Here is a 144,179-nt window from a genome sequence, read left to right as displayed (position 1 = left end):
ACTCCTATGTTGTCAACAAGATAACTCATATGAGTATGCAAATTCCTAGGTGTCTAACCTAATAAATAATAAAATAATGCATTTATCCTAAGTAAACTTAAGTAAAGTGTAAATAATAATTATTTAAACTAACACCAACACACTTATCCGCATGAAACATGAAGTTGCAAAGAAGATATAAGGCACATCCAATGCTTGCAAATAATCCACTAATTCTTGATGGAGAAAGAACACTACTACTCAGCCATGTGAATCATTGAAACCACCCTCCATGTGCTACAACAATACAAAGACAAGGAAATAATGCAATGGAACAAAAATACTAGGAAGAAAATCAATAGGAATATTATAAGAGCTACACAAAGAATATGATAATAAATAATATGGGGGAGTACATGGAAGAACACAAGGGATAAAATAAGGGTCAACAAAGGTGGACCATGAGGCTAAGTGGAGGGATTCTAAGATACATATAGGAAAGTATCATAATGTAGCTCACTTTCTTGGTTTGCTTCATTCAAAGAAAGTTTTATTAGGTCTAAAATGTCTCAATATGAATTTCTATGAAGGTTGTGTTTATGGAAAAAAAATTAAGTGAGTTTTGTGAAGAGTGGAAAGGAAAAGAAAGATGAGAAATTAGAGCTTGTGCATACAGATGTATGGGGACCATCTCAAGTATCTTCCCTTGGTGGTTGTCATTGCTATGTTGCATTTATTGATGATGCAACTAGAAAAGTATGGCTTTATTTCTTTAGACATAAATCTGATGTATTTCAAACTTTTAAGAAATGGAAATGCTTGGTTGAGAATGAAATTGGTAAAAAGCTAAAATGTCTCAAATCTGATAATGGTGGTGAGTATTGCAGTAAAGAATTTGAAGATTATTGTTCCACTAATTTTATTCATAGATAGAAGATTGTTACAAGGACTCCATAGGAAAATGGAGTGGTTGAACACATGAACAGGAAAATAATGGAGTGTGCAAGGAGCATGAGGTTGCATATTGGGCTTCCCTTAAATATATGGGTGGAGGCTATAGATATTGTTGTATATTTTATCAATAGACATCCCTATACTCCTTTGGGTTGTGGTATTCTAGAGGAAGCATGGACTAGTAAGAAGGTGAGTTATTATTTTCTTAGAACCTTTGGTTGTGAAGAATTTGTGCATATAGATTCTATAAATGGAACCAAGCTAGAAGCTAAGTTAAAGAAATGTGTATATTGTTGGATATGGAATTGATGAATTTGGTTGTAGGCTTTGGGATTTTGAAAATCATAAAATTGTAAGATGCAAGGATGTCATATTCAATTTGAAAATGTTGTACAAGATCTCTTCTAGCAACATGAGAAGAAAGAAAATGATTGTGTAGTGTTTGATGATACTCAAAAGGATGATGTTTTAGCAACCCCTCATGCTTCACAATAACAAATATTACACACCCTACTGAATGTTAGATGGTCAACAAGGCTAAGTAGACCTCTAGAAAGATTTCTCCCTCTTTGTATCATATTTTATTAATAGATGTCAATGAACCTGGATTTTATGATGAAGTTGTATAGGTGGGTATTAAGATTTAGTGGGAGTTTGCAATTATAGAAGAAATGGACTCCTTGCTAAAAAAACAATCTTGAGATTTATGTAAGTTACATGTAGGAAAAAGCGCTTTTAAAAATAAATGGGTTTACAGGTTCAAATAAGAGGATGGACGTAAGAAAATATTTAGAGCCAGGTTAGTTGTAAAAGGATTTGCACAAAAAAATGGTATTGATTTTAATGGTATATTTTCTCCTATTGTTAAAATGACTTCTATTCATATTATTTTAAGTATTGCGGCTATTGAAGATTTTCATTTGGAGCATCTTGATGTCAAAACAACTTTCTTCATGGTGATTTGGATGTAGAAATATACATGGTATAGCCACATGGATTTGAGGTCAAAGGTAAGAAAAATTTAGTGTGCAAATTAAACAAAATTTTATATGGATTAAATCAAGCACCTTAGCAATTGTATCTTAAATTTGACAGTTTTATGCATGAGTGTGGTTACACTCAGTTTTATTTAGACCATTGTGTTTATTTTAAGAGTCTGTATGATGACAGCTACATTATTTTATGTTTATATGTTGATGATATGATTATACCTAGGTCTAACACAGATACATAAAGGGGTTAAAAGAATAATTAGCACATTCATTTTCTATGAAGGATTTGGGGGCAATAAAGTAAATGCTTGGTATGAAAATGTACAGATATAGGAGGAACAAATATTTGACATTATCTCAAGGTGATTATATTGAGAAGGTGTTGCAATCTTTCTCAATGGAGAATTTCAAATCTGTCAGCACACCTTTGCCTACTCATTTAAAATTGGCTTAGGAAATGTCTCCAAAGACATAGGAAGAGGAGGATATGATGCCCAAGGTATCTTATGCTTCAGCTATAGGAAGTTTGATGTATGTTATGGTATCTACTAGGTTAGATATTGCACATGCACTGGGAGTTGTTAGCAGCTATATGAGTCATCCTGGAATTGAGCATTGATATTTGAGAGGAACATCATGTAAATGTTTACATTTTGAGGCCTCTACTATTGATTTATAAGACTATGTTAACTCAGATTTGGCAGGAGATCTTAATAACAAGAAAAGAACTACAAGATATGTATTTACTATTGGTGGGTCAATAGTAAGTTGAATCTCTCAATTACAAAAGGCAAGTGTTTTATCCACTATAAAGGCAAAGTATGTTGTTGCTACAGAGGTAGCCAAGGAGATGATATGGCTTCAGTTCTTCATGGAAGAATTGAAACACTCATAGAGGGATAATTATTTGTTCACAGATAGCCAAAGTGTCATTCATGATGGAGAGTTAAAGATGGAAAAGATACATATAGTTGATAATCTAGTAGATATGTTTACAAAGGCAGTGACAAGGGAGAAGCTAAATGCCTCTTTAGCTTTAGTTGGTCTTCTAGACTAAATAGAATAGAAGGACAAAAAAATCTGAGGTGCTTTTACATTCCAGTGGGAGCTACAAGTTTAACAGATGATCAGACCCTAAGTGGGAGGTTATTATTTTGGAGTTTGATCGATCTCCAAGTGGGAGATTGTTGTGATGCGGAGCCTAATTAGACTTGGAGGTTAATTTCTCACTTTATTTGGTATTATTTCCCCCTAGATGATTACTACAAGGGTTTGGGGACAATGCCCCTTGCCTCATCCTGGGGCAGAACCCTAGTTGCGCTCCCTATCATAGTATAGGCTAGGGTCGAGGAGCAATGCCCCCATGGGGGTTTCTGTGGGTAGTGCCCCCAAAATCTTGGTTGAATTTATTATTGTAAAAGGTGTTGGCTACTATTTTTCTATTGGATGACTTATTCTAGCCCTATTTTTGTAAGTGACAAAACGCTTTTATAAAATGGCTTAAGGTTAGGGATTTCATTATGTATGATGAGATTGTAGTTCTTACAGAAGTATTGAGTTGTAAGGGATTATAGATTGTAATAATATCGTAATCACTAGATGATAAAAATATTGGACTCATTGTTGGTGGATGTAGCCTAGGGATTAGGTGAACCACATTAAATCCTTGTGTCTTATGTTCTCTTCTATGCAATTTATTAGATTTTTATATCAGTTATATTTTCATGTATTTTTTTAATTTTTTGTCTCATTAATCCTAACAGCCCTAAAGGTTTCTCTTTAGACCCCAACCCCCAAGTCAGAATTCATGTGGAATAGACAATATTTTCATGATGAAAAGGAAGTCAATATGTCGAGTCAACACCCCACGGATGGAACACATTCTCCATCCTATCCTCAGTCTATATGAGAGCTCAAGGCCATGGGAAAGGAAACATATTTATCTTGATAATTAGTTAATTATCCTTGTCCATTATTAGGTTATCACTTTGATTATCAACTCTGTAGTGGGTTCCTCTATACAGTATAACCTCCACTGTAAATTGTCTCTCTCAACCATAAGCCTTAAGCTACATTCACGAAGCCCTAAACATTATACATTAAACATAAAACTCTACTATTTACACTCTCCAGCTTATACCCTAAACCCTATCCTTTAGTCCTTTTACCATATACCCACAATCCAACAGCTATAGCCTCAACCATAAGCCATATACCCTAAACCCTAAATGTCATGTCTTAAATACTATAAAAAATATCCTTAACCCTAAACCTTATACTTGATACCCTAAAATCAAAATAATTATATTAATAATATAGCATCAAAACCTTATTCATTTAACATAATCCCTAAAGCATAAACCCTCAAATATTAAAATAAACCATGTAACCTCAACCATATACCATATATCGTTTATCCTAAATCATAATCATAGACCCAAACATTATAGTCTTAACCCATCACTCTAAAACATAGGTCCAAGCCCTACACTCTGAACCCTAAACCTTATACTAGCCATAAAATTTATCATATAATGGTACAAAAATTTAGCCTAAAAGATTCCATTGAATCCCTTAAAATGATGTTAAACCCTGAAATTTGAGATTAATGATTTAACATCAAAATCTAGAGATTCTATTTTAGTTATAAATCCCTAATGATGAAAACTATATCTTAAACCCTATAGCATTAAACCTAAACTATCTACCCTCAATCATATACCATGTAACCTATGTACTCTAAACCCTATACCAGATACTATCAATCTTAAACTATTTACCATACCCACAATCCTACACCTATAACCTCAACCATAAGCCCTAAACCTCATTTCTTAAACCTTGTAAGAGATACCCTTAGACCTAAACCTTATACTTGATACCCTAAAATGAAAATAATTATATTAATAATATAACACTAAAACCTTATTCATTTAACATAATTTCTAAACCCTAAACCCTCAAATATTAAAATAACCTATATAACCTTAGCCATATACCATATACCCTTTATCCTAAATCATAATCGTAGGCCCTAAACAATATAGTCTGAACCCTCCACTCTAAAACATAGGTCCAAGCCCTACACTCTCAACCCTAAACCTTATACCAGTCCTAAAATTTCTCATATAATGGTACAAAACTTCCACCTAAAAGAATTCATTTAATCCCTTAAAATGATGTAAAATGTTGAAGTTGATGAACGATCAACCCCACAGCTCTCAAGAATCACCTACATGCAAACACCTATCACAGTAAGAGAGAAGCAAAAGCTATGGAGGCTGGAATTCCTAGATCCATAGATAAGACATTCTTGATGAGAAAAAAGAGATATTGCTATTATCAAAAGTGAATTGGTTAATAATTACAAATAGAGATCATCCTTATAAAGGAGATCGAAAAACTAAAAAGGTCTAACCTAGGTTGCATCATAACAATTAATAAAAGAATTAATTATTAGATGCCTAAAGTTTAACTTAAGAAAAGTAGAGTTAATTAGAAAATATCTAATTACTCTTACAACCCCCCTTAAGATAAACTTAGGGAGTAGCTAAAAACCTAGAAACTACTAATGAAAGTAGAAATGGGCCCTGACAACAAGACCTGATGAGATAGCCAAGCACAACTAAATCTTTGAAAAGAGGAGAAATAGAGAAAATCAGATGGGAAAAAACTTATTCCAAAAGAGATGGAAAAATATGTTGAAAGAAACTAGTGAAGGACTGAAGAAGCCTCCAAATTAGGGAATGCCCAGAAGATAGGAACAAAAGATGATCATGAAGAACACCACTCAAACATGTAGAAGTTGCAAAGCTCTATCTAAAGTAATTTTTGATATAAAGAACCTCCAGTGAAATAGAACCTGACCAGGTAGAGAAGACTATAATCTACATCAAATTAGGAGGCACACAAAGGCAAACAACTGAACTCGAAGATATAGATGGCATGAAACACCAAAGCTTGAAGAGCTAATAAATCAAACATGGAAGGTTGCAACCAAAATAGGAACGAAAAGAAGAGTGTCTATATGGTAAATGATCCATCTCACTGAAATGCATAAGTACTCAGCCATTGCATCTGCCTAGTACATAAGAACAAAAATTGAATACATAGCTCACTCCATCAAACCAAAGAAGCATGTAAAATAATATAATAATCCCCCCTAATGCAGACAAGGGTGAGGTGACAGGAAACTAGAAAAGTGGGCCAAAATAATTGCATGTCAAGGAACCATGGTCAAGATGCACAAAAGAGTACATATGTGTGTATTGAGATGAACAATCTCATACATGTCATGTGGCTAATGTCACAGAAGGGAAACTCACTAGACAAAGAAAGATTAAAAATAAAGGCAAAACATCAACCTCCCATGGCATTTTAATTATGAGTACTGCATGTAAAATAAGGTACAATATATGGTGAATCCCAAGAATACAATAATATGCATGTGTGTCCTCAGATCAAACTGCTTGAATAAGAAGGCAAAATAACTGAAATGAAAATGCAGATGCAATATGGTACTTTCTCTCAGTGTGTCTACAAGAATGCATACAAATGATGTCTAAGTAGACTAGAAGAGACATAAGACTAATACAATAGATAGTACAAATTATAGTGAATCATCTAAAGCAACAAAATCGATCACTGGACCTAAAACAACCAAGATATCCATGAGAATGCAAAAATGTAAAAGATTAAATAAAATGTGCTTGGAGAAGAATCTAGAAAAACAACTAGCATCATTAGAAAGAGCTTATAAAGACATTTCCAAAGATATAAAGAATTCCCAAATCGAAGATTGGATGCTCAAGATATGCCTCTTGGAGTGCAAAATTGTACCCCTGACTTTGACAGAAGGAAACACAATCAGTAAAGCATCAAAATTGAAAAACACCTATACCACTATGACGTACTTAGAACCAATTTTTTGATGATATCTCATTTTTGAAAAATAAAGTCTTTATGCTCAAGATATGAGTGAAAATGTGAAGGTAGGTCCAAACAGAGCTTGAAGGGCAAACAAGTTAATGATGCAATGCTAACATGGCATTGACTTCAGCAATTGACAAGCCCAAATTTGATAATCAAATGGTTGTCGAGGAAAAAAAAGCCTTAAAATAACCCCTCTCTAAAAAAAATATCCAGTTGCCAAAAACAAGCCGAAAAACCAAGGGTCAGTGTTGGATTAAAAAATCGGTGGCCAAACAAAAATTTACATGTGGTGAATATGCTTTGTTTGGAAAAAAAAAACACACTCCTTGAGAAAAAGTCTGCAATCTACAAAAAATAAAGGCAGAAATACTCACATATCATGTCAAAAGCCACATGGGCAAATGTATAGGTAGACCCAATACAATGTGCATTGGTGTGAATGGCTTAAGAGTGCATTGGACGCCAAGTATTATGGGCCCTTCCATCCAAAAAACCAAACTAGGCCACGTTAAATCAACCACTGAAGACTTGTTGATTGCTAAAAAATTAAAGGCCAACAAAATTCAATGTCATTTTTTTTCCCATTGACCAAGGTGATTGCCCATGCATGGTATTATGGATACCCAAGGCACATGGTGAAGGTGCCCAATAAAATCAATGCCTCTCCTACATGCACAGTCTGAGGCCATAAAAAAATGTAGTCCACCAAACATAATGCATGAGGGCAAGAAACATCATGCAAGAACAAAGCACTTACTAGAGTAAAGACCAAAAAACAAGGCACAATCACCAAGATAGGAAAATGAATTAACAAAAAAACTGACACGTTTGGTGGATTAAAATACTCCAAATTATAATCACAGGTCAAGGGGCAAAAATGGCAGCCACACCATACACCATGGTGGTAACAACAATGAATTTTTTAGTCAATAGGCGTGAGGCTTCCTTTGGTCCTGCTTCTCTACTAGGCAATCCACAGAGTCTCTCATCCTCACATTCTTCATTCTTATAGAGCATTGAAACTACCTCCAATACAATCTAGTGGATCATAAGAAATCCTTCATAGAAGGTAAGAGCAATGGCTAGAGCCACATAAAAAAGATGCAGAGGCTAGCATGGGTAAGGAGATGATAAAAATCAAAGACTAGGTGCATTGAAGAGCATACTAGGCCTACGTAGGGCGGGGGTGGTGTCAACCCTTTGGAAGTGAGCAGTGAACTGGCCATCACATAAAGGTTGATACTCTAGCGTGCAGTCCCAAGATTGGTAGGGGAGGTGAGTGTGCCAAATGAGTTGAATCTTCCAACAGAAGGTGAGAAACCATCCAAAGCCGCAAATCCTAAAAAATACACCAATCCATCATAAGCCAAAACAAATATTATGAGCCAAAACCACCAAACCACCAAACTCCCATTGATAAAAAAAACATCCATGCAAACATAAAGGGCATGGGAGGCAATATTTTATGTGCACACCATGGAAATATTAGAGAACGCGGACCAAGGTGAAGGGTAACAAATGACCCACATAGGTACAATCTCCAAAAACAACATAATCAAGCAAATAATAATCAAGCACAAAGAACAAGCTTTCGTGGGCCCAAAAAAAACTTTTAATATTGCTACATCAATTTGTATGCCCAGGGCAAAACGACCTGGGTACAAAACAATGTTGTCTCAGATTTCAACAACGTCCAAACTAGATGTATTTTATATGAAAATGGGAGTTTTCAAGCACTCTAATCTCAACAGTGATGTTTGTTTTTTTCTTAAAGTGCTTCAAAAATTAGTGACCCACTAGATTTAATAAAAAAACCACTGAAAGCTTAGATCTGAAAACTGATGCCAAATCTCTCAAGAACAAAACAAGGGCATGAAGATCTAAAGCTCTGATACCATGTCGAAGTTGATGAAAGGTCAACTCCATAACTCCCAAGAATCACCTACATACAAACTCCTGTCACAGAAAGATAGAAGCAAAAACTATGGAGGTTGGAATTCCCAGATCCATAGATGAAACATTCTTGATGAGCAAAAAGAGAGATTGCTATTATCAAAAGTGAATTGGTTAATAATTAAAAAGAGATATCATCCTTATAAAGGAGATAAAAAACCTAAAAAGATCTAAACTAGGTTGCATCATAATAATTATTAAAATAATTAATTATTAGATGCCTAAAGTTTAGCTTAAGAAAATTAGAGTTACTCAAGAAATATCTAATTACTCTAACATAAAACCTTAAAAATTCATATTAATATTTTAAAATCAAAATCTAGAGATTCTAGTTTAGTCATATATCCCTAATGATGAAAACTATATCTTAAACCACCCTCAATCCTATACCATGTAACCTATGTACTCTAAACCCTATACTAGATACCATCAATCTTAAACTCTATACCATCAACCCTTAAACATAAACCATATATACTCAACACTAAACCATATACCCTCTACTCTCAACTTGATACCCTTAATCTTAAACCTTATATCGTCTACCTAATTCCCAGACCATATACCCTCAACAATATAATTTTTACCCTAACACCTACCTTTAAATGCTTGACTTCTAAACCTATATCTTATGTCCTAAACCCTATACATTCAACCATGTATATATTAAGGGGGATGGGGAAATAGGGATAAGCATAAAGATGGGAGATAAAGGGGAGAGGAAGTAGGGTAGAGGTAAGTAGAAAAAGGGAGGGAGAGAGGGAGGGAGGGGGTGTGTGATAGAGATATATGTAGAAATATAGTTAGGTAGTAAAGGAGAGCAAGGTATGAGAGAGAGAGGGAGTGATGGACATGTGTACATAGAGAGAAAATAGAGTGCACCAGGTAAAAGGTGAGAGAGGTGGAGAGATAGACCTAGATCTTGGAAAGAGAGAAAGTGAGTGAGATAGAGAAAGATAAATAGATAAATAAGAAAGAGGAAAAATGACATGAAGAGAGATGTGTCTAAAGAGTAAGGCAGATAAAGGAGAGTGAAATAGAGGAGAGAGAATGTTGACATGAGCTTGATGATTAATAAAATATGACTATCTACACTTTATAAAATTATAATTTGATAGAAAGGCGAGGCATGCTAATTGTTTAAATTTGAATAAGCCCAAATTTTTTTTTGAAAACTACTAAACCTAGAAGCTTCTTTACAAATCCTAAAGATTTGAAGCCACCTCTAAACATCCTACCAATATATACATGATTGAAATGTGACTTAATTGATCAATTTCATTTATATATTATGATGAAAATATTGAGTGTGATCGATTAACACAAATGGGTGGCTAAGTTTTCCTTCTACAAAATGCTCAAGCGCATCATTACTTTGTCGACAATTGTGTCTACATTTTGTATGTTGTGAGTTAGACTTCCTAATCTTCCCCTCAATTTTGGGAGGTTTATTGTTATGAGGTTGTTGGAAACTCTATTAGCTTCTTTAATGTTGATGATTCCACTTTCTTCTTCGGTTATTATGCTTTTGTACATATTTTGATCATTGAAATCTCCATATCCCTTCATGAGAATATGTTTCTTATGGTGGAATAGCGCATGGACTCAAATTATATTTTTTTGATTATAAGGGTCTCTCTTTCAATGTTGATTCTTCTCCACTCTTGGTCACAAATCATCCTCTCATGTATTGAAGGCACTAATACCTAATCAAAGGATGTCAATAGTGATCACTTGGCTATCCATGCTCTTGATGACTTCCTAGGATAATGATGACTCCTCCCAAGATGGTGATGAGCCTCTTTCTACATATGTATCCTCCTCATGCCTTATGGACCCTCTTTGAAACATTTTGCGTAGTGCTTACAACCTACTCTTCTTGTTTCACCTATTCTGCTCCAACTCTTGGTGGAGTATACATTCTATATGTGCTAATAGATCTGCTACAAGGTATCATCTCTCCTCAAATGGTGGTCTAGATGATAAAATTTCTTCAACTATTTTTAATCAATGATCAAAAGGTTTTTTTTCGATCTTCTTCTCAAACTCTCTACCCCAAGTTGTTGGTAAAAGTTTTACCCACTAATGATCTTGGTTATTTGTGTATTCCTTGTGTATCATAAGTGAGTTGTTAATGGCATATGTAACATTTTATATGGTTTGTCTTTTGTCAATGTATTGTTGTCATAGAGGTTTTTGGTTATTAAGGGTTGTTACCCTAGTTTGTGTAATATCCCCATTTGTTGCTTGCATCAAAATTTCAGGAATTAGCCTAATATTGGATCCTTCTAGGCTAATGTGGATGGTTAGAGGGTCTTTCGAGGATAGATTCATCTCTAATAGGATTTATAGATTTGGTCTTCGTTTGATATTGTTTGGACTCTATTTGTCATACTATGTATAGTAAGTTAGGACTGATAGAGATGGACCCTTTCTATTTTTAGAAGGTGTATTTGGTCACATGGAGAATTATGAGGAGAGATTCCTATTTCAAACGGCATGGCAATCAAACAAGTATTTCAAGAGATGTTAAAGTTCAAGTGACTTAAGTGATTTATTTAAATATTTTAATGTTATTATAAAATTATAAAGTAACTTATAATAATAAATTCACTTTAATATTATAAAGCGCAAATATAAAGTTTGTAATGCCCCGCCCGGAGATCCTTGGAAACAAGGATTCAAATCAAGCCAAGATATTTTTTTTTTACAAGTATGAATACACAAGACAACATCATACAGGGATCACAAAGATCGCAATGGAAGACTTCAACACCATCCCGACAACCAATGAATCTCCAAACGCCACTACCCAACTGACACACCCAAACAAAAGCCAACAACCACCACAACAAGATGAGGGCACAAGAAAAGATCACTCATCAACAAAACACCAAGCTGGGGTAAAATGCAGAATCCCAAAATTTGGCTAAGCCTGAAATCCTGAAGCCCTGAAAATTGGCTAAGTCTGGATTTCTGAAGCCCTGAAATTTTTTAGAATCCATAACTTATCTCTGAGAGGTCTGAAACCTATTTCAAACGATTTTTTGCATATATTACAATATATCTTAAGTATAAGTAATATACGTCAACTTATACTTAAACGATATATTTTAAACCCCAAGAGACTAAACCAGAAACACGAAAACTCGATTTCAAGAGAAACCAACAGAATTCAAAATGCAATAGCATAGGGTCGAAGAATGCCCAAAAGGGTATCCAAAACCACTCTCACAAAAATTGGATCATGAAGAAAAGTGCCCGCTGATGGCACGCGCGGGTTTTTCACAAAAACTGTGCGACACTTTTTACTAAGGGAGGGCGACACTTCTCCCTTACTGCGTGCGACACTTCTCAAGAAGGCGTGCGATACTGGAAAAGTATCGCGCGACATTTCTCATAAAGCCGTGCGACACTCTTCCAATGTCGTACAACACTTCTTGAGTAATGTGTGCGACACTTTATAGTATCGTATGACATTCTTTCTATGGGCATGCGATACTTTATCAGTGTCGCACAATGCTGAACAAATGTCGCCCATAGAAAGTAAAAACACTTCCAGAACTCTAAAACAGGGAAAAATCGACAAAAGAACCTCCACACCGAGTACCGGATCCACGAAGGCTCGAGGAATGAACACTTGAGCGCAAGAACAACACAGAAAGGAGAACATCTATCCATCTAAACTACAACAGCAAAGAACAAACTGAAATAAACATCGCAGAGAACAAAAGCAACATCGCAATGTACAAAAATACATCTCAGGAACAAAATAACCAAACTAAGTACACGGTTCCTCCCAACCGTCAATAGCATCATAAGACCATCGTGGATCCTAGCCATCCCCCGCGCGTAACATCCCAAGCCACTGATCAAATCATCGGTACTGTCATAATAGGGATATCACTACTAAAAACATGCAACAATATAAGCATAAGGAAATCTAACATGCTAGTGATAACGCATAAGATAATCTTACAGTAGATAACATCACCTATCACATGCTAAACAACAGTAAGCAATAGATATACTACTAAATCAAATAACATCATCTAATCATATGCTAAACATCATGATAAGGGAATGCGTAAGGTAAACTAACATCATCTAAACATGATATCCAAGCATTCCAATGAAAGTATAAATCACAAGAAAGCATACTCCGGAACCCGAAGTACCAAGTGAAAACATCCAGCAACTGTCGCACTGGGACAAAGATCGTCTCTGTGCACCAATCCCTAGCAGTGGTGAAGCTACGCCTCCCAACCACGTGGTACCGATAGGTCCACACCCGTCGTGCTGATGGAGATAATGATCCAACCACAAACACACATAAAGCACAACATCCAAGGCTAACACTCACGCCAGACAGTATGATGGCTGCAACCAAGAACCTAAGACAATGCAAAGAGTACAGGTCCTAGTCAAACACTCAAAAGGTTGCTAAGTAGGGGCTGACATCATGGAGAGTCGCTTGGCATCGACAAGCCCAAGCTAGTATAGGAAGCTACTCTTCTCAATAGAAGGCGCACAACCTAGGGCAACTACTCTTCACAATGGAAGGCGCACAACCCACACATTTTAATTATCTTGTATTTATTACCACCCAAAGTTTTAATTTAATTATCACTTATATAAAACTTCCTCTGCCAACCAAGAAGTAGTCACCAGGTTACAGGATAGAAGCCCCCTCCATATGCTACCCTACCCTACCCATGCTCATCCTACGACAAGTGCCCGTGGGCATGCATCCCAACCCCGATGATCATAACTTTTGGAAGTACCATAGAAGATCGAGCCTCACAAGTCACTCGACAAATGTACGTGGACGTACTCGTGTGTGGCGCACCACCATCACAAAGATCATAACAAAAGGACAGGAATGAGAACACAATGCAAAGAAAACACCCAACTGAAAGCAACACGGGAAGGACGGATTCTACATGAATCCCAAAGCCAATAAAATCATACGTCATGAAATCACTCAACCGGTCGCAATCTGAGAGTATGGATTCTACACGAATCCCAATGATGTAAAAAGACCAAATATCATGAACTCACTCAACCGGCCTCAATCCGAGAGTATGGATTCTACATGAATCCTAGCATTCACAAAACAAAAGCAAAAGTCCAACAAAAACCATAACAAGTATAAAATCACTCAACCGAACACAACGTCGAGAGTATGGATGCAACACGCATCCCAATGCAACATAAAAGTGCAAACTGTTAGGATAAACCACGGACAGAAATAAAAAACTACATGCAAATATAACCAATAACAAAAATAATAGAACACACAGAAATGAACACAAGGCACCAAGATTTAACGTGGTTCACCCAATCCCTGGGCTACGTCCACCAAACAGCAAGTCCGATCTTATTACAATCCAGTGATTACAACCTGATTACAATCCGTAATCCCTTACAGCTCAATACCGCCGCAAGAACCAATTTCGTATCACCACATATCAAAAAATACCCAACCCTAAGCCCTTTTTATACAAATATTAAACCGCTTTAGGGTTATAACATGTCGGCCATATGTCGGCCATAATATGTCGGCTACTTCCAAAAAAAAAAATTTTCGGGGCGATGCCCCGAACCCCACTATTTATGAAGTATGTACAGTACTTTCCTGATCAGTCACCACAATCTAACACAAACGTGGTCTGATTGATATCCAAATGGATCATCAAGGTCCATGACCCACATTGTGCCAAGAAAACCCAAGAAAACAGGGCGGCACAAAACGAGGTAAAAACTCCAAATTTTGGAAAAACTTCAAAATTAAAACCCATTTGGCCTTTGGGTTGAAAAACCCCAAAAATCCAAAAATAAATAGAATTGGACATCGTATGCAAAAAAACGGCCAGTATAACGATGTAAAATCTCAAACCATCATCCCAAAAAATAGGGAAATGTTCATACCTGCCCAACCGGGTAGAACTAACATACAAAAACGGAGGGGAACACTAGTTCTCAGCCTCCAAACAAACGGCTACCAAAAACAGAAGCTGAAACAGAGCAGAAACAATAAAACGGGAAAGCCCTACCTCACAGCCAAAAGGGCAAAACGGGAATCTGAACCATAAAATAAATATCCTGTAGAAGTAGCTGAAAATCGCGACAATCCAAGGTTTCCCCGAGCTGGATCCAATGAGCCCAACCTCGCGACGATCCCACGCCCGTAGCTCCCACAACGAACAAAACAGTAAATCCTCATGAAGAGGATTTTGGGTTTTACTCTCCAACTTTCCAATTCAAAAGTGAGAAGTGAGGAATTAGATTCCTCTTGGATACTTATTCACTTTTCGGGTGAATAATCGATTAGGGCATTTAACCAGTCAATCTAGTTAAACCCCGAATCGACCCAAACGAAAACAGGCTATTCCTATAAATAGGAATTCATCTATGGCAAAGCTACCAGAAATATAAAATAAATCAATTAAAAGCCTGAAAACTCAAAAACACAAAAATCACCTTAATAACTTTTCGCGACAATGCAAACCTCTAAATGCACAGACACGCTTACTGGTCTAATCACATTATGCAAATGAGTTCGGATTTAATAATTACCAAAAAGTTTAATTTAAATATTTAATTAAGGATACGTCGACCATACAAGGACGACATTGGTAATATATGAACCGCTGAATCACTAACTCCATGTGCCACTACCAGGGATATAAATCTTGCACACTAAACAACACGATCAAGTGCAATTGCATATAATAACATAGTCGAAGCAATAAATGCATTAAATCACCTAATTTAACCATTTAATTAATTATATTAAAATAATCTATTTACATCACTCACGTTCACAAAAGGCATAGCAACGCAAGAATGAAGTAAATAACCATAGCATTAAATCCATCATATAGCGAAATCAGAGGTATGTCCAAATACCAGATAACCATATAACATCATAAAACACACTGTCATCATCATGCAATATGATTAACTGAACAACATAGTAGTCTAATATCTATGATACTGGAATCAAAGAGTAACATTTGACCCTCAGGTCACCTCAAATGTAAAACATAACATGAGTAACAAATATCTCTCTAATCAAAAATATAACAAGGTAGATGTCTGCAGCACATAACCAAAGAATCCAACCAGAATAATCCATTTCTAATCATTAATGCATTTAATAAGGCACTTAAAAAGCATAAACGAACACAGTCATAAACATGACTAACCACTGCTACAGGAACCTAGTCCAGTGTAGCATGGTAATAGTACATAGTGCAATCTCTGCACACATCTCAGGGTAATCACGAAACAACCTCATGATACCACATCGATCCTGGTAACCACTGGCACAAACCTTAGTGAACCAAAAATCACATCATAACCTCATAGATCAGTTAAAAGCATAAACAAAGCAACTGATACATAAACATAAATCCAAACACCTCAACAGTGTAGACCACTCAAGGTCACAATCATGATCCCATCACAACAAAAGATCATCAAGGTTGCATCCATCAAGACGACTTACAAAAGTCAAATGGGAGAGGCACTACAAAGTTACTTTATGATTTAAAGTCACTTTATGACAAAAGTAACTTAAGTGACTAAAAGTAACAATAGGAGTTGGAAGCAACTCGACAACGTCTCTTGCTCTCGTTGCTTCTGTGTTTGAAAACGCGTTGGCTTCTATTCCCACTTGTCGTTCGGGTGAAGGTGTTGCATGTTTTGGTGGTGGTGGGCGTGCTGTAGGTGGGGGTAGGGTTTCATTTAGTGCCCTTCCTTCTCTGTATGCCCCTCGTTCTGTTTCAGGGTCTCCTGGTTCTGGGTTTGGCGCCCTTTCTTCTTTGTCTGCCCCTTGTTCTCCTAGTTCTGGGGGAAGGACTTTTGTAGACGTAGCTGCCTTTGAAGCTAGATTACATGGTGCTATCCCTCATGCCATTTCATCTCGGCCTTCACATGTTTTGCATGTAAGTGTTTTAAAGCCTATTAGGGTTTTTTTAGACTCAGAAATAGTTGAAGATATTTTCCATACGATAGAAGAGCTTTCTTCTTTTGCAGCTATTTTTCTCTTTTGAGGTTTTTGGCCGTCTCTTGTTGATCTACATGCCTAGATCTTTAAGCATTTAGAACCACTTATAGACAATAATGTCCACATCTTTCCATTTACAAAAGGCTTCTTTATAGCTAAGTTTGAAAGTACTAATCACAGGAAGACTATTTTGTGTCATAATAGTTTTTCTTGGCAGGGCAGATATCCACTTATGGCCAAACCATGGCATATGGATTTTGATCCACTTTTGGAGTCCTTTAACAAGTTTCCTATTTCGGTCCAACTTCCGAATCTCCCAATGCATCTTTGGCAAGATTCTATTTTTGAAACTATTGGGAATGCTATTGGTGATTTTTTATATGTGGATTCTGATACTTCAAATATTTTTCATTCGACGTGTGCATGAATTGTTGTAGAGTTGGATGTTTCTAAGGGCCTTCCTGAGGAGATTTGCTTGGATTCCTTGAGGGGCTCTTGGACTCAAATGTTCGATTTCGAAGGCATCCCTTTTCGTTGCAAGAATTATCACAACAGGTCACATTGTTGCTCGTTGTGTTGTTGGGAAGACCAAATCAAGGCGACCACCTTCTTGGTGGTCAGGGGCCTCTTCTGAGCACTATATAGTGAAAAAATCTTTGGTTACTCCTATGGATTCTATGGTTGAGGTCTCTTTTGGTGATCATTTAGTGCCTGTGGTAGAGGAGGATGTCCCCTCTTCGATCTCTACCCCTATATCGGATGCTCTTCCTGGGGGCCAGTCATCCTTTGATTCTCCTAGGGAGATTGTTGTAGCTTCTGCGTCCCCTGGGTTTCGCTGTTCTATTTCTTTAGAGGCTTGGGTTGTTGAGGCTACAAAGGTTGAGGATGGTTGGATTATGGTTAAAAGAAAGAAAACTAAGCCTTCTGCTCCCCCTTTAGATATGAACCTCCAATTGTACAAGGGAGACTTTAAATTAAAAGGAAAATCATAAGTTCCCTTGTTCTAACTGGTTTTTTTGTGATGGTGTGCTAGTTGTGGTACTGGTATGCTGGTTACTGGTCTAGGAGGTTTTTTTGGTTGCTTTGCTTACCAGTTTATTTATTTTCTAGGTTCCAGTGTATTTTCTAGTTGCTTTTTCTAGTCATATCTATTGATTTCAGGTCCCAGTAAAATTTGGTTTAGATATTCAACTGGTTTTAGGTCCTTTTAAACCTAGTAGTGCTTCATGGTTTATCTTTCTTTTCGATGGAAATGGTTTCAAGGCCCCTTCAAAACCTGCTTTTACCTTAATCTAAAACTTAAGTGACTAAAAGATGAAATTGGCTTTTTATCCAACATTGCCTAGTTGTTTGTCTTCCCTCATATCAAAGTTATAAAAGCATGGAGCTATATTGGGATTGACAACATGATATATGATATTGATAAAATACAACAGGTTGCTTAAATGTGAATGGTTATCTTAAGGATGAAACCCCTTGAGATAGTGGAGAAGTTGGATGTACCCCTAACACTCATCTAAGGCTTCATTCATAACTGGACGTGGAGCATTTCTTAGTATTTCAACATAGTGGTGGATGAAATTTAGAAGTAAGTCATTTTACAAATGTATTCAAATAGAGATTTTATGAGCTTAAATAGGGCTATCCGAATGAATCTAGCAGGTAAAATTATTAGTGACCATTCGTGTTATCAGCAAGCAGCAAGGTGGTGTTGAAAATCGCAGGCATGCCAACTCATAACGTGGGGTTAGGAGTGTTAGTGTTGCACATTCTCATCGCAAAAGAGAGGAGATAAGAGGCCTGACTTCACATAGAGAAACCACAATCAAGCTACGAGTAGCACAACAAGAGTAGCATGTCTATGTAGCACTAGTATAATTAGAAGCACTTGTGAAAAAATAAATCACAAATTTAAAAAATTTTCTTAGCACGTGAAGGTGCCAAGTGATAGTTTTTCTTAGTACCTTAAGGAGCTGAGTGGCAAGAGGGTGTCGAGTGAGCTCAACACCTGAAGGAATTGAGTGAGCTTGACACTCAAAGGGAAACTTGGCACTAATGGATGTCGAGTGAGCTCGGCTTCAACTATAGAGAAAAGACCAAGCCGAGTGACCAGGTTTATAACGTGAATAATTTCACTATTAAAACCAGAGAGCCAAAATTTAAAATATTCAACAATAATCTTCTCAAATGAAACAAATAAGAGAAAAACAATGGATTCACGTATGCCTACTTGCTTTCTATTCAACTTTGAATTAAAACATTACAAAATCTGAGAGCATTCGACTTCAACTAGGAAAACCCTAAAATAACCCTAAAACTTTAAACTGATAAAACTTCAAAATTTAAACTCCAAACTTGTAGCTCTAATGGTTGCATACAATAACACCTGGAGCAATCACTACTTCTCAGGTCGAAACCAATAAACTACAAACTTACAGAATGACCAGAGAAGAAATACGTGCATTTGCAAGCACGAAATGAACTTCCTTCTATCTCTGTACTCTGATGACTGGATCTGCTGATCACTTCTTTTTCTCTACAACTTCTAATCTCTTCAACTGGCTCTCACTCTCTGTCTAGTCGAATGAATCTGATCATTCCATTTTGTCTTCTAACCTAAAATGTTTTCCCTCTAATTTTTCAAACTCACCTACCGACAATAAATATTTTGAATGTTCTGCAATCCGTCAAGTGGTAGATAGGCATTTGGCTCCACGGGTAAGATAACCGCCGCATTAAATTCCAACACTCCCCCTTTGTCCCAAGCCAAACAAAACAAGGATCACTGCTGATCCACATCAACTACACCAAGACACTCTCTTAGGTGTACAAAAGTTCCAATGCCTAATGGCTTTGTGAAAATGTCTGCTAGCTGCTGCTCAAAATTACAAAATTCCATTTTGATATCCCCATTCTCCACCAATTCTTTGATGAAGTGATATCTGATCTCAATATGCTTGATTCTACCATGGAAGACTGGATTCTTGGACAATGCAATTGATGAGATGTTGTCACAATAAATTGTGGTTCCATCCCCTTGACTTTCATTCAAATCTGTCAAGATCCTCCTTAACCAAATAGCCTGACATGTTGTTGCATTTGTTGCTATATATTTAGCCTTTGTTGTAGATTGAGCAACAATGGGTTGCTTCTAGGATGCCCATGAAATTGCACTCGATCCCATGTGGAATACATATACGGAAGTACTCTTCCTATCATCTATACTTACAGCCCAATCACTATCTGTATAACCTACCAACTTGAATTCATTACTACAGTATACAAAATTCCAAATCCCTTGGTACCTTTCACATACCTTAGGATCCTCTTTCCCGCTTGCCAATGGGAATCCTTTGGTGTTTTCATAAATCTGAAAATCAGACTTACTACATGCATTACGTCTGGCCGAGTTGTAGTCAAATACATTAAACTTCCAACCATATTGTTGTATAGTGTTGGATCCACTCTCTTGCTAGAGTCTTCCTTGCTCAACTTCAAACCTACTGCAGTTGGTGTTGGGGCTACCTTACTGTTTTGCATTTTGAATCTCTCCAAGATTCGCCCTGCATATTTTTCTTGAGAGATGAAGATGCCATTATGCATTTGTTTTACTTCTATGCCTGGAAAGTACTTCAAGAGACCTAGGTCTATCATTTCAAATTCATTTTTCATGGTCTCTTTGAACTCACCAATTAGAGCCTTGTCATTACCAGTAAAAATCAAATCATCTACATACAAGACAACAATCAACACATTTCCATTTTCTGCCTTGATGTAGAGAGTTGGCTCACCATTGCTTTTGCTAAAGCCATTGCTCATCAAATATGAGTCAATCTTGTTGTACCATGCCTATGGAGCCTGTTTGAGCCCATAAAGAGCTCTCTTCAATCTATATACTTTCTGTTCTTCACCTGCAACTTCATAACCAAGTGGCTACTCCACATAGACTTTTTCTTTCAATATACCATTTAAGAAGGTGGACTTCACATCCATTTGAAATACCTTCCATTTGTGTTGAGTTGCAATTGCTATGACAGCATGTACTATTTCCATTCTTGCAATCGGGGCATATGTCTCATCATAATCTCTACCATATTGTTGTTTGTAGCCTTTGACTACCAGCCTTGCCTTATGCCTATCAATCTTGCCTTTAGCATTGCATTTGGTCTTGTAGACCCATTTCACTCCAATCACTTGCTTTTTTGGAGGCAATTCGGTTAGCTCCCATGTCTCATTCCTTTTTATAGCATCTATCTCCTCATCCATGGCTTTACACCATTTCTTCTCCTTAACAACTTCTTCAAAATATATTGGATCACTATGAGAAAATAATGCAAAATTAACACTCCCATCATAATCTTCATACCTTTCATCTTGGTATATCTTCCTAAGACTCTTGGTCTTTCTTGGTAACAGGGAGGAGAGTGTGGGATTAGAATCTTCACTGCTGCTGCTTTGCCGACCAGCTCGGTCTTCACTGTTACTCAGCACTGACACACGATCATGCTTAGAGGAGCTCGACAATGACTGAGGTTGCTTGCCTTTTCTTCTATCTACTCCTTCTTCTTGTTGTTCATCCGCATCCTCTTCACTCATAATTGGTACTTTACTTGAGGTGCTTGGTGATTCATCAATCGGTCCATACCATGACTGATTTTTAAGAAATTCCACATCTCTTGAAAGAATCATCTTGTTGTTCAATGGGTCATACAGTCTGTATGCTTTTGATTCCAAGCTATACTTTGTGAAGATGCACTTCACTCCTTTGTCATCCAATTTTCGCCCTTGCTCTTTAGGCACGTGTGCATATGCAACACATCCAAACACCCCTTAGGTGTTCAACTGTCCATCTTCCTCGTGACCATGCTTCCATTGGAATTCTATCATAGACTGCCTTTGTAGGACACCTATTAATTAGGTAAATTGTTGTTGCCACAGCCTCTCCCCAAAATTTAGTTGGGAGACCTTTCTCTTTCATAATGGTCCTTTCTATTTCAACAATGGTCTTCATCTTCTTTGCCCATGTATCATAATTTTGTCCATTGAAGGGTGGTGGCTACTGCCATATCTTTCTTGCATCTCCTGCCATGTTAAATATCCCAAAAAAAATTTCCTAACTCACTGTGGATGTGGGGCCTCAAAGCTCAAATACCATGTGAAAAAATAAATCACAAATTTAAAAAATTTGCTCCGCACGTGAAGGTACCGAGTGACAGTTTTTCTCGGCACCTTAAGGAGTCGAGTGGCAGGAGGGTGTCAAGCTGAAGGAGTCGAGTGAGCTCAACACTCAAAGGGAAACTCGGCACTAATGGATGTCGAGTGAGCTCGGCTTCAACTATAGAGAAAAGACCAAGCTGAGTTACCAGGTTTATAACGTGAATAATTTCACTATTAAAACCAGAGAGCCAAAACTTAAAATATTCAACAATAATCTTCTCAAATGCAACAAATAAGGGAAGAGCAATGGATTCACGTATGCCTGCTTGCTTTCTATTCAACTTTGAATTAAAACATTACAAAATCTGGGAGCATTCGGCTTCAACCAGGAAAACCCTAAAATAACCCTAAAACTTTAAACTAATAAAACTTCAAACTTTAAACCCCAAACTTGCATCTCTAATGGCTGCATACAATAACACCAAGAGCAATCACTGCTTCTTAGGTCAAAACCAATAAACTACAAACTTATAGAATGACCAGAGAAGAAATACGTGCATCTGCAGGCACGAAATGAACTTCCTTTTATCTCTGCACTCTAACGACTGGATCTGTTGATCACTTCTTTTTCTCTACAACTTCTAATCTCTTCAACTGGCTCTCACTCTATCTAGTCGAATGAATTTGATCATTCCATTTTGTCTTTTGACCTAAAATGCTTTTCCCTCTCATTTTTCAAACTCACCTACCGGCAATAAATTTTTTGAATGTTTTGCCATCCGTCAGGTGGTAGGTGGGCATTTGGCTCTAGGGGCAAGACAACCACCGCATTAAATTCCAACAGCACTGAGAATGTTAATACAGGCCTCAAAAGTTTGAACTAAGATGTTGACAGTAGACTCTGTCCAATTGAATATTATATTTTCTTTTGATATTTGCTAAGGGTTTGAAGTCTAAAATTGTCTAAGATTTGGGATTGCAGTCACTGTTGTGGTATAATGACTTGTACAATACTTCTCTTCTGTTCATACTGTATCTGAGAAGTCAATTCATGTTGGAGTTTAATAGTTTCTGAGAGAATCTTGAAGTTGCATGTATTTAATTACAACTACATTCAAGGCTGGAGACATGTGTTTCTATCTAGGGGTTGTCGTACATTCTGAGGTAGCGCTTTTGCGTTTATGTGATCTGCTATCAGTTTCCTATGCACTTTGATATTATTTCAGAGCTTGTGTTTTCATTGTTTGGGACTAGAATTGGCTACAGTGGTCAGCGTTTGTAAGGAGGAGCCTGAAAATTCATTCTTTCGTGCCTACATTTGGTATGAGGGTGATTGGGATTAATTTCCAGGGAGTTGCAATTAGTTAGCAACCATGAATGTCAAGGAAAATCTATCTTTGCATAATTCCAGGTTCTTATATGTAATTTGTATTTAGAATAAATTCATTTTAGAATTGTATTTTATGTTTTAGTTAACAGATTGGTAGAAACAAGAATTGTTGGTATTGTTTCTCTCCTCTGCTATCGTGGCTATTATACAACATTCAAAAAGAAAGAATGAAACACAAGCAGAGTTTAAATTTGGCTGTATCAAAGCTAATTAAAATATATTTGCATTTCCTACACATTGCTAGAGAGTTAGTTTGTCAAGCGTTTGACAAAATGCTAAACATCTGATTTGTGGGAAAACTGATGAGAATTGGAGTTGCTTAAGTCCAAGCTATTACAGTTTGTTGCTTAATTAATCAATAATTATGGAGACACAAAACTATGTATAATTGATTGAATATCAAATAATAATTAGAATTTCTTGTTTATGATGAATAGTTGAATAATGTGCATCTTTGTAAACATGGAGCTTCATCAAACAAATTCAAAGATGAGAATAGCATGAGAATGCAACTACTTGCTCTTAGCTCACCAAACATCCCTCGACTATTTTATAATAGAATCATTAAATGAAAAAAAGTTAAGGGTTAATTAAAGTTAGCTTCAAAAGCTATATCTTACAATCAATTACATTTCTTTTGTTCAATCATATTCTTACTTCAAAAACAAAAAGTTTTCAACTATTCTTATAAAATTTCCTTCCTTATTTTGTTGCATTTGAAAATTCGTGTCCACTTACTTGATGGTAGTATCACAAAGTGTATGGAAAATTTAAAGAATGCATAATGGCATTATAATACTAGTATATAGTATAAATGAATCATTGTCAAATCCAAAACCATCCAAGGTTTGTTAAAGAGACATTCTACCATTGAGGTTAAAGAAGTTACTTTGACCATAAAGTATGATTTTGTAATGCCCTGCCAAGGGATCTAAGCAATTAACCTAAAGTTTCACTAAGTTTGGTAACATTTTTTTTTTTTTGAAACATGAAAGTAAAACTATTCACAACATACATATAGTAACGGAAGCAATAACAACATCCAACTAAAAGTAGACATAAACATACATACATAATAGGTTATATTCTTCATAGATCCCTTAACGTTGAATAACATCTAAACTAACTATTAATGATTCCATCCACATGATATAATACTGAAAAGTCCAACGTTCTTAAATTACATTTCTGATTGCTCGATCATCCACTGTACATGCCACAGGGTATGAAAGGTTTAAAAGAATATTCATCCGTGTAAATAAACTACATCATCATACTAACTCTAATCCATGATGCAATAACATAAATGAAACCACAAACCATACATGATCATCATCATAACCATAAATCATCAAACATAATTAACTAAGTGCATGATTCCTCCCAACCGTAAATAACATCATTAGACCATCATGTATCCTAGTCATCCCTTCGTGCATAACATTCCAAATCACTGAAGAGATCATCGGTATTAACATAGTAGGAATGTCACTCCTAAATCATACTACATATGCAGAAAAGTAATCTAACATGCAAAGTAAAGCATAAGATAACATCATCTAACATATGCAAATCATCAATGTAAGGATACATGTCCACCATCATAATCCATGAAGATAGATACCAACAAAGAATGCATCAGCCACACTGTCTCAGACGGATCTCAAATGGTAAGAGTGAAAAAACACTACCACCTGACCAAGTGGAACCTAAATGGTCCACTCCCACCGTGTTGAGGAGATAATCTCAAGTCACAAACAAGCTATCAAATCACATAGCACAAATACTCTCTAAGTCCAAGAATCCTAAAAGTATACTAACTCAAAGGTTCCAATCACAAACTGACATCTAATCCCAAAGGCACAACAAAGACATGTAGGAAACCTACTATGCAAGCGGGAAAGTGTCATCGCACAGATCACACTAGATTACCCTAACAGTCTCTTAATAGACCCCAGCCCCCTAGTGATCCCTATGCGGCCACTAGTATCCTCTCATACTGATGAGGCATACTACGGAATGCAAGGTCACAACCAAGCGTTCTCTCTACTCCCATCCTAGCCTATACTAGCACTCAAGGCATGGGCGAGAACATACAATTATCTTATTAGATTCATTTAATCCCCATTTAGTGTAAATGTTTTCACTTATTAAAACAACTTACAATGAGTTACCTTAGCAACCACTTAGGGCCCCGACCCCCATTGCAAGCCACTTCCCGACACTACAAGTAAATAACCTACCCTAAGCTCATGGAATCATAAATCACAAAATCACCACAGTCCTATACAAGCGACTGAAAAATACCAAAAGAATAATCCATAATAACAGCATTAAATCTCCATGAGCACATGAAAAACATCCATAGATAATCATGACTACAACAGTTCTCTATTGGCAACTGAAGGTATCACTAATAATCAAAAGTATCCTATTGGTTCTCAATAACGAAAATATATCTCAAAATCATATTGATCGAAGACTCCAAAATGGTTGAGTCAAAACATGACATCATCAAGGTGACTGGAAAGTAATCCAAGGATAATTGATCGATGACTCAAAAATGGTTAAGTCAAGTATCTCAGATACATATAACTCAGCTTCACTCAAAAAGATTGATGAGCAATAACAATCAGTAAATACAAACATCTCATAGAGCATACCATCACATTACTATGGTTGGGTTTATAAAGAATCGAGATCAAAAGACATCATCATGACATCACAATCATAACCCCCGAGCCTCTGGTAGACGTCCTATAACTGGTCAACACTAGTCAACCCAAAAATCCAAAACAAGAAACATAGAGAAAACACAATGCAAGCACATGTTTTTGGTTTGCTAAAATTACATAGTTGAATTGAGTATGGAGGTTTTAGTTTCTGTTTGCAAGTATACTTCAAGTATATAAGATTAATCATTTGACCTACATGTCACCCCGTTTGTTCCCTCGATAACATTATCCTTCCATTATTTAAAATTACATTCTAAGAATAACTAAAGGATAAATATTTACTCATTACACTAATCTTCATTGTCTCTTAATTAATATTATTCACTTTATTAATTAATCTTAATTAAATCAATTAATAATGAACATAGGTATGACTCTTTATCATTCTAACAATACTTAATTAAAATTCAACTAAATATTACTAAAATTTAGGTCTCTTAATTTAATCGTTATAATAATTAAATCATCACTAATAACCATTAAAATATCTAAAGTCATTATTCAAGTCATTAGAATAAGACTTATCAACTTCGATGTAAATACTTTACAACTTTGTTAAAAGAATCATATCAACTAAAACTCTATTACATAACTTAATTATTAATTTAATTTAATTAACTCTAATTAATTAATTTAATTAATAATTACATAACCATACCAACAACCCAATGAATATCAGTTGATTAATAACTACCTATAATTTGTAAGTTAAAAGTCAACTATAATCCAATTCTCCAATATTAATAGTTCAACAATGACTCGTTATTATTTAATAACAAGTTATATTGGAAATTTTATTAATAAATCTATAATGACCACATTTGTCACTCTTTTCAATGAATACTAATATTTCCTTAACAAACTCATATTATCGATAATCATTTCAATTAAGACTCTATCGAATAACTAATTATTAATATCATAACTAATAATTCAATGATTATTATCAAGCGAGAAGACTCTCTGCTACCCTATGGATATCCTGTCTAAATAGTTGGATCAATTAAGTTTAACCCCCCATTTAATTTTGATCTTCAATAAATAACTTACCCATTGAATTCCAATAATCAATTAGTAATAATGATTGCATAATTCAAAAAAACTTCGATTTATACTAATGATTATCCTTAATTAAACTAAATTTAATTAAGTTAATTATTAAATTCTAACTACATAAAACTATATTAATATCTCTCCTCTTTTAATAATAATTGACAAATTATTATTAATACTTTTAAATCGTTTATCATTTTCCGATTTACAATTTCAAGAACCCAAAATAATTGGTAACTTCAAATCCCACTAACGTTATTTGAACTCATTCTAATTAAATAAATTCTAACTATATCACTTATTTGAAATTTCATTAACTTGATTAATTACTTAAATATAATTTTATTAATATTACACACACACACACATATAATAATTAATATTCAATAACTTCATCATACTTAAAAATTGAATTACAATATTATATTATATATATATATATATATATATATATATATATATATATATATATATATATATATATATATATATATATATTTCAAAATCGAATTACATAACATAAACCTTTTTTTTTTTAAATGAAACATAACATAATATGCACATAACCCAACCGCCGTCGCGGGTACGCAGTACCTTGCGAATGCCCATTGCGTAGGTGGGGGTCCCATCTTACTTATGGCTCTTTAACATAAGTTAATGCCAACATTCGGCATTGTGTTTTAAAAGAAATGCATAACAATATGAGTCGCATGGCTTAAAAAGCTCGGACGAACAGTCTCGGCCTGCACTCACAGGTCCGCCGGTGCATTCATCAAATGGGTACGGGTCATGGGGGTACGAGGAGGGTAATCCCGCCCCTCCCTAATTAAATTATCTTGTTTTTATTTAACATTTTCAAAAACGTTACTCCCATATGTTTATTCAGAATTTTTAATAAAGTTTCTCACTGTGATTTTTATATTTGGTATTCCGACGAATGTGTGTGTGTGTATTTTTTTTTTAACATAAATAGGGCTTTTTAATTCTATGAATCAAGAATTTCTCCTAAATAGTGATTGTTCTCTAAATTTACCCATTAATAAAAAGGTTTGTTCATACGCATCTGAAAACCCTAGACCCATAAATTCCTCAGACCTACGCATGTCGGATTTTCTCATATAGAATTTAACTACCCATAACAAGAATGCATACAACCAAGATATTCAACGCATGAAATCTTCAGAAAACATTCAGAAGATACGAAGAAGACAGGAAGTGCAAGAAATGAAATATCATATGCCAAAATCACAAGTGTCTACTTGGACACTGATGCTAAATCACTTCTCCTCAAAAACTGCAGAGCAAGCTCCTTCCTTCTCCCACGTTCCCGAGTCCTCTAAACACGCTCCCTAAGCTTCTAAGAGTGCCTGAATATAAAGGACTCTCAGGAAGCACCAAGAATGTCTCTAAAAACAACCAGAAGGTGTTGACAACTAAGCATGAGTCTTTTCCAACCTTCTAGATGAGTCATAAGGTTGTAGACACCATGTGCTTAATTTGTGCGCTAACTCCTGTGTTGTTGACAACACATGCATAATTAGAGTGCAAACTCCTGTATTGTCTACTTGACAACTCTCAAGAATTTGCAAACTCCTATGTGAACAAATATTAGAATAATGCACATTAATTAATTTAATATTCACTTTACTCTTTTCAATTTAATTTTTTAATTTTTTAAATCTCATGCACTAACTTTAATAATTCCACTTGTTTTATCTTAATATATTTATATTTTAATCACATGCACACATCATGCAATTTAGAATCTTTTAATAATTTTAATATCTTTTCCACTTTTAAATTCATTTTTGAAACTTAATTGCTAAAATATTTATTAACTTAAATAATAATATTATTATTTAACATTTATTTAAAAATGAACTCTAAATATATTATTATTAAATTAAATAAATATTATCATGTTCCATATTTAAACTTATAACTTTAATCTCCAAATTTAATTCTTTTATTTAATTATTTTTTCAATTAATTAAATAAAATAAATATTAAAATATCATATTAATTTTTCATTAAATTAAACCATTAATTAAATCTTTTAATTAAGCTTAATTAATAGAAAATACACCAAAGACTCATAAAATAAAATATGAAAAATCCACTATAGCAAAACACATACGAAATCAAACCAAAAGGGTTAATATCACGAATTACGTCATTTGACACATTTAGAAGTTACTCAACTCAGATACTTGTCCTAATATCCAATTAGGACAAATGGCTTAAAGGGTTGGGATTTGAACTTGAGAATTTATCTCCCTTCTCTTACCATTGAGATAGTGCGATAGGGTACGCTCATCCTGACAATTCAAAGAAGTCGATACCCGATACTTGCAACCTGCATAAAAACCATGCATGTACACACACACACACACACACACACACACACACACACACACATATATATATATATATATATATATATGCTAAGCTAAACAGGCAATGGCAAAAAGTGGTGCATCGTGTAGATCCTGACTAGCAGGTGACTACGACTCCTTTCTTTAACCACATCAAAAATACTGTCCAAGAACAAATGCACACACCATACACATGCAAGTATGGGGTAAGTATCCATAAGAAAAAACATGTGATAATAAACCATCTAACTAATCAATAACTGAAAATAATGTAATAATCATCATGCATACATGAAATGTAGAGTCTAAGTAATCTCATCACATATCAACTGAATCCATAGCACAATATTTGATAGTCTCAAAACAATGTTGCTAACCATCAACATAAAACTAGCTCTAAAAGAGTTTGACAATGATAACAAAAATGCGACCTAGGGGCAGGCACTACAGATTCATTTATAAACTTAATGCATAATGGCATTATAATACTAGTACATAGTATAAATGAATCATTGTCAAATCCAAAACCATCCAAGGTTTGTTAAAGAGACATTCTACCATTGAGGTTAAAGAAGGTACTTTGACCATAAAGTATGATTCATTTATAAAGTTAACGATATGCCAGAGAAAAATGAATAAGAGAATAAAAGAAAATATTAATGTTGAATGATCTCTAAATCTTTAAAGGATACAAAAAATATATTAAGAATCTTCTATAAGCAATTGATTTCTTGGAAACCCTAACGCTTGCATATCATTGATCAATTGTAGCTTCAAATTGGCAACGGTACAAGGCTTTTTGGCAAACCAAGTGGCAAAGCTATCTCTGCCCCTTTCAATGTAAAAAACTTTACCTATCTTACCTAAGTGATGAAACAATTTTTATAGTAGAACCTTGGATTTTCGTCTTCCTTATACTTGCATACCTATATTTTAAAAAGTCCATGTAAAATGTGTCAAGAGATATGTTAAATGACGTTAACTCATTATCATTAACTCATTAAAATTACAATAAAATAGCCAGGAATATTAAAAATATCAATGTTATATTAAAAATACTCAATAAAAAAATTAATGAAACCATTATTAGATGCAATTAATACTAATTAATGGTATCACTTTCTCATTCATGAAAATGCTTAATTAATATATCACCATTGGGGCGATAAAAGAACTTCACAAAAGGTTAGAAAACATAAGGGCAAGAATTCAAAGATTAAAAGCCATGGAATCCATAGTGTTCAAGTAATTGACTATGAGGTGATTGGGCTCTTGAGGTTTATCACAAAAAATCTTCAAAGATTAGGAGAATACAGTTTCTATCTTTCTAGAAATTGGGATGAGTGGCTCTATGCTTAATGAGGTGTACCACTCTTAAGGTGGGTCTTAAATCCCTTTACTCTTATCACTTTGTACTAAACTATTTCCAAGTTAAGCTTTGGTTTCTTCCCCATCTTATCTTCTTTCAACTCTAGAAACTTCTATGAATAAATGCAAAAAAATCTAAGATGATCCCTTACACCAAGGTTTGATCTTGTTTATCATCAATTTCGTAGCATTCGAAAACTTTTATACTTATCAAAATATACACAAGTATGGGATTATCAAAGGGAAAAGGTGGTTGAGTTCACAAAATCTAACAATGGTACCCTTATAACTTTTTATACTAGACAAATCTTGGGTAAAAAGAGTAAGACCGTGTAGGATTCAAAGACAAATATCTCATTATCTATAGACAGGAATATTGAATCCTCAAAAAAAAAAGAGAGAGGATTTCAACAAAGATTCTATGGTTAAAAAGGATAACAAGTGGAAAACATTGGACTCCCATAGACAAAATCCCCAAACACTTCTTGTCATGAAAAAAAGTGGTGTAAGTTAAGGATTGGAAGTATTTTGTTGTCTCCTAAATAATGTGGAGACCACTAACAAGATGATATGGGTGAAGGCAAGACCACCATCAATTGATGTATCATTCCCAAATATTTGAGGTCCCTTACTCCCCCCTACCAACCAAGATTCATTAACCCTCAACAATGCTATGGTCTTAGAAAATATGTTAAAACTAGTTAATGATATACTTCAAAAGTTATGAACCCTCTATTGAAATCTGTGATGCATAGTATAGCCCTCATAACTAATTCTTTAAGTTTTACTAAATGTTTCTTTAAGTCCCTTCAACCATTGTTTTTACCCCTTGATAAATAAATAAAATACAAGCTTTATTAAATTGGGAAAGACCTTGTGACTATAAGAAGGGAGTTTTGATAGATACCAAAAGACTTGTAGTGGACAAAAAAACCTTTAGTAGATTTATGTTTCAATAGACGTGCATTTGTGGGAATGAGGAAAGTTCAAAATCATGTGTCTTCAAATTCCTATAAAATATTCTTTCGAGTTCACTTTTATGAACTTTGTCTAAATTAGAATTTCTAATTTTGAATTCAAATTCACTTTAAATTATAATATGTCCACTCTTTTGTTAAAAAAAAATTCCCTTCCATGTATGGATCACATGGAGATAGTTTGTTAAAAAAAGTAATGAAAAGTTTTCCCATAAGATGTATGATAAAATTCATCTATATCAATCAAACAAAAATATGCCATGTGCAACCACATCGTATTCAACTCCATCATTATATGATGTTTGTTGGAGCTACAACTAGGGTTTTTTCATCTATTGGAGCTTCATCGTTTGTTGGGAGGTTGTTGGCTTTGGCTAGGGTTTTGTCATCCATTGGAGCTTTCTAATCTGTTGGGCCATTTTTACTTCAACTAGAGTTGTGTCATCTGTTGGAGCTTTGCCATCTGTTGGGATGTTTTGTCATCTACTAGTGCTTCGTTCTTCATTTGGTCATCACAGATTTCAATAGGAGTGTTGTCATCTAATGGAGCTTCAGTTGGAGTTTTCTCGTACAAGGGAGTTTCATCATCTACAAGTCCTTGGTCGTCATTCATGACTTCTTGATCCTTATCATCCATTGGTTGGGCTTCAGTTGGGGTTTTACTCATTGGAGCTTCATCACCAGTTGGGTCCATGTCACCTGTTGGCACATCTATGTCCACAAGAACCTTGTTGTCTATTGGTAAGGTCTTGATTAGGTCTTCAGCCCCTCTTTCTTGTGGGACTAAGAATGGTGGTGGCTCGAGCTTGAAAGTGAAGAGACCTTTCCATGTTTTAAACCATATCCTAATCTCTTTAGGTTATGGTGAAAGACATTGAGATTGCCTCCTCTAATTTGTCGTATTGTGGTAATATCTTACATTTCAAGGGTTTATGGTGAAGTCATCCTGATTTGCACAAGTGGATTTTGTCTCATTGAGAATCTATTATATTTGGTATTGTTCACATATATCCTATGGCCAAGATATTTTTTATTGTTTAGTTTGATAATGTTGATGGTAGAAAGTTGATATTGTACAATCATTCTTTCACTTCGGAATATCATTTTGTGTTGATGGTGAAATCGTGGTACCCCAATTTTTCCCCATCTTCATAAACCTTTAACAAGTATCTAAAATGAGTGAAGCTCCTCTATCTTCCTCTTCATCTTTGGGTTAAACCTTTGGAAGATGTGGGAAAGGCTCTTGGAGATTTCTTGACGGTGGATGGTGAGTCATCTGACATTATACACTCTACTTATGAGCAAATCCTTGTTGATATGGACATCTCCAAGGGGTTGATAGAAATGATTAAGAGTATTCTAAGGGTTATTGAATTCAAACTTTAGACTATGAAGGGTTTTCTGTCAAATGTAAGAAGTGCTTTAAAACAAGTCATTTGACGACCCAATGCAAATTAGAGAATGCTACAACAAAAAAAGTTTGCTTCTTGGTGGACGGGTGCCTCTTTTGAACATTACAATATTGTTAAGAACAACTTTTCTCAAATTGTTGCATAAGATTCTCCTACTAGAGTGATCTTCATCATCGTTGGTGTTGTTTTTGTCGATTCTATGCATGTTGGATCTGCCAATATTGTGTCTTCTAGAGATGGTTTTACAAGTACCTCTTATGTTGGATCTATTCATGTTGTGTCTATTGTAAAGCTCCTAGTAGTTCTACTACTACTACTACTCCAACTAGTTGTTTTGGTCAATGTGTCTTCAGATTCTTCTTTGTACGTTGAGGGTATTGAACCTGTTGGATTATCTCCCTTAGATGGTGAAGTTAGGCTTGGTGCTTCTTTGCTAGATGAGGCAGGTGTTGGTTGTACTAAAAAAAAACTACTATTGTTGGCATTGTCAAGCATGATCTTGTTGTAACCACTATCACTAATTTTGTCCAACTAAAAGGCGATGACATTCCTGTAGTGGAGAACCCCAATGCTAGTTTTATCCAGACCTCTCAAGTGGATTATGTTGCAATTTGTCCTTAGTCATATTTCTATCCTGGAGTCTCAAGCTTTCGTTTCTCAAGATTGACAAGATAAAACTTCAATGGTGGAGGAGAAGTGAATCCCAATTATTAGAAAACACCATAAGAGGTCCCCTACTCATTCAAAAGGGAGGCAAAGCAAAATCTTAGTTTTTCCTTGTAATAACCCCAATAGGTTATAACTTCTTCAAACGCCAAAAATCTTTATACTTCAGTTGTTTGACATTTCGTCAAACACTTTGCAAGCAAGCTCTAATACCACTATAATAAGCCACCTCAAATCTGCTCTCAAAAATGCTGATGAAAGCTCAAGGAATTTCATCAAACAATTCACATGCAAGGGACGTATGACTGATATAGTATTTCAGCTAGCTTCAAATGACTTTTTCTTCAATTTGCATCAATGAGAATCTTGTACTAAAAGACTATAATGGACTACACAATGACCTAACATGAGTGTGCTACTAATTTTGACAATATTCAGTGCATATATATGATCTAAGCATGAGAAATGAACACGTACAGCCAACTGGCATTTTTACAAATAGTTGGTATGCAAACTAACTAGCTAATAAATAATGATATTAAATTGCTTAAATGACACCAGCAACTATTATCTTCTTAATTGCAATGAAAATTACAATGCTCATAAAATATGGCCAAGACTTTGGCATTTACATGGATTACAAATGATAATGTTGGTATAATGCACACTTACAGCTGAAAGGTTATAACACCCTAAAAAACAATACTAACAAAAGAATCTGATTGTAGATGGCTGTAATAATTTCCTTCTATGCTGCCCCTTTTGCTTTGCTTTTTTCAAACTGTTTTTTCGACCTGTTTTTTTCGGTTCTGCTTTTTCGGATTGCTTTTTCGTACCCACTTTTCCAACTTGTTTTTTCGGTTCTGCTTTTTTCGGACTGCTTTTTCGTACCTGCTTTTTTCAGCCTGCTTTTTCAGTTCCGCTTTTTCGGATTGCTACTATGTTGAATCTCAAGACCATATCTTTCAATGGCGTCAAAATTTTCAGCTTGAAGGGATTTCGTCCTCCAAACTATTGAGACATAATCTTTAGAAAATTTTTCAATTTATTTGATATTTCCAAGCATACTAAAAAGAAGCTCTTCCCTTTCTTTTATAGTGTTCTCACAAGAGGGAATCCTTCGTTTTCTCAATGTGGGATAAAACATAACTCCCTTTATGTAACTTATGTCTCCAATGTGTTATAAAATAAAGGGGACTCTTTTAATTTAAATATTTTCCACAAACTATAGTTTATGCATTAATAAAGTTAAATATTTAAATTTAACTTTATAAAATAGCTTTATCAATGCATAACAAATCTTATCAATGATGAACAAGTCTTCTTGTCGATTTTAAACAATTACCATCGACATACCGTTGCCACTGGATGTCCGCCCATGTCCAAGATGACTTACTATAAATAGTAAGTATGCCCAAAGTTGCCTCAAAACCCCTCAAAAAGACCTGCAACTCAAACTATCTAGGCCAAATGGCCTCTAAGCCCCTTTAATGTCCTGGTTAGCCTTCGGGACTGTGGGGAAATAGGCTAACGACAACATCATGCTATGAATGCTAAAAAGGGGACATTACATTCCTTGTTTCATGTTGGTTGTTGGTTCCCAATTTTTTAACCCGTTGGTCAGTTTGGATTTTCTATTTAATTTTATGTTCTAGTGGTTTCTTTTAGTCTTGAATAGTGATGTCCTTTGTACTATTACTCTGGTCTCATCCTGCTACTAATGTTTGTTGGCAGCATTTTATCTTGGGGCTTTCTTCGAATATATTTATGCTTTAAAGTTTTGAAGGGTTCCAAGTTTCAAATCTTGTTTTTAATTTAATGGAAAATAAAATACATATATATATGCACACCGGAGCTAGTAGGAAGGCATATGTCAAATAGTTATCTATCACCTTTATTGTTGTGCAAGTTCAATGCCACATTTAAAGTTTTCTTCAAACATTCTTAAGATGTTTCTAGAATGTGTATTCCCACATGAGGAAAGTATATGCAGTCAGGTATCAAACGTCAAATTGTTGTGAAGCGTCTTTATTGTTGTGTGTGTTAAGCTTAGAATCTAATTTGCAGCATTCTTAAAATGGTCTTAAGATGATTCGACAGTACTTTATGGTATTAAAACGCTTAAAAGACTTATATTTTTCAATTCAATCTAATCAACTTTTATATTTTCGATTCAATCTAATCAACTTGTGTTATGATGTGCTATTAGGCATGCCAAATTATTCAAAATTCTAAAACAAAATTTACATGTTAAAATACCTGAGTTTGATATCAAAATCATGAATACGTATCAGTATGTGTAATGCACAGATGTCCAAAAGATACTCCCAGATTAAGTCAAAATGCAGAAGGGAAATTATGTTGTGACCATTTCGCTATGAGAATATTGAAATTCAAATGTCAAACAAATCAGAATGTAGGCATTATCCATACAACATTTGTTTGATTCTAGACACAAAACTATAATTGACGATGCAACTCTAGAGTCCAGGAACGTTTAGTTGCTGCCATCACCAAGTGCATTCCTGTTCACAGCCAGCCACCACAGTTTCGAGTTTAAAATGATGAGTTGAACCCCTATCATCACCACTGTCCAGCAAGCCTACATTATATGTTAAGCATTCATAAACGTCCACCATATAATCAACACAGTGGTATCTAGTTGGATAAGGTTGAATAACTTTAAAACTGCAAGAATTGGAGTAACATTTGACAAAAATATACTGATCATAATACAATAATGAGTTGAAAACCCTTCACATTCGTTCCTATTCAATCAACTTAAGATTTTCCCATGAAATTGGGCTATTGAAGAAGCAGAAATTGGTAGGCAGTTGAATTCTCGGGAGCAGAGGGAGAGAGAGAGAGAGAGAGAGAGAGAGAGAGAGGGAGGGAGGCAGGGAGGGAACAGAACAAAAGTAGGAAAAATAAGCTATTGATCGAATTGAATTGCCAACAGTTGATACAAAGCCAAACTTAGGTTTTGTATGGATGTCCAATTAGTTCATACACAATTCTTCCGACTGCACTAAGCAAGTTGTAAAGGACTCACATTAAGATAATCCTATCTCGAGGACATCCCAGCTAAGCAATATTGATCTCCAGAAATCTGATCTCTTGAAAGGATCTAGCCGAAGTAAAAACTCAGAATATAACGTGTAGGGTTGAAACCAGCAAGTACCACTATACATGCCACATTCAAACAAGCACTTGCCCATGTTAGATCAAAGAGGTCATATGCAAAAACATTACATTCAAAACAATTTTTGTACTAGGTGATTAAAAGAATCATTAACTGAAAGTTATCTAAATCAACTTACAGAATGGAGAGAGTATAGTGATAAACCCGATTGGATAGAGGAAAAATGTTGTCTTGTCCAAGAAAGGCAACACTATGACGCAAAAAACAATGTCAGGAGAGCCATTTCATGGAAAATCAAAAAGAATATCTGTCCAATCAAACTAAAATTTTTGGTCCAAAGAAACTTACCATCATATCCAAGGAAGTTCAAGTAATGGTAGTAAGATAGAGCTACCACAAAAAGCAGATTGGATAGTAAAACAGGAACAAAACCATGCGCAAGAAGCAATGGTGAAAGAAAATATTGAATAACTGCAGGAAAGAATATAGTTATACTCGAAAGAAGTTTTTATCTGAAATGAACATAAGCTTGTCCAAGAAAAAGATGCAAGACAAATACAGTTCAAGACAGCAGGATTAAATAAAGAATTATACAATCAAGAACATAATTTTTAAATATTCGCATGCAAGTGAATTCATGAACTAAATCAAGCACTAAAATTTGGGTTATTGAAATTACCATAAAGTGCAACAAAGATGGGGAAAAATGAGTTGCAGTGTACATCGAATGCATACAGCCTGTTTCCACACAACTCAAAATATGAGAAATGAATAATGATGAAGTCTTCATTTTCTTAAAAATCTTGTAGAGTATGATTTAATTAAATGCACAAAAGCATTTATCATACAATATAGATCACTTTTTTCTTACAATGCAATGCAAAATTCCAACTGAAAATGTTCGTTTATAAAATTTTTAATTGCATACAAACTAACTGGACAAATGTTAAATAAACCAACTAATCAATTTATAAACTCAGATAAGCAAAAATAACGACTGATTTCTCTTTTTCACATCAACAAAATCGCTCAAAAGAAAATCTGACCAAAAACCATACATGTAAAAATTAATATGCAAGAAAATACATGTTGACTCATGTTCGCATGGTAACATCAGTAAAGCACTGGTTTAATTCACTAGAATGGAGTAAATATAGAATTTGATAACATCCCACCAAATTTCAAGTCAATAAGATCAAGAAGGTTCTAATTCTCTTGCAAAAGAAAATTTCCAAAAAAAAAAATCAAGTAGTTAGTTGAAGTGATTTTCCACTTAAATATAGTTGGATAGCTAGTGAAGAGTCTTATTTGAGGATGCAAATTTCTCCAGCAAGCCATTTGCCATTTACAGAAGAGAGTTCAAAATTCTTGAAATCATACATAATAGGTAAGTAAATCAATAGTAATTTTCGTATTCTAGTTGCTGCAGTGAAATTTTTGAAACATACCATTCAACATGTTGCTCCACTGCATGAGTGTTTGAAGACATCTCTTCTCTAAGGTAATTATTTGTTAAAAACCTGCATATAAACACATTAATACACAATCAGGAAGATAAGCAGTTTTTTAATCATCCCACAAGTCAACATTTCCTTACAAAAGTTTCTCCCAGAACTAAAGAAGTAATGTCTATATGAGCACTTTAACCATATTTTTACATTAAAAAAAATTTAGATAATTCACTAATACTGTTGGCTAAAAATTTAGATAAGTCACTATGACCACAACTAGAAAATTTGTGATTTTAGACAATGTTGAATGAGATTTCTCATCCCTCTCTTTATGTCCCCTTTTCTAGCGAATGAGTTTTGTTGTGCCATGAGCCCATTTTGCCTTTCTGCAATGGGCAAACCAGGTTTTCTAGAACTCCAGGGAGTCTCCCAATCGTCTTATATATATGACTCCTTGAAGCACCTGGCACACCTTGAATGCCACATTGTTCTCACAAAAACATCATCATAAATCTCTCCTCTAACAATAAAAGATCTTTGTATCAGCTACAATCTTCAACATGTATCCCTATGAAACACTGAAGAAAACCATTCTAATGCTGATGACAGAATCGCTACTTGGCGGGAAGGAAATGATAAAAATTTCAATTATAAACATTAGGTGGAAGTTAAGGAAAGGGATGTGTAAAATATTTCCTGCTGAAGAGGTTTGTAATTATGGCCACTTTTCCCTTTCTTGCCTCACTTCTAATTTTTCTGCCTGCAATTTCTGGATGTGATTAGGTTTCTGCTGTGGGTTTCAAATTGTGTGTGTAAGGGAAAAAAAAATGATTTCATTTGTAAGTCCTGTCTGGAAGAGAATTATGACATGCAGAGCATTTGGCTGCTTGCAAGGAAGCTTAGAAAGGAAAATCTAATAATAAGCACTTGAGCTTAATGGGGTCGAATAGGATAACTTGGAAGATGTTAGAAGTTGGAACAACCACAGGTTGGAATAATTTGTTCACCAAGCAACTATAAAAACAAAACCAACAAACATACATCCAGTGCAACAAGCATATTTCTGAGGGAAACAGGTGAAACCAACAAGAAATTCACTGCAACACCTTGGAAGGGAATTAAGGGTTCTTTTGAGCGTCTCAACCAAGAAGATTATGACCAAGGTGGTTTATAAAGAAATGCATCTGCTATAAAAGCTGAAAAGACAGCCCTGGCACTGCTGGATTTTTCTTCCATAAGAACTCTCTTTTTTCCTCCGTGTGTTCAATTATCTTCTGGTGCTATGGACAGGTTCCCTGAATTCGGGTAGAACTATTGGCATTCTATGGGTAATGCATATTAAGATAGATCTTCCGGAAATATTTATGAAGGCTGACTTTGGAGTGTCGGGAGCTTGGGCATGCCAATCTACTCAAAGATTTTACATAACCAAACAAATTGTTAATGTATGTGACTGCAATGGGAGTAGAGAGGTTTGAAAATTTGCTAACTGTGTGACTCTTAATATTTGACATTCCTGTACATTAATGTTATATGCTAGTTTGTTGCTTATAGACAGCATGACAGATGATTGGTTCTGGAGAAATTTAGCACGAACTGGAAATATCTGATAAATTTAAGGTACATTTGTGGTAGCAGAATTTTGTTTCCCATGCTTATTAGAACAGTTTCCACTTTGATTTTGATTTTTATCAGTTACTGTGAGAGAGTTTTGAATATCCAATCAGAAGCATTACCGGCATAAGTGATCTTTGATTCTTGTTTATCACTAAGCACTTAAAAAAACTGTCACTATTATGACCTTTGTGGGAGACTTCTCAGCCCACCTGGATGTATTTAATTTCACAGCTTACATGACTATTTGGCACAATGTAGTACTTATTCATCACATAATGCAAATGATTGTGTGTGTGTAATTCCAATGACTATAGTACTTTCGGGACCTTTTTTATGTAAAAGATTTAATAAGTAATTAATCTGAATGGGAGAAATCATCTTAAACAGTCTAAAAAAAATAGAAGAGTAACAGAAAGTGCTAAATATATCAATCTCACCAGCAACATGTAGCCAGAAGGATTCCAATCAGTAAAAAATGTACAAGCACAACTGAAAGCACTGTAAGACCAGCATGCGCCCAGCTATCATCATACCTGAAAATCTTATATAAGCTGCATCAGACTGTTACTCTGCCTCAGTAGATAAAACAAGGTTTACAAACAAATTCAACCACATTACCATTTTACAAACCTTAGAGCTTCGTTTCAAGATCTAAAAGTTAATTTACCTTGTGACACTTTAGTTTATTACAAAACATATCTCTCTCTCTCTTCAGCAGTTATACACATGCCAATTGTTTCTATAGCATGTAAGGTTGTATTTTATCATTTTTATATTTATGGAAGGGGCATATATTTCCATCCATCTATGGGAGAGTGCCCATGTTCTCAAGATCTATAAGTATACTTACAGTGTGCCCCTAACTGAAAATTTTATATAAGCTGCATCAGACTCTGTTACTCTGCCTAGGTAGATAAAACAAGGTTTACAAACAAATTCAACCACATTACCCTTTTACAAACCTTAAAGCTTTGTTTCAAGATCTAAAAGTTAATTTACCGTGTGCCCCTTTAGTTTATTACAAAACATATATCTCTCTCTCTTCAGTAGTTATACACATGCCAATTGTTTCTATAGCATGTAAGGTTGTATTTTATCATTATTATATTTATGGAAGGGGTATATATTTCCATCCATCTATGGGAGAGTGCCTATGCTCTCAAGATCTATTTAAAAACATATAACTCACTCTTCAGTATGCATATAGATGTCAATTGCCTCTAAAGCATGTAAGGTGGTATTTTTTCATTTTTATATTCTTGGAAGAGGCATATTTTCCATCCTTTCTTATGTAAAGCTACATAAAGAGTCATAACAAAATTATGTAAATGTTGGAGATTGCTCATTTACTTAAGACATTTTATAATACTTAACAAAAAAATTGAAATCGTGACTTACGCAGCACAGTAAGCTGATGCTGCTACAGCCAAAAGAAAACTGCATATCACTACGAATGCTGGATCATCTCGTGCCCACTGATTCTTTGTTTCTGCAATTTAAAACAAGATCATTAAAAAAATTAAATTGATTGTGTAACACATTAGAACTTTTATGCTATATTTCTGTAAGTGAAATCTCCACATAACATGTAGTTTGCATGCATAGAACATTATGTGCATGCAATTATTTATAAATCTAATTAAAACACCAAAGCATATTCATTCACCTTGTCACTTCATGTAAACAAACACCAAACCAACTGCTAATATGGTTTTCTACTACAGTTTAGAACTTTAGAACTTTTATTGTATATTTCTGTAAGTGAAATTTCCACATAACATGTCGTTTGCATGCATAGAATGTTATGTGCATGCAATTATATATGAATCTAATTAAAACACCAAAGCATATTCATTCACCTTGCCACTTCATGTAAACAACCACCAAACCAACTGCTAACATGGTTTTTCACTAATGAGATAGAGATGACACCACAGCATAATCATCAACATGTGCACTTACATGCAGATTTAAAATACTTGGTTAGACAAAGAATGTACACTAATGCATGATATCCACGTAACCTCAAAAACGATAGAAATTTCAGTAAGCCATCATAAGGTTGTCTTCAATATTAACGAGAAAACATCTGCAAACCCGTTCAGATGTTTGAAAGACACATGTATTATTCTGAAATCCAAGAAATCACCAGTAAAGGCCTAAGCTGTTTCCTCGCCAAAACCCAGTCATCAATGAAAGCTGTTGGAAGATGCAGAAAAGAAAAAGAGAAAATCCCAAGTAACTGCCCTGGAAAAGACCAATGTGGGGAAACCTTCAGAAAAAGCAAAGGCTCACCAGTATCTTTTTTGCAAATTACATGCTTACTGCCATTTTCAGAACCTAAAGGACGCCAATCAATATTAAAACCATATTTAGGCACTTGCAATTGCTACCCAACCCACTCATACGCTTACCCTCTGATTGCACTTAGCCAAAGATGAAGACTGAAATATGTAACAAACTTTGAAGAACTTCCATGATGATGGTCCCTAAGGATGTGACTTTATGCATTCACATTAAGTTAGGCTCAAATCCTGAATCCCAAAAGCAAAACAAGGAACAAGACATTGTCTACGGCATAGTTACAGGACCCAGTCAAACTCGCCTAGAATTGGCAAGCCTAGTTGAGTCCCAGAATACCCTTAAAAATCAGCAGCAAAATGTTATTACTTCTGCCTACAACTGGACAAAGCCCTTCATGTCCAGATGTGCTAAACACAACAGTTTAAAACACCAAATGTGAATGTCTTTTGTGTGTCCTATCTATTAGATTCAGTCCAACTGAGGCACTCCCCTGCTTGCATTTCTTGCTTTGATTTGTTCACATTTAATATTTAGGGTTATATCTTATCTTCACAATGTTTGCTGTGACTAAATACTAAATATAAAATTTCAGCTGTTGCATTACAATGTATTAACAGTGCCATGATATTTGGTATGTGTTTTCCAAATCGCAGCGTCCTTGTATTTATATGATTAATATAATTGAAGACTTTTATATATATATCTTTGATCTCATAGGTTTATCCTACTAAAGCTACCAAAACATCAATAATCCCTCTTAGCTAGGGAGGATAAACACGTGACATATACTACACCATTGGTAATATTAGGTAGGGAAATTTTTATGATATCTTTGATCACAAGATATCCACCATTTTGATATTACATTTGAAGTCATGGGTCTTCGTCTCCCAAAATATTGATATTCAATATTCACCAAGTACTCAAAAGGTTTGATATCACATTTGATATCAAGAGTATTGGCCTCACAGAATATCAATGATATTCAAGAAGTACTCTTTGAGTAATGGCCTCCCAAAATGTTGAGATGCAAGACATTCACCATATACTCATTGTTTGATCTCATAATACATGTTATTGTAAGATCATCACCTTACAACAACTTCTCCAAATACAAGTGATGATCATTTGGAAGTCGCCACTTCCTCATGATGTACACAGGGGGTAGGCCCATTAAATCACATACTCACAAGGAAGTAGAGTCCTCTTGACTACTACAATTGATCACTGGAGAATCCATCTCAATATGGTCTACTCCCTCTAAATCAATATGACTGAGATTACCGAAGGTTGATTGAATCATATTTTCTATTTGCTCCTTCAAACAAATGTGTCACACTCACTTTGAACATCAATCTTCTAAGCTCCTTTAGCTTTGAAGAATATTCCAACTTTCTCTAAATCTGATATCAATCTCCTTTTTCCTCAATACAATGCTATCAGATTTCTCGTCGACAAGTGGCAAGCACTTATGCGTCTTCGCTTATGATGAATGCCAATTTAAATATTTGTAAATTCCTTCCAATATATGAATGAATTATTCCTCATTCTCAATTTCGCTATATTTAATGTGTAGGTATTTTCTGCCTTAAATCCTTATGTAAGGCCTGTCACCTTCAAGCATCCATATTGCTGAGTTCAAATCAGCATACAAATAAACAAAAATTCAATAGTTTCTATCTACTCTCTTGTTTGTCTCGTCTCTATTTAGATTGATAAAAATGTCAGAGCATTAGTAAATTATGTGATCTTCATTTTTTGAGAATCATGATGATAACAACTGTGATATTCCTCGACCAAGCCAACATAAACCTACATTCTCTCCACATTATTTGGTCGAATAACGACATATACTTGCAATCAATGTCATATCTCTAGAATTTCTACAAGGTGAAAAGGACCAATTTTGGCTTTTCAGCCACCTATTATCCAGACATGTAAGGTTGAGATTTATTCCATAAAATTTGAGCCCATTCCGGTGTTTGTTTTGACTAAGGATTATCAGGAATTGATAATGGTGTTGGTTGTATGGCTTCTCCGTGTTTTGTCCACGTGGGTCTCCTTGGAGGTATTCTCTGTTAATCTGACAGGGCCAATTATGCTTGTTGCAGACCTTAACGTTCACATGTCTCACATCACCTTATGGGATGCCAAGTATTCTTTACCTTCAATTTTTTCTATTGGGAGTTGGGAATTGTGCTATCTTTACATTCAATTTTTTCTACAAATGCAAGTTGGCACTAGAAAATTGTTTCAGCAATTTCTTCTTCTGCAATATCATGTCTTCAATGTCAGATTGGAAAGGTTTTCGTCTTGCACAGCATACAGAACACCACATTTGGTTCATCAAATGCTAGAGGCATTTCAGATTCTAGCAATTCCAACGATGAAATTAATCTTTGGCTAGTTCCATATATAAGCATAGATGTGAAGAATGAATATTTTTCTAAACAGGAGTTTGAAATTTTGATTTTAAGTGGTAGTCAAGAGTTTATCAGGAATGACAAAAGGCCAATGTTTGATTATTTCGTAAGAGATTGGCAGAGAAATAGATTATTTGACGTGGAATACTTTTCCGCAATATATATATATATGTGTGTGTGTGTGTGTGTGTGTGTGTGTGTGTGTGTGTGTTTTCACCTTGCCTCAATACGGAGCGTTACAAACATTATTAGAATCTAATCTTCATCTAAATAATCAACAGCCGAATCAGGAACATACTCGCTCAGAACAGGTGCATACCTCTGCAACTCAACAAATTTGGGGCAGTTACAGCATAGACATCAAGTTGAAAGAAGAAAATTCAACAGAAAATTATATCTGGTGAAAAGTACCTATTTGTGGTTTTTTGTATTGCTGAAAATTCAGAAATTTATTTTAAAAGGCATTCCACAGTTCAGTCCCATTTGCATTCCATTCAAGAGATGCAAGGAAATTATGGCGGATGAAATCATTTCATGGGAGTGACAGTTTGCATTAATATTTTCAAACACTTGAAAAGGCATATATTTCTTATTTCTGGAAAGCCATCACACGCACATGAATGAATTTGGTATGAATTTGCTAAAGGGAAGGAGTTGGAATTATGCTGAGTCGCTAAGCACATAATACTATAGTCTTTGTCCCCACGTGAGGTACTAGCAAGAGTATCATCTGGGTTTCAAGAAGATTAACAACCATGTAACTTTTACCAGGCAAAATAAGACTAACTCCAATTTCTTTCATCTATGGATCGGCAATTTAAGTATTGCAGAATTGTTACAAAGTGATAAGAACTGTCGTCAGTAAAGATTATTGGCAGGTCCAGTTGATCTTTTGGTGTATTAATAGAATATTTGTGATGTTATACTCATCTATTAAGGGTATTGATCATGTTTTTGTATCTGAAAATTTTCATCCGATTTGGGTACCACAGCTATTGAATATTCAGGGAGCATCGGATTCATTAAGGAAATCAATATTGCTTCTTATTAAACGATTCTCATGAATATTATTTTTCCAAAATTACTTTTCTAAGGAACGAGGAGTGTTAATACTATTTCAGTGATATCAGAAAACCTGACTCAAGGGCGTAGCAGGACTGGTTATTGGGAGATTAAATTCCTAGCTGTTGGCAAATTGCTGTAACTTCGGTAACATGTTGGTAGTTTTTTAACACTTTGAGAACCATTAAGGAGGCTTTGAAGACCTATAGTAGCTGTTATACAATCCTTTCAAATCAAAACTTAGAGAGTAGAAATAGGAGTGAACTTTAGCAGCATCATATTAACGAGTTTTATATGGCATCAAATAACAGCTTGGCCAAAGTACTGTCTGAAACAAGCAACAAGTTATGGTTGGATTCGCAAGCAAATGAACATACTCTCATAACTTTGATTGAAATGGAAGGATGCTTAAGCATGGTAGAACAATCACCTCATCATTTATTGCAGGTCGCTCTTGCACCTACAGTGACAGAGTTGAGTAATCAAAAGTGGCTGAAACATTCAGATGGCAAGGTTACATTATTCGTTACCTCTTGTTTGAAGGAGATTACAAGGATTTTAGCACTGCAAGAACCCTATGAAGAAGGCAACATCAAGGAGGTAGTTCAGCTCATGGTTGATAGTTTTCAACATCTTGATGACACTAGTAGTTGTCATTTCCCAAGAAGGGAAACCATACTGAAATAATTTGCAAATATCAAGTTGTGCAATCTACTACATGACTTGAGATTGTATGATTTAATACATATCATGTTTTAAAATCTATTAGACACAATTAGGGAAGGACACCATACAGATGTTATTGTAGCCATGGAAGATATTATGGTTACGACAATTAATGAGAGTGATGCTCATTTCCAGCCACTTCTTCAAATGTTGTTAGCAATTTCAAATAGAAAACTAGAGGCTTCACAAAGTGCTAAGCTGGTCAATAGTGCGTTCAAACGTTGTGAGCAAAAAATTGAGAAGTACAAACAACAACAGGCTAAACAAGAACCCAAGGCAAGGGAATTACAGAAAATGAACAAGAACCAAATGAGAAAAGAGCAGATTTGTTTCACTTGCAAACATTTTGTCACTTGGTCACATTTGTGGGGCTAACAAGCAGGAAGAGTTGGCTCAAGAAGAGCAGATCAGCGTTGAGGAAGTTGAGGACTCGTTAGTTCTAATTCAACCTAACAAAGGCCATAAGAGGGAACCCGCCATGGTTAATGGTAAGGATTATTCTAGCATTGTATTTGGCAAGTTGGAGGTTATTATTGACAAAGATTATATCCTAAGGCTGAAAATGAGACTCTCAATGAGAATGAATTATGTGAAGACAAGGACGTGATAGTTGATGAGACAATACATCTGGAGCGGAATAAAAACTCTGAAAATGGTTCAGCTGAAAGTAAAAATGAATCTAGCAATCAAGAAGCACAAGATGATGTTACCTAAGGAGTTGATTTTAAGGACCAATTAGATATGTCATTTTTAGATGATGATTTTGGAGTGTATATTTTTGAGGATATGATCATTGCGGCCTTAGTGCATTTTAATAACACCCATAAAAACATTAAAGAAATCATGTGGGAACTAAAAAGTATTAAGAGGGCATTGGAAAGAATGAATTCAGATTACTTAAGTTGCTCAAAGATAGAGATATGGCTATCAAACTTGCTGAAAATAAAGAGAGGGAGATAGATGAGTTGCGTTTTGATACCTTGCTTCGTAGTGTAACAGGATTTGTTTTCAGTTTGAGTTGTAGAGCTACTTGCACATTATATGTGATCCTAGTAGTGATTGCTTGAGGACAAGCAATCTTGAAGAGGGAGGACTTTAATGTCATTGTTTTGGGGACATTAGAAAATTACGCATCCAAGTTATAAAATAATAAAAAGTGACTTTGGAGTTAAATTAAAACTATTTTAAAAAGTCTCTTATAATTAAAGAAGGGGATAAGGTTACAACGGAGATAAAACGAAAGACGGAATGGGAATCTGATGAGTCACAATTGAGCATTAAAAGACGAAGTCTCATTTACTTTGGGTGCACTCGAATTAATGTTTTGTTTGGAGAATTTGAGTTTCCCTTGGAGAAATATTGGGAGAGTTTACATCTTCCATTTCAAACCTGATGCAAACCTTCAAGCGATCTCTGGTGAATTGTACATAGCCCAGGTTCATCACTGCAATGGATTCAAGTCAGAGTTCATGCTGAGTTTACAGTTTCTTTTATATGTTTCCAATCTAACTATTATTGTTGTTTGTAAGATTGGACTTTATGCATATTATTGTATTGCTGAATATTATGATATAACAAGAGTTTTCTGAGGTTTCTATATGAGCAAATTGTTGTTTATATGCTGGTCAATCTGGAAATTTATTGCAAAACAATCTGCTTGTATTCTGAAAATTACTGGAATAGAGAAATTGATAAAAATATCCATTAGGGATAATACATGGTATACCTAGTGAGGAAGCCTATAGCAGTTCTCCCTCCTTGTACTTCCATACTCACCTTGCCATGATTTATTGTTTCTATTTGGAAAACCACATCATATCTTATGTCTAATATATATGATGTTATGAGCCAAATAAACAAGAATGTTATGGCCTGCAAATAAAAAAACAAATTCTGATCTGATCCTGATTGCTGATATGAGATTACTGGTGCTCTTTGATGTCTTGCCTTGGTTGATCATTCAATTGTTGTTAAGCTATTGATATTTGCATGATTGTTTGATTGATTTAATGAATTCCTTTGATTTGATGATTTGCGGTCTTGGTGAGTTATGATTACATAAATGTTGATTAGATGACTGAAAAGTGACGATATAATGAATGCTAATTTGATATATCGGTAGATGGTGATTGAATGACTGTTGATTTGATAAAGTGAGGCTTGATTACTGAATTGTAAGCTATCTTTATTCCAAAACTGGACTGATGATTGATGTGGATTTGAGGATTATTTGTTTGATCTTGTTGATTGATTGTTTGCTTGATCTCTTTAGGGATTGGTGATTGATGGATGAAGGATTTGTTTCGATGGGTTCGTGAATGATGATTGACAAGTCTTCCTTCAATACTTGGAATAGAATCTCCTTTACACTTTATTGGTGAAAGGGTCACTACCTTTCACAAGATTTGAGTCACCACTTTTCATTCTTCCCTTTGACGATAGTATATTATCCCCCAGATCGATCTCCCTTGGATGTCCTCCTCAAATGAAACCTTCTCCCTTTGTATGGTTCAATGTGAGGGAGAGACACACCTCTCCATCATGTCTGCCCCTTTGCAACAGTCACAACCTTTCACAATTACTGCCCTTTGGAACAATCACAACCTTCCATCATTTCTGTTCTTTGAAAGAGTAACATCCCTTCATCATTGCTGCCTTTTGAGAGAGTCAAACCTTTCATAATTACCACCCCTTGCAAGAGTCACAACCCTTCATCATTTCTGCCCTCTGAAAGGCTTTGAAAGAGTCACAACTTTCCATAATTACCACCCTTCAGAAGACTCGCAGCCCTTCATAATTTATGCCTTTCAAAATTATCACCCTTTGAAAGAGTCAAACCCTTAATAACTTTTGCCTTTTGAAGATATCACTTCCTTAATTTCTTCTCATTCTTTCTCTCTTCAATTTATTTTTTCTGTATTCGCACCCTCCCTATTCTCTTCCTGCCAAATGAAGTTCTCTTCTCCCTTTCATATCTTATGTTTGACACGATCACAACTTTATACTTTGTGCCTTCACACCATTCAATAAACATAACTAAATTTTAATTATGTTATATTTTCATATTGTTCATTTGTCTTTTTAATTTTGATTTTATTGTTATAATTTACCATTTATTATTAAAATCCATTTCAAAAAGGAGACATTACAGCGGCTGTTCTGACATCCCTTTGTTTTGGAAATTCTTGGGGATTAGGACAAAAAATCCCCTCCCAAACCCCATTTTTTGTGATTTTGAAAAAATTTACTTGATGTATCCCCAATTTGAGAAATGTTTACTATGTTTCTCAATCCAACACCCTATCAAGACTCTCAATTGGGGTTGGCCTATCATCCCTTGAATCTAGGGGATGTCGAGATATAACTACAAGACAAAAAAGAAAAAAAAGCTTACAACGAAATGCGTCCTCAATTCATGGGCTCCCAAAACTGAACATTTGTCAATCAAAAAACAATTGTAATGGACACCCTAGAAATGCCCAAAAACTAAACCAACTGCTGATAGGGATTTAATCAAGTAATTTGCATCCAACTCTTTATTTCTCTGTTAAATGTTTAAACCCTTTTATATACGATGTTGTTGGTGGATTGGAAACTCTATATGATGTGCTGCCCTGCTTTAAAAATGATATGCCCTCCACACACTAGCTTGGCTTAGATGGCTTTGTCTGTCTGGCTGAATAAAATGTTTGTTTGTTTTTATGTCTTTGCATAGATTTGAAATCGCATAACATGAACAAGAAGGAATTTATAATAATATGCAAGCTGAAGATTGAACTACTGCTGAAATAATATTATTTGTCAAACTAATAAAATCAAACACATAGCTGACTTTTCAACTCACTAATTACTCCAGCATTATAACATAATGTTTCAGAAATGACTGAATAGTTTTGGGCTACAGTGATGTGAATAAGGTCACGCTACAGTGGCATGAATAGTGTCGTGCTACAATAACGTGAATAGTACCGCACTACAGTGCTGCTACAGTATAATTTGTTTTCAATCAGTCCAAGATTATCCCTTTAGAATGGCATAAGCATCGGACAAGAAGTGGGGAGGATATGAGCAAACACTCAATCTGCCTATAGCTGGAAATGCGCCCAATCTGCCTGTTAATGAAGCTGATAGCAATGAATTCCAAAGGCCAAACCCCAAGGGAATGATGTCTAAAATGTTACAAGAGAGGATAGATGTCCTTCAATGCCGAGAATGGATCTGTGACTCACACATCGATTTCTCCTCGCATCCAACCTTGCCGAATGAAGCCACCAACGCTACCTTTTATTCTTTCTCCAAGGGTCGACTCAACTCTCATGAGCAATGTGGGATAAAAGATGTGCAATATGAAACATATTAAAATATTCACTTATGTCTCCCTTAGGCGCCCCTTTGATTTGCACACATTCCTATAAAATTTAATATTAAAATAACACTTTATTTTACAACTAAATTAAATATTACTTTAATAATACTTCAGGCACAAAAATATATAAGCTATCGGACTTCGAACAACACAAGCGATAGCTCGTTGGAAAGCTCTTGCCGAGGAGTATCAAATCCAATCACCAAAACTAACCTCCCCTATGTCCTACTAACTTACTAAAAATAATAAGTATGCCTAAGACTGAGTAAATCAACTCCTTTTTCGCCCAAACTAGGGATGACTAGACCAAAACACTCTAGGATCCCTTTTAAACCCTTTGTTAGCCCTTAGGACCATGTAGAACTAGGCTAACGCACAAACACACTTGGTCAACTGCTAAAGTGGGGACATTACAGTCAACTCCTCTTGAAATTGCTTGTCCTCAAGCAATCTCGGTCCAGCCTGTTGAATAACCTGCTCACTCTCCCATGTAGCATCCTCCTCCGGCAGGTCTTTCCATCTAGCCAAATACTCCTTCACTATCTTGGTTCTGAGTTTCCTCTCTTGGGTGTCCAAAATAGCCTCAGGCACTAACACGAGCTTCCCCTCCTCATCCAAAGGGGGTAAATATGTAGAAGGAACTACACTCTAACCAATGGCTTTCTTAAGCCTTGACACATGAAATACATTGTGCACCCAACTACCCTCTGGAAGCTCAAGCTCATAGGTGACTTCACCCACTCTGCGAATCACCTTGTAGGGACCACAAAATGTAAGCTTCAACTTCTCTACCCTACTCCTCTTGAGCAATAATTGCCTATATGGTTGTAGCCTCAAATACACCATATCCCCTACCTCAAAACTGCACTCTACCCTATGCTGATCAGCATACGACTTCTGCTGATTTTGGGCTTGTTGTAAGTTCTCCTTCAGCGCTGTCAAGGTATCCTAACTATCCTACAACAGCTCTTTGGCTTTGGGCACTCAATTGTTCCCAAAAACCAAATTCATGAAGCTTGGTGCTTCATACCCATACAATGCCATAAATGGAGTCATCTTGATGGTCATGTGATTGTAACAATACTCCCCCATGTGTAACCACTTGACTCACGTTCTCTGTTGTGCAATCACATAGTTCCGCAAATAGCATTCCACACATTTATTTACTATCTTCGTCTGCCCATCTGTCTGAGGGTGGTAACTCTTACTAGGTGTAAGATCTGTACCGTATAGCCTGAACAACTCCTACCAAAAGGCGTTCATGAACTTGCTATCCTTGTCACTAACAATAAATCTCAGTATACCATGCAACCTGAAAACCTCTCTAAAGAACAAATCTGTCATCTGAGCTGCTTTATAAGTAAAAGGAATAGCAAAGAAGTGAGCAAACTTTGTCAATTTGTCTACCACCACATAAATAGAATCACTTCCCTGCACTCATGGTAAACCAGTGATGAAGTCCATAGAAATGCTTTCCCATTTCCTATCTGGAATGGGCAAGGGTTGTAGTAAACCTGCAGGAAACGTGTGCTCTCCCTTATTCTGTTAACAAACTGCATACTCCCTAACATACCTCTAAACATCAACCTTGAGCCCTCTCCATGAGAACCACTCTCGAATTTGCATGTAGGTCTTGTAGACCCCTGGATGCCCAGTTGTAGGTGCATCATGAAATGCCCTCAAAATTTCCTCTCTAAACTGTGATGTAGGGATCAAATAAACCCTAAGTTACCGGATTCGCACCCTGGAGCTCGGGTCCAGGTCCGGATTCATTCGGGTCCGGATCCGAGCCCGGGTCCGCGACCGGTCCGGGCAGGGTCCGCATTTTGGCCTGCGGGTCCTCCCGGGTCCGTGCTTGCACGGACCCGGGAGGACCCGCAGGCCAAAATGCGGACCCTGCCCGGACCGGTCGCGGACCCGGGCGAATCCGGGCGGACCCGCGGCAGGTGGGGCCAAAAAGTGGCCCAAAAAAGCAATAAAATAATGTTTTTTTCATTATTTTTTTTGCCAAACCCTAAAGTAAGGCCTATTAGATGCATTTCATTCATCTAATCTCTCATTTGCTTTGTCATTTTGCTCTCTCATTTTGGTGTGGCCATTTTGCAAGTTTGAAGAGAAGGTTGTAGAGATTATTTGTGGAGTTTCAAATCCTTCAAATAATCAATGTTGAGTGTTCCAGGTATGCATTTGATCCTTCCTTTTGCTTCTTTCATAGTTTGTTTTTAGTTTTTTAAATTTTTTATATTTATTGTTCTAAATTTTTATCAAGTTTTGTATAAGTTTTGAAATATTTTTTTAAATTTGTTTTTATAGATTGCAAGAATCCAAGAATGAGTAGTCAGGGTTCAGTGGGTGGGGTGGGATCCCAAAGATTTAAAATTGATAAAGGCTCTCCTTTGTGGAAGTATACAACAAGAATTGAGCAATGTGCTGGTGGGGGAGGGTATATATGGAAATGCAATTTTTGCCAAAACCAATATAGAAGCTCCTATTTCCGGGTTAAACATCATTTGATAGGTCCACCAGGTCAAGGGATTTCCATGTGTGAGGGGCCCCCAGAGGGAGGTAAAAAAGGGTTGTCAGCTCCTCAAATAGCAGGCATGTTAAAAGAACAAGAAGAGGCTGATAGGTTAGTGTCAAAGGTAAAAAAAGATAAGTCAAAGCAAATACCACCAACACCACCCTCTCAAACAATTAGTAAACCACATCCCTTCCTACCTACCCCATCTATGGATGAAGATGAAATAGAAACACCCGCATCCCGCAAGAGAGGCCCATTAGATACGGCATTTGAAAATGACAAGAGAGAAATTGCTGACATAAAGGTTGGGCGTTGCCTCATTACAAATGGTGTTTCATTCAATCTAGTGAGATCCCCTTATTGGAGAGAGATGGTGAAAGCAATAAATGATGCACCTCATGGTTACCAATCCCCTGGATATGAAAAGTTGAGAACCACCATATTGCATAAGGAGAGAAAGAATGTAGAAAACCTCCTCAAACCAATAAGAGATTCTTGGATCCAAACGGGGGTGAGCATTCTCTGATGGATGGAAAGATTGCAAAAACCGTCCTTTAATAAATGTGATTGCTGTTTGCCCCAAGGGGGCAATGTTTTTGAAGGCGGTTGATTGTGAAGGGCAAGTAAAGGATGCAAATTTTATTGCCCAACTTCTCATTGAATCCATAGAGTCCGTGGGAGTTGACAATGTTGTCCAAGTAATAACGGACAATGCTAAAGTTTGTAAGGCTGCAGGTGCTTTGGTAGAAGCACGATATGAGCATATCTTTTGGACACCATGCACTGTCCACACCTTGAACTTGGTGATGAAAACAATGGGCAGCCAAATTGAATGGATGAAAAATGTGTATGAGGAGGGTGAGCAGATCCAAATGTTTGTGACAAACCACCATATGTCCCAAGCAATTTTCAGAACTTTCTCCCGCTTGGAATTATTGAAGGTAAATTTTAAACTTTATTTAGCTTCATTTATCATATTAATTTTTGTGTCATACTTTACAAAATTTAATACATATTCTTAAATTTTTGTGTTATCAACTTATCATATTAACTTACAATTTGAATTAACATGGTAATAGGTTGCTGAAACAAGGTTTGCTTCACACACAATCGTCCTTAGACGACTTGTGAGGGTGAAAGAGGCATTGGGTCAAATGGTTATTAGCAACAAATGGGGTGGATGGAAGCAAGCTGATACAGAAAAGGCCAAAACTGTAAAGGATTTGATCTTGAGTGATAATTTTTGGAATAGGGTGGAATATGCATTAGAACTCACCGAGCCCATCATGTCTATGCTTCGGTATGCCGACACGGATGAGCCTTGTTTGGGAAACATATATGATGCCATGGACTCTATGCTAGAAAGAATGAAATCAGTAAGTTTAAATTTTTATACAATACTTTATCCTTGTTTATTGAGAGATTTTGATTTTTGATTTTAATTAGGTTATTAACACTACATCAAGATAACTTACATGTACATCATTTGACATCCCAGGTCATTCAGAGGAGAGAGCAGGATCCTGATACCTTGTACACTAAGGTGGAGAAAATTGTTCTACATCGTTGGAACAAGATGACTACACCTTTGCACCTCTTGGCATATGCACTTTCTCCTAGATATTATAGCAGTGAGATACTTGCGATTCCTGGTAGAGTGGCACCATATAGAGATCCTGAAGTTGTTGCTGGGTATAAGAGGGCACTTAACAGGCTCTTTAGTGATCCTAATGTGGCATCAAATGTTAGGAAAGAGTTTGTTGATTTTGTCTCAAGCAAAAATGCAGAGCCTGATGCAATCAATGACCAAAGTAAATTGGATGCCATTGGATGGTGGTACTTACATGGGGAAAGTTACCTGTACCTCCAACCTCTTGCCATTAAGATCTTGTCACAAGTATGTATTTAAGTTTTTTTTCCTTTTCTTATGGCTACTTAGCTTGTCGAATTAGCACTCTTAAATTCCTATTGTACTGTAAAATTACTTAGCTAATTTTTTAAAATTTGTTGGTTGTCTCTCTAGGTTGCAAGCTCTTCTGCTGCTGAGCGGAATTGGAGTACATACTCCTTTATCCACTCAGTGAAGCGTAACCGGTTGGGTTCAAAGAAAGCAGAGGACTTGGTATTTATTCACAACAACTGGCGCCTCTTATCACGCAAGGATCCAGGATATAAGAAGGGACCAGAGAAGTTGTGGGATGTACTACCTGAGACTTCTAACTTGGATATGACTGTCCAAGATATATCTAGAATTGCCTTGCTAGATGTTGAGGAGGACGAGGAGGAGGATGTGGCTGCATCTGGGGCTAGTGGAACCGGTTTGGGTTCCAATGATGTGGAAAATGTCAATGATATAGATGAGGATGAAGCCATTGATCCCTCATATTTTGATGACCCATTTGACCCTTGAAGGGCATTTGCATCTTTGATAAACTATGTTTAAACATTTGTCATTGACTCATTGAGTCATTTATGATTTATCACTATGTTTCACAGTTTCAAACTTTATTAAGTCATAATTTATTATCTATCAATCTGATGAAGTAGTCTATGTTTTGAAATTCCATTTTGCATTTTAGTAATTCAATGTATGATTTTATTTACAACATTAGCATAGATTAATGAGTGAGTATTTAATGTTTATCTTTGACATTTGGCATTGATCAATAATCAAGTAACATTGATATATTCATACTATGGAATGACTTAGTTTTACTTTTACAACTATATGAGTTTATATTTTTTTTGCATATATATATATATATATATATATATATATATATACACTAACGAACCCACCCACGAACCCAAATGGGGAAAAAAAAATTGCCCGAACCCACGAACCGAACCCCGAACCCGAACCCGTCCCCGAACCCGAATCGGCAACTTAGAATAAACCCTGTCCTGAAATCTGATCAACCCATCCAACACCGCATACCTATTTTTAATTGTTTTCTTATTCGGTGCCCTCTAATCGATGCACATGCGCATCGTCCCATCCTTCTTCACTAGAACTACTACTGAAGCAAAAGGGCTTTTGCTAGACCTAATGTACCCCATCTCCAATAGCTCCTTAATTGCCTTCTCTATCTCATCCTTGTCTTTCTTAGGATGACAATAGGGAATAATCATGACCGTTTTGGCTCCCTCCTTGAGCTCAATAACATGTTCTATCCCCCTGTCAGGAGAAACCCCGTGCAGAATATCGCCAAATACTATTTTGGCATGCCTGTCAAGTTTCTCCTGGATAGCTGATGGATGACTCTTTACCTGTGGCTCTTGTGGAGCTGGCATAATGAAACATTTTGTTCCCCACTCTATGTCATTATGCCAAAAAAGTCTCTGCATTCTCCTCAAGGAGACTACTCTGCAACTCCCATTTGAAAGTCCTCTAAGTACAACAGTTCTACCCTCGTGCTGGAATCTCATCTCTAGTTTTGCTGGGTTGAGTGTGAACTCAACTAGCGAGGCCATCCATGTCATGCTGAGGATGACATCATAGTATCCCATGTCTACTACATAGAATTCATCCTCCAACTCATAGCCATCTCCAAACCTAATGTGAAGATTAGATATCTTCCGACTGCATAATAATTTGTCACCATTAGCTACCATGACTCTAAACACAACTTGCTCCTCCATCTGTAAACCTCTTGCAACTACCAACTATGCATCAATGATGTGTAGCCCCAGTGTCAATGAGAGAGATCACTTTTTGCCCCTAGATAGTACCCCTAACCCTAAATGTGATCCCCTTTTGAGCCCCCGTCAATCGTGCGAATGACCTGTCATCCTTACGAATGTTTTTCTCCTCTAAAGTGCTACTCTCATCCAAATCGAAGTGCTGATCCTCCACCTCTCACTGTCACTCCTCCGCTGAAAAATACTCCATTTTATTTGCCTTATCCTTGAGAGGGCGCTAATAAGATAAGTCAGAAGGCTCTCTACAATGAAAATACAACTTCTTCCTCCTCAACTCATTCAGGGTGTCACTATCCAACTTCCTATTATCCCCTTTTGGATGTGCATCCAGGTAAAAAGGTTTTTTAACCTTATCCTTGTCCTTCCTATGTAAATCTCTAGGCTGAAATCTGCTCTTAAAAGAAGGTGTCAAGTCACGAGCCTTCTTAGTAGCCTCCTGTAAAATAGCAAGGTCATGCCCCTTGACCCAACCCCTCAAGGGATCTGAGAGTCTGTCCCTAAACAACACTACTAATCTCCTCTCTGCAATATCTGTGACTCACATAGCTAACCTCTGAAATTCTCTGATATAGGTCTCAACTGACCCCCACTGCTTGAGCTACGCCAACTCCTTAAACTATAACTCAGGATCTTTGGTATCAAATCTCTCTATAAGCCTCTTAGTGAACTCTTTGTAAGATGTGATTTGATTATGCCCCAAGGTTACCATGCCATGGTGCCACCACTCCTGTGTTGGGCCCACCAAATGAATAGCTGCATACTTGATAGCTTTCTCCTCGGGCATAAGATTCAATTGCAAGTATGTATCTACCTTTTGCAACCAAGATCGTACAGTCATCTTCTCCAAAGCATCATAATAAGGTAAAGAAAGTTTTCCAATTTTCTTTCTCAACTCAAAGTTTTGATTCCTCCCTCTTGCTCTAGGGCATGTCTCATCCTCAAGTCCATATAATCTCTGAGGGAAATATCTGCCTGAAACTCTGGTCCACCAGCCTCCCAGTCCCTCATAAACTGAACTTGTAACTCGGTGATCTACAGTTCGTTCACAGGGTGAACTGGATCTTTGGGTGGGAATGTAGGTAGAAGAGGTCTCGAGCTCGCTGACCAACTGGGCGTGCAATGTGTCTAAAGTTATCAGCCTCATTCCCATTGTTGCCTTGTCCATCATTATTACCATTGATATTAATCTCAAGACCATTGTTGTTGCCTCGGCCTCCATTATTATCATTGCCCCATTGTTATTGTTTACATTGTTGGCATCATTTGGATTAATATTGACGTGCATCTGTCTAGCTATAAGCTATTGCATCATATCCATTCGCCTATTCTGCTCCTGATGCATATACTGCCCTTGCTCTAACGTTTCCAGTAACCGTCCGAACATTACCTCCTGATCTAGACAGGCATTCCTAACTCTGCCTAGTCCTGTATTCCTGTCATCTCCGTCATCCATACTGTTGTCATGTTCAAAGAATATCTCCTCTATGTTTGTATGACTGGATTCTATGTCCACTTGCACAAATGAATTAGACTGCTCGCTCTATGAGTCTGAATCTTTGTTGTCTTGCACTGGTATGGCAGAAGTTAATGGCCTCTATCGCATGCTCAAACATACATTCTTAACCTATTTTATTTTTGACTTTCGTGTTTTGACATTTCATCAAATAGTTTTCCCTCTATCTGGTTGTTCCAGATTCCCTCTAAGGCCTCCACAGGATGGCAGGATTTAAAGGCTCTGATACGACTGTAATGGACACCCTACAAATGCCCAAAAAATAAACCAACTGCTGATAGGAACTTAGTCAAATAATTTGCATCCAACTCTTTATTTCTCTGTTAAATGTTTAAACCCCTTTATGGCTTCGGAAATAAAATGTTTGTTTGTTTTTATGTCTTTGCAAAAATTTGAAATCACATAGCATGAACAAGAAGGAATTTATAATAATATGCAAACTGAAGATTGAACTACTGCTGAAATAATATTATTTTTCAAAACTAATGAAATCAAAGACATAGCTGACTTTTCAACTCATTGATTACTCCAGCATTATAACATTATGTTCCAATAATGACTTCCCATCTTCCTACTCCAGTAACATGAATAGTGTGGCGCTACAGTAACATAAATAGTGTCGCACTACAATGCTATTACAGTTAATTTGTCTTCAATCGGTCCAAGATCCTCATAAAAATCATCCCTTCAAAATGGCATAAGCATTGGTCAAGAAGTGGGGAGGATATGAGCAAACACCCAATCTATCACTCACTAGAAATGCACCCAATCTGCCTGTTAATGAAGCTGATAGCAATGAATTCCAAAGGCCAAACCCCAAGGGAATGATGTCTAGAATGTCACAAGAGAGGATAGACGTCCTCTAATGCCAAGAACGGATCTGCAACTCACACATTGATTTCTCCTCATATTCAACTTCGTCGAATGAAGCCACCAATGCTCCTTTTTATTCTTTCTCCAAGGGTCGACTCAACTCTCATGAGCAATGCGGGATAAAAGATGTGCACTATGAAACATATTAAACTATTCACTTCTGTCTCCCTTAGTCACCCCTTTGATAGCTTGTCAGAAAGCTCTCCCCAAGGAGTATCAAATCCAATCACCAAAACTGGCCTTCCCTATGTCCTGCTAACTTACTAAAAATAGCAAGTATGCTTGAGACTAAGTTAATCAACTCCGTGTTGGCCCAAACTGGAGATGACTATGCCAAAACACTCTAAGATCCTTTTTAAACCCTTCGTTAGCCCTTGGGACTATGTAGAACTAAGCTAATGCACACACACTTGGTCAACTACTAAAGTGGGGACATTACAACAGTCTGCATGTGAAGGTGATCCCTAATTATTATAATCAGTCATATTCCACCCAATAGTCATGCCATCTAATCATATATGTAGGGGAAAAAAATGACTATTATAGCCTAAAAACCATAGTTACACCACCTTGGGGGACGGGGGGACGGCGAAACGGGGGGACAAGTTTCCGGGACGGGGGGACAGAGGGGCCTTAATTTGGGGACGGCGGGGGGACGGTGGGGGGACGGCGGCAGGGGACAAGAGGGGTGTATATATCTATGCATATGGTATTTAAAAATGTTAGTTATGAAAATATGTATTGCAATATAGGATGTAAAGATGTAAAAGAGTGAATACTTGAAACATTGCATTGAATTGGAACATCGAACATTAAACATAAATAGTTGAATTTGCAAATAGTGAATAGCAGGATGTCTCCCATCCTCGGTGGAGGTGGTGGAATCTAGTGGCACCGCTGGGGACGGGGAGACGGAGTCCCCAAGTCTCCGGTGCGTTGAAGTCTCCGAGACGTCGGGCAAAAAGGGGGGGGACGCGTCCCCGTGTTACTATGCTAAAAACCTTAATTACCTTTATAACCCCTTCTTGTTGTCACAATTCATTGTCACAAAAGTAACTACCAATGTGGATAAAAGCATTGAATTTAGTTTGTATTGCAAATGCTAAAGAAAGGAATATATTAAAACTATAAAAAATATGGAATCTTCATGCTTTTGCCATTGTGAACAATAAATTTCTATTTATGGAAGACTATATTGTTTCCAAGAGCCAGCCAAGAGCCTAAGTTTGAACATTTGTATTAGAAACTAAGACATCAAGATAGCCATCATTGTGCACATTGCATACGCCCAAGGCAGTCTGCCAATCTAGAGATTAATGCATCGGTCAGATTCACTTGATGAATGACCACCCACATAGTTCTACAACAAGCCAAATTCACTATCTTATTCAAAAGTCATGAAAGTAGCTCATTCATGAGTTTAATAGTTCAAGAGGAAAATAATTAAAAAGAGAAATGGAGGGTGGAAACAAAATGGCCAAATTAAATTTAAATCTCGATGGAGCAGCTTAAGGGAATCTAGGAGTTGCTGGGGCTGGTTTTGATATCAAAAAACTTTAAGTGAATTCTTTGGATGGCTCTTTGCATCTACATTCCAAAACAATAATGATACAAAGTGTAAAGACTTGCTAGCAAGTCTCAAAGCGGCCTATGTGGATGGTCATGATAATATACTTGCAGTTGAAAGTGACTCTAAAATCTTGCTGATTAAGCAGCCCTCCAATATAATTTTTCTTCCTAGAAAGTAAAGATATGAAGGATTGGGAGGATCTAGAGCAAGTATATTTTACACAACCAAATTTCCTAAAGACTGCCACCTCCTTATGCTTAGTGATAAGCTCTTAATCATAGGATGGTTTGTATCTTCAACTTGCACCTTTGTACACGTACTCTCCTATCAGTAATCATCTAAGGCAATGTGGTTTTTTTAAGTATTGTAAAGTTTGATAGCTCAATAGGCATTGGTAGAGATTTGACTATCTTTTAGTATAGAATATCTACAGTCTGTATTGGTTGTCTACTATCTTCCTTCGCTTAGTGTCATGCCCCTGTAATAAGGCATTGCACACCAACCAAATCGCATCCTCAATTTCTAATAATCCCAATCATTTAGAGGCTAACTTAAAACCTTTTTCCTAGGCAACAGCTTAAATAGTATTTAGAGGCCGAGTAGGATAAAATGAAAAGGAAAACAATTTCAATTACCAATTTACTAAAAGGATAAACTAAATAAAATGTTTTAAGACAGCAATTCCTAACAAGGTTGGTTAAAAAGGCAGCACTTAGGTTTAGAAGTGATGCACCCTTTATTAAGAAGTGTGATGGTGATAAGGTTGTGACTATTCATCACATCATGTAAAATATAAAAAGGAAGACCAATCCATTTGTGGAAGGCATCAGGTGTGAATGAGAATAACAGAAAGGAAGTCGATACATAAGGCAGAATTACTATAATCTTCAGCAATCATCTGATTTGAGATAAATTTGAATATAATATTAGATTATAAATTAATTGATATATATATAGACATTCTTAGTAAAAATCAAGTAAATATATATTGTGAGTAATTTATTTGCATTTTCCTTCCAATCATTTATTAATGAATGCATATAGGAAATTCCTATAGGATAGATATCAGTTTTGAATTTATAGAATGATTTGCAAATAGGAAAGGTTGCCGGCCTTCCAAGTTCACAATCAAGTAAGCCACCCTGAGATGGATGGACCAGAAATCCTGCCACACTTGTGGGTTGGTGCTGTTGAAGACTAGATATCTAAATGTAATGTCCCTTTTTGGGTGACATTGGAAATCCTAAAGTCCAATCCATAAAATATTAATTTGACTCAAGGGACCTTAATGCAAAATTATACCTTGGGTCAAGTTAATATTATAAAGTGGGTAAAAGGTGACAAAGAGGAAAAGACAAAGGACAGAGAAAAGGAAACTGAAGAGCCAAAGAGTGATGCATTAAAAGAAGAGAGACTCATTTTGGGCATGATTGGATATTGATTTGGTTCAGATTTCTCTTAGAGAAATTTAGGAATCTTCAGCTTCTATTCAGAATCTGAGGATGCGAACCCTCTGATTCTTTTTGGTGGATTGGACATAGCCCCAGTTCATCATCCATGGTGGATTCAAATCAGATTCCACATTTGAGCCTACAAGTGCACTTAATTGTTTATTTCCAATCTGACAGTATTTCTGTATTTAAGATAGGACTTGATATTAGTTACTGTATTGCTGATGTATAATGCAATAGCATAGTTATGAGGAATTTGTATGGATTTGCTGGTTATGATATTGTATTACTGATGTATAACGCAATAACATGCATTTATGAAGAATTTATATGAGTGATTACCGGTTACTTTTGTTGGATGAACAGAAAATTCACCCATGCTCTCGCAATACAGGGGCAACCATCCTTAGGATCGCAGTTTGCAATCATTTCCGACAGACTCCTAATATAGTTACTATAGGAATATGCCTTGGCATAATTATTAATGCTGTTAAGGCACTCTGATCTCATATGCATTTAGATGAGATCATGAAATCTCAACATGTAATGCTAATACTTGTAAAGTAAAGATGTTATCATATATTTTTATTTCTTAATGGTTACTGATTCATATTGTTGTAGGATCAAAAGCAGAATTACCTTATAGAGTGTTATGCATTTGATAATATTTTATAAAAGTTGTGCTAATAAATCAATTGCATTCTTCAAATTAAGCTGGAATTGTTAATTCAGGCTAGAAATCAAAAAGCTACCAAGAAGAGACTTAACAACTATCACGTTTTAGTACATTTTTAGAAAGTTTATATTTTGGCCCATTAGGGTTCTTGTTTTCTTCATACATTTTCTCTTGGGCAGTTTATGCAAATTTTAAATGGTTGTAAAATAAAGATGTTATCATACTTGTAAAATGAAGATGTTATCATATATTCATATTTTCTTATTTCTTATCATATAGTAAGAAAATAATAAAAACTTACGTTTGTGGTACTTTGTATGCTGGTAGCTGATGATGATTAAATTGTACCCCATGTCAAAAACAAAAAAAAATCAAAAGAATCATTAGAAAACTAAAATTAGCAAATGATACATTCAATTTGCTTCCTACAAATTTGTAACAAGCTTAATCAACATAATCAAATCAAATGCTAGTGAAAACTTTAAGACAAGCTTTCATTCAAAGCTTCAAAAATAGATATATGAATACCCTAATATCTTGGCAACAAAACGTATATTCAAGGAAAATGCCCACAGTCATCATAGATAACTATCAGGTTGCATTACTAATTATCTTAAAGTTGGTTATTTCAATAGATTTTTCATCAAACTATATGATATCTCCAAAAACAGTCAGCTTTTCTCCAATGTAATAAACATCCTGATAAGCAGATTCAAATAAGTGTACAGACATCACCCAGCTATAAATATTAGATATCAAGCATCTTTAAACCAATTCTCAATCACATCTAGCACAATGCACATTCATCAAGTAATCATATATTCAAAATATGTGTGAAATGAAGACATGCAAATCCATATAATGATAAACTGAAAAAGAAAAAGCTAGTAAAATCATCTCCATTCAGAACAAGAAATTCCACTATGCATGTATGGTTTGATTACCTCTCCATACTGCAAAAAAACAAATCTAAATCTATCACCCCACCCTATACCATCCTATGCCTGTGTCCGTATCAATACAGTTTAATTAATTCATATGCCACCCAAAAAAGGTTTATCCCCATTGTCTAATTAAAATTATTTAGCATAGATGTGCAGCAGTGACTGACTGTGTACATGTGTGAATACTCTATATGAATCTATCGGAAAAAAATATGACGAGAATTTAAATAGACATCACATTTCATTTGTATCTCCACATACACCCTTCTCTATCTAATATGTTTTCTGAAGAAAGTGAAACAGCAGTTCAAAATACATATCATAATCAATTCGTACATTCATTCTTCATTATTAACCCACATAGATATCTATCTCCCTAAAATGTTTGCTTGATAGCCACATATATTATTGAGTAGTAGTATGACATAAGCCCCTTCTAGACTGGGTCTGCACGAGAGCTTGCATTTAAAATTTTTAAGGATTTCCATTCCAAACTGTCAAGCAATTCTCAATCTTTACATGATTTGATGTCTCAAGTAATACAGTTATAAAAAAAATTGCAAAGACCTGTGTTTGTCCTGCACATAAAGACTGTCTACATGTTTATTATAAAATGCTTATGTATGTTTAATTTCATGTATGCATGCACATATGAACAACATATACAGTGCATGCATTACATAGTTACACTGCCCAGGGGGTCAGGGAGACATGGCGACAAGTTTCCAGGACAGAGAGATATGGTGACAAGTTTCTGGGACAGGGGGTGGGGAGACGTGAAGACAAGTTTCTAGGACGTAGACAGGGGAACAAAGATGCCTCAATTTGGGGATGGTGGAGGGAGGCAAGAGGACAATATAAGACATAAAGATGTAAAATACTAATTTACTAAAATTTAAATACACCAGTCTTGAACACTGAACATTGAAAAGTATATATTAAAATTTTAAATACTCGAATGAGCAAATGAAAAAGTTATAACTTCTATTATATAAATATTAAATAATTATAGTCATAGATCAAAAGTATGAGTAACTCATCATAGAGATGATTACATTAAGCAACATGATATGATATTCAATACGCCCAATAGAATATTAAAACATGTTTAATTTTTTTTGTTCGATAGGGCACACCCAGTCATCCCCTGGAGGGGTCAGGGGACTTGTTCTCGTCCCCCTATCTCCTCAAGGGACTTGTTCTCGACCCCCTGTCCCCACAAGGAATGCAGGGACGTCCCTAGTGAGACGGCAGCCCAACAAAGGCATTGTTGGGGATGCGAGAACGTCATCACCCTGTCCCGAGTGTGTCCCCGTCTAGGGTGCATCAAGGAAAAAGGGCGAGGATGTGTCCCCGTGTTACTATGAACTACATAAGCATGTGTTCAACAAGGCATAAGCATGAATATAAATACTACATAGACATGTAAGGAAATGTGTACATACACTAAAGTATTTGTCTTACATAAACATATCCATGTGTATTTTTATACATCTTTACATGCACACAATGCTCATGCTCGTATGTCCATATGTATAATATATGATATATGTATACTTCCCACAGGATATATCTATGAATGCAGTTCACTTTAGTTTCTTGTAACGCTTTCAAATCCACAATTTTAGATTCTATGTTACCTACAATACCATTACTTAATTCACACATTTTTTAGTAAAGAAACCAACCCATCCCTATTATTTGTTTTTTGATAATATCACGCAATAATGGTCAACATCATGAATTCACCGTTTAATTATAGAAAAGATATAAATGTGGATGGGTCACAAAATATTATTATAAGTCACCCCGACGGTACCAGTGGTTCAAAATTAAATAAACCATTTTTTGTAATGCAGTGATGTTCATGTCAATCTTAGTGTAGTTTCAATTGCATAAAACTCACTAAAGAAATATATATATATATAGTTAGATATGAGATATATTACATATATTATATTATATATATACAAATATATGTGCATGTTAAACAACAAACAATTATATTAAATACTAATGAATAGACATGTCTCGTAAAGGGACATGTCTATCCATATTTCATCTAATATAAGAGAAATGGATATCATTTGGAAAGTACATACCCAAGAAGGCAGTCTAATTACATTTGCAGTGATCCTCATTTCTCAACATAGTATCAAAGTCATGCTGCAAATGTGTAAGGAACTAATAAACATCATATGGTTTGATATACTATCAAGGAAAACGCAAAATGATAACAAAACTTATATGAAGTTGTGAAGAGAATAACTCAATACGAACAAAATAAAAGACCGCTAAAGAAAATCCTATGTTTCCCGCGTCCGATCAAAGTAGGCCTACATTGGAATTGAGGTTATGCACTTGTGAAGATGGCAGACGCCGAAACGGTGGAAATATTTGAGTTGAAAGACGAGGAGTTCTTTGTGGAAGCAGAGGAGTGGCAGTGGGACAATGCTTTGGAGGAAGATCTAGGAGGATTGGTTGTGAGGCCTCAAAGGGAGTGGCTGCAGCACTGCCTCAACTCCATCGCCACTATCAACATTTTAGCAGGCTAAACACTTTGTCCCACTTCTTGTTTGCAGATTTTAACACGAAAGGAGATGCCATCCTTTCCCCAATAATCACACATTGCATGCCACCAACATTCCCAGCCCTAACATCAGCATCGTGGCTTTGTAATGATCAAACCTTCATCGACACCTTAAATAGTGTACCTGAGCATCTATCATTTAGGGAGGACCCTTCATATTAGACAGTAGTAAGAAGATTGTGGAATCGACATTCAGGAAATGTCAAATTGGCATAAGAAACAGGGCATCGTTGGTATTATGATAAATTCCTTATGTTGTTATATGATTGCCAAAATGCTCAAGGGCCATTATTGATATGACACAAGGCTGGTAGGGGAAAGGAAGGCAATTCCAGACTCCAATCAGCTTGTTAAGAGTATACACTAGAGAAAACACATACTTAGCAGCAAGAACCAACTTTATGCATGAATCAAGTATTGATTGATTAGACAACTCGCATGATAAAATATACTTTCAAGCATCTAAAATGCTCAGTTAGAGGGCCTTCCAGGTTGCAGCCAGTACAATGAATTACAAAATCATTGCTTAAAGCTTGCAATCTCAAGACCTTCTTCTACCTTAGAACTTCCTTGATACTTTCCTAAATCTAATCCAAGCTCTTATATAGCCAGCTAGACCACAAGTTGGCACGTCAAGCACTTTAATTACAAAATAGGTCTCGTCTTGGAGGAGAAAACAAAAGAACTATCTAATGATCAAAATAGAATTCGTGCTCTTAAAGATATGTCCACACATGATCCAAGAGATTGTAATGTCCCCATTGGTTGCCAGCATCAATATTTCAGAGATTAGCCTAATATTGGATCCCGTTAGACTAGTGAGGATGGTTAGAGGGTCTTCTGAGGATTGGTTCATCTCCAACATTCAGCAATTTATGGATTCAGCCTTCGTTCGATGTCATTTGGACTTCATTTGCCATACTATGTATAGTAAGTCAGGGGTAATTGAGATGGACCCTTTCTATTTTTAGAAAAGTGTATTTGGTCACATGGGGAATTATGAGGAGAGATTACTATTCCAGACGGCATGGCAACCAGACAAGTATTTCAAGAGATATTAAAGTTTAAGTGACTTAAGTGATTTATTTAAATATTTTAATGTTATAAAGTTATAAAGTCACTTAAGTGACTAAAAGATGAAATTGGCTTTTAATCCCACATTGCCTAGTTGTTTGTGTCTTCCCTCACATCGAGGTTATAAAAGCATGGAGCTACATTGGGATTAACACAATGAATATATGTTATTATAAGATATTTCCTAAGGACGAAATCCCTTGAGGAAAATAGTGAGTCTGGACGCAAACCTGGTACTCACATTCGCACTTTCCAAACTAAGGACTGGATTGATACATTGATTTCAGGAGATTACAGCTCCATGGAAGAATGGTCAGTTTAACACACAGGCTATTGTTTGACAGTGGAAGTTTGGACAGCAAGGAATAAGATCATTTACCCCACGGCAAGAAGAAGTTACAGACGTAAGTATCATTCTCCAAATTTCAGTTAATGGTGACAGCATTGTTCAGCGATAAACTACTGTAGAGAATGCATAGTAGCTAGGAGTAATCAAACGACACTCAGTTTTCCTCCTGAGTAAACCTAGCATGTGATTACCTCCATTCCATAACCGCAGGTCAGGGTTTATAGCAACTAGAGCACATTAAGTTTGGAGGTCCTGTAAACATAAATCATCTACAGGACGGCATTATTTCAGTTATAGCACACAAGGGTGGAAGAAGTTTGTAAGAACGTAAAGATCCTTGGCATTGACTTGGAAACAGCAGCTCAGTGTTGGGGAATTCCTTTCTCCCAAATTCTGCAAGGTCACACAACATCATACACAGAAAGAGGCGAATCTGGAGATAGGTAGTGAATATGCCATATCGGGTTTATCATGTATAGGTGACATTGGTACATAAGACCAGAAAACTGGAGTGGGCGCTGTAGAACATACAGAGCACAATCAGATATTATATGGAGCATTCACATTAGTAATGAGGTTGTATGGGCCACTTGTCAATCTGCAATTAATTTCGGGTATGTTCATTTTAGTTTGAAGTTGGAAGTCTACCGTCAGGCATTTTGTACATCTGTTGTTGGTCTATTATCATGGTCAAAAAATCAGTATTGTAACTTTGTGTTTTTTGAATCATCATCTTAGCTGCTTGCTGAAAGGCGTGATTTTCTTAGTGTAATGCAATTATTTCATAGCCTTCATGTTATGATCAGTATAGTGGGATGACTGTAATAAATTCAGCATAAGACACGGGTTACCTTCCAACTATTTGATGAATGACCATCAGCATAAGTATTGATTTTCTGATTAGATTAGGCAAGGAATATTACAGAGATGCCCTTCTACCACACAAGATGTCACATCATCATAGGAAACCATGCACAAAGAAACTCCACGGTACGCTAGATGAAACAAGCGAGCAGAGAAAGAGGCAGGAAATTCCAAGCACAAGGAACATTAGATTTTGTGCACTTAGGGTAAGGATCACCAATGGGTCCAAAATAAGATGCCATCTGCATAGAACTTGAAACCACAAGCAGCAATGGTTACTCCTCAAACAACAAACTGGTACAGAAAACAAAGCAACACTTTTGGTTGATGCAACATTGCTCATTGACCCAAAATACTCTTGCATCACGATATGAAGATAATAATAACAAATTGAGTTACCTCCAATAATAAGCAACCGAACGTACATATTTTGGTGGGAAGAGTTAATATTGAGGGTGGGGCTGATTATATTAAGACATGCGTACCTTAGAGTAAACAAGGAAAACATCATTTTTGTGAGGGTGTTTAAGTGGCCCGCTCCAAAATGTGGGTGTGTGTGTGTGCGTGTGCGTGTGTGTGTGCGTGCATGTGTGTGCGTGCGCATGTGTGCATGCGTGTGTGTGCATGCGCGTGCGTGCGCGTGTGCGTGTGTGTGTGTCCGAACGTACATATTTTGGTGGGAAGAGTTAATATTGAGGGTGGGGCTGATTATATTAAGACATGCGTACCTTAGAGTAAACAAGGAAAACATCATTTTTGTGAGGGTGTTTAAGTGGCCCGCTCCAAAAAGTGTGTGTGTGTGTGTGTGTGTGTTGATAATAGATATAGTGATGTCAACTAGTTAAGAAAGTGGGATCAAATTTATTAGAAAGGCAAAATTTGTGAATCTAGTGTTTGAATAGGATATTTTTATATTCCTTCCAAACATAAACACAACTATAAGAGTTATATGCCTTGATCTTTTCCTCCGAGAATATTATTGTAAGAAAAGGGAGATTGATTTCAGACTAAGAGGGAGTTTGACACCTCTTCAAAGGTAACATTGGATGAACAGTTATGAAGATTGATATTCGGAGGAGTCTGAAAGTCCAAGTGTGTGACTACATGGTTTTATTGGGCCTGCCCCCTGCATACATCATAAGGAAGTGACAACTTCAAATGATTATCACTTGTATTTGCAAAAGTTATTGAAAGGTGACGATCTTACAATAACTTAATTTTCGATCATGATGGATATCTTGCAATGTCTATGCAGATCATGATAGATTATACTTTGCATGGTGAATGTTCGTATGGTAAGCATTATGAGAATGTGTGCGCACATACCTTATCAAAATTTTGAGTACATGACGAATGTTATGCAAATTGATGTTCAGGAGGCCATTACACTAAGTACTTGGTGAATATCATATGAGATGACATTCAAGAGGTCATTACTCATAGTACTTGGTAAATATCTTGCAACTCAACATTCAGGAGGCCATTGCTCAAAGAGTAAATGGTGAATGTCATATGAGATGACATTCAGAAGGTCATTACTCCCAATATCATTACTCAAAGTATATGGTGAATATCATGAGTTGATATGCTGGAGGCCAATACTCATGATATCAAAATGTTGAATATCTTGTGATCAAAGATATTTGTATGTTACATTGAGGTAACACATGATCTTGTGTTTATTCTCCATAACTAAGAGGGAGTGTTAATGAAGTTTCACTCAAATAAAGCTCGCTAAAGATATATATGAGATATATATTTAATTAAATATATTACATATATTATATTAAATATGTGATATTTATATATATACAAATGTATGTGTTGTAAATAACAAATAATTATATTAAATACTAATAAATAGACATGTCTCGTGAAGGGAAATGTCTATCCATATTTCATCTAATGTAAGAGAGATGGTTGCTATTTGGAAAGTACATATTGAAGAAAGCAATGCAATTACATTTGTAGTGATCCTCATTTCTCAACAATTCATACATTTTAATATTTGATAGTACATTGTAATTTCAATGTTAATATGCAATGCGTCTATTGTCTAATTGGACAGCAAAATGTGATGTTTTCATTTTTGCTCAGGTAGCAAAGTGTTGATGAATGTGCTAGTGATTATCATGGATAGGAATGCAAAAAGCATGGAAAATCCCCAACCAGATAATTTACCAAATATCTTAATTGAATCACAGAAATTTTAAGAAAAATTTGCATGCAATAGATTTTCTATTATACAATAATAAAATCAGTAAATACTCAAATAAACAACCTCAAAATTGTTATTGCATTATAATAACCATCGATAAAATAACATAATATAATCCAATCTTAAAAACAGAAATACAGTCGGATTAGAAAACTACAAAGGAACATGGAATGCAACTGTGAACTTCGTCATGAACCCAGCATTGAAGATGAACTGGGTCTCTATCCAATCCACCAAGAAGCCTAGAGGTTTCTGTCCTGAGGTTCTGAAAATGAAAGTTGAAAGCTTCCCAAGTTTCTCCAAGAGAAAACTGAAATCCAAACATCTGAAAATGAATCAAGTAGTCTTCTTTTAAAACTCAAGCACTGACTCTTCGGCTTCCCCCTTACTGTCTTTTGTCTTCTTCCTCTTTCGTTGTCTTTTCCCCTTTTAAGATTAAAATGACTTTTTAATAGTTTGCATAGCTCCCAATTAGGTCACTTTTAATATTTTATTAATTTGGCTTACAATTTTCTAATGTCCCAAAAAGGACATTAGAGTCCTCCCCCTCCTTGAGATTGCTTGTCCTTGAGCAATCATGAATATGTAAATAAATACCAAGATTCCATATCAATCTACAAGCCACTTTATAGCTTATACTGGTATCCTTGAAATCAGCACATGACATGTGAAACCAAAAATAAGGATGCACCTCATCCATCAGTAAGATTCCTGGATCCCAAGTCAACTTGAGTAACATTGTTGCATCTAACAACTGCATTACTTTTAACATAACTGCACCAAGGTCCAAACAGTGAAGCAACTCGTCATAATCCACAAAATGCAAAGCACTCATCCTGTCAACTTCTGGATCCCAAATCAACCTATCAACTCAATCCTAGGGGTAGAAATAGATGCCTATTAATCCACCATCCTCCTAAATTAGCCAATTGAACAAGTGGATCACTCCACAAATGCCAAAACATCTCCAATATGCACAAAATTCAGCTCATAAGACCACCATATGTTACTGCTATAAGATATGTTGGCATCAAGAATGGTGTTGAGGGTCTCAGTATTCCCATGTATGGCAAATAATACTATCTCATGGTGCACTATCTAACACATATTCATATCTCTGCAAATGCCCATGCAACTCAATAACTCTTGTAAATCTGAAAGTGTAATAGTAAACCAAGCAGGGCAGCCACAAATAACTAAAACAGGGATAAAAATAAAGTCACCAATCGAGAAATAGATAGCTTTGATATCAAAGAAACTCAATGTCAAATCTCTAAATAGATTGTAGAAACCCTAAGTGTGCATTGAGGACAACTCTGAAATTTCTAATTCATCACAAGTGTTATCAATCAAATCTTTACCTCCATTCAAAGAAATGATCACTATCGTATGAAATTTCAGAACTAGCGCCACTCGGTTCATCTTTATCCTCATGACATGTGGTTGACTTCTTGTTGGTCCATTATGCCTTCTTTAGCATAGAGTGTCTCGTTTGGATAGGGAAAATGGAAATACCATGTTCACCATCATTCTCACCAAGGGTAAGGATCCCTTCTACAATTTGTATGATGTCCTTGATTTTAGAATTAAGACAATATTCCTTGTAGTGGCTGCCATATGAGCCTGATTTTCAGCCTGGTATAATGAATAATGTGTCATACTCAGTTGAAGACAAAGCTCGTGTACCTCCTCTTTATCTTCTGCATATTTGATAGTCATATCTCTATCTTAAAAGAAACTTCAAATAATCTGATTTCATCTTTACCAATGCCAGTGTGTAAAGGCGTGCCCTATTAATTCAACTCACTATCGCCTTTTTCTTTTCCTCAATTTGAACTTCCCAAAAAGTTTCTTCGATGTTTTTATGGGTATTATCAAAAAGCACTAAGGCTACAATAACCTTGACATCTAAGACTTTAGGGTTATTCTCCAAGTTATATGCTCCAAATTCCTCATCTAGAAATAAAATTTCTGATTGGTCGTTCAAATCAGCCCCTTTAGTGTCATGGTCTAGCTCATGTATACAATTTTGAACAGCCACTTGGATGGAAGAAATTTCGTTATCTGCTGCACTATTTTTAGAATTTCCCTCCATCTCGATATGCATGGCCTCATCTTTGTTTGTCATCATTTTCAAATAATTCATCATGGGAGGATTATTTTTCTTCCTTATGAACATCAAAATGCTTGTCAATAACAACCTTCCAAGTCACCAAATAAGAGACTTGTATATCCCTTACCATTAACCATAGTTGATTCCTTCTCCTTGCAAGCTTGGGTGTCTTCATTTTGGAGCCACACTATTGGATTCTTATCTTCTTTAATGCTGATCTGAACTTTTTGGGCTGACTCTTCTTCCTTGTTTCAATACATGGGATCAAGTGACCAAGTAAGCTGGCATGTGAAACAAAACTGCTCTTTCCTCATTTGATTCTTACTCATTTTCAAGGATCCTGTGACCTGTATGCCCACTTCTATTAGCTCTCACTTTCAGTCATGTGTTTCTGAAATCTTTCAATTTTACGCTCAATTAATTCCTCTGTGAGCTCATAAGCCATAGGTGAGATCTCACGTTTCCCTTTCCAAATCGCCAACAAATCGTATTATAATTGCTTACATATGTCATCACCCTCATCTATGAGTAAGGACATAATAGTTTTTATGCCCACTCTTACATTGTCTGGATAATGCTCTCTGAATTTCCTTAAGAAACATTGAAACATTTGTAAAAGCATTCTTTCACAGGTGAGCTCCAACATGATGATAAAAAATCTAGCCTTTGCCATAAGTTTCAATATCTTAGCCCTCTTACCATAGGTAAGGCTTTTGCCATCATGTAATGCATATAAGCTGTCCACAATCAATTGTAGGACCTTCCTCAATATGCTATTATTATAAGGTGCAGCGAGAGCTGTTATTCTGCTAATCTCACCGAGACAATAAGCAATTGTTCATCTCACATCTTCACATGGATGCTCCATTAACTTGTGCTGGAGTTAAAGCAACCGTTGAGGCTTGCAAAGTCGAATTCAAAATCCTCCAATCAGACTAGTCCAATTTGGATAAATAAGAATCCAATTCTTCCAACTTTGAAACAATACCCTTCATAGTTTTCATAGACTACAATTGCAATTCAATTAAATACAGCACATCCACTATTTCTTTTTCTTTTTGTAAGTCTCATATCTGATTACCATTGAATGTATCATTAAATTCCTTTGAGAAAACATGGCTTTTCAGATTTTCCATTGTCCCAAACCAAATTTCAATTTGCTTGCTATAAATGTTAGTGTGTTAAATCTTCTGATGGAGAGTATTTTTCAGACATTAGTTACATACTGAATGTTCAGAGTTTGCACATGTTTGCAATTTGATGAGTCGATTCTGCGTACGTTGAAGATTTCTACTAATCTGAATGTCAATTATGAAATTGCTCTCGATAACTCTTCTTGTCTTGTTGTGGTCTGGCCAGAAGTCAACTATCTTAGATTCCACCGTGAAATTCCTAGGTTTTGCTTGCACCAACAGTATCGGGCACAACAATATACTGTGATAGTCCCAGTAAAGAACTCCCTATGCATGCAATAATAACCCGAATCCCTCCCAGTACAAGATCTGTCACAAAGTCTTAATGTTTTAATAATGCTCCCTATTCTTTGTTTTTGAAAGTCTCCACAAGCAACCAACAATAACAGCAACAGTAATCTCCAGCCACAATAATTTTATACTTCATGGCAGAAGCAATACTCAAATCCCAATATCCCAGTCAAAATGGTGACTCTCAGAATGTTACTAGATGAGTGCCAGTAAATCAAAGGCTACTGATGTACAACCACTCAATCTCTAACTTAAAGGAAGTCTTGACTTCTACTTGAGTTTTTCCTCTTCAATTTACAGCACCAACACACCTCAAACTTTGATGTGATGACAATGTGATAAAGCATACATATGGAAACAATAAAGACAGTGACCCCCACAGAAAAAAAAACAATGATCCAAGCTTCTTGTTATATAACCAAGTACTCAGACATTTGTTTAATCAACTGGGATTAGGAACCTGTAGTCAATCTCTAACTTAAAAGTAAGTCTTGACTTCTACTTGAGTTTTTCCTCTTCAATTTGCAGCACCAGCGCACCTCAAACTTTGATGTGATGACAAAGTGACAAGGCATACATATGGAAACAATAAAAACAATGACCCCCACGGAATGAAAACGGTTCCAAGCTTCTTGTTATATAACCAACCACTCAGACATCTGTTTAATCAACTGAGAATAGGATCCTACACACCCTCTGGGATATTGAGCCAATGATTTAAATCTCTAGTTCATTTAGTTATTTGCCTGTAACAAAGGAGAATAGGTTTGCATTCTTTCCAATCCTGCTCTCCAGTCTTTATGTTCCTCTGCTAATAATTTTGCCAATAATTTAGACTCTCTAGTTGAGTTCAGTCGTTTACCTGTAACAAAGGAGACTAAGATTGCATTCTTTCCAATCCTGCGCTCCAGTCCTTATGTTCCTCTGCTAACAACCAACAATAACTCAAGTACATCCCTTCACTGGTATCAACCATGCTCGATGTCACTCCTGCAAAGGCCAACTTTTATGAGTCTCACTCGATGAGTTAAGACTGCCTGTAGCTTCACAACCCAGTTAGCTTTTGCCAATACTTAAGTGACGTCAAATCCTCTATATATCTTGTTGTGGAGATCCCACCAAGACATTAACACTCCATTACACTAACACCATACATACAACTTCAGATTTTTCTTTGCCAATTGAAAGTCATTTGAAGTATGCCAACACATAATCAGTACCTTCACAAACGAACAAGAGAAGTCTATAGACAAATCTCCAAACAATGGCCCGAAACATCTTCCAATCCATTACAGCATCTGCATACATGACATCCTCTATCAATTCCCATTCTCATATCTCTGTATTTCTTATTGTGGAGATCCTGCCAATACATTACCACTCCATTACAGTAGCATCACCATTTGACAGTCATTTGAAGTATGCCAACACATAATCAGTTCCTTCACAAATGAACTTGAGAAGTCTACAGACAGTTAAATCTACAAACAATGACCCAAAACATCTTCCAACCCATTATGGCATCTGCATACAATGGCATCTTCTATCGATTCCCATTTCCACATCTCCGCTTGTTAATTTTGCAGTTCCTAAACACGAACTTTCAGTCTGGACTGCTAAAGTTCAATTTATAAGAATGATGGTAGATTGCTCACAGCTAGGGAAATGAATATATATTGATTGATAGCTCAGCCATCACCTGACATGTGTCCATTTGGTCATAGTTGTCTTCAAAGAACATGGAAGATTCACCTAGATCCAGTTTCTGCAAACTCGGATATACACATTAGTCCCCATTTACCGTGGCAAGCAGGAATCATTAAAGATTGCATCCACTGATACCAAAATGAATTTCGTCAATGTATTATAATTTAATTCTTCTCATTAAATGTATTCCTCTTTTGCACAAAGGTTATATGGTCAGCTATTTTTTAAAATTTTCTATCGCCAACAATTACCAAATCTTCAAGTCTAAAACATGTTAATGAATTAAACCAAAATATTGGTTGTCCCCACACTTAATAAGATGGCAATGATTTTAATCTCACCCTTGAACTATATGAGACAGCAACTGTATATTATCATTAAAACTCCAGAAAATGCACTCCTGTAACTATTGCTTAACAAGTATAAATTGGTAACATTTCAAGGATGCATAGTAAGTCACCCAAATGTAAATTGAGGACCCATAAATGACAACAGTCTAACATCAACCTTGGCAGATTAATAAATACCATAGTTACCCGGGTTCACTGTTTTGGCCCAAGAACCCTGCCTAGGTTCAAACCGGTTCGAAATTCGGGTCCGGTTCGACCCAGGTTCAATCAGGGTTCGAATTTGCCTGGGCTGGTTCGAACCCACAGCCCGGAATTTGAACCCGAGCAAATTCAGGCTACCTAGATCGAACCCGTGACGAATTTGGGACGACTTTCTGCTGACGGGTGTCTTTCAAGTCACTTTTGATAACAAATTTTATATTTTTTGAAGTCCAGTGCCCTAAAAAGTGAATGTAAGTAGGCTATTTTGGCTTCTAACATCATTTGCGATGTGCAAATAGGTGATTTTGTGAGCAAATAGGTGATTGAGCAAAAGAAGTTTGTGCAAGGTGGAGTTGGAAGACTGGATTGTTAGCTATATTGAAGTGTTTGTGTCTCATTGCTACATCTTTGCAAGCTTACAATGTCAGGAAAAGCTAAGTTCTTATTCTATTTTGCTTTTGTTTCAATGTTTCATAAATATTAAAGGCTAGAGTTTTATTCTCAATGATAATATCAATATGTCAATATGTACACAATTTCTTATCATGGGAAAAGGAACTTCAAAGGGATCTACATCTTCCTCAGTAGGCAATGCCGATATCCCACAAAGAAAAGAACCCCCATCTGATTCTTCTTTATGGAATTAAGTGGATATTCTAGAACCTCTTCCAGGAGGTGGTGGCTTCCATTGGAAATGTCAAGGTTGTGATGTAGAAAGAAATAGATCATATTATCGTGTGGTGGGTCATTTGTGTGGATACCTTGGAGTGAATAAGTGTCCAAGAAAAAAAATGCACCTGTGCCAAACTCAGTAGTATTAAAATATATTGAAGAGCATGAGCAGGTTGAAGAGAGAGGAACTTAGACAAAATGTCATTGATGGTAATAAGAATAAGAAAAGAACAAAAGGAATGAAATCCACCCCAGATATTGTAATAGAAAATCACCTAAGTTGCCGATTCGGGTTTGGGGACGGGTTCGGGTTCGGGGTTCGGTTCGTGGATTCGGGCAATTTTTTATTTCCCCATTTGGGTTCGTGGGTGAGTTCGTGAGTATATATATATATATATATAAACACACACACACAAAAGAAACATTCATAGTTGCAAAACAAAGTCATTTCACAATATGAACAATTGTTGCTTGATCATTGATCAATGCCAAATGCCAAAGGGCTTCGGGTCCCTTCAAAACCTGTTTTTACCTGAATCTAAAAGCATTAAATACTCGTCATTAATCTATCTTCATGATTGTAAAGAAAATTATACATTGAATTACTAAATTGCAAAACATAGACTAGTTCATCAAATAATACATTGAATTACTAAATTGCAAAAGAAAGACTAGTTCATCAAGTAATAAAGATTGAAACATGATGATAGATGACAAGTTTTTAGTAGTTTATCAATAATCATAGTATCAAATGCCCTTCAAGGGTCAAATGGATTATCACAAAATGAGGGATCAATGGCTTCATCCCCAACTGCAACTATATCTAGATCTTCATCATTGGAACCCAAACTGGTTCCACCAGTCCCATATGCTGCTATATCATCATCCTCCTCCTTGACATAAGGGATTAGATGAGTGAAATGTTTTTTATTAAGTTCCTTTGAGAGTTGCATAAGAAAACAATTAAAATTTTAAGGTTGTTTTAGCCTTGGGTTCGCTGTGGGTTCATCTGGTTCGCTTCAACAAGGACCTAGACGAATCCACAGTCAAAACTAAGGACCCTACCCGAACCCAAACCGAACCCAGGGACGAATCCGGACCCGTACGGACCTAAACCCGAATCCGGGCAGCAGGGGACGAATCCGGCAACTAAGAAAATCACCCCTTCTATACTACCTTAGTTGCCCCTGATTCTCAAAATGAAGCACCCATTTGACACAAAACAAAGGGACCACTTCAAATTGCATTTCAAAATCGAGTAGGTAAATTGCCGACATTGATGCGGCAAGATGCTTGTATGGACATGAGCTGTCTTTTAATCTTGTCCACTCTCCGTATTTCAAGCACATGTTAAGAAGTGCTAATAAAGCACCTACAGGGTATTTAGGTCCTAGTTTTGAGAGAGTACGAACCAGCTTGTTGGATGACGAGGTCAAGTTGATTGATGAGCAATTGAAGCCCATCAAGGATTCGTGGATTGAGACAAGGGTAACAATTGTTTTAGACAAGTGGAAAGATGCTAGAAATCGTCCATTGATCAATGTTTTGGCGGTGTACCCTAAAGGGGCAATGTTTTTGAAAGCAATGGATTGTGAGGGGCATGTAAAAGATGGGCCATTCATTGCTAATATCCTAATTGAGGCCATTGAACAAGTGGGTGCAAGAAACATTGTCCAAGTCATAACGTACAACGCAAAGAATTGTAGAGTTGCTGGTTTGTTGGTTGAAGAGAGATACCACCATATTTTTTGGACATCTTGTGCAGTTCATTCATTCAATCTTATGCTACAAAAGATTGGAAAGAGTATTCAGTGGATCAAGGAGATGTATGCAAAAGCTAAGGACATCCAGATGTTCATCACAAACAACCACATGACTCGAGGTATATTCAGAATGTTCTCACGTTTGGAGTTGCTGAAGGTAAGTAAACTTGAACTAAAGTTAGTTAATTTTTAAAAAATAGTATCTTCCAATTTCTGATTTTTTGATTACGTAATGATGTATATTCTTTTATCAAGTATGTATTTAATAATTTGTATTGTTTTTGCTCTATTTTATGTTAGAGGTTGTTGAGACATGTTTTGCATCAAATGTAATTTTCTTGAAACGACTTATGCAAGTGAAAGAGGCACTTACCAATATGGTAACCAACAACAATTGGGCTATATGGCGGCAAAGCAATACTAAGAGTGCAACCACAATAAGGAAGAGGATATTGGATGAAAATTGGTGGGAACGTGTGGAATATCTCATTAATCTCACTGCACCCATTATGATCATGCTTAGGTGCGCAAACATGGATAGGCCTTGCTTTGGGCAGATCTATGATGGCATAGACTCGATGCTTGAGAAGATCAAGCAAATTGTAAATGAATAGGAAAAAGATCCTCAAGAGACCTTCTTCAAACAATTGCAAGTAATTGTTATAGAATGATGGAACAAAATGACCACTCTACATTTGCTTGCCTATGCATTGATGCCCAAATACTATAGCACCCAATATATTGATCTACCAGGAAGGCTACCACCCTATAGAGACATAGAAGTGTCTAATGGATACAAGGCAGCATTTGAAAGACTCTTTCATGATGATGAAATGTGAGATTTGATTACGGATGAGTTCATACAACTTGTGGAAGCAAAAAATTTAAGTAATGATGCTCTTTGTCATCAATTTAGGAAGGAAGCTCATAGTTGGTGGTACCTCCATGGCAAACGATTTCAAAGGTTGCAGCCCCTTGAAATCAAAGTGATATCACAAGTAAGTTTATTTTTTAAAAATTTGTTATTAGTTTCCTTTGTCTAAAAAAATTGTTAGAAATTCTAAGATTCAAGTTACATAATTTAAATTTTATTTTAATTGTTTATGTCATGTCTTCATAGATTGCTAGTTCATCCACTTCAGAGAGAAATTGGAGCACATATTCTTTCATCCATTCAGTAAAGCACAATAAATTGCAATCTATTAAAGATATGATCCATTAATATGTTTTGTAACTTGTAATAGCACTAGTGAATATTTTATGTGTTTTCCAAGTTACCATATGAATGAATATATATGTGATATAAAGAGGTATGTCTCTTGAAGAGACATGTCTCTTGAATATATTAACTTACATCAGTTATAACACAAGTAATATACCCTCTATATTTTAATGGTTATATAAAATATATATATATATACACAATCTCAACATAAGTTAATTATTCCATATATAACATTTGACATATATTATTTATATATCTCATATATATAATATAATTTATCCAACATCATTATAACATTAACAGTCCCTCTTAATGAAGAAGGATAAAACACATAGCCATTACACCATAGGTAAAATTTCACGAATAATACATATAGGAAATCGTTGATCTAGTATATGATATCATATACGTATTGGCCTATCAGAATATCAACACATGATATTCACCAATTACTATTTGATATCATATTAGGTATCATGAGCATTGGCCTATCAGAACATCAATCAAATGATATTCACCCAGTACTCTGAGTAATGGCATATCAGAACATCAACTAAATGATATTCACCAAGTACTCAATGTGGTAATGGCCTATCAGAATATCAAGGCAAGATATTCACCAAGTATCTAAAATATATCTATACAAACAACTTGTAGATAGTCAAATTAATGACATCAAACACCTAGTTATTGATTTATAAGATAAAGCCTTTCATGATTTATTTCAACATTTACACAAAATGTATATCATGATACATGTTATTGTAAGGTCGTCACCTTTCAATGACTTCTCCAAATACAAGTGACATCATTTGAAAGTCGTCACTTCCTCATAATGTACATAGGGGGCAAGCTCGTACACACATGACAAAAGAAGTTCGCATGAAGTCACCACGGATACTGTCATGTGGTGTTGTCATAACATCCACCATGAAACATATGAGAGAATAAGGTTTTCACCTCAATCTTATTTCTCATAGATAAGAATGTATTACAAGGGATTGCACTTGGAACTTCTCCTTAACAAAGAAATACTAACCTTATTGACCTTTGATATTAACTTTCTAGCCTCTTAGTACAAAGTTCTCTCAGATGAAGAGCCAGACTCCCACTAAATCAATACAACCAAGATCATCAAAAGTTTGATTGAAGCATATTTTCTATTTGCTCCCTCTCTTTGTCCAAGTTGGCTCTAACAAATTGTCAAACCCCCTCTCATAATCTCAATCATCATCGATATTCTCTTCAATAGCCTCACTTTAACCAACTTGATCATCAGATGATTAATGAATACTAAATCACAACTTCGTTGGAGCTACTATCATAAGATTGAGTCTACACAACATGAAAGAAGTACCAACCATCTTTTCCCACAAGAACATTTAAGGATAAGAAATACTAATCTGCACAACTTTGATTTAAATCGCTTCAAGAAAGGATGGTTCAAGTGGGAATAAAACATTGGTTATAATTTCCCCCACAATGTAAAATTTCCACTCTTATATCACTGAACAGTTTTGCATTGTATCAAGTATGACAAACTTCCTTTTTTTATTTTTTTTATTCACCAAATGTTTAATGTAGCTTCAAATTTCCCTTCTTATACGATCTCAATCATACTAGGTTGGTCAATTTGTCTTTAAGGAGTTGCACATTATTCTACATCAACACTCTTTTGATCTTGAACTAGATGTATTAGCGTCCTCACATAACTATATTAAGGATCCATTCCCCCATTCTATTAATTGTAAAGGATCACAGGTAGAAGCCATACAAAATCAACCCAAGAACCAATGGGTCACACATATATCAAGCTTCCCATAGTACATTACACTAAGCCAAACATTGATTCGATAATACGGGGTTCTTTCCCACCCATAGGCAACACACAAGTTGAGCTTCTCAATGTAGGGCGTGGATCTCACATAATTGGTTTCATTTGGATCGACTGTCACACTAGAGTCACTCTTCTCAACACCCACCTGCATCTAATTTGAGCAAAGAACAATAAAACCCCCGAGCTCCTCTGCAAATTTGTCATCCGCAACTATATATGTTGCCACTCCAGAAAATGAGTATCCACCAACAATATCAATGTTGCTTTTAACGTTGGTAGGATCTTCATGTAAATATTAGGGTTATCAAATCCAAATTTTTCCACAGGTATATTGTGATTATCGAACCCATCTCCTACATACACAATAATGCTCGCATTGATAATCACCAATATCTATATGCATTTAGTAGCCTTCCCCTTAAAAGTTTCCAAAGATGGTGTTCATTTTCTCTTAACGATCTTCACCTTTAGAATAGATTGAGATGCAAATTATCTTACTCGGACCTCAATATCCATACACATAATGAGAATATTGTTGTATTGATTTGCCATACAGAAATCGCAGGCCAATGGTTGTCGAATGAAATGATGCAACTTATGTGTTTGATTTCCTTATCAAATAGATAATATCCTCCAACGCAACAAGTGATAATATTCTTTCATGATAATCATAGCAAGTTTATATTTAGTCACCGAGAATTAATCTAGACTGAAATCACCATTTCTTTCCACATCATTCAATACTATACGTGATCGTAGATTGGGTAGTGAGGAGTATGTTGATGTAAATTGGAAAGTTGTTACTCACCCATCAAAATGAATATATCTAAGAGATATATTGGCAACAATATATTCCACGCAGGATACAATCTGTCAACCTTATAACTTAACAATCCGATAATTTGTCCGCTGTAACTATGTGATAATAATCCATGAAGTTCAAATCGCGCTCATGCTCTATTGCCAAAAATTCTAAGCCCTTTGTTGATTGAATCAATATCTTCATTTGATAGAGAATCAATTGATGATAGCGATTGTTTCTTGTTGAGTGAAACAAGAGTTGACCCCTTGGTTAATTCATGCCTCCAAGCCATGGATCCCTCATATAGATGGGAGGTGCCGAACCATGTGAGACTTGAGATTCAGGTGAAGTTGGATCCTCACCGGCAACACAGTCATCGGAATAGTGATGAAGAACATCTGATGATTCACTAGATACTGTGGGAACCTCTTCTATTACATATGAAGAAAAACCATTGTCAGCAACCTGAAATGTGACTTCTTCAAAGAGACCATGCATAGTTGCAAACTCAACTTGGGTGCAACACAGAAACATTTCGGACATGTTCACGACCAAGTAGTGAGAGCTTAAATATTCCAACAAAGAATTGTCCGATAAATCAATACAGTTCTTTAATCGACCTCTCAAGAACCGATAAATGAGTTGTGTAAGAAATTTGAAATTATAGCTTTGCTTGATATGGATTCTATCTTTTCATGACTGTATCCTATTCACATTGCCTTCTCTATTGTAGAATCGAACCTTGTGTCAACAACAACTTGACATAATGAATGTATAAAGCATCCTTGCCTGTGATGTGATACAAATCCTTATGGGACACCAAGTGCAGAAATGCAAAATATCATGTAAAAAGAACCAAGTTATGAACTGTTTGAACATATTCTTTGCCAAGTTGGCTCTCTATCAAGTTGAATGTGATTTAGTGTCTCCCCTGCCAATGAACATTTCATCAAACAAATCATGTGTATTATCTGTGTTGTCGCATAGATAGAAAGATGGATATGAATATTGAAGGAGAAGCAGCTTTTCAGACTACATTTCAAGTGAGCAAAGATGAGGAGAATGATGTTGCCCATCTCTTAATGTCTTAAAACATGAACCATTCGAGGAGAGTGTTCACATGGCTCCCCTTCAATCGGATCTGCAGTCTTATGACCAATTCGAACTCTTGAATAATTATACCATTGGGAATACCTCGCCATGGCAACCCCCTTAGCAATCATTGCAGAATTTTTTTTCTCTTCGAACTACAAATATTTACACTCCTTTGTGCTTAAAAACATTAAAATGACGCCTATAACTATCACCAGTAACAACAAAATGAATATCAATGCAACCCCGATGAGATGAGGTGCACAGATATTCATGATCTCACTATTCTCTTTACACCTAATATGTCATAGCAACATGAAAATAAACTCAGACTGCCTTCAACTAATATGGTTTTCTAAATATGCAGCAGGAGTTGTTATTGGTGAAATTATTCAATCTAGACAGAAATGCTATGCTTTCCAGCTGGTGTAAAAGGCTTTTCAAGAGACATTAAAGAGCTACACTCATTTGTCCGTCCATGTACTGAATGTGACACCTTCATAATGAAGCATCAGACGAATTTTATGAGCCGATCAAAACAAAATGCTCCAACCATGATAATTTTTGAGTCAATCATTTCAACACAACTTTCCTTTAACCATGTCCCAAGATCGAAATCTACTCTGATACAATATTAAAGATATGATCCATTAATCTGTTATGTAACTTGTAATAGCACTAGTGAATATTTTATGTGTTTTCCAAGTTACTATACAAATGAATATATATGTGATATAGAGAGGCATGTCTCTTGAAGAGACATGTCTCTTTAATATATTAACTTACATTAGTTATAGTTATAACACAATGTAATATACCCTCAATAAATTATAATGGTTATATATATATATACACACACACACTCTTAACATAAGTTAATTATTCCATATATAATATTTGACATATATTATTTATATATCTCATATATATAATATAATTCATCCAACATCATTATAACATTAACACAATCAAAAAGAGCAGAAAACTTGGTATATGTGCATTACAACTTGTATCTTCTCACGCACAAGACTAAAGAATACAAAGAAGGGGAGACAAAGAGGTGGGATGTAGATGCAGAGTTCACAGACTTGGATATTTCTACTTCTTCGCTTACAGTTGAAGACTTTGAAGATTTTGATGCCCATACTATTGTTGTTGGTGCTTATCCCATTGGCCTTAGCTCTATTGCTGAGTCAACTAAAGTGGAAGGACTATGAGAAGAAGAAGAAGAAGAAGATGAAGATGAATATTAAAATTAAAATTTTATACATTATGATTACTTGACGTGAAGTTGAAACAATGATACTTGAACTTGCTGTTATGATTCATGGATAATGATTTACTTTTAAGTTTTAATGTTTTGAATCTCTAATGTTGAACTTGAAAATTGAAATATATGATGTTATGATCTTTACTCATGATCCTATGATTACAACTTATGTGTTTAAAGTTTATGCCTATGGTGTTTTTGTTGTTTAAATGATTAACTTAGTTTACATCATATGATTTTATGATACTCTAAGCTTCTAGGCTTCATATATATATATATATATAATTTTTTATAATTTTTATATGTTTTTTGTACGAATTAACCCAAAAACCTTTCCAAAATTTTGCCATGAACCCGTATTTCAAACTGAACTCGAACTGGTAACTAAGATAAATACATCACACCAAATATTTATTGTGTAAGGAAAAACAAAGGAGTTCACGATAACGTTTTTTTCCAATGTTTTTTTCCCAAATACATCAACAATAGAAGTATCCCAACAAATAACAAATCCCAAGGCCGCCTATAATAAAATGTGCTCCCAGAACTCTTCAAATATTAAATCGAGTCCTTGACAAAATGATGTCAATAACAACTCAAAAATATTTGCTTGTTTTAGAAATATTTTCCTTGGAGAATAGTCATCCCCTTATAATATTTATGGTGGAAGAAAAACAAATTATTAAAGCATTATTTGGGACAAAATTAAAAATTTCACCTCAACTATGCATTATAAACCTTAGCAAATCAAAAATAACTATTTTATGCCAAACTCAAACTGCTAGTTGTTGTAATCCATATTACAACAATTTTATTCCCAAACATGAAGTATTTCTCTTTATTTCTGAAACTCTAAATCCTTACAAATTTATCTTCGATGAAAGCTTTTCCGATTTCCCTTCTAAATCTCACATGCTGTCAAAAGAACCAACTCTAGGAACTTGTCTCAGATAAAACTTCACAAGCGGGCAGGAAAACCAACTCTGATAACACTGGAATATTTGAATGCAACAGATTTTCTATTATCCAGTAATAAAACCCAGAAAATACTCAGATAAACAACCTCAGAATTATTATTGCATTATAATAACCAGCAATACAATAACATAACATAATCTAATCTTAAAAACAGCAGTACAGTCATATTGGAAAACTAAAAAAGAACCTGAAATGCAACTGTGGACTCCATCATGAATCCACCATTGAAACTAAACAAGGTTTTCGTCCAAACCACCAAGAAGCCTGAAGGTTTCCATCTTCAGGTTCTGAAAATAAAAGTTATTAGCTTTCCAAGTTTCTCCAAGAGATAACTGAAATCCAAGCATCCTGAAATGTATCAAATCTTCTTCTTTTAATGCCCAAGCAGGGACACTTCAGCTTCCCCCTTTCTGTCTTTCCACCTTCTTCCTCTTTCATCATCTTTTCCACTTGTAATATTAAATGACATTTTCATAGTCTGCACTCAGCTCCCAATTTAGTCTTTTTTAATAGTTTGGTTTGGACCCCTTTTGTTCTAATACCTTATATAGCTCAAGCAACTTCTCAGTACCTCTCAAGTCACTTTCCTTGCCTCTGCTCTTTAGCATAGTCCCAGTGTTAGGAAAATTGCAGCACAAAATCCAATGATAGCCCTCAATATTGCTTACAAGCAAATGTGAATGAAAATCACACGTCCCAAAAAGACTATGAAAATAGATTGACAGTGCATCTAGGAGCCAAAGCAACTGAGATAGAACTTCAAGAAGAGGAAAAACAGACAACAAGAATCTCATAGAACACCAGAGGGATACGTGACAATTTTGTTGCTTTCAACATAGTGGCAATTTCATTTTTGCCACTTGCTGTAACAGGCGATTTCACTGTAGACGATTAAATACCAGTGAAACCCGGGGAATCACACCCCTCCAAAAAAAAACTAGAAGTACCCGTCCCTAGGACATCCCTGCACCAAGTACTTGGAATACCCCCAAGTAGCCCCACCTCCACCATTTCACAACCACACTGTCATTCAGACAAGTACTTGAAATTCTATTTGAATTTTGATTTTTGAATGTTACTATTGGGTATGTACTGTGTTACTATGCTAAATGTTCAATGGTGCTGGTTCTTGTTGCAATTTTGCCATGTTTAAGCATTTCAATTTGGTATGCCATGCTAAGCCGTCATTTCATAATATCTAGCATTTCAAGTTCTATATGTATAGTATACAACAACGCCCTGGCCCCCAGTGTTCTACCCCAGCTGTCCTGAAATTGAGGCCCTTTGTTCCCCCATTCTGGAAACTCATCCCAGCATCCCGACGTACCCCAGCATTGGTGTCACACTGCAAAATACTTAGTTTATAAATCTTCTCTCTCCTATCAAAACTTGAAATTTGATTAGGGTGACAAACCAATCTCATAAGAAGAAAGAGAAGAGCTTAAGAGCTAAGATGGTAATGCCATTCCAATGTTGTAAAACCAATGGACTTCTCAAATCCCATAAAACAAATTGTTCCATCCTTTCTTTTGTCCATTTGGGTCCTCGTTGTGAATGTTGTTGGAGTTGATTGGGAATTCATGGTCGGGACTAATTTTGTCTGTGGATTCAGACAGGACACCAAATTTTTCTTTCAGATTTGTCTGGAACCATTCCCAAATTTACGACTAAAACAATATCAGCAAAGTTGGCGTTTTAAACATAGAGACACTGGTTAAATTATTAAACAAATATTAAAATTTTACAAGAAAAAATAACCAGTTCCAGGAATTTAAAAGTTAAGAAAATTGATCAAAACCTAGACGATTCTTGATTACAATTGGTTTTAAAATTAGTGTCACCTGTGGATTCATACAGGATTCACAAATTTACACAGGTGATTCCAGGGGGATTTCAAAAAAAATCAAAGTTCAAGAAACGTGGTGGAAACAAGGGTGCTGAGAAGATGACACGATGTTTTTTTAATTGCTTTATTGTATTGAAAAGAAGTTGACAAGCCTTAAAACCCGATAAAGAAACATGACAGGGGAAGTAGTCCATGTTTTATCCTTGATCTTTTCTTTTTCCATTCTTCAAATCCGCTTTGTTCTCTAATGTTGGAACAGATGGCTTACCTTTGCTTTTTTTGAAAACAGCTGTTTATTGTGAAAATTTATTGAGTATTATACCAGTGAAGACCGCGACGACGCTGATTTAGGAATTGTACTATTCTAATGTTGAATAAAGAATATCTGTCATGACATTCCAATTTGACAAGTTGTTGAATTAATGTTGACCGTATTTTATATATCTATAACAATTTTGATTGGCACATGCATGATATGTAGTAATCCGAACTTCATTCCTGTTTCAATGTATCCATTTATGATTTTTTAATATATGCTTTGTATGGGATATGCCCAACACCTAAAATACCTTTGCTTTACTGGTTTATCATAACCACATACCCATACCTGTAACTGATTCTGATTCAGCAACTTAGAATTTAACTGTTATATAAGAATAAAAACATGTCAGCAGAGATTAACACAGCACATAGACACATCAACGGGAACACCGAATGTATGCTTCCAAGATATGAGAACAAAATCTATAACATCATATTCAGATGATAATGAAACAAGGAAAAGCTTGATTTCATTTAAGAATATGATCTGCTTATGAAAACCCTAGATACAACAATCATTTTTTATTGGATACTCTTTTTGGCCAAACTTGAAAAGTAAGCTGGCATATGTACTATGTATGGTCATAATGGATGTCCTCTAGGAGATCAATTTATTCTTCCATTTACATGAAATGGTTGATAATTGAATGCTTCAAAAAGAATTTAAATTTTGATGTTATGAGGGAATTTCATTGGTAGTATATTTCTTCATTCATTAAGCAAACAATGTATTTGAATTCAAACAGTTAGCAACATAGCATATTAAAAGTTTGCAAAACAAAGACAATATCCATATATCCTGTCATTTAGATGTTTGATTTCTTTGATGCCAATGTTTCAATTTAATATGCAACTAAAGGATTCACATTCATTCAATTAGAATCTGCTTAAGCTATAGTGATGGCATTTTCTCATCATATCACTAAATGATTTCATAGAATACATCAGGCTTATAGTTGATAAAAAAAGTAAACCACATAGGTTTGACCAGTGCTTACACCACTTTAGGTGATGTGCAAAGGTGAAGCATTTGCCAAAAAGTGTACTCAATATCCATCTGTCGCCACTGCAATCAACAAATGTGCAACACCAAATATAAGAAATATCAGCTTAGCTATACTAAAAAATGTAATGAAGGGACATAAGTCACAAAGTGGTCAATGAATTCAATCGATCAATCTACCACGGATTCAATTGCAACCAGAAATCAATGTGACCAAAAATAAACATCGACGACATATCAAAAGAAAAATACTACCTTTCCATCTGCTGAACAATAAATGAAATAAGAAAACAATGATGTGCAAATAATAAATAACATTTTTGTATCCTGACAAAAACTATGTACACTGAACTGTGCATCACAATGTGAGAGACTGACTCTGGCAAGACAAGAACAGATAATGAGACGTTAGCAATTAGATAACATATGAGGATATAAGTTCTCAAGAGAACAAGCACGCAGTTATTGTATTCCATGAAATAATTAAAATTGTTGATGCATTAACACTCATTGATTATACTTTCAGATCTATTCAGCATGACTTTCGTGTAATCTATTATAAACATAATTCCCCCAATCTATATATTATCCTACTGGAATGGAGCAAACTCCCAGCAATACATTTGATATGATAATAGTGGTTTCAATTTCAAGAGACTGACATCATTAAGCTTCACGGATAGTAGCACATACTAAGACTCATGTTGCAGCTCAAAATATAGCGAGGTCTCAGGTAATGAAACATACTTCTGCTAGTATAATCCTAAACCCTTAGTGACAATGAATAACAAACAAGACCAACATTAAACACCAAAAGGATCTAACTATTGAAATCAGAACATTTGAACTTCACAAAAAATTAGGAAGTTGACCTTGCATGTGAAAATAAAATAAAGCAGAAGTGCAGAATACACTTCCTACGCTAATCTTTGAGACGAGGTGCGACCAAAAAATTTAACTGATCATTAGTTACAAGGAAATAAACAAAAGAAACATATGATAAAACACTGATTTACATGTGGAAAACCCTTTCAGGAGAGAAATACCACACTCCACAGCAACCCAGTGTATTATTCAAATGTCAACAATTAATTCACTTGCAAAATCTAAGCCTTTATAGGAGCATCAGCAACAAGAGATCTGAAGCAATTCTAGGAGTGTAACAATACTGACAAGATTCACTATGAAACTTCCATCTCAAGCACCTCAACAATGAGGTAAAAACATCCAAAATGTAGCAACCAAATCACTAATCAAAATCCATAGCCCAAATCCCAGGATGAGGTCCATACGCTAAAAATAGCATCTTCCTTCCACCTACCATAAACTCATCATAATTAACTCACCAACATGTTGCTCCAATTTAGCTTGCAAGTATTCAGCATGGTACTGTAGCCAAAAAAGGATTCATGAAAGCATGTATGATCTTCGTTATTGTGGAATTCCTAATCAGTACCTAAAGAAAATTTTCCACCATCTAAGTTATGTGTCACTCAATTCAGTGAAGAGTAACTTTCCATAACAGGTTCCTTGGAATGGATAGACCTGCCATTTCATTATATTCTGTCCCTAGGACACTCTTCACTGAATTGAGTGACACATAACTTAGATGATGGAAAATTTGCATGTGGGTTGTGTTAGATCTAGTCAAACTGCATCACAAGAAAGGGTTGGATAAGGTGGTGGGGTTTGTGAGTGATACACTGACTTGCTAAGGACGTAAGGCCAATTCACTCTTTTAGAAGTATGCGGAGACAATCTCATCATTCTCCTTGGACCTATAAGATATAATTTTGCATCAAGTTGTTACTTGTTATGACAATATTCTAGGTGTTACAAGTTCATTCATCCTGATCCTCCTAACATGGTAGGAATAAAGGAGAATCAGTCAATAGACTCAATACTGGAACTCGGGAAATTCATTATGTTCAATTCTTGGCCTTAGCTAAAAGAAATAATGGTCAAACTTCTTAGCTTAACCTGCAGTAGCAGAAATTGGTCCCTTGAGAGCTTCTACCACGGAGACAACTAATTACTTGGCATCTGTTGACAAAGATGAGGGGCACAATGGAGCACCAGTTTCAAGTGGTGGTGCTAGTGGTGATAGCGGTGATAGTTGCAGATCAACTTGAAGCTTCTTGCCCTTGTGGCTTCGGTCTATTCCTTCTAGTTTCTTACATCAAAAAAATTGTTGTTTGGTTATCTCTTGCTTTTGTTTCAAGCTTAGGTGGCTCCTTTCAATTTTAAGTTTTGTTACCTAGTAATTCTGCTTTTTAGTTGATGGCTTCTCTAGAATCCCCTGAATTTTAAATAAAAACAAAATTGAGCCCCGATGGCAAAGGGCACCACAATCAGGATACCAAATATCCTCTTGTTCATGACATCCTTTATGACCTCTCTGGTGCTATAGTGAATTTGGAAAACTAAAACACCAATGCTTAGCCTTGCATAAAAGCAAATGATTGAACTCCAACAGAAAGAGAGCTTATGAGGTCTTCGGCTTTAGACTGTGTTGGTTTTGTGCAGGCACCTTCTCACACAGCTTCTTGAGACATTCATCTTCATCCGTGAACAACTTCAACCCAGTGATGGCTCGTTCTAAGAACAAACACAGGACGTCTATTTTAGAACTCGAAAAACTCATCCTCCTCTCATGGACAACTTAAAACCACTGGCAGATCCTTGAAGTTGTAACCACAAACACAATAGGCATACTTTACAGAATGACTGTGGTGGTGGTGTACACCAGCAATCTACACTCTAGTGGTGACTGAATTGTATCAAACAAATAATTGATATCAATAGGTTACTGGTGTTCTGTTGGTTTTGGTAGTTGCTGGCAAGGGCTTACAGTGAGCACTATTGTCTGTATTCAGTCAGCTAGCCTGCAATTGTCATCTTGATACTATAGCTGTATCTTCATGATTCTTTACAGAAGCAGTTTTTGCAGTTATGCTTGGGTTAGTGCTTTCCCTGACAGGAAGATATTGATTATAAATGGTTGATAGCACTATCTATCCAGTACTTTGCTAAGGGCCATAGATTTCATAAGCAGTTGAACTCGCAATATTATAAGATGTGAAACTGTTTTTATGATTCATGCAAGTGCAGCATACCCACCAAGCTCCCCTGAATCAGCAAAATCTCGCACTCCTAAGAAAGCAGCATAACCCCTCCCAGGCACAAATCTCATAGATCATTACAGAAATGCAAAATTCAAAATATGATGGCAAACTTCTAGGATGCACTTTCTTCTAAATTTAGCTAATCAATTAGAAATTTTATAGTAATGATCGCTGAAAATAAAATAAAATGAAAAAAAAACACTTGTTTGGAATAAAATGGCAGACAAAAACAGTCAATTTCTCATACTAAAGATTTATTTGTACTGATTAATCATTATACCATTTAAATAAATTCCTTAAACTTGTAATATTCAGAGTAATTAAAAGTTTAAGGCATAACAATAGAGTCTAGACTCTAGACAAATCTCCTTGGAAATATCAATTTAAAAAGTACAATGAGATTATAGCAAATCGAAATTCAACATTTGATGAGGAACCCATTATTACAGCAGTTTGCTATATTAAACACGGTGCCCATCTTATAGCAGCAGCATAAGCTAGTGGCAAGATACAATATGTAAGAAAGTATGTAGTTGTGCAATGCTTACACTGTTGAACTGGCCTCTGGAACCTTGTTTGTACCCCCTTGGAATTGGAGAATTTCTCTGCAACCAGCTTTTAAAATGGGGTACCCTAATTAATCAAGGTTGGCATTTGAGCCCCAAACCTTAACAGGTAAAAATGAAATCAACTTAATGAAATGACATCAACATATAGGATAATGGAAAATTTTGTTAAACACAATACTTCTCAGGACAAGACACCTGTGGTTTGTGGAGAACCAGCATAACTAAACGAGAATCCATAATATATAATCGTTGGGCATCAACAATAGAAACCCTATCTACAGCACTAGTTGAATTTGACCAACTGCAGGAAACTTAGGTTGCAAACTGCGAACCACACAAAACATTCCCCCACCCCCACCTACCGAATTCTTTATCTGTGAGCTGTGTCACCAGAGTTATCGTCTTACGAAGTACACAAAGGTGATAATGCCAATGCTTTAGCATTCAAAAACCTAAGGTGATTCTTCCCCCCTCAGGTCACCAGAGTCGCCTGGGCCCTGGGGAATGGCATGCACCCCCAAGAATTTCTCCACAGCCAAACTTGCATCTTGGATGACCTATTAGGCACAGATCAGCATCTAGGCACCGAGTCTCGGCGTCTCAATGTCAACATAAAGAAATAAATCAACACAAACTAAAAACAAATATCGTCACATATGGTCCTGCCTCTGTGTCCATGCCTGATGTGTCCACTCCGTCCATCTACAAACACCTGAATTCCAAATGTCAAAAACTGATGCAAAAGACTGTTCCGACAAGTCCCAAAAAGTCTGGATATTTTATGAACAAAGAAATGTCCAACATCGGAGTTCCATAGAAAAAATAGATAGTGTCCCCTCTTTCACTGACTTTCTAGAAAGAAATGTATCTGCCAAAGATATAGTTGGTTCAAAATTCATCGAATCTAATGACAAAGTATAAAAGATTAATGTGTCACTGAAATGGCAACCGCTCACAAGAGTACGACCCAGATTCCATTTCTCTTCAATCAAATAAGGCAAAGCAAAAGCCCATCGAAAATGTAGCAAGGCAATGATATATAGCGTAATAACGGCGTAACAAGCATGGAACACATAGAAGGATCACATGGGATTTAAATATCTTACAAAGGGTGCATGTTTACCTAAGAGTCGCAGAATAAGGGCGGAATACAAAATCAAGCCTGTCTTCTTTGTGGAAAGGTGTCTTGTCTGATGCAAATTTATTTGTCCGTTTAAGTACAACACAAAATACAAAAACTTAGCAGCAATTTCCAAAATTCTGGTGAATTGCCATAGTATTTCTTAAATCAACCGTAAAGTAAACGAAGCAGAACTCCGGATTCACATATGCATTTTATCCTGGCAAAAATTACAATGGCGAAACTTTGGAAAACAAGATCGATTTGATAAGACACACCTTGATAATTCTGCGAAGGTAGTGAGGAAACAAGGGACTTTGTTTGTAAGTGGAGGGCGGACGCCCCCTCGAAAATGTTGGCAGCATGCTTAATTCTATGAGAGGAATACTTCTGCAAGACACTAGATCGAATCCGAGAGTCCCCTTGGTGTTTCTTATTTCTTGCCAGTGCCAGCACAGAGACAATTAGATTTCGATCGGGGTCGGCATCAAGCGACTTGTTCAGGTCGAGGGTTCCAACTGACGTTACTTCAATCCTTTCTTCTCTCTAGTTCGCTTCCAACATAATTGTTTCTTCATCGTTTGAAGGCGGGTGGTCAAAGGGACATTTAGAATGGCCATGCAAAATTTTTAAAACGAGTCCTTGGTAGTAATGTGCCCTCCTCCACACTTAAGTGGTGACAGTCATCTGTATGGTAGTAATAACTTCGATGAGTCTGTCAGTTACAGCCCTACCTCCACACCTCTCGCTTGGTGCCCATATCTTTATGTGCAAGAACTTTTGAGGGCCAAGAGGAGGTTGGAGCTCCTAGAGGCTAAGGAGCAAGAAAGTTACCGCAATATACAGGTGCTAATTGCAACAAATAAAACTCTTGCAGATGATAACAACACTTTAAAAGCTCAAATCTCAACGCTGCAAGAAACACTTTTAGCCGGGAAGCTTGAATGGCAGAATATGAAGGATGAATGGAAAAACCTGAATGTGACATTGGAAACAAACAAGGTCATAGCAAATACCGAGTCATCTCATAATAAGGAGAAAACGATTCTTCACACTAGTTTGCCAGGAAAGGCAGATGGTGAAGAGAAGAGAAGGAGTTTTGCAGAAGTCACCAAAACTTGGGACAAAAACAGCAAACACCCTGATATGGCAAGAGAAGAGGCAAAGATTCGTGTGAACACGCAAGACAAAGAGGTCAAGGAAAGGCAGCTTAGGGCATCCAATATAATTATCAAGGAGATAAAAGACTATGGGGAAGGCGAACATACCCTTGACCTAACGAGGGATTTCCTACAAGATGTGTTGTTGTGGCAAGGACAAATCTGCCAAGCTTGGAGGGTTGGCAAACCACACGCTGAGAGAAATAGGCCAATCAAGGTAGTCATGCTCAGCATTAGTGACAAACAAAATCTACTTAACAAAAAACAGCTCTTGTGGGGTTCTCGCTTCGTTTTAGAGGAGGATTTAACTATGAGACAGCAAGTAGAAAGAAGGATGGAAATGGAAAAAATCAGAACAGTTAGAAATGAAGGCAAAAGAGCTTGGATGTTCAAGGGAAAAGCAGTTATTGCTCATTTTGGCCACCGCTACAATGAAGGGCAGCAAGAAGGCAACAAAGGTGCAACAACAAACACCTTAACAGGCAGCGATACAACAAGATCCATAATCACACCTAGCGATAATAACTCAACTTTGAGTCTTTCGCGTCAAAATAAATAGCAATCAAGCTTAACCCAGGCGTCCTTAAGTTTAGTTTGTTGGAATTGCAGAGGTTATCCGTGGAGACGTGGGCCTGGGTTAGGGCCTATTGCGGAAGGCAAAGACATTATTTGTCTCATAGAGACACATGAGCATGAGGGATGTAAGACCCCATTGTTTGAAGGCTACTGGAAGATGGCAGTGTGGAATGAGGCAGCGGGAAATGGTAAAGGTTATGGAGGTATAATGGTTCTAGTAAAAGAAAAAGAAGGTCGTGTCATTCAGCTGGAAAAGACTGATTCTAATAAACAATTTATATGGCTCAAAATCGTGGAAAATAACACTCTTCTCAGGATTGCAGCTTGTTACTTTGCTCCACAAGTATCTAAAATTTATAAAAAGTGTGGTTTAGATCACAATGACCCTTATGCTACGTTAAAGAAAGATGTTGTTGTTTTTTCACAACGTGGGGATGTCCTTCTCGTTGGAGATTTCAATGCTAGGACAGCAAATTGGCAAGCAAGTATTTTCAGCTCCGAAGTAAATGATAACCCTATTTGGCTCACAGAAGAGAGAAATCATCCATGGGATAGAATATCCGAAGATGCTAAAGGCTGCAATCATTTTGGGGAAGAATTGATCACTTTGTGTGGCACATTTGATCTAATAATCTGTAATGGTTTGGCTAGATGGGCTAAGTCGGGCAATTTCACTTGCAACACATACAACGGGGCAAGTGTGGTAGACTATGTAATTTGTTCGCAGCATTTGTATAACAATATTGAAGAAGTTGAAATTGGAGAGCACATTTAGGATCTCAAATCAGATCATAGACCACTGTACGTAAATTTGTATTGGGCAAAGGATAGACCGAATTGGGGCAAAAATCCAAGGCCCTCAACACCCACCTTCTCAGGGCAGAATTTTGTTAACTTCAGAAAATAGTAACACTTTCAGGGCTACTCTTGAGGAACTTTGTATGGGACACCCTATGTATAAGCATGGTGTTAATAGTCATGATTTATCAAATCTGATTCACAAGGCTCTTTCAAAATGCAAGAGAGCAAAAAATAGAAAATCTGAAACTAATTGTTTTCCAGCCAATGCATGGTTTGATAAGGAATGCAAGAGGGCTAGGAGAAATCTAAGGGAGTCAAATAAAACTAACCTTGACATTAAGACCTACAAATAGATCCTAAAGAAGAAAAAAATCGATTTTATGTCCACAAGGAGAGAGGAGCTAATTTTCTTGGGCAGAAATAACCCCAAACGTTTTTGGAAAGAACTCCAACCAAGGAGGAAGCAAACTGAAAATAATATTACTGCCACCCAATGGTTTGATTATGCTAAGAAACTTTATGAACAAGAGGGTGGAGTGGGACAGCCACCTTTGGTCAATGATACCACAAATATTTTTACTGTGCAAGAGATAGAGACAGGGATTAAGAAGTTGGGTGGAGGCAAAGCAAAAGACCTTGTTGTGCTTCAAGCTGAATATTTGAAGTGGGGTATGAAAACTCTTGCACCGCACATCACTGAAATCTTCAACAAAATCTGCCAGGAAGGGTTTCCGAAAGATTGGACAATCAGCCTTGCAATACCACTTTTTAAGAGTGGTGATGTTAACAATCCCTCCAACTACAGGACTATAATGATCAATCCCCTCTTTGCTAAACTTTTTGGCAGTATGATAGAAACTAGGATCAGCAAATGGGCAGAAGAAAATCATAAACGTGCTAAAGGGCAAGCTGGTTTTAGGCCAAAGCACTCGACAGTGGATCACTGTGTCACTCTGAGACACATTATTGAAAAAGAGTGGGAGAAAAAGGAAGAGGTTTTTTGTTGCTTTGTTGACTTCAAAAAGGCTTTTGATACCGTTCCGAGAGACAAGCTTTGGTTGAGGATGGAAGAATTGGGGATTCCTAGGCATCTCAGAGCTGCTGCTCATAGGATGTACGAAGAGGTGAAAGTCAAAATCAGAACTTCAGATGGCATTTCAGAATGTTTTAGGAGCGATATCGGGGTCAAACAGGGCTGCCCTTTATCCCCTACTTTATTTGGTTTATATATTGACAAACTGGAAGAGTGGTTAAACACGCAAGAGCGTGAAGGCATTCAGCTAGGGGAATTTGTTATAAAGCTACTCTTATATGCGGACGACCTCATTTTAATTGCCAAATCTGCTTGTGGTTTGCAAGACCATCTATCTTCTCTTGAGCGCTTTTGTAGAATGGTGGGGATGCAAGTCAATATCAGCAAAACCAAGGTTATGATTTTCTCTAATAATAATAAACAACATCAACATGAATTTTATTACAATGGAAGTGTTCTCGAAGAAGTTGCGGAATATAAATACCTTGGCATCAATTTCAACAAAAAACTAAGCTAGTCTAGCTGCAGGTATAAAAGGACATTAGGTGGATGGAAGGCTTTCTACGCTCTTCAGAATAGGTGCCGTGAAGTGGAGTTGTGGGATTGGAAAACTATTCAAACCTTGTTTGGTCTTCTTGTGCTGCCAGTTGTTCTTTATGGGTGTGAATTATGGGCCAGCAGCACTACTATAGCACAATGGAAACAAATCGAAGGAATCCAAAAGCGCTTGATTACAAGCAAGTTTAAAATTAAAAGCACTGTTCCATATGACATCATGCTAAGTGAAATGGGGGCTGCGCCTATTGAGGCACTTGCTATGGTTCGCCTTTTAAGCTATCTAAAAAGAATCGAAAAAATGGAAGAGGATAGATGGCCGAAAGTTGTCTTTAGTGACACACTATGTAAGCGAAAAAGGACATGGATGCAACAAAACATCAAGTGGATGAGTAAATGGAATATTCATTTCAATATGTGCCCCACAAGTAATAAAGAAATAAAGGTCTTTGTTATGGAGAAATTCTACAAGAGAAATTGGGGAAGCGAGATTGGGAGGAAGAAACTATATTATATAAATGAGTTCAACCCCACTTGTGATCAACTCGAAAAAGTGTACATAGGAGCCAACATTTCTTGGAGAGCTAAAATTCTTATTGCTCAGCTGAGAACCAACTCTCACCAACTTCGTTGTGAGACCGGGCGTTGGAAGAGGCCAAAGGAGGCTTGGGAAGAGAGAATTTGCAGATTTTGCAATTCTGGGAAAGTGGAAACTGAACAACACTTTATTCTAGAATGTGAGGCCTACAAGGATAGCAGGGATAAGTTTGCGGATACTATATGTGACAGTTCTTGGCATAACCTGTTCAACGAAGAGTACATTGAGCAATTGGGGGGGCTCATCATTAGTCTACACAAGAGGCGAACAACGCTACTTAAGTCTGCTTGAGTTGTCTTGCTGTCCCATAGGCTATTTTTGGCCTCGTGGACGTTAAAATTTTATCTATCTATCTATCTTGGAGCACCCCGACTGTGTTGAGCTTCATTACACCTCTCACTTAAAACATTCATTAGATGAAAAACATGTCAGACATAAAAGCACATGGATGAAGTAAAATGACAAATGGATGCTAAAATAGGATATCAACATCCATACTTGCTCGGATAATATTAAAGAAATAAATAAGTTTGTCATGAAAAAATTTTACAGTATTCTATGGACAAGGCACATTGAGCAGAAAAAATCTTATTACATTAAACAATTTAACCCCACTTGTAGTCATGAGGAAAAGGCCTATATAAGAGCACATATTAATTGCAGAGCAAAAATGTTGATAGTGCAACTCAGAACTAGTTCACAATGGTTGTGATGTGAAACTAGTAGATGGCAAGTTCTAAAGGAAGAGTGGGCAGAGAGAACATGTTTATTTTGTAATATGGCAGTAATAGAGACGAAGCAACACTTTATCAAAGATTGTTTGGCATACAATGATATCATATTTGGTTATACAGAGATATTACAGAACAGGGACTTGAACTACTTATTTGAGAGGATCAGTTGGAGAGAATAGCAGCTTTGATTATCAAACTTTAGCAAAGAAGAGACAAGTTAACCAAAACTACGCAGTTAGATTAGTTTTGCTCCTACATTGGGGGTGATCGTGTGGGTCCCATAGGCTATTTTAACTTCGTGGGCATCATTAAAATCTATCATATCATATCATTCATTTTGGCGATGGTTTTTCTATATATATCTTTGAGTAAAAAAATTATTATTATCTTATGGAGTCTTTTTTTTTTAATGAGTTCATTTAAATTGTTTATCGTTGATTAGTATCAAATTCATTTAAGATATTTTTCATGTTGTACATTCTTTGATAAAATGTTATTGAATTTCTATCATCCTCTTGCCTATAAAAAATATAAGTCATTTTTTTTAGTCATTTTTAAAGATCAATCATTATTCTAGCTCGAGGGCCCAGTGTGAGGTGAAGGATGTCTCAAAACCCACTGTGAGTGGGGGTGTGACTTTGTGCAGATTAATCCTATTTGAAATTTTGTAAGGGATCATTTGGCATTCTTAGTAATGGCCTCAAAGAGCCTTGGTGAGAAGGAGAAGGGTACCACTGTCAAGATGGCAGACTGGAAGGGGGCCGTCGTTGGAAATACCATCGCACCCCCCTCCCCCAAAACCGAAGGATCCCAAGGTTTCTCTTGGATTTGATGGCCCAAAGATATTCTTACCTAATAGCATAGTGGATAGTATCTTATCCTCCCTGTATTTTTGTCTAGTGGGACGTTTCATTGCTTTCAAATTTTCTATTGAAATGGTCAAGAAATGAGTTCCTCATAAATGGAAACTAAAGGGAAGCGTCAATATTTCTGTTATGCCAAGTGGGTTGTTCCTCTTCACATTTATGATGGTCGTTAATATGTCCATGGTTCTCTTTTGTAAGACTTACAGGTTTTTCTTTGGAGTTCTGGGATGAGAAAATCTTTGGATGGATTGGGAATTATTTTGGGCATTTTATTTCAATGGATTCTATTATTGTCCAAAAATTAAGGTTGGTGTACACTTGATTCTTGTGTGAATATGGTGATTAACAAGGCTCTCCTAACTTTGTTACCCTAGACACAAAATGGGGGAAGAGGCAACAACCCTTAGTCTACAAGAATGATGGACTATATTGCTAAAATTGTTCAAAGTTTGTTCATGTGGTAGTTGATTGCAAAGCTCTCCAAAATAAGGAAAAGCAGAAGGTGGACTCTCCAAAGATTGTCTCGAAGAAGTGTTGAAAGGGGAATCATCCTCACATACCCCCTTGGAGATGGTAGAGGGAACCAAGAACCCCAAAATGAGAAGCCGAGCCAAGTGGAGATTGGGTAGTCCTTCAAAATAACTCTAATGAGAGGGTTGGACAAAGTGAAATTAGGGTGGAACTTATAGTGGATGTTGAAGAATGCAAGATTGATGATTACATTTTTTTGCAAGGGATTGATGACCTGTTGAATAATCCTAATAAGGAAGTTGAAAAGGCATCTAGTAAGAAGAATACCCTCTTAGAAGAAGAAGATGTCTTGGATCTAGTAGGAGTGAGAGGGTAGCAATGGGGTGGGTACCATGGTTCAACACTTCCTTGTAAGTCAAACAACAAAAGTTGGGTGATAAAGTCTATCATACCCCTCCAAAGAGTGGATTTTTGACAAAGGCCTCGTCACCACCACTTAAGGAGATAACCAATCTCTTGGTGTGTGACATGTGCTCCACTCCCTCTTCTCAGCAAGAGAGTAAAGCTAGTGAATGGTGGGTTCAAAAGAAAAAGTCTAGAGTAGGAAAGTAGGCAGATGTTGGAGTGGAGGTGAAGCAGGGGAGACCACCTAGCAGGAGTACAAAGACTAAGATTAAATGGATTAAATAGTCCTCAAAAGCAATTTGCTCTTAAGCGGACTATTTATTCTTAAAGGTTGATATTCTTCTTATTTAGAGAGTGAAGATGTCCTTTTTGGCTTTCTCTAAATTAGTAGAAAATATATGGCTCGAGGTTATGGCTTGTTATAGGGAGGTTGGTGGAGCTTCAGGAGGTGTGGCCACCCTTTGGAATCCTACGATGGTGTCAGGGGTAAACCTATGGCAAGACAAAAGCTTTAGTACTACAAAACATCTCTACAATAATATTAGCTGGTGTATTCTAAATGTATATGCTTCCAACACTAGAGTTGGTAGGCGTGATACTTTGGAGGCTATTTCTACCTTCGTGAATAATAATAGGGGAAATAATTTTTTATGCATGGAAGACTTTAATTCTCCTCTTTACCCCTTTGAGAAGTTTGGAGGGATGAATGATTTCATAGAGAGTGTGCAAGATCTAGCTTATTTCATAAATCTTAATGATCTTATTGATGTGGATGTGCAATAGCCCATTTAGTTGGTCAAATAATAGAGAAGGACATGAGCTTATTTAAGTAAAGTTGGTTAGACTACTTGTTTCATCTTATTGGTAGCATCTCATTTCCTCCACTCTGACAACCTTTCTTAGAACTATCTATGATCATGCTCCATTGTTATTCAATGGGTCTGATGGTTTCTCTAGTGGCCCTATGTCATTTAGATATGAGATTATGTGGTAGTCACACCCAAATTTTTCTCAGTGTGTTGAAGAATGGTGGAATATTGGAGTTGAAGGTATGGCCATGTACAGATTGGATGCTAAATTAGAGAATGTGGGGAGAAATTTTGGCAAATGGGGAAAAATCTCATTCAGTGACATCTTTAAGAAGGAGGAGATTGAGGAAAAATTGAAGGAGCTTCATAATGGCATATTTGAGGGAGATTTGTCGATTGGTACCCTAAAGGAGGAAGAATAATGTAGGGCACAATGGAAGGATATCGCAACAAAAGAGGAAATGTACTAGAAGCAGAGGTCTAGGATCCAATGGCTTATGAAGGGAGATAGGAATACCACCTTCTTCCTAGGTCAACCTCCAAGCATAAAAAGAGAAACACCATAACCTCCTTGTAGGACAGTAACAATAATACTCTTGTGGATCAAGAGGATATGGGAAGATGGGCAATCACTTATTTCATCGAAGCCTATGTTGGTCTACATAGGAATGTTGATGTGACCAAAAGAAATAAGCTTATCTAGAATCTGCCTAGTGTGCTAAATGAGGAGGATAATGAGCTCATCACTAGCCAAGTGTTGGAGGAGGAAGTGAGGAAAGTAGTTTTTTTAATAAAGGCCTACAAGGCCCCTGACCTGGATGGCTTTCCCCCAGCTTTCTTTCAATGTTTATGGGAGATGATAAAGATGAATTTAACTAGGGTTGCTAGAGACTTTTTTAGAATGGGCAAATTGCTAAGAAGGCTCAACAATACCTTTATTGTCTTAGTCTTGAAGGTTAAAGATCCTAAAGTTTTATTGATTTTAGACCCATAAGCTTATGCAATACTGTGTATAAGGTGTTCCCTCAAATTTTGGTTAATAAAATAAATCCCTTGCTGGAGAATTTTATTAGTACTCCTCATAAGGGTTTTGTCTTAGGTAGAATTTTTTTGGATGCAATTTTTACTATGCACAAGGTTATCCACTCAATTGTTAAGAGCAAAAATTTAGGTATGGCTCTTAAACTTGATATTTCAAAAGCTTACGATAAGGTGGATTGGGGATTTCCTTATAAGGTCCTTGGAAGGATTGGTTTCAATAAAAAAGTTGTGGGGTTAATTAAAACTATGGTGGAATCCTTCAATTTCTCTATCATTGTTAATGGGACACCCTAGGGGTCATTTAAGGCTAGTAGAGGCTTAAGGCAAGGGGACCCTATTTCCATACTTTTTTATAATGATAATCAAAGTCTAGGGGAGAACCCTCTCAAAAATAGCTCATGAGGGATCATTGGTGGGAGTCAAGGCTACCACCTCCATTCCTTTGGAGATCATTCAATAGTTTGTTGATGACACCTTCTTATATGGTTATGCTTCAGTGGTGGAAGCCATAATATGGCATAATTTGCTTGATGATTATATAGCTTTCTTGGGATAACTTGAATATGGTCCAGTTTTGGTGAAGGAACTGGACCAGTGGGAGGATCTTCCAACCAACCCAAAGTTTTCTCTCAAGGCTTCTAGGTCGTTGAATTTTGGCATGGAGAGTGAAGTTCTTCTATCCCTAAAGCCCAGGAAGAAAAATGTTAGAGAACCTTCTTTGGCCTCTCTGGTGGAGACTAGAAGCAGCTGCAAACTGGCTTAGTGGCCAAAAGAGGTAGAAAATCAGAGAAGGAAGCCAGAGAGGAGGAGACCAGAAGAAGCTTGGTGAATGGGTGCCAGAGAACTCTTCAGGAGTGTTCCAAGAATTAATCATGAAGATCATATCATGGAATATTAGAGGCCTTAATGGAGCACATAAGAAATAAATTATCAGGAACCTGATCAGAGATCAGAGACCAAACATTTTGATGATCCAGGAAACTAAGATGAAACAAGAATTTTTGGGGAAGATTAAGTTTAGCAACTTGATGAGTGGGGAGGCTTCAAACTCTGATGGTGCCTCTGGGGGACTGTTAACCCTTTTTAACACCAAAAATTTTAGAATAGAATCTGCTTACAATGAAGGTAATATTCTTTTGTGTAAAGTTTTTCATATTCCTTCCAATGATTGCTGGTTCTTGCTGAATTTATATGCTCCCAATAATAAGAGAGAAAGAAAGAATTATTGGACTAGAGCTCAGAGTCTGGTGTAGAGTAACAATTTAAAGAAAGGAATTATTATGGGTGACTTTAAAACTCCTCTGTTGGATGAAGAGAAGAAGGGAGGTCTGCCTTCGGACTGGGAAAGTAAAAATGACCTTTCAAACTTCATTAATGGTCTGGCTTTTTGGATATGGACCTCATGGGAGGTGCCTTTACTTGGTCAAATAAATGCATTGGTCAAGACTGTATTCAAGTCAGATTGGACAGAGCTCTTATCACTCTTGATTGGCTATAGTCTTCCTCTTGCAAATTAGCTCTTTTGCCCAGAGTGGGTTTTGAGCACTCCCCTATTTCCCTTTCGGTTGTTCCTATAGGCCCCAAAAGGCCTCCCCCTTTTTGTTTTGAAAAAATGTGGACCTCCCACCCTAATCTTTTAGACAAGATAAAGCTCTAGTGGAGTATTGATGTGGAAGGCACATCTATGTACAGGGTAGCTAGAAAACTTAGCAACGTTAAAAGGATGGTTAAAGCTTGGAACAATTTTGATTTTGGCCACATATTCTTCTATCCAAGCCTCAATTCAGGAGGATGGGTATGACGATTTAAACAGGGAGGCTAAGCTATCTATCCTTTTAGATTTACACAATATTATCAGTAAAGAGGAGAAGTTCTGGAGACAAAGATCAAGGGTTAACTTGCTCAAAGAGGGAGACCGAAATACAAAGTTTTTTCATCTTACTACTCTAAAACATCGTGCTAATAACAAAATCACAGGTTTAAAGAAAGGACAGGGAATGTTGACCAAGGATGAGGAAATCTCAACTGAGGTTGTTTCTTTCTTCTCCTCCCTATTGTCTTGGGATCCTATGCTATCCAAAGTGGATCAGGATGACATTGTTTCCTGCATCCCTCAGATCATCCTTCCTTGCCATAATAAACTGCTTCGAGCCATTCCCTCTAATTCGAAAGTTAAAGAAGCTCTCTTCTCTCTGCCGGTAAATAAATCTCTTGGCCCTGATGGTTTCCCTTCTTTCTTTTTCCAATTTTTTTGGTCTATTTTGATGAAGGATGTGGTGAAGGCTGTTCATGAATTTTTTGGGGCTAGAAGCATTCTAAAGGAGATTAACTCTACTTTTTTAGTTCTCATTCCTAAAGTTCCTGGAGCCAATTCCTTGGACAAGTTTAGACCAATTAGTCTATGCAATTCTTTTTATAAGATCATATCGAAGGTTCTTACTTCTAGGTTGCTCAAACTCCTCCCTTTGATTATTTCTCAACAACAAACTGGTTTTGTCCCAGGCAGACAAATTTTAGACTCCATAATGATGGTGCATGAAGTGATTCACTCTATGGATGCTGGAAAAAGGGAAGGGATGTTACTTAAATTGGACCTCTCAAAAGCCTATGACCAGGTTGACTGGTCTTTCTTGGATATGGTGCTTAAGGCTTTTGGGTTTGATGACAAAACTTGTAAGCTAATCTCTTAGTTGGTTACTACTTCCTCACTTGATGTCTTAGTTAATGGATCCCCCTCTGATTTTTTCAAACCTTCTTGTGGTCTTCGTTAGGGGGATCCTCTTTTTCCTATTCTCTTCATAATCTTGGCAGAATGCATAGGCAGACTTATTGAGAAGAATAAGAAGGAAGGGAGAATCAAAGGTTTTAAACATTCTTCTAAAAGTGACCCTTTTACACATCAGCAATTTGTTGATGACACTATTATGGGAGGGGAGGCTTTTGTTAAGGAGGCAAAGGCAATGAAGGACATCTTGGATATCTACTCCAGAGGGTCGGGATAGCTCATCAACTGGGATAAGAGTTCTATTTTCTTTATCAACACTCTTGAGGATAGACAAAAGAAAATCTCCAGAATTCTAGGATGTAGTGTGGGGAAGCTTCCCTCTAGCTATCTTGGGCTTCCTTTGGGCACGAATCCTCCTTATTCTTTTTGGAATGACATTATGGATAGATTCAGTAAGAAGCTAGTTGGTTGGAAGGGGGCCTCTCTTAGCCAAGCTGGAAAATGCCAACTAGTTAAATCCATCCTTTAGAACTTGCCTATTTATGCTTTGAGCCTTTTTGTGATCCCTGTGAAATTTGTTGAGAGGATGGAAAAAATTCAGAGAGACTTCTTGTGAACAAGGACTGAAAAGAATAAAAGGTATCCACTCATTGCTTGGGAAATAGTCTGCCTCCCCAAGAAATATGGAGATCTAGGCATCAGGAAGCTAACTCACCTCAATAAGGCTCTTTTGGCTAAGCAAATATGGCATATCTTCAGCAGCACAAAGGAATGGAGAGACATTATGGAAAACAAGTATATAAAGAGGCCCTCTAAATAGTTTACCCTCTTCAGCGAAGATATCCCAAGAGGATCCGTTGTTTGGAATGGTTTTTTAAAAGCCAGGGACCTAGAAAAATCTAGAGTCTCTTGGAAATTGGGAAATGGGGAGGATATCCAATTTTGGTCTGATAGCTAGCTTATTCAGGGCCCTCTTATGAACAACCCCAGCTATGAGGTATGGGTGAATGACTGCATCAACCATTTTGGGCAGAAAGTTAGTAACTATAGGAACGACCAGGGATGGATAGACCTTTCTGTCATCTCTGAAGATCTTAATCCTGCTATGATTATGCTAAACTCTATGGCCCTAAATAACAACAGGGATGAATTAGTCTGGGGAGATAATGCCAATGGGCTATATACTGTTGCCTCTGGGTATTCAGCCCTTTGGAGATTAAATGAGATTCCTCCTTGGTCGAGGGCTTGGCTCCCTAGCCTCATTCCAAAAATTAATATGTTCTATTGGCTGGCTCTACAGGACAAAATCCTCACCCAGGATAACCTCATTAAAAGAGGTCATATTATGCCCAACAAATGTGTGTTATGTAAAGATCAGACGGAGATTGGCAATCATTTGTTCATTCATTGCTCTTTCTCTAGGGAGGTTTGGGTTTTCCTTACCCAGGACTTGGGCTTCAACTGGTGTGTGCCTTTTAACCTTCTGGATCTCTTCTGTCAATGGAAATGCATGTTCAATAGGTCTGATCTTTAGGAATTAAGTTCCTGGATCCTACCTCATTTTTGTTGAAGCATCTGGAAGGAGAGGAATAACAGAATCTTTAGAGATAAAGAGGAGCCGGGTATAGTGATAAGAAAGAAAATATTTGCAAACATTAAGAAAAACTATTCAGTAAGGAAAGGGGGAGATATAGAATTAGGTGGCAGAAAAAAGGAGAAGGCAAAAGACAGAAAGATGAAAAGACAAGAAGCCAAATGGCTTCTCCCCCTAGAAGGATGGCATAAAGCCAACTTCGACGAAGCGTCTAAGGGAAATACTGGCTCCTCAAGAAGTGGAGGCATAATAAGGAATGAAAATGGCGATAGTATTGCGGCTTTTTCCCTTCCAATGGGATTTCAAACCAACCACTTTGTGGAAGCAAAGGCTGCATGTAATGCTGTCAAATTGGCTTTTGAAGTTGGAGTTACTAATCTTTGGCTTGAAGGGGATTCAAACAACATTATAAAATGTATTAATGGAAACTCTCAGCCATCATGGTTGATTGCAAATCTTATTGATGAGACTCTTGAGACTCTTGCCAAATTCGGTAGAGGCCATGTCACTCATATATTTCAAGAAGCTAAACCAGTAGCTGACAGGTTTGCTAATATAGGGGTCGGCGCAAACCAAATAATGACATGGCATCCTGGAAATATTTTGCCAGCGGATGTCAAAAGCATGATCAAATTGGACAAGATCCAAGGAAGTATGAAGAAGATCAATGTGAAATTATGAGAATGAATGGATCAAGGGGAAAGGGTACTTCCCAAAAAGGTAGTATGGGAAATTGTAATTGTTGTAATTTATTACAGACTATTCGACACACTTTGTGGTTCTTTTTTTGCATTTGCAATAGGAGCAACAAAAAGGTTAATTCTTTCTGCATTCTGCTCATACATAGAGGATCCTATCAGTTATAGTGTGAGGTGCATATGAGAATTGAGGGTGCGCAGAGTGCAGATATGGTAGGCGAAAGGGGCAAAAAGGAGCCGGTTGGTGAAATAGAGAAATGGAGGAGTAGGAAAAAAGTTTGAGAGCAGTTGGATCAGGGCAGGATTACCAGATACATGACGAAACTGCATGGTTTTGATCAGGAGGTGATCAATAGCATGGTTGGTTCATGGAAGGAAGGCAGAGTTAAGGTGAACGAGGTATCTTTCATGATTACTAAGGAGGTGATATCGACCGTTTCTAAAACCCTGATTGAGGGTTTTAAGTTTTTTCAGGGACAAGAAGCTCTTGGCTAGCGCTGTACAGGATTTTGTGAAGGATGCGAAGGAACTAAAAGCCTTGAAGAAGATTGGCACATACTATGTTTCTGATACCATGAAGAAACTATGGAGGTATGTTCTGAGCTTTGTAATCAAGTACATTACTCTGGACCCAAGGTTTGATCGGGCTCGTACCCACCACTTTGTTCTTTTGAATCATTTTCATCACAATTGTAAAATTTCTTTTCCTTTTTACTTGTTAACTTCCATGAGCAAGGTGGTGGTTAGCTTCAAAAAGAAACCCTCTGATAACCTTTCTCTACATGAGGGGCTCTTGCTGCTTATTTATGAGCACTTTAAGGCTCAGACAATAAGCAATGCCCCCCCTTAGATTGAGAATGTGACCTCTGGAAGCTCCAGCTTCTCTTCAGACTCGGATGATATTCAGAGCTTTAGCTCTAAGGATGGTGGGATTTCTTCTGTTGACAAAAATGTCACCCATCAGGTCAAGAATTCACCTTCTTCCATAACCCCTAGTAGAAAAAGCCCTAGGGTTCATGGGCAGAAGCAACCTGTGAAGGATATGAAGGTTGATAGTGATGATGAGGAGGATGTGGAGACAAAAGAGGAGGAAAATAAGGAAGATCGGGGAGGGAAGAAATGCAAGAGGGTGGGTCTGGAGGATGAGAGATTGTAGCAAGAATGGGATATGTCTTTGTTGCCTCTTTCTCCTATCCATATTCAAGCCCAACCTGAGGAGCAAAAAATAGAATCTAATACCGAGGGTGGGGAGGTGTAGGTTAAAGATAGGAGGAAAGCTTGGAAAAACTTTAATGTTAGGACCTCGAAAATGGGCATTTTTAGAGAGGCCATGAACCTGCAGGTCCTTGTGGAAAACCAAGAAGGGGCACGGCTTGAAGAACTCGTAGACCCAATGATTGTGGCTATTTCGAATAAAGCAAGGGAAACTGGGTTGAACCTCATGAACAATGCCCGCAACAGTATGATTGATAACTTTAGATCAATCAATTGGCTTTTCCATGAGCTGGAGGAGGTCAAAGAGTAGGTGGGTCATATGAAGGAAAATAGGAATGGAGCGGATTCTGATAATAGAGACGACAATGGTGAGAGGCTTAATCTAGTGAAGAGAAGGATTAACAACCTCGAAATCTACAATCATAATCTCTTGAACCAGATGATTTCGCTGTTTAGCTCCATTAACAACAACATCATATCTTTAACTGGTTGGATCAAAGACAGAGTAATGAAGGAAGAAGAGGAAGGAAAAGATAGGAAAAAAGCTAGACTGGTGGTTGACACTACAAAGGACAACATCAACAATGGTCAGGACTAGGAGGATCAAAGGGCGCACCAGCAAGAGGCTGAGGAGAACCAGATGGCCTATGAGGCTGCTCAAGCCATGCTAGACCTGGAGAGAAAGAACTAGGACTAATTCACTACCTATTCTTTTGTCTCAATCTATTTTTTTAGCTTTTTGTTAGGGCTTTTGCCTTTGTCATTTCTTTTTGCATCTGTTCCTGGTCTTTTCTATGATCTTTGTTTTTCAGCTGGGCCTTGGGCTTATTATCAGCCTTTGAACTTGAACTCTTTTGGCTGGGCTTTTCACACTTATTATCAGCCTTGTTAATGTTTTAACTCTTGGGTTTTAGGGTCCCTGTAAAACCTATTTATCTAATAAAAAACATATAAACTTCAATAAGAATAAACTTTACTTCCTCAACATTGATTAGAACCTCCAGTTATAGATGCAAAACATTCTCGATTGTCAGACGACTAGTCTTCTTGATACTTACCTTGGTCTTCTATTGATGGTGAAGGAGTCTCTAACCAATTTCGGAATACCATACTTAAAATATTGCAGAAGAATCTTGTTGGCTAGAAGGGTAAGTTAGTGAGCAGTGTTGGGAAGCTATAATTTCGCACTGCCTCATTAAAAGGGGTTCCTATTTGGTTCCTCTTTTTATTCAAGATAATCCAAATTATGGCAAAGAAACTGGAAAAACTTCAACAAAATTTCTTATGGAAGGGAACTCAAGAAAGGAATATACTTGGTCTAGATAATTGTGAAATGGTGTGTAAACCAAAGGATAAGGGGGGATTGGGTGTGAGAAGGATAATGGATCTAAATGAAGATCTCTTTGTTAAAATGGGTTGGAGACTTGTTGAGAACCAGGCAGGCTAGTGTAACATAATGAAGGCTAAATATCTTGGCAATGTCCCTTACATCTATTGCTTTATGGAGAATGGATGGTCCAAGGCTCCAAGATGTGGAATAATGTAATGATAAATTCTAAGATTTTAAGGGATGGTTTGTAGTGACTAGTTGGAAGGGAGAATAGAGTTAGATTCTAGGAGGATAATTGATTAGGAGGGAAACCCCTTGTACATAGTAAATTCTCTCAACTGGAAGGGGTGCTAAAAAGGAACTTTGGGGATATGGTTAGTGATTACATGTCTGGATAGAGGAAGTAGAAAAATATTTTGGAGGGGGTCCCCAACAACTAAAGTCCCTTAGCTGGTGAATTGAAGGAACAATGTGAGGCTTACAAGATTGTCCTCTTTTCAATGGAGGACACATTTTCTTGGGAAAGAACCTTTAAAGGGTCCTTCTCTTTAAGGTCTTCTAACTACATGTTGTTTGACAATGATATTAATCCCCCATATTGGAGAAAGGTTTGGAATAATCATCTTATTCCTAAGGTTAACTTCTTTTGATGGATTGCTCTTCATGATAAAATTCTCACCATTGACAACTTGAGAAAGAGAGAATTTCAAATTCCTAATAGATCCTGCTTGTGCAAAGCTTATGAAGAAAATCCAACACATATTCATTCACTTCCCTTTTGTTGTGAATATTTGACAATCCATTCTACAGAAATTCCAAGCTGAATGGGTCTTCCAATTGGACTTGTAGCAATTCATCCTAAATTGGGATTTCCCCTTTGTGCATCCTTTGCTTAGATTAATGTGGAAAATATTCCCTCCTTATGTTTGCTAGGGAATTTTGAAAGAGAGGAACAATAAGATCTATAGGGAGATAAAGAAAAAGGAGGAAACAGTGTGCAACATAATTGTCAAATTGTTGAAGGAATTTTGGAAAATAGTAAATGGGAATTGACTCACGGTCCCCCACCTATAAATGAGCATATGATTTCTATAAGGTGGAATCTCCCAAACATTTTTAGTAAGTTTTATAATTCTAAAAATGTTAAGAGAAGGAAAACTAAATAGAAACCCCCAACATATCTTAAGGTGAAACTCAATTTTGATGGGGTTGCTAAGAACAGTTGGGTGGTTGGGGGATGTATTATTAGGAACTCTACTAGTAGAAAACTAATGGCTTATGTTGGCAACCTAGGAAACACCTATAACAATGTGGTTGAAGCTATGCCACTTTTTTGGGATTGAAACAGGTCAGCTTTGGGTGGAAGCACATTAGCGTTGAAGGTGACCCGATACTAGTTGTGGAGGTGGTTAAAGGGAATTATGGCTAGGGGTGGTCAATAATGGGAATTATAGGAGATATATGACATATTCTAACAAAACTTGATAGTTATGATCTACATCACACTTATCAGGAAGGCAATGTTGAGGGTGGATGTGATGGCTAGCTAGAGGTTGCATTTAGGATTTAAGGTGTTGGAGGCAAATGGAGTCCATCTTGGTTGAAATCCGCACTCTTATAGGAGCTTTAAAGAGGATCAATTATGTCTTACCCCAATTCCACCTTGGAAAATGAGAAGAAAGGGGATGAAAGGAAGACTAGAGGTTCAAGGAGATGATGATCTCACATTAAAAGAGGTGTTAAGCCATCACTAAATTAAAGTGATTACAATTTAAGATGGTAATTTTAGCCACCACTTTAGCGAGAGTGTGGAATTGATCCAAACTCTTGTAAATTAGAGCACAAAATATAAGATTATTTTATCATGATCAAGGAGACAAAGAATCCTTCAACCCTCAAGGGATTAAGTCTTTGCTAACACCAAGATTAGAATGAGAGATAAATCACTGATTGAAAGAAACAAAGAGATAAGGGGTGTGATTAATTTTCCAATGAGAAATGTAAATCTCATTGTGATTCACATAATACACACAAAAACACACACACACACACACACACACACACACACACACACACACACACACACACACACACACACACACACACACACACACACACACACACACACACATAAAGAAGCAAAAAAAACATTACTCATGTATGGACTTAGCATATCGTGCTTGAATGTGTTACCTATATATGAGATTTAGCAAATTCGTATGCATTGCCCATATATAACATTTAGCATATATGTCTAGATGTGTTACTAGTGTATGGGACTTAGTGAGCTTGTACACATTACCCATAAACTACATTTAGCATGTGTGTGCAGAGGAGACAAAGACCCAATGTCAAGGATGTTCACTTCCCAATTGAAGGTGTGCATGGAGAATCTATTTTTTAAGATTGTACATAATCCATGAATGGATTCACAAGATGTGTGCAAGAAACAAGGGATGAAGTAACAATGCATAGATTTGAGAATAACCTAGGAAGCATACCAAGTGTCCAAGGCTAAAGGACCCTAAGTCATACTCAAAATCCTTATTTACTTCTCCATGATAGAAAGCAAAATGAGAAGAGTCTATGCCCCCATGTTAAAGTCATTGCTAACACTTTAATAGATTAAATGTCTTCAACAATACATAAATACATCCAGTAAGATACATTTCCACTATGAGATGCCCCCAAGAAATGGAAAATCAAGGGAAATGAGCACATAAAATATATAGAGCACAAAGGGGTCTACTAAATTTAGAGTTAGTATGATCATATAATAAAATGTAAATATTGTCATCATCCCCCAAAGGAAGTATAAATACAACACAATGGAATAAAGATACAAAAGAGTTACGAAGAAGAGTCCTTTTGGACTACCATTATAGAGACCAAAAAGAATTGGTGTTACCATGTTGCAAATCTACATAAGGATACAATGCAATTACGAAGACTGAAACATGTATGGAATAACATATAACAACATATACAAGAAGTGAGATGCAAATAGAAGAATGAGATAAAATATTGATTCCCTTATCATATCACACCATCGAAGCAACAAAGGTCATCTACATAAATCTAAGCAAACATATAGAAAGTGTAGTACATGGGAACCACATTACAATAAGTAAATAAACAAAAAGCTACTACGTTAGAGAACTCACTCAAGCGTATTGCTTTCCTCCCCTATCTCAATCAATAGTATGTAGAGAAGGTAGAAAACTTGCAAGAGGAGCAACTTCCCACACAACAGAAATAATAGCTAAGTCTAAATAAGGACTCCCTTAAGAGTCACAATGCTCAAAACTAGATGTAAGAGAAGCTTTATAGAAAGCATGTTAGGTAAATCAACATCAAGATCAATAATCTCATGTTCATTATCATCTAAAGTATCATCTTCATCAAGATTTATAGCAATAGAATCCAAGATATGAATATCACATTTATCTATCTCATTACTATGATTAACTTCATCTATAGACATAGGCCAATGAGAAGCACACATACACGATTTAGAACAAGTTCAACCATTCTTTTGATGTTCACAAGAATTTTAGTTGTGCTTAGTCTTACCAAAAATTTGTTAACAAGAAGAAGGATCAACAAAGATAGGATCCTTGTTATCATAAGGTAGGTTGACAAGAGGAACAACAACATGTTGAGAACTAGGAGGAGCCACACTAGAAGGATCATTAGATCTAGGAGGTGGTTAACCATTAGAAATATAAGAATCATAAGAAATAGGTGTAGAATGTGTAGGCAAAAGACCACGAGAGATATCCCTAGGCATACTCAACTTAGCAATCTTTCAAAATTTATGAGCTTGATAAGATCGAAAGAGATAATTAGGACAAGTAGGAGGTATACTAGGAATAGAAGGTGAAAAGAAATCAAGGCTAGCACAATGTTAAGGCCTAGAAGTATGATATAGACTATGAAAGTTTGTCTTAAACTCACCATCATAAGGAAATTTAATGCACTGATGAATAGGAGAAGCATTGGCTTGCATAGCAGTCAACCAAGGTAAACCAAGCTTAACTTGGAACTAATCAAAAGTGGGAATGACAACAAAGGTACTATTCACTTCTTTATCACAAAGATCAACAAGAAAGGAAATGAAATCTTTAGAGGGATACAAGAAACCATTGCAAGTCTGGGTCCAAGTATTAGTTGAATCACATAAATCACAATGTATTTATTTAGCACAGAAATGTTCCTTAGTGATAACATTAAGCATGGAAGTAGGATCAACAAGACAACCATAAGAAGGATATTTAGCAATATGAGTGGTAATATAAAGAGGACCATCAAGAGCCTTGAAAATATCAAAATAAATAAATCAAATAGCAAGGTCTCTAGTATGCTTAAGGTTAGGTTTAGGCTCAGGTTGATCATGATCTATTTAGAGGGAACTTTATTCTTAGATGATGGAGGTACACATTCCACAATGTTAATAGTATGGTCATTCCCTTTCCTTAAGGTATCATAACCAACATTCAAAACAACAGAAGGAGAAGAAGGTTAAACAAATGTAATAGATTGAGGTAAAGGATTGGTACAACTTTGAAGGTTTTGATTAAGAGACACAAAAAATTGGTTTCCATTATCAGCACTATAAAGAGATAAAGCATTAGAATCAATCAAGTATTGAATCTTATGTTTTAGAGTATAACATGCCTTAGTATCATGCCTAGGTTGATGATGATATTGGCAAAAGTCTTTAGGATTAAAGTGTGGACTTGATGTAGTAGAAGGAAGAAGTAGTTTAATGGGAGGAAGTATAATAGTATTGCCACTAACCAACCTTCCCATAATGGAATGTAATGATTTAGAAAGAAGGGTAAACATATGACTCATTCAAAAAATAGAGGAAGAAGCAACAACATCTCTGGATGCAACAACTACTTAGTTCATCTACTTTATTCATGGCTTTGTAAATCTTGACATAGTTGTTAGGTTTTAGGAATCTGTTGTGACTAGGTGTGTTATCACTCTTACCAACTGGTGCAGGAGCCATTGGAGCAGTGCTCTCAAACTAATTCACTTGTAATTGACATTGATGAAGTATTGTACAATGTTGTAAAAAGGAAGTAAAATTAGTAAGCAAAATCTTATCTCTAATGTCTTTCTATAAATTCACAGTAAAAATATGCTAGATATCAATATCAGGAACATGATAAGAAATCCAAGCATGCAAATGCTTAAATCTACCAAAATAATTAGTCACTTTTTCCTTAGGACCTTGTTTTCAATGCATCAAATCAGTCAAAGACACTTGAGGACCAATGTTATTATGAAATTTTTAGATGAAACCATTGACAATTTTATGAAAGGAATCAATGTATTAGGGTGTAAAACTGCAATACCGTTGCAAATATTTGTCATGGAAGGTGTAAGCAAACAAATTAGCTAAAATCTTATGATCATGAGCATAAGTATCAAGGCAAGATATATCAACCTATTAAGGAGTGGTGGTACAGATAGTGTTAAAAGATAAAAGACTACTCATATCACATGTAGGCACATTAAACTTGGATTGAGTAAGGGAAGAAAGTTTTTCTTGCAAGGAAGATATAGTTTGAGCAAGACTAATGATAGTGGAATTATTAGATGAAATAGTCAAAAATGACACATTTGATACACTAGGAAGAGTGTATGAATTAGGTGGAATAGAAGGTGCTAAAAGTAGGATACTAGGAACCATAGTATGAGGATTAGGATAAGTGTATGGAACACTATTGTATGAAAGGCTTGAAGTAGGCAATGAAGTAGATGGAACACTCACACGTAGAGAAGGAATATGAAGACTAATATTAGGAAGATTATATGGTTAGATCAAAGTAGTGATAGGTGGAGTCATCCCTATTTTAGATGTGGCTTGAGCCAAAGGGTTAGTATAAGAATTGACAAGGTGAGTACAACACACAAAATATTAACACCATGTTCAACATTACATATCACTTTATTAAGAGCATCAAAAGTAATAATAGTATGAATATTGTGATTCTCTTAAAAAAGCCAACCATGCATTTTATCAATCTCAACAATAAGCTTATGAAATTGTTCAAGAGGAACCCTTAAAGTCTCATCTTCATCATGAGATGAATAAGAAGAGTCATGCTCCATAGAATGATTAGGATCATGAGAAACCATACGATTACTGAGGTTCCTAAAGAGAGGTGAAGATGATTTTAGATCAAAGCGTGCCATGAGTCAACAACTTCTTCTAATAAGAATGCTATAAGTAGGGCTTAAGGTAATAAAGCTCATACACCAAGCAAGGAAAGAATACAATAAAGGAATCTAACCTTATGATATGAACTAAATCACAAAGCACACAATATAATCTAATGAAAGCAAATATATAAAGCATGCAAATGTATATTACAAGAGATGAAGAAGATAACACAATCAAACTCCAAAAAAAAAAAATGGAACAAGTTAGGTTCACCAAAGAAAAATGAACATGTAATACATGTAATCTAACTCTAATAAGACAGGGGCATGCAACCACATTCACTAAAGATGTTAAGGGGGAAATGTGAATCAAGGAAATAAACCTTAAGTTCATGACATAACCACACTTACACAACTCAAAGAGGGAGTCAAGGAAATTAATCCTTTCAATACCAATTCTAAAAGACTAGATCTAGAAAGATTAGTATTGGCCAAATGATAAAAGAGCACTAATACAAAACTAGGATCTAGTGAGTAGAATAAGGGAACATATGCAAAAGTCCTTGAAAACCCTAGTTATAATGAGAGTAAGGACAAGATATGTAAATGTAAAAAGTATATTTGTTGAAATGACAAATATTATTAGAAGACTCAACTTTGGATATGATTTTGTGCTAGTTGTACTACTCAAAATGGACAAATAGTATTGGAATTGCATCTAAAACTACCAAATTCATAAAACCCATAAATTATTTGGCAATCTAGCAAGGTCAACTTTTGTGCATGATGTCAACTTCTTTATGCAAGGTCAAATTTCTTCTCAAGTAGGGGATCTCCATGTCCTTGATTAATTATGTATGTTCTCGAATCAGATTTTATAGTTCTAACAAATGATGAAAAGGGTATTCGAATTTGCAATTTGTTCACTAATCCAAGATCCAAAACTTTCAATAAAAAGGAGGTTTGCCTCGATCAAACCCCAGTGTAGGAATTAACCTTGAATTTAAATAATTGAATTGCAAAAATGTAAAGTAAATATACAAATTTATCTCACAAGAGTAGGATCTCTCAAATCGAATGTAATGAGCTCCCTTCACTAATCAACTTGGATCAAGAATGCAGATTACTGGATGTAGTAGATGCAACAAAAGACCTTGAATTGATTGAGGGAGATCTTAAAGATAAAATCCTTAAATTTCTTAAATCCTTGAATACTTAATCTTCAATGGAGGGATTTGCTTGAAGGATGCTTGAAGACTTGAATGCTTGAGAACTCAAATGCTTGAATGCTAGTGTACATAAATGCTTGAGAACTTGAATTCTTGAATACTAGTGTGTGTGAATTCTTGATAGTATTGTGGCCTAAGATTAGATTAGATCTTAAATAGATAAAATGGAGGGGTTTATAAAGGGCTTAGAATTAACTTCTCCCATAGGATGACCTGCTTTGAATTTTTCATTGTGGGTAAACCGAGACTTGGGATTCAAGAAGGGGACCCAAGATAGGGCCCATGAAAGGATGTACTACATCCTTGATTTTCCTATCAGGGATGCACTATGTCCTGATAGGGTAGAGATGCACTACATCCATGTCAAATAGGGTCGAAAACCCTAGGAACTCCTTTAAGGTCCCAAAATAGGTCAAAAATCTTAGAAATTGGGCATAGTTTACAATATTTGACTGTTATAACATGAAAAATAGATTCTAAGTGATTGGATGAAGGAAAGGGAGGACCTAGGTGGTTAGATCCCACCTCAAGCTTTACACCATGAAAATAGGATCTTTAAAGAGGATCAAATAGGTCTTACCCCAATTCTACCTAGGAGACATGAGAAGAAAGGGGAAGAAAAGAAGAGAGATGCAAGGAGATGATGATATCACATTAAATAGGTGGCAAACCATTATTAAATTAAAGTTATTCTAATTTAAGATGATATACATACATTGGGACAGTCTCATGATTTATCATCTTAATAAGAAATTACAGGAATTCTCAATGAATGTGATGTTTAATTTCTCCTCTATGTTAGTGTTACCAACCATAGAAGCTTCTTGAAAGGTTTAACCCCACATCCAATAGATTTCATTTGAACCCCTATGCACAAATTATTTCCCTAACAAATTACAAATAAAGGTAGCCAGTATTTCATCTTGGTAAATGATGTTTTACTTATGAGGTTGGTCAAAATTTTGGAAGGATGAGCTAATATGAGGCTATTCTAGGAGGTTGTCAATTTTATCATAGGATTTGATAGTTTTTTAACCCAATTTAGACAATTTACTTAGCTAAGAATAAGAAGTTTTGAGAAGGAACCCTTGCAACTTCCTAGATATACCTCTACCCTTAAATATATTTTTTCTTTAATGACATAAATTGTTGTTTGATGTTCATGAAAAATAGTGTAGAGTTACTTATGGATTATAAAAAATGATTATTTATGTTGATGAGTGGTATTTAATGTTTGTTTTTTATGTTTCTAGATTATGTTTAATTATTTTTTTGGATCATATTGGGTTCCAAAATAAGATCTAGTGATTTTCTTAAAGCTTGTTGTTATTTTCTTGGCTACATTGGTGAGATAACATGTTGCAAAACATCATAACATGATTAATGGATTTTGGAATGCTTGAGATTGATTGTTTTGGTCCTATATATGTCTTATCCAACATGTCTTGTATCACATTAAATAGTTTTAATATATTTTTTAATTGTGATCATGGTTGAGGTCGGCCTTGATTATGTTTACAAGGTTGATGCAATGTATATAAAGATGAAATAATTTATGTAATGATAGAGCATGGTGCATGGATGGTGTGTGAACATGTTGTATAAGAGATTAAGTGAAGAGGTATGAGTGGAATCTATTATTAAGATAGAGAGTTTTTACACTTCATTGGAGATATATTTGTATACTAGAGCTACAATTAATCAAATCATAAATTAGTAAATTGTTATCCATAATAGATTATATTCCATCTTGAAGTTGTTTCCTTTATTGTAATATCAAGGTTTTTGGTCTCAAAGTTGCTTCTATTTTGTATCTTTAAGTAGTGATCTCTATGTAATGTGTCTAAATGCATGTGCATTCCCTTTGTACCTTTATTAGAGTATTTGTTATAGTAAATCATCTAGTATGTTTGATCCCCATTGTGGTTTTTCCCTTAACTAGGTCTTCATGCAAAATATTATGGTGTTATGTATTGTGGTATTGTTTTATTTTTTGTTCTATTATTTATCTTTCAAAATCTAAGTTCTAATAGTGATAAATTGGTTAAGGTATTAAGTTTTGTGACACATCTAATTCACACCCCCTAGTTGTGTGTGCTACCTTATTTCTAAAAAGTAGTATAAGAGCCTAGTTCTCTTTTTGAAGCTTGACCACTTGAGGTGATCTACGATGACAAACTTTGAGAAGGATAGCCTAAATTGTAAGAATTTTCCATAAAAAAATGAAAGTTTTAAGATCTAGAAGCTCGAGAGATAGAAAATAGAGAAAAAATGATATGATCTTCAAATAAATTCATTTGATGGTGGTAAAAAATCAAAATAGTAATATATGACCAAATAAATGAATTATAATGTAGATGTGTCTAAATATATAGGCAATACATGATAACTAGGAGGGATGCAAATGATAACTTATCAACTAGACAAGGTGTAATCACACATCTACTAAAGGAGGATTATCCTCTATCGTATAACAAAGCATATGCAACATGTGAAATAGTAAGAGGATGATAATGTGATAAGAAGACAAAGGTGCATCTCATAAACACAAGGTGTAAGACAACAACTAAGTGAAAGTGGGTTTTGGCTACACCGTGTGCAAAAATAAAATGCAAAGTGTTAGTTGTCAACATGCCAACTAATATATAAATGCACTATCCTAAGTAAACTTTAGTAAAGTGTAAGTAGTAATATTAAATTACACTAACATCCCCCATTAAGTGCAAATTAGGGGAATGAACTCAAGCTTACAAAAGTTAGATGTCTATGCATGATGGGTCTTGACTACTAGGCCATGTTAGGTACCCATGATAATATGAAATAAATACAATCTCTCACAAAGAAAAGAATGAGAGAAAAAATCATGGGAAAAATTGTCCCCTAAAAAGAGATGACAAAAAGGAAAGATGCATGGATGGATGGTGTAATCAAGGACCCCCCTCTGCACCCCCCATTTTGTCATACATCATGCATATGTAATAAAACATCTTCATATAGGAGAGAAGAAGTGGGAGAGAGACCAAGTATGTCACCTCAATGTAGAATGTACACATGTGGCAAACATATTGATTAAAACATAGTCTAGTAAGATGTTGAGGATGATTTCATGAGTACAAATGGGAAAAATCCAAAAAAAATAAAATTGGTATTTTCTATGTTCTAGTATTTTTCATTTTCAGAGGCCCATGGGGAATTTATGGTCTTTGGTAGGGCGAAGAGGTCATATATTTTCTTAATATTTTAGACAATAAATGTAGAACTCTAGAAGATCTTTCTATAAATTTTGATGGTTCATTATTTCAAGCTACGAGTAGAAAGTTATGACTTCTACAAGTAGACATAAATTTTAATATATATTTTTGTAGTTTTTGTAATTGTTACAGTTTATTTTGTAATTAATTAGCTTGTGGACTTTTCATTTTCATTTCCAAGGGATAATGGTGACCCTTGGGATCCACAAAACTTGTATAAACTCTATTTTTCATCATGAATGGATCACTTTTTGGCTTGTAGAAACATCTACAATTGCTTTCAATTTAGTCACAATACCATAGGTTCTACACTGGGTGTTGTAATATGAATTCCATATTGAGATCATACAATAGGCTCAATATAAAAACTACTCCATGAGTGTAGAAAAAAATTCATCCTCTTATGAAGAAACAAAAGCAAAGGCACATCAATGAAACCTCCCCATCTATAGTAAGAAACCTCAATAATGTATGTAATCTTTAAAACCTTCTCAAGTGTCCCCATGTTTATACTGAAAGGTGTCTCCTCCAAATCATGTGTAGTATTCCACTTTATTAAAAAAGAAAAGTTAGGATCAAGTTAATATGAATGTAGAACACATGTTAAAGACTGAAGTGTCTCCTTTTGATGTAGGAGCATCCTAGGTTGCACTACTATTTGTACACTTGATTTGTGTCACACTCTAAACCATTCTATCCAAACGATTCCATGAGTTGGAATGTTCGGATGCCGGCTTAGAGCTCCCTATCCACAGAGTGCAAGAAGCTAGTATTCAAGCATGAAGGCTCTCAGCCAAGCCTTAGAAATGTGCTTCTCGCTAGTAAACCATGCAATGAGAGGTTCTTTGAGACAAGAGAAAGAGTGCAAATATCTTTAAGGAATCCCTCAAGTATGCAATGCAAGATGGAAGACTAAACTAGAGTGGAAATGTGAGATGCAACTATGCTAGAATATGAATGAGGGTGTTACAAATACTGTTATTTAAACTATGTGAGATTATTACAAGAATGAAAGCTAAATTAACATGCAACTATGCTAAGAATTCCATATGATCTTATGCTAATATGATGAAATGAGAGAATGTAGACAAGGAGTGAGAAGTTCTCCACAAAGCTCCCAAGAAACCTGTTAGAAAACTTGCAGCATAACAATATTCAAAAGATGGATGGATCCTTTGAGGGGGAAAGCTCTCTCCCTTTTAAAGTCGTATGAACAATAGAGATCAAGATGAAGATGGTGGATGATCAACGGTGGAATTTGAAAATAGGTGTGATCCATGTGCACACACAAGTCAACCAATAGAATACAAGTTGACTTGTCATATAAGACAAAAGTCTCACAAGCCTTTTCTTTTAATTGTAAAATAAAAAAGGACTTTATGTGTGCACTTTAAGTGGGTTAGAAGAATGGGGTGCTTTATTTAATTAAAAGGGGACATGTTCTTTTAATCAAATAATGAACTTAGGATAGCATAGTCAAACTATAGGTTATAATCAAATAAAATGATTATTAGCAATTTGGCTTAGGTAAGTGATTAAATTAATTTAGCCAAAATGTTGAAAAGGGGGCTAATAGTCTAGATGACCATTTTTAGGTGATTACATTTGCCCCTCTTTGACTAATGCGTGATCGATCTAGGAACACATTATGTCAAAGAAAATAGAAAGCCAAGTAGGCAGTGATAGATATAGATATCTGATTTCAAAGAATGAAATGCAGAAATAGATAGCAAGTCCTGAATGCACAGCTTGATAGCGATAGTACTGAACACTAGGAAGATGATGTTAGGATCCGAAAAGAATTCTATCACCTAGCAAAGCGAATAGATCGAGATCAAGTGATAAGGTCAAACAAATGCTCCTAAGAAATAGATAGTTATAACAATCAGCAATAGAGTATTTCTGCCCCCTCGGGATCGAAATCGAAATGAGGTAAGAGGAAGCAGAAACTAGCTAGACATGAGAAAATTGAGATATAGCAATGTCTAATATGACAGATAAACGATTAGAACCCAAGAATGACTAAAAAAATTGATGAAATGCCCTAGTTTGACTAGAGTTGACCTTGAAGGATATAGCATAAAAATTAGGTCAAATCTAGTAGAAAGATGATTTAGATGTGAAAAGGTGACTATAAGTAGATATGAAGCATAGAAATGATGAAGACATGAAGAAATGAAGATGCCCCAGCGATAATTCAAAGATTAGACCTCAAACGGTCAGCTAACTGCTCAGAAGAAGGTAAAATTTAAAAATGCAATTTTGACCATCAAGATGAACTCAAATTTTGATTTCGATCCCGAAAATGGATCCAGGACGTCGAAATTAGCTAGGGGTATAATTTTTGCACAATTTTGAGGAGTTTGAAAATTAGGTCAAAATGAGGTTGGAGGCTATAAAAGGGGTCCAAGTGTCATTTTCACTATTCATTTGTCTTTTTGTGATTGGAGAGATTTTGTGTGGTCCACATAGCATCATGGCTCAGGCGAACATTCCTCTTCATCGACACCGTTTCGAGCGCAGCCGGTTGCACAACCGGCTAGAGCGATATGGGGCGTCGGTAAGTAACTACCTTTTTGTCGCTTTTTGTTGCTTTTTTCAAGCTTTTTCACATGTTCTAAGAGTTTTTGGAAAAAAATCGCGCGATACTTTTAAAGCATCACACGGACATGGAAAAAATGTCGCGCAACACTTTTTTTCAAAAAAAGTATCGCACCTCTTATAAAAATGTATCGCCCCAAGCATACCCAAATGTTGCACGATGCGGTGCGAAATGTCACACGACATAAAAATGTCGCACGTATTGCAAAAAAGTAGCGCGCGACACTGTTTCACAAAATGTGTCGCACTCTTTATGTAAAAAGTGTCGCACGAATATTTTGTTGTTTTCTTTAATGCTTTTTTCGTCATGTGACTATTACTGATGATTGCTTGTTTTACCTAGACAGGAGGTATTCCCAACATTATAGATTAGAGCTCCCAGGGTGGTTGGTTTGGGCATTGTGGAGCATTTGAGCGATGAGAAGCAGATTGCGCTAGTGGCTATGGGCTTGCGGTGGGTTGTACGGACGCCCCATATTTGAGCAAACCACAATTTACTGTTTGCGCTAGCAGAGAGGTGGCAAAGCCAGCATAACATCTTTCACTTACCGACCGATGAGGCGTCTATTACCTTGGAGGACGTATATCGCATTTTGCGAGTGCCATGCCATGGCGAGCCAGTAAGTTGTTTGATTAGTAGTTTGTTGATTTAGCAATTTTGATGTTGGATGCCAGGTGTACTGATGTCAAGTTTGGTGATGGCATAGGTGTACTATGATACGACCCTGACAAAGGGGCGAGCACGAGTGCAGGAGCTATTCCAGGATGTGACCATTCTGGACCGTCACTTGAGTTGGGAGAGATTGATGACTGAGTATGGATATGATTATCCTTTGCCCAACTTGTTATGCTCATTGGTAGCCCAAGCCTGGGTGACAGACTGAGGCCAGAAGGGCTTCCCGCTAGGATGGGGTCAATTGGTGTATGATCTGATCTCCCGACCACGTAGGATGGCATGGGGGCCTGCCATACTGGCAGAGATGTACCATGAGCTCCATGAGATAATATACCATGAGGGTGGGTCATGGGCATGCGGAGCAGTGTTAGCACAGATCTGGGCTTGGGAGCACTTCACGGTGGTCCGACCACGGGTGCAGCCACGAGAGCGCAGCTAGCCTTATATTTTTTGCTATAGAGGTTTCATCCCATAGAGGCATAGTGAAGATGTGACCTACTACTGACGCATGTTTGATGAGCTGATAGCATTCACATGGCGACCGTACTAGGAGTGTCAGCGGTGGTCAGATTCATGGGAGTTAGACTACATGTGGTATAACAGACCATTGGTGGGTCAGAGCACAGACATTGTGGAGCGGTTTGTGATCAGTCGCGTATGGTGGCAGCTTGCAGAGTGGTAGGTGGTATCAGTAGAGACCACGACCTATGCCCGAATGCGCATAGATGAGGGATTGGGATGGCTACCAATGCTGGACTATCAGACAACAGTGCTAGTGGCGACTCCCTGGGATTATCGCCCAGATGTGGTAGATGCAGGGGCTGATCCAGGGTATCTTTATGAGATGCAGGGACACCCATTCCCTCGGTTCACACATCCAGATGCGGCACCTATAGGAGTGGGTGGTGGAGGCGGTGGCGGAGGAGGAGGAGGAGGCGGAGGGAGAGGGAGGGGGAGAGGCGACAGACAGATGGAGGGGGAGAGTTCTTAAGCAGGGTGAAGGAGGATGCGAGCGCAGGCGATGCAGGAGGCGGAGGAGTCATCAGAGTCTGATGGTGATGATGGTGGGGAGGAGGAGGTGCCCTTGAGGAGATGGCGAGCGATGAGGGTAGAGGCACCTGCAAAGTAGCTAGCAGGAGGAGAGGAGCAAGGTGCGAGGATTCGTGCCTTAGAGGCAGAGCTGTAGGCAGCTCGGGTGACCATTGCAGTACGGGATCAGCAGCTGATGGATGAGCGGGCATGAGCAGATGAGCTGCGTCGAGAGCGGGATACTGCGAGGCGAGAGGCAACTCATCATGGTGCACGAGCTGCATATTATTATGCTATGTATAGGAGTGTGGTACCACCAGGACAGGGTCTTCCTGATTATTCAGAGCGAGCGGGTAGATCAGAGGGTGCAGTGCAGGCACCGGATAGGAGACAGGCTCCTTCACCATGGTCAGCACCAGCCGCAGAGGGTGGCAGTCAGACATGACATCGAGTGATAGATGTGCTTTGATTGTACCTCATGTATTTTTGAGACATATATCCAAATTTTGGATCTCACATTTGTATATGTACCATGACACATTTGATATATATACGAGATACTGGGTTTAGTGATATTCTTGTGTACTTGTCTCAAAATGTATGTTTTCAGCTTTCATGTGGTATTTCAGTATTTTGTTTTCAGCTCATGTATGTGTATATGCTCATGTGTATTGATTTTGATCTCTCTTATGGATGGTAAAGACTTAAATGTTTTTTTTGTGAAAAATATGTGACACTTGGATAGATCGTATGTGATGATTTTGGATTAACCCCTTGTGATGATAGGATAGCAAAGAAATGTAGTGAAAGGTTAGGAAGGTGAAAAGACATGCAGAAGCGAAAGATAAAAGCAGCTAGCTGATATGTCCACAAAAAAGATGAAGAGAGAGAGCTCTTCCCACGTGTAGGAATGTGCAACTAGAAAAAAAGACATGAACCTAAAATGCAAGCTACTATGAAAGGTGGTTTACTAGCAAGAAACTCATAACATTTAGACTCTTAATTTCATCATTGAGTGTTGATTAGGGACATCATGAGATCATACAACCATCACTAGTATAACTATGAGGATATGAATATGATCGATATTAGATAGGTATGTGGAAATCCAATCTAAGCATCATAGACATGTAAGTCAAGATAACTACATGATTAGATTCCCTAAGTTTAATTTAGCAAGATTACACCTGTATCAAGGCATAAGTGCCAGGATAAACCCTAAATGTGGTCTTGCAAAATAGTCAAGGATGATACATTTGTAAGTCAAAATGTTGAATATGACAAGCATAAATGCTTACAACACTATAAACAAACAAAGTATACCTCCAAGTAGAAATCAAGAAAATATGTCCCATGCCCCCAGTCTTCTAGTCAATGACATCCTTGAAAGACTATTAGGGAGGGAACATATGGCAAAGAAATCGTCATAGACATCACACAAAGTAGATAAAGGTCAACACAACTCAGTCGTTTAAGTGTTAAAGTGTGTGTGTGTAAGTCACTTGGCCATTTCTTCAAGACTTGATTCTGATAGTGAGAAATATCACGACATCAGAGACTATAGGTAAACTATCTGAAAAGTGTTGAGAAACACTTGATGTCAAAGTGGGGGAAGTGTTTAGAAACACTATTTTGTGAGTTGTCCAAGAAACCCTAATGCACAAGAATACCTCAATAGGCTAAGCAATTATGCCCCCAAGACAAGGACAAGAAACAATTCCAAGCTAGGAAATGTGTAGCGAAGTGGATGATTGAGATTGATAGACATAGGTGCGAGGGTTTCAAGTAGCGCCTGTTTCCAGGTTTTCACCACTTGACAAATTTTTTCAGGACTTTTTTCATTTTTTTGTTTTTTTGTATTTTTTGATTTTTTTGGTGATACATCAAAGTGCCTATTGCTAGGTTTTCACTAAGATGATCATTTTTTCAGGACATTTTCTAATTTTTAGGATTTTTTCAGGATCATAGATATATACAAGATAGCTGAGCAGCAAGCCTCTAAGTATAGAACTTCTTCAAGTGTAGGATGTTGATAGGCTTTGCAAGTTCTTCACCCTCTGAAGTAGACAACTGATAAGCACCAGACCCGAATGTTGCAGTGATAAAAAGGACCCAACCAGTTAGGTTCAAATTTCCCTTTCTGTTCTCAATGTTGCTGGTTTTTTGGATTCTCTCTAAGCACGAGTTCACCAACTTGGAACTTACGGGGGTGAACCTTCTTGTTATATTGTGTAGACATGCGCTTCTGATAAGCTCTCATGTGATCAAAAGAAGCCTTGCGACATTCATCCAGAGCTTCCAGTTCTTGTACTCGCATAGCTCTATGATCTTCATCGGTTATTAACCCATGTAAGGAGACGTGCAAGGAAGGTATCTCAACTTCTAACGAGAGAATAGCCTCAGAGCCATAGACTAGATAAAAGGGTGTAGCCCCTGTAGGAGTACGAATGGTGGTCCTATAGGCCCAAAGTGCCAGATTTATTTGCAATTGCCAATCTTTAACAAACTTGTGAACTGTGCGGTGTAGGATTTTCAGCAGTGTTTTATTAGAGGCCTTAGCTTGGCCATTCCCTTGGGGATAGTAAATAGAGGACCAGTGTTACTTAATTCAAAACTTTTTGCACAACTATTTTAAGTCCTTATTCTTGAACTACCCTCCATTATCCATAACAATAGAGGATGGGATACCATATTGGCAAATGATGTGATTCAGTATAAATAGGGCAACATGTTTGCCTGTAGTAGTAGATAATGGTATAGTTTCAACCCATTTAGTGAAATACTCCATTGCTGTGATGATGAATTTATGACCGTCGGATGAACTTGGATGAATCTTTCCTACCAAGTCAAAGGCCCATTGTTGAAATGGCCAATATGTCACAGAAGGGATTAACTCTCATCCGAGAGCATGTATCAAGTTGCCATGGAGCTAAGATTTATGACAGGACTTTGCATAGCACACAGCATCAACTTGCATAGTGGGCCAGTAATAACCCCTCCTAAGTAGTTTTCGGGCAAGTGCAAGGCCATTAGAATGTGCCCCACAAATGCCATCGTGGACTTCGACAAGTGCCTTCTCGGACTCTTCTAGCTCTAAACACCTAAGCAACGTTCCGTCTAGACCCTTCCTATACAAGTCACCAGAGGCCAAAGTGTAGTGTGAGGCATTACGAAGGAGTTGGCATTTTTGGTTGCGCGTGAGGGTTTCGAGAATAACTTGATCACATAGGTAGGAGAAAATAGCTGCATAGCGGGAGGAATCTGATGCAGGAGCATCTTGCATGGGAAAATTAAATTATTAGAAAAAAAAAAAAAAAAATTGTGGAGGAGAGAGAAAGTGACGAAAATAGAAGGAAAAATAATTTAAAAATAAAATAAGGGAAAAAGGAGAAAAGAGGAATTTCTATTTTCAAGATGCATAGGTGGCGTAAATAGAAAAATAATAAAAATAGTTGTTATTCCATTAATTGAGGTGTGTAGGTGGCATCATGCATAGAAAAATAATAAAAATAGTTGTTATTCCATTAATTGAGGTGTGTAGGTGGCATCATGCATTTAATATTTGTTGTGATCCACAAAAGAAATGTAATTTTCTAATTGGGCCACATAGTGGTGCTTAGTTGTATTTAGGTGGAAATTCTAGAAGGTTGTAGATATTGTAGAAGGTTGTGGAGATTCTAGAATGTTGTGGATAAATCATGCCTTGGATAGTAAGTGCCTATTTAAGAAAGGCCTATTATCATTTGTAAGGAAGTTCAAGAAATGTAATCTCTTGTAAGGAAGTTGAAGAAATGGAAGCTCTTCTAATGGAAGTTGGAGAAACAGAAGCTCTTCAAGACAAGCTCTTCAAGTAGAAGCTCTTCAGATGTAATTTCTTGTAGAAGCTCTTAGCGAGAAATCTCACTTATATTGTATGAATTTGGAGTTTTTCCATTTGAAGAATATTCTAATGAATTTCAAGTATTTATGGAAGTTTTATGAAGCATTTTGTCATCTCTTTCTCTCCATCTTGTTGCATTTTTGGTTGTGAGTTGGTACGGGTGGTGTGGCCCGTCATCAGTGGTATCAGAGCAGGAGTTCCTGAGCGTGCGGACAGATCACCGAACGTGAGGCAGTTTGCACTAGGACCTTGAGTTGGTTGAAGTTTGTCAAGAAGTTTTTGATTGTGTAGACAGATCGCCGACTGTGAGGCAGTTTGCACAAGGTTCTTGTGTTGCATGAGATTTGTCTTCTAAAGACTTGATTATGGAGAAGAGAAAGAAGAAGATGACCTTTGTGATTGGATGGATTCTGAGGATTCCTCGACTTGAGAAATTTAGAGCAAGAAATCAACAATCATTGCTAGTTGATTTGCAGAAGCAAGTGAATGAATTAGAAGCTGAGTTGCGGAAACAAAGAGCATGTCACCAGAAAAGAGATGTTGATAATTCCTTGGATGTGGAAAAGAAAGATGATCCAGTGGAAGAGCAAGCAGATGAAGAGGAAATCATTTGCGAACCTAAAGTTGAAGAAGATGAATGAGAAGAGGAAGAGCATAAAGATGACAAGACTTACGAACCTGAAGTAGATCGAGATGATTTGAAGATTTCAGCAATGGAGGAGAAGTATAGTGCCTTAGTTGGAGATCAAGCAAGTGGAGTAGTTACGTGCATTGTTGATGACATAAAAGAGGCAAGCAAAGATGAAGATGTCAAACAGGTAAATTCTTATGAATCATGGGATGTTGTCTTTGATATGAGTTTAAAAGATATTGATGATTTTTTGCATGAGGATCTTGTTAGTCATGTGTGGTATGCAAAGGAAGATTGGTATGGTGTTGCTGGATTTATTACAAGTGTGATTAATTCAACAAGATTGAATGAGGATGAGATTTATGCTTGGATAGATTTCATTGTAAAGGAGAAATTTCAGCATCGGATACTTGTTCTAGCTATGTGTTGGAGGAAGAGGAAAAAAATTATGTCAACAATGGCTACTTCATTTTATGACTCCATATTCACAAAATTTTTTCTACCATGGGAGTCGGATGCAGGAACATCATGCATCAGCAGAAAAAAAAAATGTGGAAGATTTGCATGTTGGTTTTCTTGTCCCTATTGAGGTGGAAGCTTGTGGTGAAGATGAAAATGGTTCTATATCTTTCTTTTGACATCAAAGTGTGGGACACACTTTTCTATCTACCAAGGGAGTCTGATGCAGGAGCATCTTGCATGGGAAAATTAAATTATTAGAAAAAAAAAGAAAAAAATTTGTGGAGGAGAGAGAAAGTGACGAAAATAGAAGGAAAAATAATTTAAAAATAAAATAAGGGAAAAAGGAGAAAAGAGGAATTTCTATTTTCAAGATGCATAGGTGGCGTAAATAGAAAAATAATAAAAATAGTTGTTATTCCATTAATTGAGGTGTGTAGGTGGCATCATGCATAGAAAAATAATAAAAATAGTTGTTATTCCATTAATTGAGGTGTGTAGGTGGCATCATGCATTTAATATTTGTTGTGATCCACAAAAGAAATGTAATTTTCTAATTGGGCCACATAGTGGTGCTTAGTTGTATTTAGGTGGAAATTCTAGAAGGTTGTAGATATTGTAGAAGGTTGTGGAGATTCTAGAATGTTGTGGATAAATCATGCCTTGGGTAGTAAGTGCCTATTTAAGAAAGGCCTATTATCATTTGTAAGGAAGTTCAATAAATGTAATCTCTTGTAAGGAAGTTTAAGAAATGGAAGCTCTTCTAATGGAAGTTGGAGAAACAGAAGCTCTTCAAGACAAGCTCTTCAAGTAGAAGCTCTTCAGATGTAATTTCTTGTAGAAGCTCTTAGCGAGCAATCTCACTTATATTGTATGAATTTGGAGTTTTTCCATTTGGAGAATATTCTAATGAATTTCAAGTATTTATGGAAGTTTTATGAAGCATTTTGTCATCTCTTTCTCTCCATCTTGTTGCATTTTTGGTTGTGAGTTGGTACGGGTGGTGTGGCCCGTCATCAGAATCGTGACCCGCAACAGTGTAGATCACCTGGTTATTTGAGGAATCATAGGCTAGATGATGCAATTCTTCCACCAGGAACTCAAATTGGGATTCATGTTCTTGCAATTGGAGGATAGATGCTAAGGTGGCCAAAGCATCAACAGCCTTGTTTTCTGCTCTAGGAATCTGTTGGAATGTTACAAAGGTAAAATAGTTCCTTAGAGCGTCTATCAACTTTTTATAAGGGATCAACTTGTCATCCTTTGTTTGATATTCATTATTCACTTGGTTCACAACCAGTTGAGAATCCCCATAGAAGTGTAGCTCAGTTATTCGCCATTCAAGGGCCATTTTGATCCCATTTGTTAATGCTTCATACTCTGCAATATTGTTTGTACATGGGAACAATAGTTTGTAGGACTTTGGAATTGTATAACCATGAGGGGAAACAAACAAAATCCATGCTCCAGCTCCATTCTATGTATGGGATCCATCAAAAAACATCTTCCATGTTCTGTCAGAAATGTACATGATCGAGGCATTTGGAAACTCAATTTGCATAGGTGCTACATCTTCAAGTGGGATGTCAGCCAACTAGTCAGCTATAGCTTGTCCTTTGATTGCCTTACGTTCCACATACTGAATGTCAAATTTGGAAAGAATAATCATCCATTTAGCAAGGCGACTAGTAAGTGCGGCTTTACTTAACAAATATTTCAAAGGGTCTATCTTAGCAATCAAGTGAACTGTATGGGTCAACATATAATGCCAGAGTTTTTGGGAGGCAAAAACTACAGCAAGGCATGCCTTCTCTATACTTGTATAGTTTAGTTCATAAGCCACCAAAGTTTGACTGATATAGTATATGGCTCTTTCTTTACCCATCTCATCACTTTGGGCTAAGAGTGCTCCCAGAGAAGAATCCGTAGCTGAAATGTACAAGATCAAAGGTTTTCCCAGAACGGGTGGCATCAAAACTGGAGGTTTTGCCAAGTAGCCTTTGATTTGACCTAAACTTTGTTGATAGTCACTGTTCCAAATATGGGTAGATCCTTTATGCAGATTTTTATTGAAAGGTTGAGCCTTGTCAGCTAATTGAGAGATAAATCTTCTTATGGATTGTAGACATCCTTGCAGACCTCTAAGCTGACTGATAGTCTTTGGCGGAGGCATATCCATGATAGCTTGGACCTTTTCAGGGTCAACCTCAATGCCTTTTGTTGAAATGATATAACCTAGCAATTTTCCAGAAGTGACACCAAAGGCACATTTTTTTGGATTCAACCTAAGTTGGAATTGTTCCATATGGTCCAATATCAAACTAAGGTCTTTGAGATGTGTGTCTTGTTTCCTTGATTTTGCCAATGTGTCATCAACATAGTCTTCCATGTTTTTATGCATCATATCATGAAAGATGGTTGTCATTTCTCTTTGATATGTAGTGCCAACATTTTTAAGTCCAAAAGGCATGACATTATAGCAAAAGGTACCCCCTGCACATGTAAAAGCTATCTTTTCTTGGTCTGCTGGAGCTATCTTTATTTGGTTATAGCCAGAAAATCCATCCATGAGCGAGTACATCTCATAACCCACAGTCATGTCCACTATCATATCGATGTTTGGTAGTGGAAAGTCATCCTTGGGGCACACTTTATTGAGATCTCTAAAATCAATACAAACTCGTATGGATTTGTCATGCTTGGAGATAGGTACAATGTTGGAAATCCACTCTGCATAATCAATGGCCCTAATGAAGTTTGCATTCAATAGTTTTTCTAACTCTGTCTTGACCAGTAAGGCCACATGTGGATGCATTTTTCTCAACTTCTGTTTGATAGGCTTGACATCTAGTGAGATTGATAAGTGATGCATGATGAGATCTGTATCAAGCCCTGGCATATCAGAGTATGTCCATGCGAAGTTGACCTTCTTGTCTTGAAAGAATTGAGTAAACTGTGTCTTTTCTTTGTTTGACAAAGATTGAGCTACATGGATAATATGAGCACATTCTTTTGTACCCAAGTTGATAGCTGTGTAGGTTCAATGAGAACCGAACATCTATCTTGGAAATAGCTTGGAAGACTACCAAGTACCTCATCCGCAGGTGCCTCAGAGAGGTTTTCACCATTAGATACGCCTTTATTTTTACTTTTTTGAGGATCAGACACCGCCACAATGTGGTTTTTGCCATTTGATCGCTTATTTTTCCTTTTAATTTTTTGACTGAGGTACTTGATATCTGATTTCGTCATGTTAACTGTGGGTTTGCTGGTGGAAGAAATGATAGGTTCAATTGCATTCAGATAACAAGCAATCTCATAGTCATTTTGGAAAGATCGTATTTTAGGTCTTTGATTTTGGATAGACCAATCTATGAGATCTGCATGAATTAGCGAGAGTGAGGGGGAAGTTTCAATGTGACTGACATGGAAGGAGTCATCTCTTGTGACCTATGAAGTTGAGCCTATAGAAAATGTCGCAAAGGAGTCCAGCTCAGGAATAGTCCTGGAGGAACTAGCATGATCCATTGAGACATGTTGTGAGTCAAACTCATCCGACCTCATACTAGACTGTTCGACTACATCGGTTTGGGTTGTATAGGCATGAGTGACATCCACCCCTAGTTCGTAAGATGCATTAGAGAGGCTTTCCTGCTCATACTCATGAGAATCTGTACTTTGATCCCTAGCTATGAGATGAGCAATATTCTTCCTAATTCGTCCTCTATTTATGTCCTCAGAAGTAGACCCTTCTTGTTCCTGTTGTTGGGAGGTAGAAGCTTCTTCATTATTAGTAGTCACTATTTCTTCTCCCCAAAGGAGGGAAGTGAGAGGAACAAAGCCTTCATCTTGTGAAGTGGTAGCGATTACTGGAGGGTCACCATCCTCTGATTCACTAGACATGAGCAATCTTTGATCACAGGTTGGTATATCATTGTCTAGCCCAAAGCCTAGACCAACAATGCCTCGAGTATCACAACCTTGAGTGTGACTTAAAGGTTCAACTAGAGCATTCTTACAACCATTTAAGGATGCCCATTTTTGTCAAAAATTTATAGCCTTTTCCATTTTTTTTGGGAGAAATAGGAGTAGTCACTGTAACCTCCTCGTCTTCCTCTTCTTTGTAGATCCAGTCCCTAATGGCCTGTTCTTCCTTTTTTGCTTCTAGTGGTATGGAAGATTGCACAAAAGTGCCAAAAAGTGTCATAGTAGAAGCATAAGACTTCTTTGCAATAGTTGGTTTCCCATAGGACCGAGGGGAAATTGGTAAGGCAGCAATAGAGTCCAAAGTGTATTCGCCCATACCAAGGCTCATCATTTTCAATTTTTGTTCACATTCTGTGAAAGATGGTGCTAGCTCATGAGAAGAGCGATTGTGCAGGACTAGCGTTTCAGCAGCAAATAATGTGTTGATAGACATGGAGTTGTCGTCGGGGACAACTACTTCATTACCATTAAAAGGGAACTTAATGCACTGATGGTACGTAGAGGGTACTACCTACATATTGTGAATCCATGGTTGTGCCAACAACAAGTTGTATGCAAGTGGTATGTCTAAGACTTGGAAAATGACATTCTTCTCAACTAGACCAATTCTGACTAGAAGTACAATTAGACCTTTAGGAGGCCTTTCAACCTCATCATAGGCCTTTATAGTGATCTTGCGCTTAGGATCGATGGCAAATTCAGACATGCCCAACCATTGGATTACATTGAATGAAATGATATTTAACCTTGCACCATTGTCTATCAGGACTCGGCAGACGCGGGTATGAAAGATTTGAACTTTGACATGAAGAGCAAGGTTATGGGGATGACTGAGAGCTTGGTCATCTTCTTCAGAAAAGGTGAGCTAGTGAGGCGAGGAGATGTGGTTCACCATAGCTTGGAATTGTTCCGCATCAATATCTGTGGGAATGTTGGCCGAACGTAAAGCTTTCTCAAGGATATCCCTGTGCAAAGGAGATAACTCTAGCAATTCAAAAATGGAGATTTATGCTTGTGTGCGTTGCAGTTGGCTCACAAGATCATAGTTGGAGATCTTGGAAGTAATTGGTTGCTTAGATGATGAAGCATTTTTAGGATTATTAGCAACTTTTAGGACAACCTTAGATTGCCCCCTAGTGACAGCGTTAAGCGGTTCATCCTGAGAAGATGAAGACTCAGCCGCTCGGAGTACCACCTTGGGTCTAGTATCAATATGATCTTGAGGAGTGGATCATGTCCTTAAGACCACTCTTGGTTGTTCATCTTTAGTGTCATAATTTGGCCAGTTGTCATTGTTGGAGCTTGCCATACATATGTATTCGACGGGCTCAAGCATGCCTATAACATTATCAGTGTTAGCATAAGCATAACTGATTTTGGCGTCATGATTCTTTTTGGTAGCTACCCTTGAGGTCTCACCCTTTTCGTATTCAGGTAATAGTTTTTGGAAAGCCTTATGATCAGTATTTTTAACAAGGCCATCTGTAAGAGCTTTGCCAGCTTCGATGAGGTCTTGAATTACATCTTTGAGTTTGAAGCAATTTTTTGTGTTATGTCCTTTACTCCGATGATAGCTGCAAGTAATCTTCTCTCCACCATGGAGGTCTAACGGGTGGATCATAAGGATGTGAGTTGTCTGGTAAGGTAACCAATTTGTTTGCAATTAAGGTTTTTAAAACCACTTCATAAGGTTCGACCATAATTGTGTAAACACGTCACTTCCTCGCAAATTTAGAGCCTTTGTCAAAGGGTTGTGGCTTTGAACCTTCTTGTTGTTTCGTTGCATAGATGGCATTGGAAAGGTTAAATGCAGGCTCCTTAGTCTTAGGAGTGTCCACTACTCCATCATTGACAACATACTTGTTTTTGTTCCAAGGCTTGCCTTTGTCTTTATCGTTTCCATTGTTAACTCTATCCTTTTTTATGGTGATGTCACCTCTTTTGATAGCAACATCCTCAATGCGATATGCACTTTCCACCATGGCGTTGAAGGATGTGAATAACTATTTTCTTAGATCAAAGTATAATTCAGGTACAAGCGTATTGACAAAAATGTAAATTTTTTTAGCCTCAGGCATTTGCCGAGGATATCGAGAGTATAAAGATCTCCATCGTTGAAGGTATATTGCAAAAGATTCTCCTGGTTTTTGTTTGATGTTGCATAAGTCTAGCATAGTCGCAGGATGTTGAATGTTGTATGAATATTGTTGGATAAAGCATTGTGCGAGTTCATCGAACATCTTGAGAGGGGACTCAATTTGGTAAACCATTCCATGGCTTGTCCTCTCAAACTTCTGGGGAACAGATGCATAAGAAAGGTGTCTTCATGCATAAAGTCCATGCTAATAGCATATAAATGTCTCACATGGTCATGAGGATCACCATTTCCATCGTATTTGTCATACTTAGGAACCTCTATATCCTTAGGAAATGGCAGCATGTATAGACTCCTATCAAATGGAAGAGCACAAATTGATTCAACAAATGATGTTTTTGGTGGCTCTTTTGAAGTTTGCAGTTGTGCAAATTGTTTCCTTAGTTCTTGTATTTCTTCCCTTAAGATTTTAGCCTCAGTGGGCTCTCGTTTTGGAATAATATGCTCAACATTAAAACCTTGAGGGAGTTTCCATCCCCTAGCTGCCATGTATTGGAAGTATTGGTCTCCATTTTCCTCTAAAGCTCTGAGCATTAGTTTTTGGGCGAAGCCATCTTGTTGAAATTTGATCACATCTTCGCTAGTTACTTCTTCATCACTATCATGATGAGATGGTTTAGGTGAAGGACATGCGCCAGCGGCAGCTCTAGGAGTCCTTGGAGGCGTGTGATTACCATCATTTTTTTCAAAAGGATTTCGAGGATAGGTTCCTTTATATCCTTCATAGTGCGCCTGATTGTAAGTTTCAACTTGTTGATTTTCTCTCTCCATAGCGTATATAGCCTCCAAAGTCTTTTGGGTTTCACGTGCTTGTTCTTCTAAGCAACATTTAATTTCATCAGGGTGCACCATAGTGACTATACCACTCATATCCTTGGGTGTCTCAAAGGGTGTACCAAATGGATTTTCAAAACTATAAAGTGGGTTGTGCCGAACGTTGGCCATTTGTGTTTGAGCAAATTTGAGATTCTTATCACAAGGTTGCTTGCGAGGACGTTTGGGTGGTGTTTCCAATTGCTTGAAAATAAAAGGTGTGTGACTACCATTACCAACTTGATATCTAGTTGTGACCGGCATGTAAAAAGTTGTCTTTGTTTAGTAGGACAAGAAAAGCTAGCCGAATTTGAAGCTTTTACGATTAGGACTAGTCACTTGTCAAAATGTGATAGATGGCTTGTCAAACAGTGCTCAAGATCTTACAACACGAGTGACTCAAGCTGAGCGGACGAGCGAGAAGCTCAATAGCGGATAGCTAGAATAAAATAATAGTTGAATTTTGACAAGTGATTCATCAAGATGTTTCAAGACTTACATTCGACAAACTAGACCCATCTTTTCAACCTAGGACGAATTCTTCACACACTGATACGTAGCCAGGATCAAGGGTGACCAACATGACATTCCTTAGACCAAATAAATCCAACTGCAAACTCTGTTTTTGACCCAAAATGACTCTAGGTGATACTTTCTCAAAAGGAGGGCGACATAAGTTTAGCAAATAGTGTCGCGCGACATAATTTCAAGAAGTGTGCGACACTTTTTCTCTAAGCGACAGATATTTGAATTGAGTGTGAAAGAATTTTATACACAGTGCGACAGAATTTACTATGACATGCGACCGACTTTTGGGTAAAAATATGTCGCGCGATATTTCTCGTGAAAGCGTACAACAGAGTGCCAGTTTTGTGCAAAAAAAGTCAATTTTTGGTTTGAAGTTTGTTTCAATTTGTCAATTAGACAGTTGTTTCAATCAGACAGTGTTTTGTTTCAGTTTGTATTAGTAAATAGCAAGGTTTGCAAATAGTAAGTGTTTTAACATGTCTCAAAACAATTGATCAAGGGTAAAAACAACCTTGTCAATATGCATTTGGGATATCAGAACGACCTTCCTAACAACTTTTTATCGGAATGTTTATGTTGCAAGAACGTTAACACTAGTCAAAACATCAAAAACAATAGCCAAGCAATCTACCTTAGAGTCACGGTTCATTACTCAACAACTTGGCCCACGCTTGATGCTCCTTTGCCTCACACCAAGTGGTTTCCCACAAGAGATATTGGCTTTGTCATGGAAGTACCATAAGCACAACCAAGGGAACACATATGGTGAGTGTAAATCTTAGGGTGATCTGGGTAGTCTACTAGGATCGATCCTTGCACCAAGAAGTTGAGCGGCTAAAAAGGGTAGTTACTAACTTGGGGTTTTTAGATCGGGCTTCCGTTCATAGTGTTCCTCTTGCTCCCAATCATGGGACACCTCACCTTGCAATGAGTAACCGATCTCGCGACCACAAGAGTACCTTAAGCATTCTTGCCTAGTGATCTCCCTATGGTCAAAATTCCATAAGCGATCACACTAGGTGAAGACAAACACTACGTCTACCAAAGTTTTGTGTCCTTGGTAGCCTTGAGTTTATAGTGGGTTGGAAGAGAGAGGTAATCGGCTTGTCCCCACTTGGGTCGTTCCTCTCAGGTTGTCCGAGAGCAGGCCCTCTAAAGGATTCTAACTACACAAAGTGGATCAACTTTCGGAAGTCAAGATTTTTGCTTCACCACAAGGGTGAAGAGCATACTCTCCTATTCCAATCATTTTCTCCCAAACACGCCAGGAAGATTTAGTTACCCCTTGCTTTTGAAACCAAATGGCAAGTCAAGATTTTTGATTCACCACGAGGGTGAAGAGCATAGTCTCCTATTACCAAAAGACTCCAATCACAATTTTTATGTGCCTATAGAAATGAACAATTATTCAATGCCGCACATGGAAACAAAAAAAATAAAAATAAAAAAATCAAGCAAGTTTGGGTTTTTTATGCTTTGGGCAGCCCTGCAAACAATGTTAGTAGTCCTTGCGCATTTGAAGCTTTGACATGCGTTCTTTTTATGCAAGGTTTCAATTTTTCTTCACAAAGAGGGCAACCTGTAATCACAACTTGTTAGCCCACAAGTTAGCATGAACTAATCACAAAAACTACAAATCAGACCTCTATAAAACAGCTTAGAAATCTGCTTAAAAATAACAATCAGCTAGCTAAGAAGAAATTTGATCAAATGCCTCAAGGAATGAGCAAAAAATTGTCAGGCGATACTTTTGGCTGAACAAATGTCGCGCGATACTTCACAGTATACCAGGGTGACAGTTTATGTTCAGGCGATATTTTTTCTTCAACCGTGTGACAGAGTTTTGCACAAAGAGTGACAGAATGCAAGCTTCAAGTGTGACACTATTTCCAAAAAAAGTGTTGCACGACAGTACTGTGAACTGTCGTGTGATACTAGAAAAATGTCGCCCAACACTGCGACTGTAAAAAAAAAGAAAAATGCAGAGCTGTAAGGGAAATGTAAGCGAAAATAGGAAAATGCAGGGCAAAACATACAGTCCAGCCCCACGGTGGGCGCCAAAAATGTACATTTGATTTGTGTCACACTCTAAACCATTCTATCCAAACGATTCCATGAGTTGGAATGTTCAGATGCCGGCTTAGAGCTCCCTATCCACAGAGTGCAAGAAGCTAGTATTCAAGCATGAAGGCTCTCAACCAAGCCTTAGAAATGTGCTTCTTGCTAGTAAACCATGCAATGGGAGGTTCTTTGAGACAAGAGCAAGAGTGCAAATATCTTCAAGGAATCCCTCAAGTATGCAAGATGGAAAACTAAACTAGAGTGGAAATGCAAGATGCAGCTATGCTAGAATATGAATGAGAGTGTTACAAATAATGTTATTTAAACTGTGTGAGATTATTACAAGAATGAAAGCTAAACTAACATGAAACTATGCTAAGAATGCCATATGATCTTATGCTAATATGATGAAATGAGAGAATGTAGACAAGGAGTGAGAAGTTCTCCACAAAGCTCCCAAGAAACCTGTTAGAAAACCTGCAGCATAAAAATATTCAAAAGATGGATGGATCCTTTGAGGGGGAAAGCTCTCTCCCTTTTAAAGTCGTACGGACGGTAGAGATCAAGATGAAGATGGTGGATGATCAACGGTAGAATTCAAAAATAGGTGTGATCCATGTGTAGACGCAAGTCAACCAGTAGAATATAAGTTGACTTGTCATATAAGACAAAAGTCTCACAAGCCTTTTTGTTTAATTTTAAAATAGAAAAAGGACTTTATGTGTGCACTTTAAGTGGGTTAGAAGAATGAGGTGCTTTATTTAATTAAAAGGGGACATGTTCTTTTAATCAAATAATGAACTTAGGATAACATAGTCAAACTATAGGTTATAATCAAATAAAATGATTATTAGCAATTTGGCTTAGGTAAGTGATTAAATTAATTTAGCCAAAATGTTGAAAATGGGGCTAATAGTCTAGATGACCATTTTTAGGGATTACACTATCTTGCATGTTCTTAGTTTTTACCTTGTTGTTGAAACTTGTTTTGTTGAAATTGTGTTTTCTGGTTTTTGGGTGCCTGTTGCAGACCATGTAACTAATCTTGTACAATGAATGAGAGGACAAAATTGTTATGGATTGAAGAGGGCCTAGATTAGTTCCTTGTGTAAAAGGAACAAGTTCTAATTCCTCATAAGTTGGGAGAAATGACAATTCTCTCAGAGTATCAATTTCTGTCAGTTCTGTGCGATAGTTTTCTGTGCTTGACTTTTGAGATGGATGCACACTTATCCTTGGTGAATCAACCTTTTCACACTTAAGGGATTTTAGAGGACCTAAAATACTACCCATAGTTCAAATCATGAGTTCTAATTCAATCAGAGCTAGGAGATATCACAATTTTGCTCAAACATCAATTTCTGGACATTTAATTGCTGATGCAGGCTGACTTGTGGCTCTTCAAGTATTTAATGTTAGGTTTATTTTCATGATGGGTATTTAATATTTGATGAGAACTGACTTGTGGCTTCTCTATATTCTAGAATGATCTGTAAGCCATTTTGACTAGTATAAATAGAGTGTTTAGGCTTAGAGCTAGAGCAATTTTTAGAGATGATTGGAGAGTAGAACTATAAAGTGCTAATTTGAAGTTGGATCTTAGATCATGAGTGTATTTTCTATCTGGTCGTAACCTATAAGGCCTTACAGGTAGGCATGTATGATGATATTTTCATGAATCAATCAAGAATATTGCTCTCTCTCTCTCTCTCTCTCTCTCTCTCTCTCTCTCTCTCTCTCTCTCTCTCTATGGTGTTGTTCTCTTTTGTGTTTGCTCTCATTGTGTTAACTCTCGTATGGTGGTTTGGTTAGTTGAGTGTGCTACTTAGCCTTAGTTACTCCCAAGCCTCCCTACGTTAGGTGGTATTAGAGCTTGAGATTCATCCTTGTGGTGATTGGATCATGTAGAGCCCTATTTTGGATATTAGTTGTAGGGTTGCAGATCTGTGGATTTGGCCTATAACTTGCAAAGGGTTATGATCTTGCAGGAACCTGATTTGTAAAGATGGTTCATGGAAGAGGAAATGTTGATAATGCTATATTGGATCAATTGAGACAAATTGTAGCTAGATTAGATGTTGTGGAGATAGCCTAGATGAGAGAAGCACATCTTGATAAGGTAAGTGATGATGAAGCAGTAGCACTAAGCCATAATCCATAAACAAAAGCAGATCAAGACAAGGAAAGATTGTTGAGAGTGTTATCTAGGGAAAATTTGAAGCTTGCTATAGAAGTTGTTCCTTATGATGGAAAATTGGATACCAATGCTATGTTAGATTGGATCTTAGATATGGAGAAGTTATTTGAGTATGCAAACACTCCTAATAATAGGAAGGTGAAGATTGCAGTTACTAGGTTGAAAGGTTATGCTTCATTATGGTGGGAGCATTTGCAAATTGATAGAAAAAAGAGAGGAAAGGAGAAGATCAAAACTTGGCCAAAGATGGCGAATAAGGTAAAGAACAAATTTCTTCCTATTGATTACCAAGTTAGCTTGTTGAGAAAGATGCAAAATTTGAAACAAAAGGACATGATTGTAAAAGAATATACCAAAGAATTCTATAAATTGGACATCAAATCTAGACATGTGGATGATGATGTTAAGAAAATTGCAAGGTACATAAATGGATTGAGATCTAGAATTCATGATGAGATAAGTTTTGTAAAGTTGGAAAGTGTAGAAGAAGCATATCAATATGCCTTGAAAGCTGAGGAGATCTTGACAAAGAAGCATGAACAAAGACAGAGGTATAGGTGGTAGATTCCAGAGAGATTGAGGTAGATCTTATGGAGAAGGTGGTAGATCTAATAGTTTTGTGCATGATAAAGGAAAATCTGAATAGAAGAATGATGACAAAGACAAGAGCGAGTGGAAAGGTGGTAGTTCATACTGAGGAGGTATTGGAGCTTACCAAGGAAGAGGTAATTCTTATTGTAGAGGTGGTTTCCATGGTAATTATTTCAGATGTGGTAAAGAAGGAGATAGACCTTTGAATGTAGATCTTTTGAAAGTGGGTAGAATAATAGAAATTTTGTGATTCAAGGAGACATTGAGAGTTCACCAAGTGGACCTAAGGCTAGAGAAAATTTGATGGTGAGAAAAACCTTATGTAATAAGGAAAGTGATGAGGAACCTATCCTTAGAATAAGTCTTTTCAAGACTTAGAATAAGTCTTTTCAAGACCAGATGTAATATGGATGGAAAATGCTGCAAGGTGAT

At 36.7% G+C, this 144,179-nt stretch overlaps 2 protein-coding genes across 5 annotated transcripts; one reads left to right on the top strand and one right to left on the bottom strand.

The window, feature by feature from the left end:
- Positions 1 to 36,300: 36,300 nt before the first annotated feature.
- LOC149567607 (UNC-50 family protein) lies at positions 36,301 to 95,454 on the bottom strand. 4 transcript variants are annotated; one of them, XR_016362446.1, is made up of 11 exons: positions 95,150 to 95,454; positions 90,053 to 90,120; positions 63,656 to 63,681; positions 41,566 to 41,656; positions 40,605 to 40,700; positions 38,548 to 38,619; positions 37,779 to 37,837; positions 37,448 to 37,570; positions 37,278 to 37,349; positions 37,010 to 37,140; positions 36,301 to 36,559 (listed from the first exon to the last, which is right to left on the bottom strand). XR_016362446.1 is itself a non-coding variant. In XM_089820847.1 (10 exons), the coding sequence occupies exons 1-10, from the start codon at positions 95,234 to 95,236 to the stop codon at positions 37,085 to 37,087; spliced, it is 750 nt and encodes a 249-aa protein (XP_089676973.1). In that variant the 5' UTR covers positions 95,237 to 95,454; the 3' UTR covers positions 36,301 to 37,084. The 4 variants fall into 4 exon arrangements, 1 of the variants encoding a protein (XP_089676973.1); XR_016362448.1 differs by having other exon boundaries at positions 36,301 to 36,482; XR_016362447.1 differs by lacking the exon at positions 36,301 to 36,559 and adding an exon at positions 36,615 to 36,645.
- LOC149567608 (uncharacterized) lies at positions 54,096 to 56,103 on the top strand. The gene is made up of 3 exons (XM_089823388.1): positions 54,096 to 54,945; positions 55,068 to 55,466; positions 55,593 to 56,103. The coding sequence occupies exons 1-3, from the start codon at positions 54,724 to 54,726 to the stop codon at positions 55,977 to 55,979; spliced, it is 1,008 nt and encodes a 335-aa protein (XP_089679514.1). The 5' UTR covers positions 54,096 to 54,723; the 3' UTR covers positions 55,980 to 56,103.
- Positions 95,455 to 144,179: the final 48,725 nt, after the last annotated feature.

This window comes from Cupressus sempervirens, chromosome 3 (genome assembly GCF_028749045.1).
Source record: "Cupressus sempervirens isolate cs-2001-9-10 chromosome 3, ASM2874904v1, whole genome shotgun sequence".
Lineage (NCBI taxonomy): Eukaryota > Viridiplantae > Streptophyta > Pinopsida > Cupressales > Cupressaceae > Cupressus > Cupressus sempervirens.
Note: the sequence above shows the minus strand (reverse complement) of the source record. Positions and strands in the feature narration are given on the sequence as shown.

Coding starts and splice junctions, on each gene's coding strand:
- LOC149567608 (XM_089823388.1), top strand. CDS start 54,724: ATGGTTATTAGCAACAAATGGGGTGGATGGAAGCAAGCTGATACAGAA. Junction 54,946..55,067: donor TGCTAGAAAGAATGAAATCA/GTAAGTTTAAAT, acceptor TTGACATCCCAG/GTCATTCAGAGGAGAGAGCA. Junction 55,467..55,592: donor CCATTAAGATCTTGTCACAA/GTATGTATTTAA, acceptor TTGTCTCTCTAG/GTTGCAAGCTCTTCTGCTGC.
- LOC149567607 (XM_089820847.1), bottom strand. CDS start 95,236: ATGCTGCCAACATTTTCGAGGGGGCGTCCGCCCTCCACTTACAAACAA. Junction 38,620..40,604: donor CTTCTGGCTACATGTTGCTG/GTGAGATTGATA, acceptor GTTTATATGCAG/GTTTTTAACAAATAATTACC. Junction 37,141..37,277: donor CACTATACTCTCTCCATTCT/GTAAGTTGATTT, acceptor TGGCATGTATAG/TGGTACTTGCTGGTTTCAAC.